The 144,179-nt window shown below is 33.8% G+C and overlaps 2 protein-coding genes and 1 pseudogene across 2 annotated transcripts; 2 read left to right on the top strand and 1 right to left on the bottom strand.

Moving 5' to 3' along the window:
• Nucleotides 1-8,580: 8,580 nt before the first annotated feature.
• On the top strand, nucleotides 8,581-49,279 carry LOC145291483 (cysteine and histidine-rich domain-containing protein 1-like). Its single transcript, XM_080137364.1, has 9 exons — nucleotides 8,581-8,744; nucleotides 31,845-31,951; nucleotides 36,555-36,626; nucleotides 38,322-38,475; nucleotides 38,768-38,823; nucleotides 42,201-42,271; nucleotides 44,859-44,961; nucleotides 47,575-47,760; nucleotides 48,683-49,279. Exons 1-9 carry the CDS (start codon nucleotides 8,684-8,686, stop codon nucleotides 48,782-48,784), a joined length of 912 nt encoding a protein of 303 aa, XP_079993490.1. The 5' UTR covers nucleotides 8,581-8,683; the 3' UTR covers nucleotides 48,785-49,279.
• A 2,647-nt stretch (nucleotides 49,280-51,926) lies between these two features.
• LOC145291481 (protein C-mannosyl-transferase DPY19L1-like) lies at nucleotides 51,927-138,998 on the bottom strand. Its single transcript, XM_080137363.1, has 22 exons — nucleotides 138,176-138,998; nucleotides 120,336-120,360; nucleotides 100,587-100,674; nucleotides 99,427-99,564; nucleotides 97,139-97,259; nucleotides 94,998-95,091; nucleotides 90,287-90,344; nucleotides 85,356-85,447; nucleotides 84,667-84,739; nucleotides 80,584-80,688; nucleotides 77,355-77,441; nucleotides 70,321-70,377; nucleotides 66,180-66,260; nucleotides 65,384-65,485; nucleotides 65,067-65,138; nucleotides 64,521-64,606; nucleotides 64,272-64,299; nucleotides 60,182-60,301; nucleotides 58,021-58,195; nucleotides 54,788-54,887; nucleotides 53,480-53,605; nucleotides 51,927-52,285 (listed from the first exon to the last, which is right to left on the bottom strand). Exons 1-22 carry the CDS (start codon nucleotides 138,306-138,308, stop codon nucleotides 52,135-52,137), a joined length of 2,112 nt encoding a protein of 703 aa, XP_079993489.1. The 5' UTR covers nucleotides 138,309-138,998; the 3' UTR covers nucleotides 51,927-52,134.
• Nucleotides 82,564-82,688, top strand: LOC145291749 (U2 spliceosomal RNA; annotated as a pseudogene).
• Nucleotides 138,999-144,179: the final 5,181 nt, after the last annotated feature.

Below are 144,179 nucleotides of genomic sequence, written 5' to 3'. Positions count from 1 at the left end.
TAATTTTGAAAAAAAAAAAATCTATATGGGAATATAGTAGGACAACCTCTGAAGTGAATGTGGTATTATGGTGATTGAAGACTTTAACTAGCAATAGTTTAGACAGTCATAAAGTACAGTGACAAGGATGACCATAGACCCCCCCCTCCCCACTTTTGAATGACCTTGTGCCGGATTTATTTATGACTTTTGTATAATTTTCGTAAATAATTTTTCAATAGAATTTAGACCACTCTTGTAATGACCTGTTCCCTGTTGATTGCAGTGTAATGCTTGTCTTGTGCAGTTCCAGGAGGTCCACACTCCCAGGCTTTGCCTTTTCTCTTTTTAGAAGGGGTTAGCCTGAGGCGCCTCTACCGGATATGCTGACAGGCTTTCCAGGCATCTTTTCCAGAGTCAGAGTGCACCTCCTATGAAGTGCTGACTTTTAAATTCTACTTTCTGATGTGTCACATTTATGATGGGAGAGAAATCAATACCGTCAGTTTATTAGATACTCCCAAATTCTACTGAGACATCCTCTTATCTAGTCGTCGAAATCAGAAAGAGAAGGAAGCAGCAGCAGCAATCAAACTGTCCTTATAAAGGCAACATACAAACTTTGTTGTAATATTTTGACTCATAATGGGGGTAAATATGTATTTTTTTAACAAAAATAAATAAGTAAAATTTAAAGAAAAATTTGGCACGAGGCCGAAAATGGGTGGGAGGGAGGAGACGGTTTTTAGTGACTAACGTTAATTAATCTAACCTAACTAGTTCTTACTTTCACTCTACTTTCACCACAATACCGCATTCATACTATACATCTATCTGCGTATACAGCCTTCATCATAAAAACAACATATGAGAAACTACTTAAAACCCATCTATGAAATACATGCAATGGGGGGTTGGAGGAATAAAAATTTTATATATAAAATAAAAATTATATATATACAATGTTAGTAACAAAAAACATTTACTAAACTGGGCAGATATGCCAATTTGCCAGTTGAAAGGGTGATGCGGGCCCGAACGCTTTATTATCAACACCTCTTACAAAAATTTCAAAAAGGAAACGCATCTCTGGCAAATCAAGCAATCTGTCACCTAATTGGGGAGGAGAATGGGCTAAGAAAAAAAACAAATCGGAACAAACTAAAACGGGGTCTTATGATCGTTATCACACACTAGCTAGGTTATGAACACAAATGCCTACAAAACTGGTCCTTAAACTCGGCTAAACCATGACCTACTCTAAACTTAAAAACGTGTCTGAGCTAACGTTCATCTTTTTTTTTTTTTTTTACATAGGAGTCACCACTTATCAAGGCCCGGAGGCCACTTGAGGATAAGGGTTTCCAATATTCTATGCCTAAGGCATGTCCAAGTACCAATGAAGTCTTGCTCCATTCACATGACAAACACGCACAACAGACACCCACCTTTCAACAAAGTCAGATGAAGAGAGTCTAACCCTCTTGGCCTTAATACGAACCTTCAAATAACAGAAGATTCGCATAAGGTCGAGAGGAGTAAAATGGGGGTAGAGATTTATTTATTGCCCACCTCAGCAAAATGTGGCACAAGGCCGGAAAGTGTGAAACCAGCAGGCTCCCCTAAATTGTAAAAATTACCTGAGTAACCCTGTCGGCATTCCCCGGTAGGGGCGCCTCAGGCAGTAAGCTATGAACTTACTCCACTGGGAAGCCCAGTGGCAAGGCCTGGGAGGTTGGACCTTCTAGTTATTACCCAGGCAGCGTACCACAGTCCAACATGTGCTGGGCCGGTTCCCGGCCCTTCACCTGTCGGGCTAAGTATCAAATGACAAATCCTTGATGAGTACTTCTACCCTGCAGCCAAAGCCGCTAGGAGACCTTCCCCATCACGAGTAATGGGGGCATATATTTAAATGCTGCCCACATCGGCATTATGTGGCACAAGGCTGGAAAGTGGGAACCCCGCAGGCTCCCCTAAAGGAGGGGCACTCCTGCAATTTTAAAAATTGCCTGAGTAACCCTGTAGGCATTCCCCGGTCAGGGCGCCTCAGGCAGCAAGCAATAAACTTGCCCCACCGGAAAGCCCGCTGCCCACATCAGCATTATGTGGCACAAGGCCGGAAAGTGGGAACCCTGCAGGCTCCCCTAAAGGAGGGGCAATCCTGCAATTTAAAAAATTGCCTGAGTAACCCCGTCAGCATTCCCTGGTCAGGGCGCCTCAGGCAGCAAGCAATAGACTTGCCCCACCGGAAAGCCCGGTGGCAAGGCCTGGGAGGGTGGACCTCCTAGGTATTATCCAGGCGGCGTACCTCAGTCCAACAGGTGCTGGGCTGGTTCCCGGCCCCTCACCTGTTGGGCCGAGTGTCAAGTGACGAATCCTTGACGTGTACTACCCTGTCTCCCTGCAGCCGAAGCCGCTAGGAGACCTTCCCCATCAGACGAAGTAATGGGGTTATGGTCCCTCACAGATGGGAAATTCTATTTATAAACGCTGCTGCTAGGAACTGACAAATCAAATTAATTCACATTCTGCTATCAACCAATCAGAAACCAGAATTACTCCATAAAAATTAAACCTTGTTTTTAGCAACATTGCATATGTTTTCTTTGTGTCAACACAAGAAGGATCTTTTGCTCTTTGGCTACAAAATTATAAAATCCGAAACCTGTACAGAACAGCTGTCTACTGAAAACTCGTTATCTCCAGGACTTGTATAGAATAACTAATAATCGGAAACTTTTCTGAAACTAAACATGGCTTACAACTCAAGAATATGCAATTCAACTTGTCCTGTTTAGAACAGACAAACTGTATTTAATGTAATCTAATCTTCACTCTTTACTGCTGTTTGCCATCTTAGACTCCTTTCAGCCTGCCACTCCAGTTCCTGCTGCTCTAAAATATTCTGGTTACTTCAGCTCCAGCACTTCATGCTCCAACAAATTTCAGCAGCTCCTTCCAGCAGCACCTGCTCCAGTGGCTCCAGCTCCTTCCTGTGCCAGCTGTTCCTGCTTCAGCTTTTTCCAGCAATTCCTGTTCTAGTTCATAGCAGTTCCATCCTGCAGCCACCAGCTCCCTGTTCCAGTACCATTTGACATCTTGGATCCTCGTTCCAGTGTCAGGTTCGGTCTTTATAGCCCAGACCAACCTGGGGCACCTTACTATACCTCAGAAACGTTTGAATTTTAACTGCTAGACGTCTTGCCTCATACTAATGATAACACCCTTGAGTCATATCAGTGAAAAAATTCTTGTCCTGCCTCAATCCAGTGACAATGTTCCTATCCTCCCGCATACAAGTGACATCAAAATATATTATCCTATTTCCTAATGATATTTACCTTTACCTACATACGATATCGATCATTTTTAAAACTGTAACCGAAATCATCATTCTCGCAAACGGCCTCATGTTTGCTTAGCCTGTAAAATGCCAGCAGAAAATGTAGAAAAAAGATAAGCATAATTTTGTAGGTTGCTTATTGGTGAACGTATGCCATTAATTTGCATATGTGCACAATTGGTAACTGTTAAATTGGATGAATTCTAAAGCAGAGTTGAGTGGAGATTTTTGTTGGACAGCATGGAACGAGAACAAACAGTGGAAGATAATATCGCCTACACGATGATTTGTTGGAAGTTGAGGAAAGAAAGGAAAAAAGACTTTCGTGCGTTGTATTGACAAGAGAACGATTTGACAATGTCAGTTTTTGTTTTGTTTGTTTCCCTTTTATAAGCTATCTTGGCGTTTTTATTTTATTTTTCAAGTAACTTAGATAAGAAGTGACTAAAATAAAAATAAAAATAAAAAATGGACAGATTCGACATTCATTTAATACCAGAATTTGATGGATCCTGCTCGCCCATCTGTTGTCGAATGTGTTGAGAAGGCTGAGCGTATTTGCAAATTGTGCAAAATAAAGGAGCCAACAACAGTTATTCCATTCTGATTAACTGGAAGGGCCTATGCAGTGTACCAACAACTCGGGGATGAACCTGACTGGGAAGAAATTAAGCAGAGCTTATATACAGCATTTGGAATGGATCCTTTTGTTGCATGACAACAGTTCACTACCCGACGACTACATCCCAATAAAACGGTGGACGTTTACTTAGCTGATTTACGGGTGGTGTCAACAACAAAATGTTAAGCTGTGCCTTTTTGGTGGGCTTACCTGAGGATGTCAGACTTTTTTGAGCATCGTCATGTATCGACAGATTAACAACGGACGAGTTATTGGCCTGGACACAAAACATCCTTAAGAAACCAGAACCAATTACTGCAGCAGCCGGCACTAGTCGTGCAGCATCTAAACCCTATGGAGACAATGTGGATTCTCTTCCAGCTGATGCTAAACATGAAAGCCCTGTCTGCTATAAATGTGGGGGTCCTAACTATTTTGCTAAGGAGTGCCGGAGTCAAAGTGGTACGACGAATGTTTATCCACGAGCACACAGAACACTACAATATTATCGCTGCAATGAGTTAGATCACATATCTCGTAACTGTTCGGGAAACAAAGTCAAGGACAAGGTACTGTGGCCACCCTTGCCCACTGTCAAGCCAGCATTGCCTGTTGTTGGCGTCAGAATTAATGATGTGCAATGTTAAGCATTTGTAGACACAGGAGGTTCCTGGTCTATAGTTAGCGCAAATCACTGTCGGATGTGAAGGAAGCAACAAGTGGAGGTCATGACTATTAATGGCTTATCCCAAACATGTTGCGGTATAGGGACTGTCACAAGCTGCACTGAGAAAGGTGACACAGCTGAAGTTGGCGATCTGGTGATGCAGGAAAACCCCCTTGAATACGACTTATTACTTAGAATTGATGCAATTAAACCTCTAGGAAGCGTCATGATTACAGCAGTTGGAGATATAACGCTTGGTAGAGGGAAAAGTTTGTGCAGCTATTTCTGTTGAGAAAAAGGACTTCTCTGCTACATCTGATGACAAAGAAAGGGCTTGGACTGCGAGGTGGAAATGGACCATGATCGAATCGCCAGATCAGTTATGCAATACCATTCTAGAGTATGCAGTTTCTACCAAGAATTGGGCTGCATATGAAGAAGAACTTCGACTGTGGATTGATAATGGTTGGTTAATACCATACCCACAAGAACGTCTAGAACCACCCAAAGGATTAATTCCACTCATGGTTATTGAACACCTGACTAAACACAAAATTCGACCAGTGATGGATTATCAAGAAATGAATCAGCATGTTGATGCTTTTACTGGGACTGCAGATGTGTGCACTGCTAAACAACGAGAATGGCGTCAGAAAGGGAGTAATGTAGCACTGCTGGATTTGAAGAGAGCCTACCTACAAATACAGGTTCATGAATTACTGTGGCCATTTCAGACAGTGATAATCAAGGGTAAACGATAATGTTTGACGCACTTAAGTTTTGGCCTAAACGTAGCACCCTTAATAAAGGCAGCTATCATTAAAACTGTTTTGATGCAAGATGAGACCACAGTGAAAGCTACTTCAGCTTACATTGATGACATCTATGTTAATGAATACATAATGTCTACAGATGCGGTTCAAATGAAACTGGAATCTTTCAGTTTAATAAGCAAGGACCCTAAGTGCTTAAAGGATGGAGTGCTTGTGTTGGGCTTTGAGGTTCGGGAGGAATGTAATACTTTACGATGGAAGCGAGGAAGTGTGTTAATGTGGTGCATCACGTTTTCTATTTGTGGTAAATTAGTAGGACATTTACCTGCCTGTGGATGGCTCCCAGTGGCAACAGGAGTACTAAAACGATTAGCAACTGCAGTCACAAAAGGATGGAACGACTTAGTCGATGACGATTCTCTCCAGCAAATGATGGCTTAAGCATTGACTAAAGTATGTAGAAATGACCCTGGCCGGGAAGAGTGGCATGTATCTGGACACGAACTGAATACATTGGTTGACACTAGTTCTTTGGTTATAGGTGTTGTGTTAGAAAGATTGGGTAACGTTGAAGATGCGTGCTGGTTTCGTCTGAAAAATGATGCCCAGCATATCAATTTGGCGAAACTTTTTGCCACACTGAAAGGGCTTAATCTTGTGCTGCAGTGGCAGGCTCGAGTTGTACAACTTCACACTGACTCATTGTGTGTTTACCACTGATTGACTGACACCTTAATGGGAAAGGCACGAGTCAAGACTAAAGCCACAAGTGAAATGTTGATATGAAGGAGACTAGCGATAATAAAGCATCTAGTTGATGAATACAGTTTGCAGGTTGACATCCTGGAATTCGTTAAACCACATATTTTATCCGAAGAATGTGCCCTGCAACTACAAAGGCATCGATCAAGGCAGCAATACACTCGTGCGAAGAGTGTCAGTGAATTGATCCAGCATCATCCCGATGGCAAAAAATGAAGCTTGAGGTGGATGAAAACTGGTGTCGGATAGGTATTACAATGGCAAACATTTCTTGACCATAAACTGTGGCCCAGCGCGTTTCATGATATGGCGTCTATTGACACAACAGGATACGTCAAGCATTGTGCAACAATTAAGAACCATCTTTGAACGTGATCCCCCACTTGAAATCTTGACTGATAATGCCTCTACATTTTGATGTCAAGAATTTCAGAAATTCACAACTGAATTGGGGGTTAGAATACGTTACCAATGTACATATTTTCCTGGAGGTAACGGCATAATGGAGCGGTGTCACACACCGTCAAAAGAATTGCAGTCAGGACGCAGTGTTCAATTCCAGAAGCTGTCTGAAAGTATAATATGACACCTGCGCGAGCCTTTTCTAGTCTCACACAAAAACACGCGTTCACATCTCAAGCTATATTACTTGTCATATACATACGCGCACACAAACATATGTGCGCACGTCCACACACGTACATATATTCACGTTCGCGTATATACACTCACATTCACATGTATACGCACACACGTACACACACAAGGACAGCGTCACTTCCCCTTTCAAAGGAAATCCACACATGCGCAAAAGACCACCGGAAACAAGTATAAAAGCAAGAGCAATAAGCAGCATCTCCCTTTTTTCGGACCAGCTTCCGAGGTGAGTGATCGGCACACCAGTCACCTACGTTTCGGCAGGCGCACGCACGCCTCACGCCACTTGCTACTATGTGGGACAAAAAGCTAATAAACCGTACGTACACTTTATACGCTTTCTCTCTCCATGAACTGGATTGACATTCTCACTCTTTCTCTCTCTCTCTCTACCTACAACTTGTGCCGGAGAACACCTTCGCGTAGCTGACTGCTAACTGATGTCAACCCTCTATCCTTTGTCTTTGTCTACATGCTGGACTATCATTCTCATTTCCACTACATTACTCACTTCTCTTCCCACGCATGAACAAACGATAGTGACCCGAACATGAGATGAACACACATTTCCTTTTCTTTCTACACCACCAGTCCCGCAACAAACGATGATTACACCCGCGCGGACATGAACACATGTTATATCTAAAACATTCATTTTTCAACAGTAAATAAACACGTTTATCTCTTCCAGCAATTGAGTTTTTGTTTCCTTCTTTCCATTTGTTTCATTATTTTTCTTTTGTAACAGGATTAGGATTTATATATCCTAGTCCTCTACACGTCCAAGGATGATGCAACACCAACTGTGCCAGCCAATGGGATTTACCGGTACAAATAGCATATAAAAGGAACCAGAAGGAAATTGTGGAATGTGCTGGTAATGATGACGGTACTGATGAGGAAGATGGGAACGAGTAAGTGACAACCTCCAATTCTACGTAGAAGTACACATTGAAGGCGATCACCATCTCCCTGCTATTTATGTGATAGTGATATCAGGAGGGGGGGTGTAATAGAAATAACCACTCTCGCAAACGACCTCGTGTTTGCTTAGTCTGTAAAATGTAGAAAAGAAAATGTAGAAAAAAAGATGAGCATAATTTTGTTGGTCGCTCATTGGTGAACGGATGCCATTAATTTGTACACAATTGGTAACTGTTAAAAGGGACGAATTTTAAAGCATAGGCGGTGAGTTGAGTTTTTTGTTGGATAGCTTAGGAGCGCGAACGGTGGAAGATAATATCGAATACACGAGGATTTGTTGCGAGTTAAGGGAAGAGAAGAAAGATTTTCGTGCATTGTATCGATAAGAGGACAGTTTGACACTGCCAGTCTGTATTTTTATTTTTCCATTTTATATATATATATATATATATATATATATATATATATATATATATGTATGTATGCCATTTATCATATTTGGCCTGTGTCTACTTTCTTAGTTGTACGGCCGATCAGCATCCAACAAATTGATTGCATAACGCTTCCATGTTAAAACATACGATAAAACTCCATAAATTTTATTCTTACTGGAAATCATTTTTCTAGATCATTTTTTGTTTTAATTTATACTAATTTCGCTATAACACATAAGTATATAATGTTTTCACCTGAAATGCGTTCTGTTAAGATCACTAATCTACACAGGCACCCATCAAGTTTAAACGTAACCGACAAAAATCATATTTTATCTAAAAAAGAAAAAAATGAACTGGCTGAGGGTCCACTTAATTTTTTTTTTTTTTTAATGAATTCGGAGTGATCTCCCCTTTCACGTGGAAACTTCTAGAAAAGGAGTCGTATTTCAATTGATTTTCATCTTATGTTACCGTGCGTGCGTTTACCGAAAGCAGACCAATCGCATTTTTCTAACCATGCTTACCTGTTACAACCGATCTTGTGGGAAAGAATTCGACCCCTCAAAAAATGAGGACGGTAAGTTTTCTACTCTTTAACATTTGAAACCGTTCAAGATTTTTTTTGTTCAGGTTTATCAACGTTTTTAGTTTTGGTACTTGTGCAGTTTACGGACTGTGTTGAATTACGCTATGATGTAGATAATCCTTAATATGGGGATGGCATTTTGTAAATATTCTGTACTTTCACCTAACAAGTTAATAAACAAAAATACAGTAAAAAATAACTAATTGAAAATCCTCCCTCTCTCTCTTTCTATACGGTCCGTGTTCTGCATACGGACCGTTTTTTCTTTTTTAATATTTTACTCTAGATGAGAAATGTTATCGAAAGAAACGTCATTTTTTTTTTTTTTTTAATTCATTTCAGTCATAAATTACATTCCTTTGTGTGTTGTTTCCAATGAATAGGTCGCGGTTTCAGGTTTTACGATCTCCTCAAAGCCAATTTCGACTGTCCAAAAATTCAGTACGCAAAGTTAAGGACGTTGGAAGTGAACTCGGTTTATGTAAAGTTCATTTATTTATTTATTTTTATTGCTTCGTGATAAAACAACAAATGGTTCCATATGGTTTCGTTTCACGTTTACTGAGTCCCATTCCATATTTAGGTAAACCGAATCTACTTTCGGCGTCTAACTTTGCGTACTGAATTTTTTTTTTTTTTTTACATAGCCGCCGATTTATTATTTGGTGCTTACAGCATTTTAACCTTTTAGACTAAATCTAAAGCTTACATTAGAGTAATAAACAAAAACAGTTCTGTTCAAATACTGTAGAAGTACTCATTGTCTATCAAATAATACTGTGCACCCAAGTGCAATCCGTACATAGTAATTTTCGAATTATGTAATATTTTCTTATTTAACGTAGTTCAATGAACGCCATGGAAACCGACCTGTTCGTTTGAAGCTTACAAAAATAAACGGTAGTTGGGTTCTTTTGGTGTTTATGCCAATAATGAATTGGTGGGTCATAAAGAATGGTTCTCGCTCGACTTGTCTAAACCTGTGGGGATTGATGAGAATTGGCTGCGAACCGGATGTTGACACATCCACGGTCGGAGACTTTAAAAAAAATTTTTTTCACATGGTAGTCACCACTTATCAAGGCCCGGAAGTCACTCGGGGATAAGGGTTAATCAATGGGATAATATCGTAGTAATCGTTAGTAATGGAGATTTGATAAAGTGGCTTACTTAAGAGGGCGGTTTATCAGGAATTTGTTTATGTTGGACTTGAAGACATCCAAGTCGTAGTCGGGTGGAAAACAGGCAAACAGAAGAGTTCCACAGGCGTGCGCGTGCACACTGCTGCAGTGCTGCACTTCTAAGAAAGAAGCTTTGTTCATGGAATCTACGTTTTGATTTAGGCATAGATAAAGAATGGGGGAAATTATTGACAGTGGTTTCAGCTAAACGGTGTTTTTCGTGAAAAATTGGAGAGGGGGACCATAGATTGGAGCTCAGACGACTAAATAAAAAACGTCTTGTATGCACCGCCGGTTTGCACCGGCTCGATGCATTGCAGCAGGGCTTCCAGTAACCCCTTTAGTTCTAAAAAAAAAATAATTTAGTATCTAGCATTATTGGATATATGCTAAATTATTTAACTAGTAATAAACATTTAAAGCAGTACCGTCGGTTTCAAATCCAAATAAAATAGGTCTATGAATAGTAGTTGTTACCCTGGCAAAATCACCGCTAAAAGACCGTCCGCGTCCATCAAACTTAAACACCAAACTCGGAACTTGAAAACAAATTGAAACCAAATGTATTTTTATTATTACCAGAAAAGATGTATTTTCCCTGTTAGTAATTCGTTCTTACTAAAATAATATTTTGTTAGCTTTCTAAAATGAAATGAAATTGTTTTCTTTTTTCCATAGATATTTATTTTACCCTGCTAGCAGTGTTCTTTTTGTAGGGGGGGGAGAACTAATGATTGCTTAAAGAGAGGGAGAGCAGTGTGCACTTACCTTGCTTGCTAACCAAAAGAGATTGCTTTGCCTTCTCAGGTGTTTTAAAGTTTTTTCCCAGGTCAGGTGACAGTTAATCACATGACCGGTTAAAATTTAAAAGGAGATTTCTCTCCACTTATCATAAGTTTTTTTTTTTTTTTTAAATTTATAAAATGCATTGGTGGCTAATGCTGGGAAGCTACACTTTGATCATCTCAACTTTGCTGCCAAGATATTTGTACCAGACTGTTACGTTGCAGAAGGGGGCAATTTTTCCGCAACCTAAGGTAGGTGCACATTGCTTCCTTTTCTTGACTGAGCAGCCATTGGATTTTTAGAGGAAAAATTAATTTTTTTTTTTTTTTTTTTTGTGGAGGAATTCCTTACTAACATGGATAGAAGCAAAGTAGATTTACAGAAAAGAATTTCTCTTCTATGAACCAAAATCAGAACTATTCTGGAGATGGCTCACATGAACTCTCTAGTAAATCATTTGCTGCATTGCAGAAATCTGTTAAGGAATATTTGACAGAAGTTGATATATGCGTTAGCAAGATTCGGCTGTTATCTTCTGAGGAGTGAGTTCAAGAATCTCTGGCACATACCTTGATATTCAGAAGGCAGCTTGAGTTAAATTTCCTCCCTGCCACCTCTGAGTCCATAAGTTCTGCTCCATGTTCCCTAGAAATTGAAAGAGGCGCGTCTTCATTTACCGTGAAGCCACCTCAGCTCCAGATTACTGGGCCTACCTTTAATTGGTTGGAGATGCAATCGAACCCCATGAGTTTCAGGAATTTTCTATCACAATTTGAAAATTGTGTGGCCAGCATGGCTGATGATGCTGAAAGGTTGAATTTTCTGAAGTGTTCTCTCTCCGGTCAACCTTTATTTCTCATTAATCATATGACTATTTGCAACAGAAATTATGGGTTGGCTCTTTCTGTCTTGAAGAGGGAATACTTCGATGAGGATGAGATAATAGACCATATATTTCAGGACATTTTGGACTTCACCTATATATGGGATAGAGGCTTTACCACTCTGACTAACTTCATTACCAAAGCAGCCTTACTTCTGGTGGAGCTGGAAAGCTCCTTCAGCTGTCCTTTCGGGGCTCGACTTATGGCAAAGATTCTCTTTTCCAAATTCCCCAGAGAGGTCCAAGGGGATTTGATTAAAATTTCTAGGAGAATCCCCACCTTGTTGTCCATTTTGTGGGATACTAGGGAGGCAGTTAAACGTCTTCTCATCAAGGGAGATAAGGTCCCTGACTCCACCCTTAATACTAATCGGTCCTTGGAGGATGTGTCATCTAGGTCAAAGGGATTTTTCTCTTCAGGCTAACTCTGCTTGTCGCACTCAGGGTGGAAACTTCTCCCCCCCCCCCGTTTTGTATTACCTTTGGCAAGGATGGTGAGCAGGTTTCTGCAAACTGTTTGTTGGACACTGGCAGTGACCGGACTTATGTCGGCTGTTAGAACCCCTTGGTTCCTTAGTGTCCATTGGACTGGATTGTGAACTCAAATTAACTACAATACTTTGAGACGCTTTAGGGAAGTAAAATTGGAGGTTAGTGTTGGATCTCATTCCCGATTTTCTCTTCCTGTACTAGGATATATCTGTATGCATTTAGGAGTTGGATACTCTTTTAGATGGGTTCCAACGTCTTGTCTCCTAGCAAGTAGATTTGAGAGAGGCACAAGTATTATTCTGATTCATGGAATAATTGGATTGGATTTTATTCAAAGCTTGGGTACTCTCCAATTAGTTCCTTGTTTGTATGGGTAAGCTTTTATTACTCCAACAGGTTCCATTTGGTGAAGTGAAGCAGTTCCTTGACTTGGGCCATTCTCTGGATGATAACCCAGAGAGCCTTACCTTCAATTCCGTTCTAGCATCAACAGCAGAAGTCAACCCCTCCCACCTATGTTTTGTACTAATTGCAGAGCATGTATGAGGATCCACTTAGCGACCCCCCCCCCAACCCCGGACAGTGATGTGCATAGGGGTTAGAGAAAATGTTCGGAGTGGAGTCCCTCAGAATAAGAGAACAAGAACAAATTATGACGAACAGAAGACTGCGTTCTTCCAACAATCCATCTTGTTTAAAAACAAGTATTACGTCCAGTTTCCCTGGGAGGAAGACAAAATATTGCACGTCCCCTCGAACCATGCTGTGGCCCTGCATATTAGAACGCAGCAGGAACGGGAGAGTATAATGAAGATTTTTGTGCCTCTGTAGAGATTTAATGAATTTATTTGGATTCCCTATAGACTGGTTGTGAAATCGGACCTGACTTTGACCACAAAAATTCTGCCAGTATTCAACTGTAGCCTCAAGGTTGGGGACTCTCCATCTTTGAACGAAGCTACTTACCAGGGAGTAAATTTAACAAGTGATCTGTTGGATTTAACTGCTCAGTTTCCGCTCCAATAATTATGTGTTGGCAGACATCAAAGCCTTCTTGATGATCCACCTGAAGCTGGAATCTGATTAGAACAGATTCATTATTTTTATTTTTTGACGGATGGAGAACGACTGTTTTAGATACAACCAAATCATTTTTAGGTTTGCGTATAGTTCCTTTATCTTGAATTATGCTCTCCGGTATCATGCTGTGCAGTTTCCTCATGGATAACTGCAGATTTATGATAGATAATCGCTTTTATGTAGATAATCTCATCATGTCCAGTTACAGTCCAGAGGAGCTGTGTGGAGATTCTTCTTCAGTTGTCATAAGTTTTCTTTTTTTAAATGCATTGGTGGCTGACGCTGGGAAGCTACTCTTTGATTACCTCAGCTTTGCTGGCAAGGTATTTGTTACCAGACTTACGTTGCAGAAGGGGGCAATTCTTCCGCAACCTAAGGTAGGTGCACAGTTTCCTTTTCTTGACTGAGCAATCATTTGATTTTTTAGGGGAAAAATTTTTTTTCACATGATTTCATTATTTACTTAGTTTCATTTTCAATGAATTTTATTCAAGTATGCATGGAAAAAAGTAGGATTAACAACTTTATTTCATTTTAGTAAAGATAACGGAATATTTTAGTAAGAAAGATAGCGAAATAATAATGTATTCCTACTAAAATAATAACAGGGAAAATACATTTTTTTCTGGTAATAATAAAAATACATTTTGTTTCATTTCGTGCTTAAGTTTGGATGCAGACGATTTTTTAGCAGTGATTTTTGCCAGGGCATTCCGATAGTCACATTTTATTTGGATTTGAAACCAACCGTACTGCTGCTTTAAATGTTTATTTTATCTAATTCCGAGTTTGGCAGTTAAGTTTGGACGCAGACAATTTTTAGCTGTAATTTGGCCAGGGTATTCCAATAGTCACATCTACTAGCAGTATCAGAATTTTGGGGGAATTTTTGACACCCCTAACAGAAAACTGCGATTAAAATATAGAAAACTCGTAATTTCTCTTTCTAAAGTGGGTTATTTATTTTCTTTATAGAATATGCTTCCAAAATAAACTATTTAAGTTGTTTAAAAAATAATAGAAATATTATTTTTCATTGTTTAAAAAACATTGTTTACAAAGTGCGTGCGTGCGCTCTGGGAAGCCATTTTGTTACGTAGTGAAATCAATTGATTTTTATGAGATGAATATTTTTCAATTTTTAAACTTTAAAAATCTATCAAAATTTTCCTATTCGTTCAATTGTTACGTTTTTTTCAGGGTGAATGTAAAATTTTATGCTCTTTCCGATAAACTAAATATAATATTTTAGACAAACGTTGTTTTATAAATTCACCCCCCCATTTTGGAATGTCTATGAGAATTTTAATAATTAATTTTGTTTGACACGTTTTATATATCACAAATTGAAGATAAAATATGAATAAATAAAATAGTCAAATTTAAAACAACAAAAAATATCACTTATCTGTAAATTTACCGGTAAAGTCCAAAATTTAAATCCTTCTTTTTTCGATAACCACGTGTTTTTTTTTTTTTTTTTTTTTTTTTTTTACGTGGAAGCTTAATTTTTGTTTAGAATGTTCCAGTAATTAATGGTCGATCAGTTTATATATTTATATTTAATTCCTGGTTTCCTTTTTTTCGATATAAAAAAAAAAAAGACGAAATCGGATAATGCAGATTTATAGTATAATAAAAAAAAAATTCAGGTATTTCTTTAAGATATTAAAAAAAAAAAAATAACATTGCATATCTGCGTCATATCGTAATTCGTGTTAATGAAAAAATGAAAACTCCCAGTTTTTTATTTACGATAGCGTAAAGGCACAAAAATAAAAAAAAGGACAAGTTATCTCCCTTAAATCTGTTCATTGCAATGTGGCCATAAAGTGGGTGCCCATTTGACGTCACATCATTATAGAAAAGTGACCCCCCACTTTGTGACCATTTGTAAAATTTTTTATCTTGGAAACTACTAGTTTCGTTTGCCGTATATATAAATGGTTATTTCCGTTTTCAGCGCCTCCGAAAACCTTTAAAAGTGGAAAATTTGAAGGAATATAATCCAATATCGAGATTATTAAGGTTTCTGAATTAGTGTTTTTTTTTACACTTATAGGCCTCCGTACATAAGTAAGAGATAATTTTTCACTTCCGGTGTCGTTACAAGTTGCTTTTAAAGCCACGCGTGGTCGCGATGTCTGTTGGAAAAATCCTTCCATTTAAAAAATACATGGATTATAATACATAAATATGAATAAATTCTCATACAGGAAGATTAAAAGAAAGCATATCTTACTCATTAACCAGGTAAATTATATATTTTGCCATTTTAAAAATATTTATCGTAAGATTCAACTAGTGTTTTGTTCGACATTCCGTGAAATGTTAAGTGAAAAATCGAAGGAAAAATAAAATTGTTTATTTCTCTATTAAAGCTTTTATGATATTAAAATTTGGTCTTTGCTCGTTTTATTGAAATAAAATTTACGGGTTTAAATTACGTTTTACTATTATTAAAATCTGATAGAAATATAGGTGTATATTCAAAATGGCGACTCGCCTGAAAATTTCAACAAAATTCTGATACTGCTACACATCTACCTATTTCCTATTTTGCCCAGACTAATGAAATGATGTTGTCTGTGTATTTGCTCATTCCAATAACTTCTTGTGAACTGAAAGTCTCTTCAGTTTTCGGTATTTATGCTGAATACGAATGATGTTATTTTTAGACAAGATTTTCAAAATTCAATTATTTTACAGTATCTTTTTATTAAATTGTTAGTGAAAGTATGCAACAGTTTGACCCCCCCCCCACTTTAAGACTACATGGTACTTGTGCATTTTGCTATTGTGCTGAAATAATGTTATTTGGAAAGCCGTTCTTAACATGGGGGTGGGGTGTTGTGTAACTATTCTGTGCTTCTACCTAACAATTTAATAAAGATATTGTGGAACTTGAATTTAACCTGAAAAACCATTTAAAAATAGCACGGTAACAAAAGTGCTAGGTACGGGCAAAAAATGGTGGAGTGAAGTTGGATGGACATAATTTTGAAAGCTGATTTATCATTTTTTTTTTAGGTTTCAACTACTTTTTGATTGGGTTTGAAAGATAAGACTAATTTCCAAAAGGCAAAAAAATATTTGTATACGTGAAAAATTATGAAAAGTTTCCAGGGCAAGCTAACCAATTCAGTTAAATTTTGAAGTTAAATAAATTTATTGTAAAAACCCTTTTAAAGATAATATTAGTTTTCTAGGTCTTTTTCAAAGATAATTAGCAAAGTTCTAAAATATTGAATTAAATCAAAAAAAAAACCCAAAACACCTTATTTGTACAGAAAAATAGCTTAATTACCTCCCAAAAGTGAGATTCTTGCTTCACAAAATATCTTCAAAATTAAAGTCTCTAAAGATATCGATTATACGGAAGCCCATAATCTTAAGCAGTTGAAAGGCTGTCTGAAAATGACGTTAGGTAGTTAAAAGCAGAAATGTGTGCTGTTCCCCCTCCCCCTCAAGTTGTGCATCTGTACATTCCTATCGTGAACGTTTGTATGATTTTTACAATTTTTTAAATTCAATTTTTTGTTCTTGCTTTTTAAATTGTTTTTATTTTTCAAGATTATATAAAAATTGTTACGCCAAAAGTTTCACATTTATGCAAGCAAGGAAAATATTAGAATCTTACATATGAAAATTATGTGACACCTGTAATTTAAAAAAAAAAATGTTTACAATTATAATTTGTGTGAAAATATTAAACAATACTTAATTCAATAAAATCAGTAGTTCGAGAAATTAACTTTAGAGTTATACTAGCATTTCAGCCCGGCGTTGCCCGGGAGTTTGGATGTGTCTGTTGAGCAAAAAAAAAAAGTGGTAGTAGGAAGGCAGGCTTAAACCCGTACTGCGAAAGAGGAAAAGAGGATGACTTTCAAAATTATCGGCGACCCCCCCCCCCCCCTCCCTGTAGAAAAGTTCCCAGTTGAAGGTGAAGATATTAATGTTTTTAGCCAATTTTTCAATGTTTGTCGTCTAGAAGGTCGGACTTTAAAACGATACTGATCTTGGTAAAATCCGTCGCCTGTCAAAAGTTTTAGGCAGACATGCAAACATACATACATACATACATTTATATATTGGTAACTAAAAATTTTCGACCCACACCGATTAAAAAGCTTGCCCTATCTCTGAATACCTTTTATGTCAAATTTCAAATGTTTAGATCAGAAATTGTCTGAGTAATTTGGTAGACCGCAAAGGTCAATTTTTTTTAACTTTGACCCCTATTACGATCCCTTAACATTTATTGTTTTGGGCTCAAATCAAGTTATTAAGTTAGATTCATGTCCAAGGAACCTATATCTAAAATTTCAAGTGTTTAGACCCAAAATTGTCGGAGTTTGGTAGAGTTCTCAAAGGTCAAATTGTTGAACTTTGACCCCTTAACAGCCAAATTTCTGGCCGAAAACCGATCCCAAAGATTTTCCGAAATCTCAGTACCCTGTATATCAAATTTCGAGTCTGTAGACTTAAAATTGAGTTATTGCGTAGGGAAATATACACATAGACATACACAGACATGTTCACTTTTATAGATATATAGATTGAATTCGTTAATATGGACTTTAGAGGCTTTTTTTTTGTTTTTTATTGTAATGTTCCTGCAAAAATTAAATTTATTCTTTAATTGTTATAATTTAAGATGTTTTATTTTCATATAAAAGAAAGCAAAAATAAACTCATGAATTTTTTTTTTTTTTACTACGGAAAAAATGAAAACCATAAACTTTAAAGGTATTTTTTGTTTAAACAAAACAATACATTTCCACTAAGATTTAAAAAAACAAAAATGAGTTCATTATATTCCATGATTATTATTTGATAGATACTGAAAATGTCATCAACATTGGTTAATTTCCTGATTTTTTAATTTTTAAGTAACGGGAGGGCTCTAAATGTTCATACATTTTGAGCATCGGCATTCATTTTTGCACATACCTAAAATGATCACCAAATACGTTTTATATATTGATATCATTTTTTATTTTTTTTATTTTACATAGGTAGAAGCACTTATCAAAGCCAGAGACAACTCGAGGATAAGGGTTAAGAGTGTACAGTAGTCAATTGGACAATATAGTAATCCTTAGTAATGGAAATTTGGTAAATTTGTTAACTTAAGTGGAACGGCTCATCAAGAACTTGTTTACGTTGGACTTGAAGACAATCATATTGTAGTCAGCTGGAAAGCAGGAAAATGGAAGACAATTCCACAGGCGTGCACTTCTAAGAAAGAAGCTTTGTTCATAGAATCTACCTTTAGGTTTAGGCACAGATAAAGAGTGGAGGGAATTATTGATAGTATTTTCAGCTAGACGAGTGTTTCTTGTGAAAGTTTGGTGAGAGGGATCATAGATTGAAGCTCAGTCGAGCACTTGCCAGGAGAATGACGATAAAGCAGAGACAAACTTGCAACATCTCTTCTGTGAGATAGAAGTTGCAGGAAAGAGAAACGGAATCTCCTACGAGGCTACGAAGTCTATTTTGAACTCTATCAAGGCAGGACAAGTCATTTCTAGCAGCTCCTACCCAGATGTGGCAACAGTTCTCAATCCTTGGATGTACCTGGTGCTTATATAGAGAATTGCATCAGCAGTGGTCGATCTACTGGATCGATAGAAGGATCTGACCATTTTTACAGCGGCCTTAGCAACAGATTTGATGTACGTGTTCCATTTAAGATCAGGAGTAAAGGTCAAGCCCAGAAGCTTGTCAAAACATGAGGCCTCCCCAAGACGAGAGCCATTCATTTTAATTGATGCCAGATGTGGATCAGAATGTTGATGATGTAAAAAGAGAAGCTTGAAAAGTAACCAGCCAGTCCTTTCCCAATTGTACCATGTGCTCAAGATCAGAGGAGAGAGAATCGTAGAGAACTTGGTCGTTTATGGTATTAGATATGCTACCATAGATGGTAGTGTCATCAGCATAAATGTCTACAAATGATATAAGGATGTGATTTGGAAGATCATTAATGTAGATCAGGAAAAGGGTTGGGCCTGGGATGGACCCCTGAGGAACTCCAGAATTAATACTGTGAGCTTCTGATTTTTGCGCATCAACTACTACTCTTATGAACCTATCGGAGAAATGATTTAATAATTGAGAAGACATTTCCAGCTATACCATAGCTGGAGATCTTGTGAAGTAAACCTTTATGCCATACCCTATCAAAGGCCATTGATATGTTAAGAGCATTATTGCCCTAGAAAGGTTGCCTCCATCAAGATTCGCTAATCCTATTAATCCTATGAGATATAACTGTAAGCACATCTGCTGTAGATCTAGCAGAACGGAAACCATATTGTGTCACTAGGGTAATTTCTGCGGAGATGGTTGATTACTTCTCTATTTAACAGATTCCAGCAACTTACTCATGACGTATAGGAGACTTATTGGCCTGTACTGAGAGGGGGACGAGCGATCACCTGAATTCTTAAATACAGGGCATACTGATGAGATTTTCCAGGGTGATGGGAAGCAATTCTCCTTAAGACAACGTTTAAATAGTTTTGTAAGTATGGGTGCTAGTTCTGGTTGAAGTTTTTTGAGTACTATAATTGGAATGCTGTCAGGGCCGGTTGCTTTACTGGAATGAAGGCTTTTGATTAGCTTGGCAACATCACATACAGATATTTGTACATCACATAATGTTTTCTGATACAGGAGGAAATATTAGAGGTTGGCAGCCTTGGTTGCAAAGGGTAGAATTAGCTGCAAAGTTCTTGACAAAGAGTTTGGCTTTGTCTAATGCTGATGAGATTACCTCCGGTCCATTGATGATAGTTGGGATAGAGCACACGCTTCTGTTCAGGATTCTGTTTGCTATTTGCCAAAACTGGTAGGAACCAAGCCGCTGCTCAGCTACTTTGGACTTGACAGATTGAGCATACAACTCTCTTGCGTTCTTTATTACTTTTTTACAATGGTTGCTGGCAGTCCTGAAAGCAACTTTAGTTTCCATACATCTATTACGTTGGAAGCAGTGGAAAAAGTGATTTCTGTGCGCAATGGCAGCAGCACATTCTGGAGAGAGCCATGGCTGGCTGTTAGGTTTTTGCTGGAAGTTTTTCGAGGGTATTAAACGGTCTATACCTACAATTAACCATTCCGTCAGGTCTGATACTATAGAGGACACATCCTTTTTAAACATGGAACGCAGAGGTATATCCGATATAAATGTACGGAAGCTATCCCAGTCAGCCTTAGTGTATCAATATACTGTACGATGAAGAGGTACGTCTGGGGACTTATTACATTTCATTTTTATCTTTATTGATACAACAGAGTGGTCAGAAGATCCAAGAGGAGACAGAATAGAAACTGAACATCCGTGAATGTTAGCTGAAGGATAAGCAGATAGTACGTGGTCAATTTTCTCGGATATGCTTTTAAAGATAGTAACTCCGCTGTTGTAGAGACCATAGAGAGTAAATATAAATGCAGTAGTTTGAGCAAGTGCAACCCGGAAGCACATATAGAGTAAGTTAGGATCTTCTCTGGAGATGTCCCTACCACATGGAAAGCCATCTTTAATATAGGCACATATTCCATGCCCATGGCGATCTTGGGGGTCAGATTTGGAAGGTAAGTTAGAGTATCCTTTAATTACGAACTCATCTAGGGATATAGTCTATCCAATGCCAGTTTCGCTTAGAAATAATAGGTCTGGTTTAGTCTCCTGTAATTGGGTTTCAACCTCTGGAAGGTTAGAATGTAGACCCCTGATGTTGGAGAAGGAAACATGGTAGTGGGGGGTCTACATGTAAAGTTGGAGATCTGGGTTTAATCGTGTAATTTTTCTAAAAACTTGTCATGATGGAGTTTTGGAATTTGTGGACTAGGTCGTCAGACTTGCTTAGAGCAAGACAGAGGGAAACTGAGAGAAAAAGAAACTAAGAAATTTTTTTTTTTTTATCATCTCAGCACAATTTGTATTCTGCATAAGTACTGTTTTTTTTTTTTTTTTTTTTTTTTAATGCAGTTTAATCACATTTCAATCACATAAATTACCATGAAAATGGGTAGTAAAAGTTTATTAAAGCTGTCATGGAAACTCAACACGGATATGCGAAAAAATGTTTTTGTATTTTCCTTAATTCTGATGTTTTTCCCTCCATAGCAGCAGAAGCATGCTTTTTAAATTTTTTTTTTATTTATTTACTAGCAGGCCGCTTGGTGTTGCCTGGGCTAAATATATGCATAAATATTATTTTACTTTAGACAGAATTCTTATGAACAGAAATACCGTAGGTATTAAACGTAATGTTTCTTTCCTTTTTAAAAACTCAAAGAACCCAAAAGAAACAGACCTGTGTATGCGAGTATTTTCTAAACAGTTCATTTCGTTTAAATAAAAAAAAAAATACTCAACTGAGATCAAAACCTAAACTAGTGAGTCACTGACACTTTAGTAGCCCATTTTTCCAGATGAAAACTGATTAAAGTTTTCTACGTGTCTGAATACCCTATATACCAAATTTCAAGTCTGTTGATAAAAAATTTGTTGAGTTTATAGGTTGAGAAGTGCCACACATGCACACGTAGATATATAGATTTGCGGAATTTATTGAATTGAAAGCTAAATCCTTAATTAAAATGTTTGGTAAATTTTTACTTTGTTTCCACCTTAACAATCTCCTGTAAAATTATGACTTTTAGATTTTCGGGTATGCTGAAAGCGAATATCACATTTAAATCTGACACAAGTTTTCTGGATGTTAAGCAATGTAATTCCTGATGTTATCACTGACCATTTTGTACGTGCAAGCACATTTATTTTGAAGTAATAAAGATGGATGTAAGAAAGAAAGATAAATAAAAACCCTGGCCAAGATGGGTTTGCCTGGGAAGTCAATATTAAAAGAAAAAGAACATATGTCTTACAGACGTAAAACCTAATATGACAATTGGGTGGTGTTTCTTTCACAATGATTTACAATTATATTTAAGGAATAAAACTAAATAAATTGTGAAACAAATAAGGATGCTGTCATGAGAGGATATTTTCCTCTTCAAAATATGAAGAAACTACAATTTCTTACATAAATAATATATATAAATGAAAATATAAAATTATGATATAATATAAAAATTTTACAATTAAAATGCATTACATTACAATTAGAAAATAAACTCTTTTTAACCGTTTCTGGAAAGTTCTAAAAATAGAACAGTGTTCTTTTTCTGAGAGCACCAGAAAGTTCCAAGTTGTAGTGTTCCATTTTAGAAATTCTAGAATGTTCCATCCACTATTTATGACTCTGGCCAATATTCCTGGGATAAAATCAGGTTGTAAGGAATTCCTGAAACAAGCTAATTGCAAACACTCTTGGTAAATATTTTATTGGACTCTTGGTAAATATTTTTTTTTCTGATCTCATAATCTGATCGAAGTAATATTTCTCAAACTGTTATCTACACTGCATAAAAGCTAGATTAACCTAGAACCGGATTTATCTTACACCTTTATTCTTGTAAATATTTGTTTTCACTGTTTATCTTTTCAATATATTATTTTTCTCTTTAACTTTTTTTTTCAATATGTTGTCTACCCTGAACATTTTCTTGCACGTAACATGTCTCTTATGAAAAATACTGCAAATAATATATTAACTAGTTACTTGAACGGATAGGATTTATTTTGTTTTGTTTTTGCTTAGTTTTCTTAAATTTTTATTTTTCTCATCATAGGCATTATTTACATATCATGCACGGTTAATGCCAGATATCCCTGCTCGTTGTGTATTTACATTCTGTACTCAATCTGTGGTAAACTACATAAATTTTGTGGTTAAATTTAAAAAAACAAAAAAAAAAAACAGAAGCTTTTTTTTTACTTATTTATTTTTTTATTTAGCGGAAGTCATGACAGTATATACCAAGGAAAAGTGTCTTATCAATGTTTATATAATTCCAGCTTAATTTTAACTTTATAGAAAAAATAACCTTTACTTTGAAATGCATTTTTTTTCTTTTTTTTTTTTTTTTTTTTTTTTTTTTTTGAATGGTTTTATTTTTAATAAAATATTACCAAAAACTTTTTTCTTCAGAATAAGATAAAATTCTTTATTTTAGCCAAAAAAAAAAAAAGAAGCCATTCACATAAAGAATTTTGAATCCAAATTCAATAAGTATTTAAAATGATCTTAACTATTTCACATCTAAAGTATTTTATTTTAGCAAAAAATCTGAAGAAAAAGACAGTTAACATTGTTAAATTTTCAATTATAAGAAAACTGGAAACCATTACCTAAACATTAGGTACTTTCAACGCATGTAACAAATTTACCCTCCCTCCCCCCACATATATAACTGATCCATTTTAATAACTTTTGTACCATTTAAAAGGAGCTTCAAGTAAACTAGTAATAAAAATTTTAGCATACAAAAACTAAGAAAATGCAAGATTAAAATCGTATTTATATTACGACGCCTTAAAACCAGTTTCCTATGTAGTAATCATTTTGAAAGCGTAAACATACTTGTTTTTAAAAAAAAATCTAGCAAAAATCAATTAATGGTCAGATTTTCATGAAATTTTCAATACTTATTCATTTATAAATTAACTTGTATTTTAAAAGCAGTTTTCGTTAAATATGAGAAAAATGCGAAGCTTACACTTTGTTTGTAAAGACAAGTGGTTTTGAGCACTATAAAAGTGATGGATGAATGTTTGAAATAAACATTTGTTGAGGTCATCTGCGGGCACCGCTCCCATGGGTCAATGGGTAGAACTACCAACTATCAATGTGATGGTTCTAGGTTCAATCCTTGGCTAGGGAAATGTGCGAATCTAGCTGCACAGATGAGTTGTGTTTGCTGGTGCACCCCCACTCTCCCTATTCATGTTACGAAAGCGAAACAAAAAAAATTAGGTTGAAAATTGCAACATTTTATAAAGCTGAAGAGTTTAAATGAACTTTGTTTAAAAAAAAAAAAAATAAATCGACATAAAACCAATATTGCCATTTTATTTACTTCAAGTAAAATAAATGGTTTTGTTAGAAGTCTCTAGTAAATATTAATCAGAAACTGTTTTTCTCTGGGTGCTTAAGATAATTGACAAATCGATTTTTTTTTAAATGTGGTTTGAAGCAAAAACGGTACTTGGCATGTCGAAAATATTAATATATCCAAAAATTACGAAAACTCTGAAAACTACTATTGTTTTTAGTAAGTTTATCACTATAAGGCTAAAATGTTCGTTGCCATTGAAGTAGCGAAAAGGGAGATAAGTATGTCCCTGGTATTCGCAATCTTTTCTAGGGGAAAATGCTGTTTCCCCCTCAATTTTCCATAAAAATTATGTGGTAAAACTTGCAGAGAATGTTTTTACGGCTGTAAAAATGGAACACTGCTTTTATAGCTGGCTGGAGGCCAGTTAAGCTTCCCGCTGTTTTATTTATTTGTATCCCAACGATGTTGGCGAAAACCAGCGCCCCCCCCCAGGGGAACTCTGGCAGTATCAATAGCAATTGTCTGATATGAAGGGGTTTCCTCCACATTGATCAAACCTAATTCACTTCTAAACGTCCTGGCTCAGAAGGGCAGGTGGATGCTTTTGCTTCGATTAGTTTTTTTTTTTTTTTTTTTTTTTTTTTTTTTACATAGGAATCATCACTTATCAAGGCCCAGAGGCCACTCGAGGATAAGGGTTAAAGAGTGTACGGTATCAGAATCATAGTAATTGTTAGTAATGGAAATTTGGTAAATTTTGTTAACTTGAGTGTAACGGCTCAAGAACTTGTTTGCATTGGGCTTGAAGACGGCCATATTGTAGTCAGCTGGAAAGCAGGCAAACGAAAGACCATTCCAGAGGCGAAAGAAAGAAACTTTGTTCATGGAATTTAGGTTTAGGCACAGATAAAGAGTAGAGGAATTTGTTAAGTGTTTTCAGCTTGATGAGTGTTTCTCGTGAAGTTTGGCGAGTGGGAACCATTGATTTAAGTTCAGACGAGCACTTGCCATGAAAATAACGATAAAGCAGAGACAGGCTCGCAACGTCTCTTCTGTGAGAAAGAGGTTGCAGGGAAGAAAAAAGACATCCTCTACTAGGCAACGGTCTATTTTGAACTCTATCAAGGCAGGATAAGATTTTTCTAGCAGTTCCTGCTCAGATGTGGCAACAGTACTCCATTCCTAGATGTACCTCGCTTTTATATAGGTAGAGAATTGCATCAGCAGTGATCGATCCACTGGATCAATAAAAGGATCCCACCATTTTTTTCCAGCGATCTTGGCAACGAATTTGCTGTAAGTGTTCCATTTCAGATCAGAAGTAAAGGTCAAGCCAAGAAACTTCTCAAAACATGAAGCCTCCCCAAGACGAGCCATTCATTTCAATTGATGCCAGATGGGGATCAGAATGTTGATGATGTAAAGAGAGAAGCTTGGTTTTAGATGCATTAAAAGTAACCAGCCACCTCTTCCCCATTGTACTACGTGCTCAAGATCAGAGGAGAGAGAATTGGAGAGAACTTGGTTGTTTACTGTCTTAGATGTGCTACCATAAATGGTAGTGTCGTCAGCATAAATGTCTACAAATGATGTAAGGATGTGATTTGGAAGATCATTAATGTAGATCAGGAAAAGAGTTGGGCCCAGGATGGACCCCTGAGAGACACCGGCATTAACACTGTGAGCTTCTGATTTTTTGCCCCTCGACTACTACTCTTATGAACCTATCAGAAAGAAATGATTTAATAACTGAGAAGACATTTCCAGCTATACCATAGCTAGAGATCTTATGAAGTAAACCTTTATGCCATACCCTATCAAAGGCCTTAGATATATCAAGAGCAATTGCCCTAGAAAGGTTGCTTCCGTCGAGAGATTTGCTAATCCTATGAGATATAACTGTAAGCACATCTGCTGTAGATCTAGCAGAATGGAAACCATATTGAGTGTCACTAAGAAGGATATTTTTGTTGAGATGGTAGATTACTTCTGTATTTTTATGCAATTTAATTTTTAAATAATAAAAACTGGTTGTTTTAATCAGCAGGTCGATGTTGATAAAATTATTAAGAAAATGGTAAGGAAATAAAAGATTTTTTTAAATGTTGGATACAAAACTTTGTCGAGGAGAAGGGTAGTATTTTCCCAACATTAAAAGTCAATGTTAGAATTTAGGATGTTGATCTTTCCTATCCTTGGGCAGTGAAGAAGTCATTCTGGACTGATATAATTTTTATGTATAATAAAATCACGTCTTAAATACATAGTTTTATTTACAAAACCTTTTCTTTTGCGTCTTATCAATCTTTCCTGTCCTGAGAAATCCTTCCAGACTGAGGCTTTTAATTTCTTGTTGCACTCCAGAGTGCCTCATTTAGAGAGGAACAGGATTTTCCCTACATTAAAAACAAATAATTTAATAAATTCTTAAAATAATAAGTGCAGATTGGACAAAAGGTCAGTTTTTATTGTAGGGAATATCCGACTCCCTAAAGAGGCGTTCTGGATTATTACAAAAATTAAAATTACCTCAGTTTAGAAGGATTTCTGTTATTGACCAAGGAGAGGAAAAATCAAGTGTAATCACAAGATACTATACTTTACTTCAAGCCTAAAGGTCAAGGACAGTTTTGAATATTTTCTGTGTGCTTTTTTAAAATATTAACTTTAGTTACAAATTATATTTTAAGTTTTAAATATCAAATTTTAATTAAATCGTCACTTGATTAATTTAAATGATGAAAAATTCAAAAATCCAAGAATCCAAGATTATATGAAGTGTTAAGTCTGCGCTTATTCAGATTGGCACTTACGGTGATTTAAAAAAAAATGAAGAAAAACTTATTGTGTAATAATTTTTAATGTGTTTCTTTGTCAAAAGAAAATTTTGTTATTTCATGGATTTTAAAGATTAAAATTCGTTTATTGACTTTAAAAACAAATGCATTTAAAGGTGCATGATTCAATTTATACTGAGGACCTAAAAAATGATCTAAAAACGACATGGTCTCTGAAAGAAATAAACATTATACCGGTTGTGATAGGAGCAATTGGCTTAATAAAAAAGAATCTTCATAAATACTTAGAAGCAATCCCTGGAAGACCAAGCTGTAATGAAATACAGATAGCAGCCATAAAGGGAACGGTATCTATTCTTAAGAACCTTTGGATATAAAGTTAAATCATAACAGAATCAAGTGTTAGCTCCAGGAGGGAGCCCCTTGATCTCTTAAAACTTACTGAAGTAAAATACAAAAAAAAACAAAACTGAACTTTTTTTAATATAAATTTCGAAATAAAAAAAACAAATTATATACGTAAAATCTATACTCCTATAAATTTGTTTTTAATATCTTCGGTTTTCTTATGGCATGATCATTAGTTAATTATTACATGTAATCATATTCATGCAGATATCCTACATGATTGATACTTGTGTAATATCTGCATAAAAAGGTAAAAAGGTTATAGTAAATGCAAACCTCTTTCTATATATATATATATATATATATATATATATATATATATATATATAGTAATTTATAAAATATATATGGCGATTAAGCTACACTGAATATTCTGCGTTTCATCCAACTATAGGATTCGTCAGGCTTATGCGCGAATTCTGTCGTTGCTTCTTGTTTTTATATATGTTGAGGATTTCTAGTCAGCCAATCAGCTTTCTAGTATCCACCGCGCCCCTTCCTACCAGCCAATGGGCATGCATTTTATCAAACAAAGGATCTGTTTTAGAGCTAAGTTAGTGGTTTTAGGTGGCCGTTCTACTTCTTTTTTTTTTTTTTTTTTTTAATTTTTTTTTTTAATTTATTTATTTATTTTTTTATATATACATTATAAAACCCTTAAAAATGCGAATATGTATATAAAAATAAAAAAAAAAAAAAAAAAGTAGAACGGCCACCTAAAACCACTAACTTAGCTCTAAAACAGATCCTTTGTTTGATAAAATGCATGCCCATTGGCTGGTAGGAAGGGGCGCGGTGGATACTAGAAAGCTGATTGGCCAACTAGTAATCCTCAACATGTATAAAAACAAGAAGCAACGACAGAATTCGCGCATAAGCCTGACGAATCCTATAGTTGGATGAAACGCAGAATATTCAGCGTAGCTTAATCGCCATATATATTTTATAAATTACTAACTAGCTCTACCTACGTATTGAGCACTTTTGAAGTAAATACTTAAAGTTTACGCATAAATCTATACTTTCGTATAGTAAATTTATGTGAATAAATGAAATAGTTATATATATATATATATATATATATATATATAGTAGCCGATTTACCCGAGCTTTGCTACGGATATATTTGTATTACAATACTAATTGGCATTTTTTTTAATATTTATGTAATTACAGGTTCAAAACCAAAACTTCTGGGTAAACGACATTTCTTGTACCACTGGTAAAAATGTAAATGAAAGTTCTACATTACGTAGATAAAAAAAAACTGTACAGGTCCGTTTTCAGTTTGTGTTGCTCCCAAAAATGTAAATTAGGATTTTTGCGGATAAACTATGCTTGGTTGTGTATATAAAAAGTACCCCATTTTTAATAAAGGAAGGACTTTCACATAAAAATTTAATAAACAAAAGATACGGCAAAAATTGAATTACACTTGTAAATCATATCTAAAAAAAATAGCACGGTTCGTAAACTGCAGAAGTACTAAACAGATAAAAACACCCGCATTTTTGTACTTCTGCAATTATTTTTCTTTGAGTGACGCTGAGACATAAAGCGACGCCCCTCTCCCCCCGAAAAAAAAACCCATAATTACATCGAAACTCCCCCACACAAATATATATTATCAACTAAATCAATTACCCAGACAGGAAAACATAAGATCTTTCTCAAAAGAAAATCGAAGAAAAAAAAGTGAAAAAAAAAAAAAACGCATAGGAATATATCTGATATAAAAAGCATTACTTTACCTTGTTTCTTTTTCAAAGACGATAATAAAATTCAGACAGTCAAGTGAATAGTTGAAAAATGATTTTAAAATCGTCCGTAGGAAATAAATTTTAACCTTACAATGAATCGACATTTATAGCCGAGACTTTAATAGAGGGCTAACGATTTAAAATATTTCGTCGAAAAATAAAATCATCCTTAGCCTAATTATTTATTTTTTTTATCAATATTTGTAACTTTTAAATTTATAGAAAATAAATAATTAAAACAAATCATTTTATCACCATATCTCTCGATTTGGTTAAAAAATATATCCGTTCATAACCGGAAGTGAAATATCAGTGAAAATTACTTAAAATGTGCCAGTTTAGCAAATAGTACAAAATAACTTGAATTAAAATAATTTAAATAAATTAACTTTAAATAATACTCTTAAATAGAACAATTACATCAATTACATTACTATAATCAGTAATTTTAATTGAGCGAATTATTTAAAAAGATTTTCTTTAATATAATATGCAAAATAGATTAGTTCTATTATGTACATTGCCTTCAATATAGTGTATATATATATTGATCGTGATGCTATTTATTTATATAGAAAATCTTATAGTAAATAAAATTTATATAGATAACTGTTTTCAGCAGGAAGTTTTGTATATATTAATCAAATTGTGAACAAACAGACAGGATTACGGATTTATATATATAATAGATATATATATATATATATTTGTTTAAAAATTTTGCCTACAAAACTCTTGTCAGTTTTTGGCTTAACTGACATGAAACTTCGAATGTATGGTATTCGAACCCATGCAAAACTTTATATTTGGGTTTTAGCCGGAGAAAATCAGTGCAAAAGTGTAAATTAAAAGAATGGAATTTGCCAGGTGAAGGTTGAATGACAGCATTTATGAATATGCATGTGTATCGTAATAGCTATTGGTTCATATTTTAATTTTTAGCCTTGCAACAAACATGTCTTCATAGGTCAGGGATTAACGTTAAAGGAAAAAGCAAATTGTAAGCTAAACATTTTGGTTTCAGTTCTCAGTGGTGGCACAAATCATTTTTTATTTTTAACTTTTTAAATCCTTACTATATATTGGATTCAATAGAATCTGTGTATATAATATTTTGATTGCAGAAATTCTCCTCTGGACCAAAGTACTGTAGGTTTGCAAACAGATGTCGCATACAAATTTAATACATCTACCCTGACAGCCACTATCTTATTAGTTTATGACCACCATTTCTGCCATATTCACTCATGATATTAAAATACCATATTACATCTGATGAGCAACACATCACAATTGCCACATCTACAGAAGTTCCTATATTTCTCTCTCAATATTTAGTGCTCCCACCACAACCAGTTGAGACTGGGTCAAATTTTATATTTTCTTATGATATTGTGCTTGCACCGCCATTAACTGGTTATTACATACATACACATAACATAATCTTTCCATTTCCTGATTAAAAAAAAAAAAATTCTCCATCCCATTTTGATTGTTACCTGACTATTTGCATATTCTGGAATCCACTTCTACAATAAATTAACAAACACTCCAGAAATTATACAATATGGTGATGCTCTCTATGGAAGAAAATCATGCTAAAAAAACTGAATTAAACATATTGTTGTTGCTCTCTACAGATTACAATCGTGTTGAAAAAAACAAAACAAAATTAACTGATTAGTGTTGCTCTATACAGAAATTTTTTTTTTTGTTTTTTTTTTTTGTAAATTTTTACATTAGCTCCACAAATTTGGCAGACAAATACTTTTTGATGGTTAGGAGGGTCTATTCTGAAAGCCATTCTTAACATGAGGAGGTTGGGGGTTGGTCAACAACAACCGTACTTTAATTTTTTATGAGGGGAGGGAGGGCTGTGTCAACCAGGCAACGCCAGTTAATGGGTCCTGCTAGTATAATAAATACGAAATCTGCATTAATCAAAGTATCATATTTAAGCATATTTTATGACTAGGCAATGCCGGGTGGCTTTCAAGTATATTTATATATTTATATAATTCAAATTTATTGATTGTTTATACGGTCCCGAGCAACGTCAGGTAGTCCTGCTAGTATAATAATAAATATGAAATCTGCATTAATCAAAATATCATATTTAAGTGTATTTTACGACTAGGCAATGCCGGATGGCCTGCTAGTTATGTAGATTTGAAGCAAGAGATGTTCAAATACTACAAAAGCTGAATTATGAATTCAAAAACAAAAAATAAACAAATTAAAGTCAAATACTAAATTTTTTGCTGAAAGAAATTACATAAAAAGATTTAAACCAAAAATAATTTAAATACAAAGATATTTTTTTAATGAAAACCACATGTGAGTTAATAATTAAATACACTTAAAGAAATATACTTGAGTATTTTCTTTTTTTTTCCTGAAAAAATGTTTCCCTTTTAATTGCACATGTCCAAATGTAAAATAACTGTTTTCAGACAAGAAAATAGTCACATTTAGACCAGTTTTATAAATCCCTCAAATGAAAAAGTGAATTTTTTTACTTTGTAAAAAAATTATTTGTAAAACACTTGACTATTTGTTTTTCACAAAAATTATTTGTAGTATTGTGTTAAGAAAAATGCTATGAATTGAAATTTCAAGATAATCTTCACATCTCCCAACATTATAAAGGCAAAACTATGAAGCCTCATTTTGCTTCCTTTTTTTTTTTTTATTTATTTATTTTTTTTATTTATTTTTTTTTTCTCTAGACTCCTGTACATTTCACCCGGGTGTTCCAGTATTCCATGACACCATAAAAAAATGGTCTTGCTGTAAAAAATCAAGTGTTGACTTCACTGTCTTTCTTGACATTCCGGTGAGTGACGTGCATTTCTCTTTAGATTATATATAAAAAAAAAAAAAAAAAAAAAAAAAAAGAAGCTTTTGAGATTCAACTGACAAAGGTCATAGACACAGTATGATATGTGTGAAGTGGGAATTTTTTATTTTTATTTTAAAGTTATCTTGAATATTTTGAGTGCTGGAGGTGGTTGCAAGTTTATCACCAATACAAGAATAGGGTGTATAGCAGATATGTTTGATGCTAAGGTTTTATTTTTCTTCTGGAAATCATTACAAATAAGGTATGAAGCCACTTAATATAAAGAATTAAGAACGAGAGATTATCACAAATACAGATGCTTATAGGCCTTGGTCTTGAAAATACCAAGGCTGTAGGTAGGAGGAAAACTGTCAGCTTGAAGAATTTTATAAACCTGCAGTTCTTGGTAAGAAATTGGAGACCACTAGACCAATGAGTTGGAACAATGGAAACAGGGAATAGATCGGATAATTCTGAAGAAATGCCATAATAGTATCAGGTTGGCAAATTCTTGCAGTTTTTAATTTTTAAATTCAGATGAACATATCTGAGCTTAAACAAAAATTTATTGATCGAAATAAGCACCATGAAAATCGACACACTTTTGCCAACATAAGTGTATTCATGCCAGTAACGTAAAAATTTTGTGTTCTGGTAGCAATGAAGTCACTCAAGGCGTTTTTAATATTGCTTCGGTTTTTGAAGCATTTCTAACTCAGAAAGTTGATGCTTGAAAGCATAATTATTAGGTGAGAAGCCTGGAAAGTATGGTAGATGAGGCAGTTTCATAACCCAATTCGTTCAACTTCTGCAGGATCTGGTGGAGGAGAATTGGGCCTTTTCTGTTGACTAATGCTGGGTGTTGTTGAAGTTTCTGATGCATTTCATCCATTTGTTTTGACTACTTCACCGCTGTAATAGTTTTGCCTGAGACTGGTTGCAGACCACCAAACAGTCAGCATGACCTTCTTTTGATGCAACTCTGCCTTTGGGAAGTGTTGTAGAACTTCGTTGGAGTCTAACCACTGAGCTGAGCTGAGCATCTTCAGTAAAGAACTTACACAACTCATTCAAGAAATGGGTTGTTTTTGTTGTGTAAAAGGTCTTTTGGTTGCCGTTCAATTAGTGACAATTATCGGGTGAGTTTCTACCACTATTTTGTATAATTTTTATTTTTAAGTCATGGTCAAGACTTCAAGAGACATTGCGGCCATTTTTTCTTGTTCTCATGTAACGCTCAACACTACTTGTTTTTTGAACAGAATAAACATTTACAACACCAAAATTTATCGAGGTAGGTAGAAGAGTAATTTGCCTTTGGTAACATTTATTTGTTTTTTGACCGCTTTTTCATACCTCTGTGGATTGTAAAACAAACCCAATAAAAGTTATTCTTTTACTTAACTGGATAAGTAGTTTGTGCGTTTTAACTCATTTAAAAGCGTGGTCATTGTTGGTCATTCTTTTTCAAAGAATTTATTTTTTAAAAATATTTTCCTTTTCATAATTAAAAATTTGTTTAAAAAAAAAAAAATGGCAACTTTACGTTCCTAAGTTGGTTGACAAACGATTTGTTTACAGATGTTTTTGTGCACCTCTCGACACACAAAAATTCTCATGTTTTGTCACTTTTTATCTACTTGTACATAAAGTTTTTATCCAATTCTTTTCAAATTTTAGGACAAAAGAAATTAATATATTCGCTATTTAATATTTTATTTGAGACTCAAAAACCAAGAACAGCAACAAAAAAAAAATGTTCATTTTTAAAAAAATATTCCTTTCCTGTCCATAATTAAAAATGGTGCTACTACAGTTTATTGCTGAAAATGGAGATGCCATTTTTGTTTTTCTCTCTTCTCTCGGACACCTGTTATCAAAATAAGACGGAGCAATCAGTATTTTAAACTATGACTGAAGTATGAAATAAATAAAAAAATCTTTTTTAATTAAACTAATTACTATATGCCCCAGTGTAGTATAACCCCCCCAACCTCATGTTAAGAACGGTTTTCAGAATAAATGCCCCATCCCCAATCTCGAAAGCTGTTAACATGGAGAGGTTGGGGTGTTTATACTACACTAGAGCACAAAGTAATTACTTCTTTCCAGAAGTAATTATTATCTAGTTTAATTATTTATTTCATGCTTCAGTCATAGTTTAAAATACTGATTTCTCCCTCTGATTTTGATGACAGGTACTCAAAAAAAAAAATAAAAAATGGTGTCTACATTTTGGGCAATAAACTGTAGTAGTACCTTAAAAATTTGGGGTTTGTATTACTGACACATAGATTCGAAAAAGTTGTCAAAAAACAAATATAGAACAAATAAATGTTATCAAAGGCAAGATAAGTTACTTTTCTACCTAACTGGATATATTTTTTGTGTTTTTATTCAGTGTAACATGTTTATTCAGCTCGAAAAACATGCAGTGTTTACCGATGTATTGGAAAATTCAAAATGGCAGCCGACTCTCTCTCGGAGAGGGTACGTTTGGGAAAAGGTATTATAAATAATAAACTAGACAAAATACTGTTAGAAATTCGCTCAATATATGTTACCGTGACATAAGTTGACATGTATTCGGTTGTTTTCTAACAGTATTTTGTCTAGTTTATTATTTATAATACCTTTTCCCAAACGTACCCTCTCCGAGAGAGAGTCGGCTGCCATTTTGAATTTTCCAATACATCGGTAAACACTGCATGTTTTTCGAGCTGAATAAACATGTTACACTGAATAAAAACACAAAAAATATATCCAGTTTGGTAGAAAAGTAACTTATCTTGCCTTTGATAACATTTATTTGTTCTATATTTGTTTTTTGACAACTTTTTCGAATCTATGTGTACAGTAATACAAACCCAAAATTTGTTTTCTAAATAACAAAAATACTTACTTTTTATTTTCGTAAGTTAGTTGGCAAACGATTTGTTAACAGATTTTTGTGCACGTCTTAGCAGACAAAAATTTTCATGTTTACATGTGTTCATCACTAACTTCTATCGATTCGTGCATAAAAAGTTTTTATCCAATTCTTTTCAAATTTGACGACAAAAGAAATTAATATATTTGCTATTGAATAGCATTCGAACACGGCTTCTATCTTTACTTATCTTTGTATTACAATGTGTTAACTTTGAGATGTTTTATTTGCAACTCAAAAACCAAGAACAAAAAAAATGTTCATTGTCGGTTATTTAAAAAAAATTTTTAAATATTCTTTTTCCTGTTCATAATTAAAATCTTATGTTTTCAAAATAACAAAAAAATACTTTATTTTTGTAAGTTAGTTGACAAATGATTGTTTATAGATTTATTTTTGTACATGTCATGGCACACAAATTCTCATGTTTATGCGTTCGTCACTAACTTCTATCAACTCCTGCATAAAGTTTTTATCCAATTCTTTTCAAATTTTAGGACAAAAGAAATTAATCACTATTAAATAGCATTTGAACACAGTTTCTATCTTTCATCTTTGTACTCCAAAGCGTCAACTTATTCTAACTTTGCACTGAAAAGACATACTGTACGTGTTGTGTTCAAATTCCGTAGCAAAGACAATTTCTTTTTCTCTAATTAGCTAAAACAATTAGAAACGTTGTCAGTGTGTACAACTTCTTTTTTGAGTATTTATGTGAACACACCCCGACTGCTTATTTGCAAAAAATCATCTACCATGAACGGGCATGCTATGCTGGCATGTTTTATCGTTAATGGTCGGATTTAAATAGTGATTTCTTTAAATCTGCAATTCACAACAAAAATATTAAAATACCATTTTAAAGTAAATTTTATTGTGAATCCAGTTATAAGTTTTATTTTGATAGACATAGGAGAAATGTACTTATTACTGATTTAAAGACTATGAGTATCAAATTAAATAGCAGTGTGTGCCTTGTCATGCGCTGAACATTATGATGCCTGGTACTGCTAGTTAAAGTCAAATTCTGAACCAGAATGAGTTATTTGAAAGAAACTAGTGAAATACAATTTTTGTACAAAAGATTCAAGAAAAAAAATTGGCTAGTCAGAATCAAATATTGATTTCAGATTAATTGCTATGACACTCTGCAAATCCAGCAAGACAACGTGTTAGATAATAAATGAGGCGGACTCTGTTTTGTAAAATCAAATTTGTGCCTGTAATCTTTCAATCAAAATCACTGGAGATAACACTGTAAAACTTTTAAAGTTACAGTGTGTCCCCTTTATTGTTTTCTCCATTGTGCATGATTTCAATGTTAAATTACTTTGAAATTATCATGAAAGTTGGGAGATGAAAGTAAAATAGATAAAAACTGGAATTTACTTAAGCACTTATAATTATTAATAGTAGACTTTGTTAGGCTAGAAGCAAAATGTAGTAGTTGCAGAAGTTATTTCGGGCATAGATTTTGTTTGTAAATGTTTGCTGTGAGCTAGTAGCAAGATAGCAGTTTTGGGCTGTTACTATAATTAGCAGGTTGATCGGTAATTTTGTTAGTGTGTTTGTGTTTGAACTTAGGTGTGTGCATTTACTTGTTTCTATCTGCACTATGTAAAAATATATTTCCAATAAGATAACATTTCTTGTTTTTCTTTATTCCAGGGATGCAGCAAAGGAAAGCATAATCCCACTCCACCCAAAAAGGAAGAAGTTCCTAAACCAGTAGAAAAAGGAGTAAGTACTGATATAAATGTTTTTTTTTTTAATTAAAAAGAAATGGGTTAAGAGATACCAACGAGAGAAGAATATATTTAAATGAGTGTCACCAACAATTTTTTTGCATTAATTTTTTAATTATTTAGATCATCGAAATAATTTTTTGAAATAGCTTTAATGCATTTCGGACGTTCTCATGTTTTTAAAACATCCTCTTCAGAAAGTTTGTAAAATGCTTAAAATGTAGAATAGCATTTTTGCTGACCATTTTGATGATAGATGTTTCTAAGAGGTAGGAAGGTTTCTAAATGTTGTCATGAGTGTTTCTGCCCTTGTTTATTGGTACATGAACACTGAATGTTGTTACTCTTTCCTTTTTTACTTTTTCCCCCTCTTCCTTTGTCTTCTCTTTATTTTTCTTGTGTGGATTGCATTGGTGCTTGGTCATATAAGTGTCTGTGTGCTGGAAATATTTAGAAATCTTCCCACCTCTTGGAAACCTTATCGAAATGGTCAGCAAAAATGCTATTCTACATTTTTAAATATTTTACATTTGAATATTTTACAAACTTTTGGAAGTGGACGCTTTTAAAAAAAAAATATGAACGTCTGAAACATGTTCAAACTATTTCAAAAAATTACTTCAATGACTTAAAAAAAAAATTATTTCGATGATTAAAAATGAAAATATGAAATAATAAAATAAGTATGGAAAAAAAAAAAAAAAAAAATTGTTGGTGACCCCACTCATATGTGAGTGGGTCACCAACAATTACATTTTTATACTTATTTTATTTCATATTTTCGTTTTTAATTATTTAGATCATTGGATTTTTTTTTTCTTTTTTTTTAAGTGTGTGTATAAAGTACAGTTTTTATAGTTGTTAGACAACCTACTTTTTTCTTTTTGGTGTGGACAAAGGCATTATCAATGTTAAGTTGACCAGGGCTTCACAGGAAAATTCAGTCCAACTTACAGATAGAAAGATATGAAAATGGACTACTCCATCATCAGCTCTGTACACTGGAGGATAACTCTTCAGTTTGTGGAGTCTAAAAAGTAGAAACAAACGTTTTTGTCTATAACCGTTAAAAAACAAAAATTTGTATGATGTATGTACTAATGACAAAACTAAAATATATTCCAAAAATCATGGAAATTGATAAAGTAGTTTTATTTTTAGACAAGAAAATCAAATGTTATGAGTATCAAAGAAGCAATTGACTCAACTGCCATTTTGGAGGGGTGGGGGATAACTCAATAATTCATACTAGATTTATGTTGTAACATCTAAATTACCATTAATCGCTAAAGTTATTTTCTATATAAACATAAAAATACTTGATCAATTTGTGATTTAAAAATTAAAAAAAAACATTCTGCAGATTCTTTATTTTAATTTCATATCGAGCAAATTCTCGACAAGAACAAGAATCAATGTTTTAAGAATCTGACATTTTCAAATGTGTAAATAATGGATTGGCCACGATCTTGATGGTTAAAGGAACCATACCATTAACTGAAGACTTATACTCATATATAGGCTGACAATCGGAGTTTTTATTTTATTCTAAAACATTTTTTTAACTATTAACCTCTATAATCGATCAATCTCTTTTTGTTTTTTGCCCATCTCAGAATTACTCGCATGACATGATTTTTCTCTTTTGCAGTATTGATCACATTGACAATTTTGTTCTTCCTCTATTTAGACACAACCAATAGGACGTCTGCCGAAACCAAAAGATCCACCTCCACGACCATCCGAGGACGAAGCAACCACCAAATTAAAAATGGTTGTCCTTGACAATTTAAAAGAGAAACTCAATAATTTAATGGAAGATTTAAAGATCATTGATCAACCCGGTGAGGCAATTTTTATTTATTTTTATTTAACCATTTTTAAATACTTAATGAGTGCAATACCTTTTGTTACACCCAAGCATTTCTCCTCTTCATTTTCTTAAAAAATTGTCAGAATGGATGTTATACTGTTTCCATTTTCTCTGTACTTTATTTTTTTCCACTTCTTTCTCCCTCCTACTCTTCCTTATTCTCGCCTTGTGCTCCTCCTCCCTTCTCTGTATGTGTGGTCTTTTTACTTTTTCCATAGTTCTATATTAAGTTCTAATTTCATATGCTGCTGTTTTCTTCTTAGGTGAAACTAGTGATATAACTGTTGGAACGCCTTGTCAAAATGCTAGTTGTAAGCAGGTACGTCATAAGTTTCTTTTTCATACGGTCAATTCCGACCAATTTCATTTCTCATGATTTTTTTGATTTTTTTTTTTTATACTATATTCTCCCATCAAACGAGTTGCTTTAAATAACAAGAAAGCTCTAATTTGAATGTATCATTTCTGACTGTACATTTATGAGGATCTAAAGTTGTCTAGTTTGGTTTTCAAAATCAGACTAAAGTAGTAATCTGATATGTCAGTACTTGATTCGGAATAGCCATATTTAAAAAATTTTTTTGTTCATTATATTATTAGTATAAATATTCTGTCCCTTTAGATTTTTATAAAAAATACTCATTTCAGCTAATTTATTATATTTTATTCATTGAAACAGTTGGGGGGGGGAGTTATGTACAAATATACAGTTCTCTCCCTTGATTTCTGTAACACACACACACACACACACACACATACACATACACACTGGTTGATTGCATTCCAATAGTAATGCAGTTGTTACTTTTTAACTGTTACACTTCAAACCTCTGTGACCCACAAACAAATGAAACTGGGGAAATAAAAATCCGACTCTGCATGTTTTTTTTTGTTTATTTTTAAGTGTAAATAAAACCTATTTCATTATCTCCTTTCCAAAGTTTTCTTGCATGCACTTTTTGAAAGTCTCTGCCACCTGGTGCTACTCAGCACTTTCTTGCCCTCGTATTCACGCGTCCATCTTCCCCGGAACACAACTTGCTTCTCTCTTCTCTCTCCAACCATGTGATGTATTTTTCTCCTTTTCTTGTGACTTGTAATTTGCATACGTGCTTTAATGGCTGCTGCTAATATTTTCGCTAGCCAGCCATCCTTCAGTTGCTGATTTTCTTACATGCGCCAATACACGCTCTGTTAAACAATATTTAACTCCCATATCGTCTAGATTTTTATTCTATTTCATAATGCTAGCTTAGTTTCATTAATTTGTTTCCCCGCGATGTGGGGAAAACCAGCTCTCCCCAAGAAGGGGGAGCTCTCCAAATGAATAGCAATTGTTTGATATAATGGGTTTTCTCCACATTGATCAAAGCGAATTGCTTTTCTGGAGGTCCTGGCCGAAAAGGCTGGCAAATGACATTTGCTTTCGATTCAGTTTTGCTTTTATACGAAAAACACAAACACGCGAGAGAGCGGAATAGCAGGAATTTTATAAAGTCCATCAAAATAAATCTACAGACAACGTCCATTCACAAATCGTAGATATTACAATCTGCGGAGTATATAAAAAGTTCTAAAATATAAGGGGAATGGCTCATCAAGAACTTGTTCACATTCGACTTGAAGGCTATCTATTGTAATCAGCTGGGAAGCAGTCCAGTGGAACAGTGTTCTACATGTGGGCAGTTCTAAGAAAGCTTTGTTCATGGAATCTGGGTTTAGAATTATGCACAGATAGTGGGGAAAATTGTCGATAGTGGTTGTAACTAGTTGAGTGTTTTTTGTGACAGTTTGGCAAGGTGGGGGACCGTAGATTGGAGGTCAGTTGATTACTTGCCATGAAAATAACGATAGAGCAGAGGCAGGCTTGCAATGTCTCTTCAGTGGGAAGGAGGTTGCAGGGAAGAGAAAATTGCATCGCCTACTAGGTTTTGAAACTTGCCTTGAACTCTATCAAGGCAAGATAGGGACAACAAGCAGTTCCTGCTTAGATGTGGCAACAGCATTCCATTTTAGGGCATATTTGGCTCTTCTAAAGATAAAGCATTACATTGGCAGTGAGATACCTACTGGAGTGGTACAATGATTCAACCATATTTTCAACGATCTTTGCAACAAATTTGTATGTGTTCCATTTCAGATCGAGAGTGATGATTAGTCTCGAAACTTGTGATGATATGGTGCTTCCTAAAGACTAGAGCCATTCATTTCAATTAGGGTATGATGAGGATCTGAGCGATTATGATGAAATAAGAGAAGTTTGGTTTTAGTTGCATGAAAATTAACCAGTCAACTTTTTCCCCATTGCACCATGTGCTCAAGATCAGGAGAGAGAATCAAAAAGATGTTGGTCATTGTCAGTCTTTGAAGTGTTGCCATTGATGGTAGTGTCATCTGTAAATGTCTACAAATGATCTTAGATGATCTCCCAAATCACATTCTAAGATCAAGAGTTGGGCCCAGGATGAAACCATGAGGGACACCAGTGTTTATACTCAAAGTTTCTGATTTCTGCCCATCGATGACTACTCTTATAAGCCTATCAAAGAAAGGATTTAAAAATTGAGGACATTTCCAGCTATTTCACTGCTGGAAATCCTTGGATATGTTAAGAGTTTTTGCTTTAAAAACAAAGCCCTTGTTGAGAGATTCATTAATCCTGTGTGATGTTAGAGTATTAACTATAGATCTAGCAAAACGAAAACCATATTGCATGTCACTGACTGTCTGGTTATTTCTGCTGGTTGTTGACCACTTTTGAATTTATCATAAATTCCAGCAACTTATGACACACAGGAAGAATCTGTACTGAAAGGCAGATGACCGATCTCCAGAATTTTTAAATATTGGGCAGACTGAAGTTTTCCAGGGTGTTGGGAAGCATTTTTCCTTAAGGTTTAAACAGCTTTGTAAGTATGGGGTTAATTCTGGTTGAAGCTTTTTTGAGCACTATGATTGGAATGCTGTTGGGGCCAGTTGCTTTACTGGAATCAAGGTCTTTGATAAACTTGGCAACATCACACACAGATATTTGTATGTTGCAGAGAGTATCTTCTGACACAGAAGGAAATACGGTGAGTAGGCGGCCATGGTCAAAAAGAGCAGAATTTGTTACAAAGTTCTTGGCAAAGAGTTTTGCTTTGTTAGATGCTGATGAAATTCCTTTGCGTCCATTGATAATGGTTGGAATAGGGCACATCTGTTAAATCCAAAAATTACCATGAATGATTCGGTAGAATATGTTCTAGATCAATTTTTCGCAAAATCATCCACAATTACATTGACATTTTGTGTTTAAAAATGGTGAAATTAAAATTATAGAGTAAAAATGATAGTTGCAGTTACCTCCCCTGGATCTTGAGTACTCAACATTTTATTTTTCTGCTCTATCATTTTTTGCAATTTTCTAAAAATTTTATACTAATTCCGACCTGATGTGTATGTAATGTTCTCACCTGAAATGCGTTGGTTTAAAACATTACTAATCTTCACGCGCACTAAAAAATTTTTTATATTGATTGTTTTATGAATTTCATTGAACCTTCAACTTAAGGAAATAAATAAGACCTTCGTAGACTTTGTTGTATCGAAACATGACACAATAATTTCAAGTCAATTTCGGTGATCATGTATCTAATGATGCAAATTATTAAATGAAAAATCTTTAAAGAAATTTTTTTTTTTTTTTCTGTCCAGTCTTATGAAGGAGAAGACTCCAACCAGCAAGTTTGTGTTTACCATAGTGGACAAGCTGTATTTCATGAAGGGTAAGTTTTTTTCAGCATTACAAAACTTTCTCTAAAAGCACTGAAGTTGACTAGGTGTAAAATGAAAATATGAAAAATTTTTTTTTTTTTTAATCGATTGGGGAAAAAACTGATTCTCACTTCTGTGTGTATTTATTTATTGCCTTCATTCCATCTTAAGAGGTAACTATGCATGTAATTGTGAAGCAAGAGTTGCACAATCTTCAACCACATCTCTTCTGAATTGACAGTGTGTGATTTTGGTGACAAGAAAAAGTTCAAGATGACCAGAAACTATACCAAGATAAACAGATTATATAACACCTGGTATTCCCAAATGGTCACCCATTTAGCATTGCTTAATTTTGGTGATCTACCTGAACTGGTGTCTATCAAAGTGATTATGCTGTATATATTTTTTATATACACATTTTTTCACCTAATTCATCAGTTTCAGTTCTTATCCAGAATTCTTCCTATATTAAAAAACAAACAAAAAAAATCTCTATACTTGTGACTGAATAAAAATGTCATACAAAAACTTGCATAAATTGTTCAAGTTTTTTTGTTTTTTTTTCTTAAAAAAAAAAAATCAAATTTTATGAGCCTTTAATTTTTTTAAAACCATCTTAAAAAAACAGCAAGAGAACTCAACAAAAATTCATACTTGATTTACGTTGTAATACCTATGAATTCCCATTAATTGCTTAAAAGTTATTTTCTTTGTTAGAAATGAAACTACCTGATCAATTTACATGATTTTTGGAATATGTTTCGTCATGGGTACTGTACATCATACAGATTTTCTTTGCTTCTGTTTTTTAATGTACATGAAATTTGGATAAGAACCTCGGTTTGTATAAATTAGCATAAAACATTCAGTATATGGAATGAATTGATATGCATGAAAACAAACAACAACAAAAATGAGCTGAGCTATTCTTTCACTTTAACCCTTACTTCAGCTAGACGAGAAGTCAAAGACTCAGACTGATCTAATCAATTCACTGATCACATCATACCTTTGTATCTATAGGTTTATCCCAACCATATTCTATGTAATTTTTAAAAAGATCAAAACCTTATTTCTCTTTATTTTTCCAAATAGATACTAGATGATGATTGAAGGTCAATTGTGTTGAGAATAAACATTAATGCCAAAGAAGTCTTTTTTTTTTTCTTTTTTTTTTTTTCCTGGAGTGATATTTTCAGAGGTAATGCCTCCCTGTCTCAGAATTCCCATTTAAGGATAATGGATGAAATCAATACTGAAAAAATCTGATAATCCCCAAACCACAAATCAATAGCATTTGTTTGAGGTGTTTTGTTTTACTGCATATAAACTATGGACGATTTAATGCCAAATAAAGTTGTCAAATATACAATTCTATAGGTAGTATAATTATTTATATTGCTAGAAAACATTGCTCTCCGAATAAAATTTCACAATGAATATTAGAATACTTTTTTTTAATTTTATTTAAACAAAGTACTGAACAAAATTATCTAAGTAGTTTGTGGCATCATTATATTCAGTTTAATGTTTGTTGGACAGCTTTTAGAAATTGACCCACAAACTTTTGGCCAGGATCTTTAGAAGTCATTTCCTTTATTGAAGCAAGATTTTTTATGAATTAGCAAACACAGAAAATGTGATGTTTCAATTCCCACTAATGTATTTAAATGCCATTTGTTTTACCTTTTTTTTTTTTTTTTTTTTATTTTTTATTTTGTTGTTGCAATCAACAAAAAGTATGGATGAACAAAGCCATTACTCAAATCAGTATTAACTTGGGCTATTTAGTTGAGCTTTAAAAAAATATTGATTAGCTAACCTAAACACCACACGCATGCATAAATTATCGCAAACAAGAATCTCTACTATTAAAGTCAATTTGTGTGTTTCTTCCTCCATAGGCTCAATCGTTTTGGAAGCTATCTTTTGCCAATTTCACACAAAGCTAATATATATGTCTGGCAGTGTTCTTAGATATGTTTTGTGCAGAAATTCATCTGATAAATATCAAAACTCCAATCCTAAAAATACACTTTCTCTCTTATAAATAAAAAAGAATAATTTTTATAGGGAAATATTTTGCATTATGGCATTTGAAAATTTTTTTCTTTTTTTTTTTTTTTTTTTTTTTAATTTAATTTTTTCTTTTTGTGAATTAGTTCATCAGGCAAATTCTTCTTCTTAATATATAATATTCAATAGAGGATTGATTCCAAAATACGTACTAAAATGTCATGTTTAAACGTATTGTACGACCGGGTAACGTCAGGCTGCCAGCTAGTATGTGTGTATATAATATGACACCCGGTAACATGATTTCTGTGCATTTTAGCCTGATAATTCCTTACCGGGATGAAATGCAGATTGTGTGTAGCTTAATTGCCATAGTTATTTTTATAACTTACTACTTAGCTTAACTCACTTAACTATTGAAGTAAATACTTAAACTTGATATAGAAAAAAGTATATATTTTATGTGGATACATGAAATAATTGTTTGTGGCGCATGTTATTATATATATGAGACATGTTAAAATTTTGTTTCTATCAACATTTTATTTATTTATTTAAAAAATTTCTTTTTCTTCTTAGATTGAAATATTGGTCATGCTGTGAGAGAAAGACTACGGACTTCTCATCTTTCCTGGATCAGTCGGGCTGTGAAAGAGGGAAACATGTTTGGAAAAAGAAACTTGTAAGTAAAAATTTTATGTTAAGTAATATTTATTAATTTCTCTCTACAGTGACAGGTTTGATAAGTTTCATTTAAAGAGGATACCTAGCATTGAGTACTTCCTGTTCTCTTTAGTGACTTCGCCTTACTAAACCTATAAATGGTAAGGCATAGATTAAACAGGTTTTTGAAGCGAAGGAAGTGTATGAAATCTATATGCTGAAATTAAATCTGGTGTGATCAGTTAGGCAATAAATAATGAATTTATCAACGTATGATCATCCCCCCCCCCACTCCCCTTACATTGATATCCTAGTAATTTTGAAATATAATTTTTAATGCCTTGGTTTTTAAATTGATTGCTTATTTTGGTTTCTGCTCTTCTTTTCTTCCCTCGTCTATTGCTTTTTTTTTTTTTTTCTCATATTTATATCTATATTTTTCTTAGTTGTAATTAAGATGAAATGAAACGCTTGTCTGTCTTTAGTTTAGTTGTCTGCATGTTTCCTTACAAATAACGACTCTAAGACACAAAAGTAATTTTTCATCTCTTGCATGTCAATGTTCCCTTTCTCACTTCATGTAACCGTACATTCTTCCAAGCAATGACATTAGATGTCCTTACAACTTAATGACAATCTTCACTCTCACTATTTTTTGATAGCATCTATTCATATTATTTTCATGCAATAGTTCATTTTTCTATTCAAATCCTAATAAAACAGGTGTGTAAATATTTAACAGGTAAAATCTTTGTTTGGGTTGATGACTAACACATACAGACATATCGTCAAGTTGAAATGAAAAATGTTCATTTAAAACTGGCCGACATGTTTTGTTTTTTTTTCTTTCTGCGCATTCTCAAATACAATTAATTTCTTAGTCTTTTAATATTTAGATTCTTTTATGTTTTTCTCGATAACATCGGTAGAGAATGCGGCTGAAAGTTAAATGTTTTGGTTCTAGCTGATGGCACAAAGTAATTTTTTTTTTTTTTAAACTATTACCATCATCATGTCTTTGTATTAATAAATGAGAATATCTGCATGATTTTAAATAAATATATTTTACTGTAAACGGAATCAAATATTTACAGGTTGGGAAAACTTTTTTTTAATTTCTTAAATTTTTTTGGACTGTCTTTTAATATTTACAATTTTTTATTTATTTATTTATTTATTTTTTTTTTGCCAAGAAATCCCTCACGAATGAAGACAATTCAATAAAAAAAAAATCATAATTTTCTTATGTAAATCTTCCACGACAGGATAAATTCTAAGTACAGTTTTGATAAAAAAAAAAAAGCTTACTTGGGCTAATATCAGGTTCCTATGTTTCTTTTCTTTTCACATATGTAAATATTGCTTGAGATTCTGAAATTGGAAATATTTATAGTCTAGCCTAACTTTAATGTTATTTTTCTTTAAATCAAATTATTACTCCTGTTCCATCTAGATAATTAGCTTTTCTCTAAATAGCTTTTTCTTTATTTTAAATAACTTCTCTCTTTTTCTATAAATAATTTCTCCATTCCACAAAAGCAATCATTCAAACATAAACAGAAGTTCTCTTGCTAATTATTTTTAAACAAAGTTCAATAAAATTTGAATTTGTGCAAAAACAAAATTTATGTTCATCCACCCCTCAGCAGTTGCCAAGTCATTTCAATATTGTAAATATAATTTTATTCTTTTTACATTGTATTCCAAAATTATCCTACACCAGAACTTTACATCATTAATATTTAATTATATTATTAATAAGTTACCCTTAGACCTATCTCTTTTTTACCATTCTAACAAAATGTTAGTCTGCAATAAGTGGTTTATCTATCAAATAAAATGTTGCTATCCTTGGGAACCGAATGATTGATTCGGTTCTGAATTGTTTCCATTTAAAATGTGATATAAAAATCCGGAACTTCTGCAATACTGCATGGTAATCATGTTTTTGGTTTTCAGTTTGGAGAATGTTGTGAGGACACTTTCTTTTTTTTATCAGTCTGCTGCACTTTTCTCAAATCACCTCCTTTTCAAAGTTATTGAACCAGTACCAATGAATACATTCATTTGCACAAATTACCATGTGGCCAGATATTGCTCAAACTTCCGCAATGTTGAGGACTTTGTGAAAGTAATCTTGGCCCCTAGAAATGATGCTGTTATGATCAATTTAAAAAAAAAAAACAAAAACGGAATGAAATTTCAACTTCCGTTCCATTTTTAAAACAACCATAAAATGGAGCATTCTCAGCAAGTTTTACCACCTATATTTTATCAGCTGAATTTTTAAAGCTAATCTCTCCTTTTATTAGGCATTACAGATTATCATTATTATAAATAACACTATTTTCTCTGAGGTAATCTTATAACTTTTTCCATTTTATTTCCTCAACATTTTGTTGGGATTATTTTATTTTTGTCCTTTTAGGAAGTTAAATTCTTAGTCTTTTTGGCCTGTCTTTGATTTCACATCAACTTTAGTCGCTCTCTCATTCTGAATCTTGGACGATTTTTTTTTTTTTTTTTTTTTTTTTTATACACTTCAATGTCTTGTTTTACTTTTAGATGTGATTGTATGCTACAATATGAATGAGAATTTCATATTGATTTTTTTGTTTTACTTACTGAACAGGCTACAAAAACAAACCCGTGTCGTTATGATTGGCACCAGACGGGTACGATGGTTACAATGACTATTTATGCGAAGATGATGATACCCGATGAGTCGTTTGTTGAAGTCAACCAAGTGATTTGCAATATTTTTATCAAATATGATGGCGGACAAAAGTCCTTTAGCAAAAAAATTGTTTTAGGTGGGGTAAGTGTTAAAATTTTGTACTCTTTAAATTTGATAAAAAATTTTCTTTACAGAATTCTTTTTGTAAATGATTTAGCGGAAGAAAAAGGACTAATAATCCATGTTTCAAATCATTTTTCTAGTTATAAAATCGTGTTTTCAAGGTTATTTTTTCTTCTCTTGGTAAGGATAGTGTTTGCAGTTTTGCTCCACTATTCAAACTTTGAATAGTGGTAGCAAAACAATATGCCCTTCTTTTCTGCAACTGACCATAGTTGGACTTTTAACCCTCTAATATTCTTTTTGGTTACTAGAGTTCGTAGTAATATGTGGCTTACTTACCTCTTCCTGTCTGGTGTATAAACTGGTTGAGGCCCCTTTTTATCCTAGTGCCTACCCGCTAGTATAATATTGTTTCTCCATATTTAGTTGCCTCTCTCCATGATGGAAGTTAGACAGATTGTTTAATGTAGGAAAAAATTCAGGTCATTATAAAGGGGCACTTTGAATTGCCTCCTTCTAGAAGGATTTCTCCTTCACTGATAGTGCAGAAAAAAGGCGTTGAAAGGATCAGTGGATGACTACCTCTGAACCCAACATATAGTACAAAATGGCAAACATAGGCATCTAACCTCGGCATGAGACAAGGACTTATTTATCTCTCTTCCATGATGAATTGTGACACAAGGGTTGGAAAATGGGATTGAAGAGCCAGTGCCTCAGGTGAAGCCTCAGTATGCTAACTTTAGCAATGAATTAACCCCTTAAGAAAGAAACTTAGTATAAAAAAGAACTACTTGGTCAATTTATTTTTGGAATGACATTTTTGTTCCATCATGAAGAGTTTTTTTTTTTTCTTTTTTTTTTTTTTTTCAATTGGGTTTAATTCTAAACAAGGACCAAATATGTTTCTGAATCAATTTTTTTTTTTTTTTCTTTCCAGGTAATCAACCCTAAGCAAAGTGAAATTCGAATAACTTGTAACAAAGTAGAAATCAACCTTCGAAAAGCTGACTCCTCTGCCTGGTCAGCTTTGGAATATTAAAAAAAATGTTTGCTGACCCAGTGTTGTGGCATTTTTTTTTTTTTCCCCACCCCAAGAAAGGAACAAAGTACCCTCCCCTCCTACAACTTGAAGGTCACCATCATACATTTCATACTTTTGTTGGCTTTTTAAAAACAAAATCTCATTATTATTTGTAGTTGAATTTTTTTTTAGTTACTAAAACTCAGTGGAGGGGTGGGGAACAGGTTGAGGGGTTATTCCATTATTTACATGTTTTCTTACAGAACACAACAAACATGCTCAGGAAATTAATAATTGAAATTTTTTAGCCATTTTTGTCTTTTTACAAGGCAGCGGCAATGTGGAACCTCATTAGAACCTCAACTTTTATGCTCCCTCTCCTCCTCGCATCTAGAAGGATTTTTTTTTTTTTTTTATACACACTTCACTGGGTCTTTTTTTTTTTCTTCAAATAAAAATACCAAAAATTTTTTAATAATGTATTGATGAATAAAGTTTGTTTTTTAATTGAAATTTGTCTTTTAAAATGTTATTTTGTAATCTTTCACTTTTGCTAAAATTAAATCAATATTTGATTATGTAAAACATTACACAATGAAAACAAAAAAATATTTTGTAAATACAAAATATTTTCTCTTTGTTTTCATTGTGTAATGTTTTACATAATCAAATATTGATTTAATTTTAGCAAAAGTGAAAGATTTCTGACTTCACGGAATTAAATGAAAATAATCGTCTTGTTGCCTAAATCAAATCATTTGTCCTACTGGATGTTTTCACTCCTTCTGGTTTGCTTTTTACAAGTTCAGAAAATGAATTGCTGATGACCAAATGTGACTTTCTTTTTTATGTGCAAATCAAATTGATTTGCACATCTACGGATTCGCTGTCCTAAAAAAAAAAAAAAAAAAAAAAAAACACACACACACATTTTCTCTAACAAATATTCGATCAACGGCACAGTGTTTAAATCCTCCCTCACAACCTATGCTTTATACACTGTTTAATTAAAAAAAATTTTTAAAGGTGGGGTTGGGGGGGGGTCTAATTTGACAAATATCTATTTCTCATAACATACTGGAATTTAAATTCAACAGGCTTAAGTATATAAATGTTACTCTTTTTTTTTTTTTTTTTTCTTTCAATCTCCAACTTATTTAAAATGTGATTTGTCAATCACTGGTGTTGCCTTTTATATAAATACTAGCAGGGCTACCCGGTGTTACCTGAGGCCATAAAATAAGTTAAAAAGTGTGTGCAGCATCTTTTTAAGACTTCTGTCTCTTTAGTCCATCTTTCTCTTTATTTTTCAATTCCTCTTTATTTTAAGATTGAAAATAATGTGTGTCTTTCACCTCTCCTTTATATAATAGATAATATTGGCAATGGCTTAAAAGTGATTGAAACCATTAATTTTAGATAAATATACCAACTTTGGGTTTTTAACTAGACACAGGGACAACTGCCCTTTATAATGGGGGGGGGCAGTCTTAAAATACACTTCAATATTTTAATTCCTACAGATTTCATATTAGAGCCAATTCTTTGATTATTGTATCCAATATATAGTATGGATTTCAAGTTAAAAAAAAAAGACTTTGGTGCCATCAGCTAGAATCAAAACCAAAACATTCCCTACCATATGAGCTATTGACAAATAGACCAGAAAAATTTTAAATTAAACAACTTTAAGTTATGAATAAATTTGGTCATGTGACGTAAAAATTTCAAGTTTTGCATTTCAACTTGACAACATTTTCCTGTACATGTTATTCATCAATCCAAAGATTTTACTCATCCTTGGTCTATCATTGTTTTCTGTTAATTTCTGTATTATATGACCAGTAGTTTATTGGTTAAATATTTTCACTTCTATACACTAGTAAGGTTACGTGGGGACCATAAAAACTTCTATTAAGTTAAGTTTCCCATCTTCCCCACAGAAATATATATTATTTATTTATTTTTTTGTGAAAAAAAACTTGAGACCTCACAAAATAAAATTCTGGATACTAAGGTATCCAGAGCACTACTAGAAACCAAGTTTTGTTCACCCTTAAAGAAATGGCAAGTAAATCCAAAGTTAGTGTCTTTCAATTTGAAAAACAAAAATGCAAACTCATTTCCGGGGCTGTTTTAATCTATAACATTAGAAATCATTTAATTCAATTTGACCCTCAAATATTTTTTTTTTTTTTCTTCTACATTTTAAATATTATTTTTCTGGAGTAATGCTGATTGAAAAAAAACAAACAAAAAAAAAAAAACATTGTAGGGGTGTTTTTGAAATTTTAGCTGGACAGACAACTATCCGTTATAATAGACTAGCAGGGGTACCTGGCGTTGCCCGGGTGTTTGGAGGTGTGTGTGGTTTTAAATCAAAAAAGAAACCGTGGGGGGAGGGGGTAAAAGTTGTTAGGATCGAAGCCCTCATCGAAAAAAAAAAACACAAACTAATGTAAGGCAAACGAATGATGTTAAATGTAAAAATAAAAAAAAAAAAAAACAAGAAATGGCTTAAATAAGCCTGTTTCGATATAAAAATTAAAAAAATCGGTGGGTACCCGGGTGTTTTTTTTTGGGGGGGGGGGGGATAAGCAAAGTAAAAAAAAAAAAAAAAAAAAAAAAAACTAAACAAAAACGAATGTTACATGAAAAATGGCTTAAATAACACTGGTTCAATATTTAAATTTAAAAAATCGGAAAAAAAAAACCCTCACACCACAATTCGAACCCAAAACGTTTAGATAATGAACCAATGCGCTAACCAAATGCGACGTACATGAAATTTAGTCAATTTTTCAACTATTTAAAGTAAATCAGGTCATGACGTCATCTGACGCATGCGTAGAACCGGTCGTCTTCACAAGAGGACCGTTTTTGTTGACTCACCCCTTTGTCGAAAATTGTCAATTTCGGGGTGAAAAAAAATGAGCGTTTTTGGCCAATTTTTCGAGCGAAGGATGCAGCTTCAATATGATACCGAGTTTGAATTTTCGTCGTGTCTGTCAAAAGTTTTTAGCGGACACACATACACACATTTTCGCTTTTATATTTATAGATTTCCAATCTTTAAGTGGAATTGACTGACAGGCTTATAGAGAAGCAGCTCAACATATGTAAAAAATTTTTATTCTATTAAAAGTTAAACAAAGCAAACTTCCACATGATTTTTTTTTATTTGTGACATGATTATGTGAATTTTTTTTTTTTTTTTTTTTTTTTTTTGGAGACGATCTGAAAGAAAAATGAAAGACACTTTGAACAACAGTAATCACTAAAAATGAATAATTTGAAAGGAGGGGAATGTGTGATCGGAATCCCAAATGAAGACTTGATTTCATGGTTTCAGCTTTAAATGATCATCGTTATTGCACTTTCAATATTGTGTAGACATTGTTCTTATAAACCGTTTTGAAATACGGTTCTGGATTCTCGTTCAGTATCAAACAAACCGGCATTTTATGGCGGTTCTCTTCATCACTAATATCCCAGATTTCTGGCATGGAACAACCAATGCTGGAAAAAGAAAAAAGTATATTTTAAGAATTATTAGAAAAAGCAGATATCTTTTCACCCTTTCTTTACTCTTTTAATTTGAATGCAACAAGTTAACACTATTACATTTTTATCATAAAAAAATGTTTGTTATATGGGGAGAATTCTGGACAAGAAATGAATTAAGTTTGTAAAAAAAAAAAAAAAAAAAAAAAGGGTGGGGGGGGCTCTCAAATATCAAATCAGTAGGAATGCAGAAATGAAAAAAGAAACAATTTTGACTTTATTTCCTCACTTTTGCGATGATTGTTACAATAAAATGTAAAAACTTTTGTCATACAAATGACAATTTGTATGACAAAAGTTTTACATTTTATTCTAAATCTGATGTAACAATTGCTTGTTAAGATATAGTTGACAAATCTTTTTTAATATGTACATAATTGTCACGTTGAAAATAGTAATATAAAAATTACGAAAATTCATCAACGATGCTTTTGTGTTTTTTAGTAAAATAAAACAAAGTCTATCACTATAGATGACAAATATTACAGCCATGACACAATCTAAATATTCTTTTCAAAGTTATGTCCACTGTTTACTTAATAACGTCTAAGAAAAATGATTTTTTACACAATTTTCCATAAAAATTACTTTTTAATTATAAACAATTTTCGGATATATTACTATTTTCGACATGGCAATTAAGTATATAATGTTTTTGCTTAAAATTACATTAAAAAGTCTGACTGTATCTTAACCAGCACCCAAATGACATTTAAAAAAAAAGGGGGGGGGGCATAATTATATTGTCAATACAGAGTTAGTTACCTTTGTTTTGAGGAAAGAAAAAAAAGGCAAATAAAAACACTACCGGGCAATACTGAGTAGGGACAGATTTTATGAGTACGTGTTTTCAAATTTAACATAGCGATTTTAGAAGTTTGATGGAATTAAAGTTTAGGACAGATTGATACAGATGAGCAGTAATGGTTTTGGGGTGGGGCAACTCTATAATGTATATTATATTTCTTTTAAAACAAAGTATTAAAGTATCCATCTGATGCACATTTAGGGATTAGTATTTAATGCAAAAAGAATCACAAATTTAATCATATTCAATCATTTGCATAAAATACTCATTCTAAGTCAACAGGCTATAACTTTTGCCCAGTTTTAACGAAACTAAAACGTCAAGTAGAATATTTTGCTTACCGCGACCTCTTTTGGCACCACGATCCTTCAACAATGGCGTAGTTTACTTGGAGATCCACAAGATTCTGTTTGACATCTTCTAAAGATTTGCGACTGTACATGGAATAAACTTTCATTGTACGCTTGCTGGAAAAAATAAAATATTTTTTTTAATTACTGTTACATGTGAATAAATAAGCGGCAATAATAAAAAAATAAAACTATTTCTGAATAATTTTAAAGTTATTTACTTCATGTGCGATTATCTTCTCAATCAAATATTTGCTGGTTCTTGTCCAGAATTTACCCATATTAATACTCCCCCCCTCCCAATCTGTCTGTTGTACATAACTGACAAAACGAAAATGTTATATTCCAAAAATTATGCAAATAAATCAAGTAGTCTTATTTTTATAGAGAAAATTGTGGTTAATAGAAATTCATAGACATTACAACATAAATCAAATAAGTATTAATTACTGTTGAGTTATTTCCCTTTTTTATATTTTTTTTTTTTTTTAAGAAAATGGCTACTCTTAGGTTACTCCTAAAAGTTTGCTTATTTAAAAATCTAACTACTTGATCAATTTACATGATTTTTGGAAAAAGATATTTTTGTTTCATCATAAGTACGTACAGCATAGAGATTTTTTTTCTTTTTATTTTTTAGTATAGGGGAACCTCTGGACAAGGACCCATTTTTTCTTTTTTTTGTCCCCCCACTCCATTATTCAAGTATTATTTTTCTTTTTTAAAGTTATGTAGGTGAAAATGGCAGTTCATGAATGATAACTTTTATTTGAACATTTTATCTAATGCAAATTCTGTACCCTCACATTAAAGCAATTTTAATCGTCAGAAATAAAAAACAAACATTGGAATCCTTTGAGATGAGTAACTTGTATATTAATTTATTTGTTTGCAAACTGTTATCCTCATCTTCAAGGTTTTTGTTTCACAATGTTTCAGCCAACTATTCCTCTGGCTTTCGTCAGGTGATTAACCTTTGGGGCCCATGGCGCAGTGAATAGAGATGTTGAATCTCTATGGTTCCAGGTGAGCATTGTCTGAAGGTAGCGGTTTCAATCCTACCCAAGGTAGGCCAGAGGATTAGTTGGTCAAAACGTGGTGAGACGACAACAACTCTGGAAAGCAGTAATTAATGAGGATACAGTTAAGAGCCTCAGCATTCCTATCTCGCCGCAGTTAACCACCTGATGAAGGCCAGAAGAATTGTTGGTCGAAACATTGTGAAACAACAACTATGAAGATGAGGATAAGAGTCCGCAAATAAATAAGTAAACATACTGCATGTCTGAGAAAACTTACCGAAGTCCAGCATCTTCGTAATGGGGATGATTAACAATGGGGCGTTTCGTGCAAAGTTTCACCGTAGCCATTGTTGGCATGGCACCTGCAAAGACAGCATCTGAAAAGAGAGGGGGAAAAAATAAATTTTTTATTATTGGACAGTCTTTTCTGTATGGGGAAAAGTGAAAGTGAGGTTGGCTTTTTTTTTTTTTTTTTTTTTTTTTTTTAAAAAACTAACAAGTCATCACTTATCAAGACCAAAAGCCACTCAAAGAAAAGATGAAAAATGAATAAAATTTGATTACGTCTTCTTTATAAAGGAGTCATCACTTATCAAGAGTTAATGAGTGTCTAATGGTCGGTGAGACAACCTAGTGATGGAAATTGGGTCGAATTTGATTCCTGTCAGCTGGAAAGCCACACCACAGTATAGAGTTCCACAGCTGACCGCTCTAGGAAATTTTCTGGAATTTTTGTTTAGTTTAGGCACAAATAGAGAATAAGGGAAATTACTGACAGTAGTTGGAGCTAAACGAGTATTTGTTGTGAATGTTTTGTAGGTGGAGACCATAAAGTGAAGCTCAGTCGAGCACTTGACATGAAAATAACGAAAGAGTAGAGACGGACTTACATTTTTTTTGTAAGAAAGAAGTTGTAAAGACGAGAAAAGAACATCACTTACTAGATTTCGAAGCCGGTTTTATACCCTGTTAAAGCAGGAAAGGGTGTACTGAGCAAATGTGGCAACAGTACTGGATCTTAGGATGTACTTGGCTTTTATACAGGTAAAGAATTGTTTTGGAAGTGAGAGATACCTTCTGGAGCAATAGAATGATTCAACCATTTTTGGTTTATGACATATTTGTTGACATTGAATAAGTGGACTGTTGTATTTTTCAGGGAAGTATAGTAATGTTTCACAGACAGAAAGCCTTCAGAAAGAAACTTTACAGAAATTCTACCTGACCCTAGAGATAAGGAGGAATGTGAAATCAATTGTGTGTTCTAAGATACTTGCATGAGAGGAACAGTTTGACAGATGAGAAATAGAAAATGCAGAGAGAAGAGGAAAAAAGAGAATATTTGCCAGAGAAAATGGGGAATAAGAGAGAGAAGGTTTGAAGGACCGAAGAAAGAAAATTGAGAAATTTGTGAACCACATACTCTGGTTATATACACAACAGTTATTTAGCTTGGCCAACTCTTACCTGGAGACGTTTTAAAGCATAACAAACTTAGTTACACTAGCTGTTGTTGAATACGGTCCATTTGGTAAGTACTTCAGCTAAGTCATCTTAGTGTTTCAAAGGGCTGATAAATTTTGAATCAAAATAAGGCTATCATACAAATAGCCGTTTCTTCTTTCCTTGTGAGAGTGCATCTGAATTTTGTATAAACATAACATTTTCATAACGTAACTATTTTTTTTTTTTTTTTTTTTTTTTACTTATTGTTATAATTGCCTTCTGAGGTTTCATAATACAATAAAGCTCTTTCATTATGGTCAACAAAATTTCCAGAATTTTCATATTAAGAAATGTTTAAATTTTAAGTTCAGTATTGCCTAAAATTGAGCTCATAATTTTTATCAATTTACTTTATCAGATCATATTCTTAATGATCTGAAATTATCCTCATATATTGTTTTTTTTTTTTTATTTTTTTTTTTTTATTACATTTTCACCCCAAACAAGGCAAATTGCCACTTTAGTGTAGGGGGCTACTATCAGGGGCAACAACTACTGGGGTACTATGTAGGGATTTGGGCAGCAAGGTGTCGGTTCACGTTACACTTGAACTTCTGCATGTCAGTACTGTTGGGGAAGCAGGGACCTGGAATGGAATTCCAGAGTCTTGCGGTTCTGGGGAAGAAACTATTGGAATAAAAAGATCTTTTACATCTAGGGACCTCTACAGTGTGGGGGTGGGATCTAGTAGCCTGTCGGGTTTGTCGGGGGTGCTCGCGTCGTGGGGGCACAAGTGATTGCAGTTCGTCAGAGCATTCACCACTAAAATACTTGTAGAAAAGGCAGAGGGATGCAACATTTCGTCGATGGGACAGAGGCTGTGGCATTGCTTCTGTTTCCTTTGCTCATCTGTCCAAGTAAAAGCAGTTAAATGCTATTGTAAATACAACACAATTTCATGGCTCGATTCTTTTATTTTTTTTTTCTGAACAGAGAAAATATTATAAAGAGAAAGATTACTTTTTTTCTGCATTTCTATTTTTGAATAATTTTGTATAAAACCATTTGTGTTTTGATCACGTTAATGTCAATAGCAGATTTACTTTTTGTAAGAAGCAAATATAAATTGTTTTGTATTTTTAAAAGCAAAAACGTTATTCTGAGATCAATTTGAAAATACAAGTTTTGTACACATACGTGTGAATTACGTAGAAAATTCGTGATACTATCGACCTTCCCACAAAGTGTTAGGAAGTGATTAAAAAAAAGAGAAAAACTATAACAAAAAAAAGGAGAAAAACTATAACAAAAAAAACGAAATAAGTTGATCAGCAGAACTAAAGTATAGCAAGTAAGGTTAGTAGAAAGGCAATGTGGGGAGGGGGAGAGTGGTTCTCCAAGGCACACAAAGACCATTTGAAATAGGATGGTTAACCAAGGCGTGGCAATCACTGAGACAAAAGATCGAACATGGGTCAATATATTCAGAGTTAGTTTACGAACAATGGGGCGAGTTTTGAGACTGTTTACAATCTTGAATTTGCAACTGTTGACGACAGTTACAGTTGGAGACAGTTGACAGCAGGTTGTGGCTTGAAAAGATGAGGAAATGAATCGATCAACCAACTAACAAACAGAGGCATGACAGATGCTAGCATTTAAAAAGTCGCTTTCCGTGATGCCGTCACACATGCACCCAAAGCCCAACCGATATTTACAGAATCTGTTTTTTGAGTAGTTTTATATTTTAGATTTGTGAACCAATGTTCGCCCTCAACAGTCGCCATTGTCTAGCAGATAACGACATGGCTAGAATAGAAAAAGAGAAGATGAAGGAGACGGCTACAGAAACAACATTGGGGTCAGCAATTGTTGTCAAGAGGAAGTACATGGTTTCACATAGTCTGTATTCCATAAAATATGTTCATCATAGGCAAAGATATCAAATCAATGAAAAAAATACTTTAAAAAAAAAAACAGATGATAGGAAAATGATAATAATGTATCATTTACACAAGTCGAGCTAACAAAAGTAAAGCAGAAAACGAGACATGATTGGCTTACTTGGTTCTGTTTGATGCGTGATCCATTCAACAACCTGTTCGAGAGGGATGTTGCTGAATTCACCCACAATATTCAGTTGTTCGGTAATGTTTTGGTAACCTTGGTAACTCATACCAGCCAAGTACAAGGCAAGAAGGGCAAAATGTCGCTCTTTACTTCCAACCCATCCAAATAACTGTGTGAGAAAAATTTTACAAAACAAAAATAAAAAAAAAGAAATATAATTATATGCATGGGCAAAAATGTTTAAAAGGTAAAACTAAGATAATTTAATTCCATCAGATGGTTTTTTGTTAAAATTAAAAGAAAAAAAAACAATTTTGATTTTATCATTTTTGTTCATTTGTAACAATATCTAGTGTGCGTGGCAGTTTTATTTATAACAATTTTATACTAAGAGAATTCGAACATGATGGAGTTTGTGTTTGAAGTTCTGATCTGAAACTGAATTTCACATTCTATCTGCAATTACATTTGCAAACTTCAAATTCTATAAAATGTTTCTGAAGTTTTGAGAATTAATAATGTTGATGTTTTGGACTACGGTTCTCACCTTAAGTGTTATTTTCAGAATGTTTTGACCGATGTAACCTCTAACCTTCTTCAGGTGTATCTTGTTTAACTTGAGAATCTGCATGGAATTTTGGACAGAACCTTTCATTTAATCTACAGGAGTAGCATGCTCTTGTTTCGTCCGCAAAGAGTCCTAGCTTAACAGATGAAGTACTAAATAAAATTCAGTTCTAACATTCTTCTAGAGGCTGAAGGTTCAATCATCTGTGCAGGTGATACTAAGAATGCAATTGTGAATTGCTTAAAACTTCCACCCGGTCACGGCTGATGAAACGAGAGCATGCTACCCCTATGGATTAAATGGAGGGTTTCGTTTGAAATTCTGTGCAGATTCCAGAGTTTGACAAGATGCACCTGAAGAAGATCAGAGACTACACTGACTAAAAATTTGTGAGAATAACGCTCAATATGAGAACAGTAATTTGAATAATTCAAATTCTATATTATATGATAGGCTTCATGTGATATCCTCTCATCAACCACCAACCAGGGGTTATAATATCAACAAGATTTACCACTGGACAGAGTATTTAAAAAAAAAAAAAAATGGATACATGTTTGTTAATCTTCACAGGTTCATAATGTCTTCTTGAACCTCATTTTTTTTTTGGCCATTGATAAAGTAAAACATTAAAACAATCTGTGCTTGATTTTGTGTAAATGCAAGGAATGTTATCATATACAAGCGTGTTACCGCAGGGCCACTAAATTTGTTACCATATTAGAATTTCTTCATTTGAATCAAACCAATAATTGATTTATTCTCCCTTCACATTACAGTAACACAGAGGACATTTTTTGATTGTTGTAGTGTTCATCTAATATATATAGTTATCATGTTGGATTTTCTAAGTTAGATTTAGATAGCAATATATTTGACAAACTGATATTTGATTAGCATTTTTTCTGTTTTATCATTGCACTAAAAAAAAAAAAAAAAAAAAAAAAAAAAAAAGTACAGTTTGCTCCACTTTCTAATAATTATTCCAGCAAGAAAGATTAAAATGAAGACAATTTTAAATAATGAACTTTGCAAAAATGATACTCAAGATGAAAAGAGTAGTCCAAATAATCAAGATAATTCACATTTCATGCTGTGTGTCATGTGATAGTCTCTCCTCATTAGCCACCACCAGAGGTTGTAACAGGTTCGGTGGCTAAAGTATACTGCCACTGACCAGCAGATTTTGCCACTGGACAGAATATAAAAATTTTTTAAAAAATACATGTTTGATACTATGACCCCCCCCCCCCCCTGTTAAAAAGTGATTCATAAAAATTAAAAAAGTGTTGGAAGTAAAAGAAAAGAAAAAAAAAACCCAAAAACAAAATGTCAGGGAGATAATTCCTATTATTTTAAACATAAAATACAAAAATGACATGGAAAAACTTAATTTTACTTTGACCATGCAATAAAAATAAACTGAAGATTTCATTCATGGAAATTATAAATTACAATCATTACGAAAAAAAAATCAACATTATTATTAAATGCAGACGTTTAACACAGCAAAATACGTAATTTTGTATGAATTCCCCATTTTTTTTTTAAATACCACTCTCATTTATGATGTTTCTGTCTCCTTACCGGTCTGTAGGCAAGCAGGGAGGTAATGAGGCACAGGTGGGGAGTCCAGAAGAGTTTCAGTCGCATAATCATCACCGCCATCACAGTAAAGCAGAAAAGTTGGAAAATATGGAAGATCAGCTGAGAATTATAAAAAAAAAAAAAAAAAAATGAATAAAAGAAATAGGAGGTGGGGAGGGGAGACAAAACTGAATAAATAAAATAAATGTTCATGGGCAAACAATTTAAAATCTAACATATGAAGTTGTCTTGTTCAATTTTTTGTGGTCTGTCATCTTCATAGTTGTTGTTTCACCACGTTTTGGCCAACTCATCCTCTGGCCTTCTTCAAGTGATTAACCACAATGGGATAGGAATGCAGATTCTTGTAACTGTATCCTCAGTAATTACTACCTTCCATAATTGTTGTCGTCTCACTTTTGGTCAACTAATCCTCTGACTAGCTTGTGTAAGATTGAAACCACTATCTTTAGACAACGCTCACCTGGAACCGTAGAGACTCATCCACTGCGCCATGGATCCCGTTGCAGTTAATCACCTGAAGAAGGCCAGTTGATGAGTTGGCCGAAACATGGTGAAACCACAACTACGCAGATGAGTATAACAATCTGTAAAAGAACTAATACACAAATTATGAATTTGAATTCAAAGGATAAAAAATAAATAAAAAATATAATAAACTCTTGTTCAATTTTCTAAGTAAGATCCTGTTGCAATATTTTTGGTCTATTGTAAAAGTATGCCACCATAAACTTGTGTGATTCTATTTATAATTATGTGTGATAAAAACGAACCAATCAAATGCGAGAACAGCTTTATAAAATGACTGAATCTTGATGAATTCTCCAATAGTATTTACCTTTTCATGTCAAAACAAAAACACTACATTTTCTTTAGTATTAAAAAGGGAGTAATCATGTAATGAGTAATTTCTCATGCTATTATGTTAATGAACAGAGCAGAATATTCCCCAAAATTGACAAACCTAATGGATTCTGGGAGCTACTTCAAATTAAAGAAGAATTCAACCTCGAAAACTAAAAGGAAACTGTCACAGGTCCTCAATAAAATCAAACACCTAATACCCCCGGCAAAATACAGGGAACTAGCTCAAAATCACAGTAAACTACCACACTTATAGTGTCTTCCAAAAATTCATAAAGACAGCACCCCATTAAGACCTATTATCAACGGCTGAGGCTCAGTGTGCCACCCCTTCAGACATTTCCTAGTTGACATAATCAGCCCAATTATAGGCAAGACCCCATCATGTGTCCAAAACTTAACTCACTATGTTGAAATAATCAAGAATACTTCCATTCATTCAAACCAGATGGTGAGCAGGGATGTGATGAGGCTGTTCACCAAAGTGTCCATTGATGAAACAAACAGTGGTAAGGAAGAAGCTGTCCTCAGATATATCACTGAGAGAATGAACCCACATCCCTATTGACAACCTAATGGAGATGTCCTTCTGTATAGAGACTACACATTTCACATTCGGAACCAACATATCGACAAGAAGGTTGGTGTTCACGACAGTCCCCAGTACTAACCAGTATATATATGGAACATTTTGAGGAGTTGGCAATAAGCTCAACACCACTGAAACCAACTATGTGGCTACGATATGTGGATGATACGTTCATACTCTGACCCCATCAGAAGGACATCCAAAAGTTACTAGACCATGTGAACTCCATTTGTCCATCTATCCAGTTTATTATGGAAAAGGAACACAATTCCTGGATGTATTAATAACCCATACGGGTCAGAATTTTATATCTTCAATATATCAAAAACCAACTTTCACAGGACAACACCTAAATTTCAACTCCTAACATCCATATAAGGTAATAAAAGGAATCGTCCAGTGCTTAAAACACTATGACAGAACAATGTGTACTGATGATAATACATGCTAGGAGTTGGACAACCTAAGAATAACCCTCCACCGAAATGACTACCTAGAGAGCGTTACATCAGCTCCGTAAAACCTAGAGCAAACACCAAAGAATAATACCCAAAAACTTGCCAGTGTGCACATCATACATAAAGGGCCTGTCCGAAAAAATTATAAAAATATGCATTCCATATGATATCAAAACAATATTCAACATTTATTCAACTCTCAAAAACACCTAGTACGAGTCAAGCCCTTGATCGGATGTCTCATAACAAAAAACTATATACGAGATTTCATGCAAATGTGGAAAACTACACAAAGGTGAAACAGGTCTGGCCTTAAAGGTAAGGCTAGAAGAACACCGTAAAGCCATAACACAAGGAGAGGTCGAAAAGTCGGGACTAGCTGATCACATATGGAAAGAAAAAGGAACACACTTCTCTTTGAGGAACGAGGACAAAATAATTGACACGGATGGAGGAGAGAGTCAGACAACTGAAAAGGGCAACACATATGCTAAGAAAAGAAAAATTACTAAGCAGACCAAGTTTAGAAATTAAGCATTTGGGAGCCTCTAATTGTAGGAAAAACAAAAATTGTACATCCTTAAAATTTTGGCGATGGAAGATAATTTAGCTGCCTCCCTTTTGTCAACAACTTTTTTCACAGATACGAAACCACAACCATAAAACAGAGATCAACTCCAAGAATACAAAAATATCTACGGAGCTAGTAACTTTTCTCTTTTCTTTTCCAAACAACAACCAACATGCCTGAAGATGGTCGAAGGACAATCCAACCGAAACGTTGCACAAATAACACTCAAGATGAGAACAATAGTCCAATCAATACAACTAATATAAACACTCAGCCATCATCTCAAAAATTCAAAACTTTAAGTCAATTAAATTTGAAATGGCAGTAGAACCAGAGTCCGTAGTAGTAGAGTCATGGTGGATATTATTGTCTCATCACAGTCAAAATCCTTAGAATTGTGTACAATACTCCCCATTCCTACTTTCTAAAGTCTGTTTTTACTGAATTGCATACAATTAGCCTTAAATTTACATATTAAATGATTCAAAAGAGAGGGATATTCTCTAAAGATAAAATTATTTTTTTTTCCCTTTTTTTTTTTTTCTGATTGAAGATTCAGAGTAACTGGATGGTGGCTATTCATTCTTCTTTCCTATCAATACTGTTGTTTCTCGGAACTATTTTAGGACCAACTCTGTTTCTTCTCTACATCAATGATCTTCAAGAGAATAGTTCTTAGAAGATTAACATTTATGCTGATGACGTCACTATTCTGGTGTTGCTTCTTGCCCATCTCCCTTGGATCAATTGAAATATGCAGCTGATCTAGAGGTTGACTTCAATTCAGTTGTGGATTGAAGCAAAAAATGGCTTGTTTCGTTTAACCCTGCTGAGACTCATCTTGTGTCTTTCAATTGTAGTCGTGGCTTTTTTCTTCCTGAGATTCTCATGAATAGCTCTGTCCTTGAAAATTTTGAAACTTCTTGGCCTTTCTTTCTCATCAATCTTTCTTGAAATTCATATATTAGGTCTATTGCTATTTCGGCTTTCGCAAAGGCAGTTCTCTTTATTGATCTAAACACTTTCTCACACCTGGGACTATTTTATATCTCTATTAATCTAATATCAGACCATATATGGAGTGTTGTTTCCATATTTGGGCACGTGAATCTCTGCCCCATTTGAAAGTTCTTGAGAAATTGCAGAAACATATATGTAATTTCACCCCCCCCCTTATTATATCTTCTTCTCTGTAACCTATCTCTCTCGGTCTTTTCTACAAATACTATCATGGCATATGTTCTTCAGAATTATCTGATCTATTCCCTGTTTCCTTTGTTCGAGCTCATTGGTCTAGTGATCTCCATCAATTTGCTGTTTTAATACCTCATTGTCATACAGTTTCATATTCCAGTAGCTTCTTTCCAAGAACTGCAGCGTTAATAGAACTCTTCACGCTGATCGTCTTCCTCCTATTTATAGTCATGATTTTTTCAAGACTGTCAATAAGCATCTTCTATCTTTTCAATCTTTTGTTCTTGTCAACTCCTTTCATCAAGTGGCTTCACCCTTTGTAGCTTTTTCCATTAAAAAAAAAAAAAAAAAAAGAAAAAGAAGCATTTCTAAAAAGCAAAACAATTCACTAACCTCTGCATGTGGTTTGCTCCTGTCTGGTCTGGAAAGAAAAAAAAATTAAATAAAATGTAAATTACAAACAAATGGTCAATTTTTTAAGCAAAAAAGGGGAATTGTTATGATACTAAATCTAAGTTAATGTTTGTTTCCTTTTGACCCCTTTTCCTATACACTTCCATTTCATGACGCACGACTATATACACTGCAAACACATATGTAAATTAGATAGATCCAATTATTTATATGTATAAATCTACTTACTTAACTAAAGGTTCTTGAATTTGTTTCTCATCTTTGCCTTTCACTGACTTTTTCCTTTTCCAAGATAATAATTCTTGATATCCAACCTGTGAGCAGGACAGAAAACATGGTCAGATTTATAGAAAAAAAATAAAAGAAATGGTCAGATTCATATGAACATTTAAAAATAAAAATACACAAAAAACCTTAGATTTACATAAAATTAAATTTAAAAAAAAAAAAAAAAAAAAACCCAGTCAGACTTATATTCAAAAAAAAAAAAAAAAAAAAAAAAAAAAAAATGGTCAGATTTATAAAGAGCGGGGGGCATATTTGTACAAAAAAAAAAAAAAAAAAATGGTCAGACATATAAAGGGTGGGGGCATATTAAAAAAACAAAGGGGGAGGAGATCAGATTTATGAAACAAATAGGAAGCAGCTGAGAATTCATTCAAATTCTTAGAACAAAAAGAAAAAGAAATATTGTAATATTACTTCCAGCTTTTTCTGTAAAATTTTTTAATTTTTAGTATTATACAGGTGAAGAAGATTGTTAAAAATTCTTACCAAACAAATAATTCCAAGCACAGCTAACAATGCTCCAGGAGCCAACAATGTCTTTGATACTCGCATCGGAGTCTGTGGGGGAAAAAAAAACAATAAATTAAAAAAAAAAGTTAGTTTTTAAGAAGTTAAGCAGAAGCATAATACAAAAAAAAAAATTTTAAAAATGGCAAAATATTTTTCTTTGATTTTTCTGAGGAAATCAGTAAAGTTTTATGTTTAAAAAAAAAAAAATGTGAGAGAGAGAGAAAGAGAGATAGGGTGAGCAGAGAAACAAAGAGAGTAAGAAAAAGAAAGGGTGAGACAGAATATAGTTTTACCTCAATTTCCATGAAGTCAAATTCGGCAGAACAGGTGTACAATTGCGTATGGAAATTTTTAAAATCTGTAAATTTGGCCCGGAGAATATCTCCAATATGAGCCTAGAGAAAAAAAAAATTAAATAAATAAAAAAGAACAATTAACTTCTCAATAAGAGGAAACAATTAGTGCAAAAGGAATTGAATTTTCTTATCACCCTCCCCTCAATTAATGGCTTTATATGGCCAATTATTTTAAAGCTTTCTCCAAAAGAAAGTATGAAGGATGTTTCAAGAGTAATGCCTTCTATTTTTTATTCCACCCGAATGAATCATACATTATTGCAAATTGCATTGTTATGATGATTAAACTTATGCATTCATGACCTGAAAGTGAGACTTTGAGACAGCAACTCCTATCATAGATGTGTGTCAGAAGCAGAAAAGTGTCATTGAATTTCTGGCAAAAGTGCACTGAGAATGGTGGAGACTATGTAGAAAAATAAATTCTCAAGCACAAAATGTTGCTCATTTTAATGGTACCACTTCCATCTTCATAGCTGTTCAACTTTTTGAGTTAAAAAATAGGAGGCTCTATTTTTGGGACGACTTTCGTTTCTAAAATGGAATTTCGTCCTATCGCCTATTTGTTTTGTTCTGAAATTCCAGTTGGCTGTCAATGTAGAGTCGGCATTAAAAACTTGTCAACAAGAAATGTGAATTGCTTTGAAGACTTTAACATAAAACCATAAAATGTTAAATGTTGACCATGATTGACCATATTCCCATTTTAAATAAAAGATTTTTCTGAACTTACATCATCTGAAATTTTCAATAATTTTCCAATTAATATCTTCAATCCAACAGTTCCTGAGAGTAAAAAACTTCCTTGAACAGTCTAGATAAAAAAGAACATTTTTTAGTATAGAAATGTATAGTTAAAAGGAAAAAAAAAAATGTTCAAAAGTTTGAAAGAATAGAAAATATAAAAAACGATAGAAAAACAAAAATGTCCGCATGGATGTAAAAAAAAAAAAAAAAAAAAAAAAAAAAAAAATGTTAAAAGGGATGAAAAAGACAAGCAAAAAAAAAAATTATGATTTTTTTTTTTTTTTTTACATAGGCATCACCACATTATCAAGGCTACTCGAGGATAAGGGTTAAAGAGTGTACAGAAGAAATTGGACAATATAATAATCATTAGTAATGGAAATTCAGTAAATTTGTTAACTTATATGGAACGGCTCATCAAGAACTTATTTACGTTAGACTTGAAGACAACCATATTGTAGTCAGCTGGAAAGCAGGAAAATGGAAGACAATTCCACAGGCATGCAGTTCTAAGAAAGAAGCTTTGTTCATGGAATCTACGTTTAGGTTTAGGCACAGATAAAGAGTGGGGGGAATTATTGATAGTGTTTTCAGCTAGACGAGTGTTTCTTGTGAAAGTTTGGCGAGGGGGGACCAAAGATTGAAGCTCAGTCGAACACTTTCCATGAAAATAACGATACATCAGAGACAAACTCGCAATATCTCTTCTGTGAGATAGAGGTTGTAGGGAAGAGAAACGGACATCTCCTACGAGGCTACGAAGTCTATTTTGAACTCTATCAAGGCAGGCCAAGTCCTTTCTAGCAGCTCCTGCCCAGATGTGGCAACAGTATTCCATCCTTAGACGTACCTGGCTCTTATATAGATAGAGAATTGCATCAGCAGGGAGATATCTACTGGATCGATAGAAAGATCCCACCATTTTTCCAGCAGCCTTGGCAACAGATTTGATGTACGTGTTCCATTTAAGATCAGGAGTAACGGTCAAGCCCAGAAGCTTGTCAAAACCTGAGGCCTCCTGAAGACGAGAGCCATTCATTTCAATTGATGGCAGATGTGGATCAGAATGTTGGTGATGTAAAGAGAGAAGCTTGGTTTTAGATGCATTAAAAGTAACCAGCCACTCCTTTCCCCATTGTACCACGTGCTCCTCAAGATCAGAGGAGAGAGAATCGTAGAGAACTTGGTCGTTTACTGTCTTAGATGTGCTACCATAAATGGTAGTGTCATCAGCAAAAATGTCTACAAATGATGTAAGGATGTGATTTGGAAGATCATTAATGTAGATCAGGAAAAGAGTTGGGCCCAGGATCGACCCCTGAGGGACTCCAGCATTAATACTGTGAGCTTCTAATTTTTGTCCCTCAACTACTACTCTTATGAACCTATCAGAAAGAAATGATTTAATAATTGAGAAGACATTACCAGCTATACCATAGCTAGAGATCTTGTGAAGTAAACCTTTATACCATACCCTATCAAAGGCCTTAGATATGTCAAGAGCAATTGCCCTAGAAAGGTTGCCTCCGTCGAGAGATTTGCTAATCCTATTAGATATAACTGTAAGCACATCTGCTGTAGATCTAGCAGAACGGGAAGCCATATTGAGTGTCACTAAGAAGATTATTTTGGTTTGAGATGGTTGATTACTTCTCTATTTAACACAGATTCCAACAACTTACTCATGACGCACAGGAGACTTATTGGGCTGTACTGAGAGGGGGATGAACGATCACCTGAATTCTTAAATACAGGGCATACTGATGAGATTTTCCAGGGTGATGGGAAACTATTCTCCTTAAGACAACGTTTAAACAGTTTTGTAAGTATGGGCGCTACTTCTGGTTGAAGTTTTTTGAGTACTATAATTGGAATACCGTCAGGGCCAGTTGTTTTACTGGAATCAAGGTTTTTGATTAGCTTGGCAACATCACGTACAGATATATGCATATCACATAGTGTGTTTTCTAATACAGGAGGAAATATTGGGGGTTGGCGGCCTTGGTCGCAAAGGGTAGAATTAGCTGCAAAGTTCTTGGCAAAGAGTTTGGTTTTATCTGATGCTGACGAGATTACCTCAGGTCCATTGATGATAGTTGGGATGGACTACACGCTTCTGTTGAGGATTCTGTTTGCTATTTGCCAAAATTGGTGGGAACCAAGCTGCTGCTCAGCTACTTTGGACTTGACGGATTGAGCATACAACTCTCTTGCGTTCTTTATTACTTTCTTACAATGGTTGCTGGCAGTCCTGAAAGCAGCTTTAGTTTCCATACATCTATTACGTTGGAAGCAGTAGAAAAAGTGATTTCTGTGCGCAATGGCAGCAGCACATTCTGAAGAGAACCATGGCTGGCTGTTAGGTTTTTGCTGGAACTTTTTCAAGGGTATGAAACGGTCTATACCTACAATTAACCATTCCGTCAGGTCTGATACTATAGAGAACACATTCTTTTTAAACATGGAACGCAGAGGTAGATCCGATATAAATGTACGGAAGCTATCTCAGTCAGCCTTAGTGTATCGATAGACTGTACGATGGAGAGGTACGTCTGGGGACTTATTACATTCCATTTTTATCTTAATTGATACAACAGAGTGGTCGGAAGATCCAAGAGGAGACAGAACAGAAACTGAACATGGTTCAGGGCAAGTTGTGAGAAAAAGGTCTAGTAGACTCGCATACTGGCCGTCATTGTCGGGCACATGGGTGGGTTCGTGAACAATCTGAGTGAGGTCATAAGCAATGGAGAAATCATGACAGAACCTCCCCTTATCATCGGTCTTGTTTGAGTGGGTCAACCATTCCACATTGTGAACATTGAAGTCTCCACATACGTGAATGTTAGCTGAAGGATAAGCAGATAGGACTTGGTCAATTTTCTCAGATATGCTTTTAAAGATAGTAACTCCGCTGTTGTGGGGGCGATAGAGAGTAAATATAAATGCAGTAGTGTGAGCTAATGCAACCCGGAAGCACATATAGGGTAAGTTAGGATCTTCTCTGGAGATGTCTCTACCACATGGAAAGCCATCTTTAATATAGGCACATATTCCATGCCCATGGCGATCTTGGGGGTCAGATTTGGAAGTTAAGTTAGAGTATCCTTTAATTGCGAACTCTTCTAGGGAAATTGCCAGTTTCGCTTAAAAATAAAAGGTCTGGTTTAGTCTCCTGTAATTGGGTTTCAACCTCTGGAAGGTTAGAATGTAGACCCCTGATGTTGGAGAAGGAGACATGGTAGTAGGGGTCTACATTGGAAGTTGGAGAACCGGGTTTAATCGTGTATTTTTTCTTGAAACTTGTCATGATGGAATTTTGGAATTTGTGGACTAGGTTGTCAGATTTGCTTAGAGCAGAATAGGGAGGGGAAACTAAGAGAGAAAAAAAAACGAAGAATTGAAGTGATAAAAGAAAAAAAAAACAGGTACTTGTACAGTTTAATCAAGACATTCAAAAATGAAAATATTGAAAAAAAGGTTATATTGTACGCATCCGTTCTGGATTGAAGATCTCTGCAAAAAAAAAAAAAAAAAAATTCATTTAATTTGATCGAGTAGTTTTTTTTTTACAGCGAAAAACATGTTCTTATGAGAGTGCGTTGAAGTCAGCAATTATGGAATTTGTTGAACATATTACGGGGAGATAACTCAATGTAAAGTGCCAACACTCCCTCCCCATCTTTAATAATAGCTTTTCTTCCTAAAAATTGAACCTTTTGCTTGGTATTATAAGAAATTGTCTTTCGCTGTAAAAAAAAAAAAAAAAAAAAAAAAAAAAAAAAGAAACTCTACTTTTTTTTCGGAGAACTGTTCCATAACTGATACGTATAATATAACCTTTTTTTTTTTTTTTTTTTTCGATATTTTCATTTTTTTAATGTCTTGATTAAACTGTACATGTACCAAAAGACAAATGTAAAGAAAAGGATGAAAAAGAAAATAAAGAAAAGAAAGATGAATGAAAGGAAAAAAGTATCTTAAAAAAAAAAAAAAAAAAAAAAAAAAAAAAAAAAAAAAAAAAATCAAAGAAATAAAAACGGATTAAAAATGTTTTTTTTTATTAAATTATTTTTTTCAAGCGATAAAATAAATTAAAAAAATAAAATATTAACAAAATTTCTTACCCACATCAAAATAGATAACCTCAGTTTAACAATTAAAGGTTCCATCCACATGATGATCTGGAAAAATAGGAATGAAATAAAAATGTCTTAAATTTTGTAAATTTTTATTTACAACAGAACCGATAAGAAACAGAAAATTGAACAAAGATAATTTGCATGGAGTTGTAATCACCTCACAAAGTGTTAAGTAAAAAAAATAAGAGGAAGAACTAATGAAAAGAGAAAATAAGTTGATAAGCAGAACAAAGGTTATAGGAAGTGAGGTTACTAGAAAGAAAATTAGGAGAAAGTTGTTCACCAAGGAACACAAAGGCAGTTGAAATAAAATGGTTAATCAAGGTGTGACAGGTGATTCGGACAAAAGATCAAACATAGAGGTCAATATGTTTAGAGTTTATGACAGTTTACGGAGAGTCTTAAGTTTGCATCAGTTGAGGACAGTTGCCAATTAAAAGGTAGGTTGTGACCTGAAGCAGATGGGAAAATGGATTGCGCAACTGACTGACAAACATGGCCCTGATAGGTGACTAAGATGTGGACATTAGTGTTTAGAGGATCGTTTTTCATGATGGTATCACACACTCACCCAGAGAAAGCTGAATTGACATTCACAGAATGTGTTGCATTGTTTACTTTTTATACGTGTGAACGTGTGCTCACCTCCTCAGCAGTCATAAATGTGAGACACAACGACATGGCAAGACCAGAACTAGAAGAGAAAAATAAAGGAGAAGAAAACCACGGAAATAGTGTTGAGGTTGATGCTGTTGTCGAGAAAGGTAGCACATGGCCCCACAGCGTGACTATCAACCAAAGACAATAAATATTAAAAAATATGTTTAGTAAAAAATTTAAGAAAAAATGTTTATCAGTATGAGCTGAAACTAAACCTGATCAAAAATGGAGAATTTCCCTTAGTTAACGAAGATTTTTATGAACACCTATTTGCATTCATATGAGTTCTTATGCAAGGTGTTGCAACACCTTGCATAAGAAAAAAAAAGTAAACAAAATACGAGGAGGTGCTGAAGAGTATGGTGAAGCTCAGGATAGACTAGATCACCACCAGACACCCCTATGTCTGTCAGCAGGATTCTGCTCTTATGCACAAAACCAAGACAACTCAAGTTTGGCTGATCAACAATGTTCCTCCTCAACTGACTGAAACACCATTAATAATTTTGTATGCACGAGTTACCATCAAATACATATTAACAGCCGAAGGAGCACATGGTCCCACAGCATATAACAGCTGGGTGATTTCATAATGTAAAATTTCATGAATTGATACAAACTTATGAAACTCCTTAATAAATACAGATTGTTGCAGTAAAATCTGGCATGACAAAAAGCAAACCATCTAATGAGAAATGATGAGGAGCATGGTAAATGGCCTGAATGGATGAGATTGTTACTGGATGTTTCTACATCTTCCAACAGGACTTCGCATCTGCATACAAAGCCAAGACGACTTGAGTGTGGTTGACCAATAATGTTCCTCACAGCTGATTGCTGATGCGGTTGCCCTCCTCACTCTATTGCAACATCTTTAACTATTTCTTCTGAGAGTAATTGAGGCCAATAAGCATGCCCACAACACAGTTGACTCTCTGAAGGTTACCACCCTGGAGGCAATTGCCACTATAGACAAGGACATGGTCACTAAACCATGCGATTCACTTTGCACCTATCTTGAGATGGTCATTTTCACTAACAGCATTATATAGTAGTAGTATATAACTGTTGCTAAATAAACAGTGCTAGTATAATGGGATTTGAAAGAATGCATTTTAGGTTTAAAAAAAAAAAAAAAAACACTATTACATACATGCTATGTCAAAATTAAAATTCCAAAAAATTACAGAAAATAATAGAGTAGATCTGCTACAATTATTTTTTGCAAAAAGAAATGGATATTAGTGATCTGCCATTTTCTATTTTCAAGCAATGGATTCGTCAAAATCAAAGATCGCAATTACCTCCCCTGATTTAAAAAACTCTTCCACATTAATCAATATGATAAAACTTTATAATTCGATATATTTTATTTTTACTCGTAATTTTTACTAATTTTGACATGATGTGCAAGTACATAATTGTGTTTTTACATAAAATGCATTTAAAAAAAATCTCATTATACTGCACAAGCACCAAATAAAATGTCGAGTTTCTTCATATTCAATTTTTGATTTTATTGCCTACCAGCAGATCGGCTGGCATTGCCCTATTGTAAAATACGTATAGATATTATACTTTAATTCATACAGAATTCTTATTTTTTATAAACAGAAATACTGTCGGTATTAAACGTAACATTAAATTCCTTAAAAGAAATGAATTAAAGAAAAGAAACTGAGACATGTGCACGCGAGTATTGTTCTTTTTTTTTTTTTTTAACAGTTCACTTCTTGGAAGTAAAAAAAAAAATTACTCAAGTTGAGATCGAAACCAAAACCTAAAGACAGTGAGGAGACACGTACGATAAACATTACATGAGCTTGACACAATCTTCAAAAAGTGTTTTCAAACCTACTTATTCTTAACATAAGTAATCTGTCAAGTTTCACAACCGTGCATGCGCAGCCGTGAAATACTTGACAAACAGATAAAAATCCGATGACTCCCAGGTACCAATTTTTCAATTTTGACCTCTAAGCCCCTATTCTGAATTCTGATTAAAAAGTTCTCCACATGTCTGAATACCCTACATACCAAATTTCCAGTCTGTAGATCAAAAATTTAGTATATAGGTTAAGAAATGCCTTCACGCTCACATTTTTGTAAAAATATAGATTTCATTTTCTTTTTGTCGATTGTTGGATTTTGCTGCAACATCATGTAAATAAACAATAAAGTCACGATTTTACCATCAAGGATCGACTACTTGTGAACCCAAGAGCTTACATCCTCAACAACCCATGATATGCTTGCACTATCCAGCTAGGGAGGATTACACTGCAAATTAATTCCCCCTCTGGTTTGCAAGCTGCATGCTCAAATTACCAAAACCATCACTATAACGATGTGTGACCATGTGCTTCTCCGTTCGACAATACTCACTGACCACAATGCTGTTTCTGTGGTCTTTTATTTCTTCTCAGTTGTATACAAAGAAAACCAACAATTTATTTGGTGTTTATACAGTATAATATGATTTTTAAAAATATACAGTATAATATGATTTTTAAAGAAAGCATTTTTATGTAAAAACACAATTACATACTAACACGTGTCAGAATTAGTAAAAATGCAAAAAATTACGAAAAATGTCTCTCAAATTGACATCTGCAGAGGTGACAAGCACAAGTTCACACAAAAAAAAACAAAAACAATACAATATAGGAAATATAGAAAATACAAACTGACAAATTCTGTAGATACCAGTTGAGCTTTGACTGCATGTGTGATACCATCATTTTCTGTGATGGTCTAATGATTGTCTAAGCACTAACGTCAACATCTTAGTTTTCTGTTGTGATTGTGTTGTCAGCTCATCTCAGTCTGCTCTGAGCCACAACCTACATAACTGTTGCAAATTGGCAACTGTCCTTAACTGTCGTAAAACTCACCCCATTCCTAAAACTGTCCATAAAATAACTCTAAATATATTGATCTCTATGTCTGATCTTTTGTCCCATCCACCTGCCACATCTTGATAAACAATCTTTTTTCAGTTTCCTTAGTATACCTTCGTGAACAATTTCCTCCTCATTATCTTTCTATCAAGTTATTTCCTCTTTTTCTTACTTTCTAACACTTTTGGGGTAGGCGACATTGATAGTATCTCAACAAGACAGATGACAGAGACTTCAAGCTGAAATAGTGTTAAAGAATAGCCATCTCAACATGATTGACCTGCCGCCATTCAAGATATGACATGCAGGATTCAGTAAGAAAGTTTCAAGGCAATGATGCTGGTTATTGAATCATGCCTCATTTAACTAGTTTATTTGGCAGTATCCTGTTTAAGGATAAGTGTTATTTCATAATTTTTTCCTTCCTAGAAAACTAATTTCCATATCAAGGACATCCAGAAGATGTAATGTCTACAAGTGCAGACGGTGGGCATGACATGCTAGGTTCAAGTCTTGTTAATGTGGTTGGTTGATTTTTTTTTTTTTAACGGCATATCAACAATTTTTGGGTTATTTAATGCAGAATCCAGTTATTTTGGAAAAAGATTTTTTTATGCTTCAAGTTCTGTACATCTTCAAACATTTATTCACGGTGTTTGGTTTTTGGAGAAAAAAATTTGTCTTTGTATTAAACTTTGCAGAAAATGATTGAATTTTCAAAGAGAAAAGAAAACTATAATAATATCAATCGCTGGTGCATTTTTGGTCTGAAAACCAATATCTTCAGACAACCTGATTTGGTCACACCATATGCCCTAATAGGTATTACCACTCTGGGCTAAAATGAATGTGGGAGCAAATTGGGCCTCACCACTGGATGTCTCTTACGGTCATATCTAGGATCACAATGTGTTCAAGTCACTTGGACTAAAACCCTTGAAAGAAAAAGTATGAATCAATTTTTCTTTTGTCTAACTATGACTGAAATAGCAGAGTAAAATTAAACCTAATAATAAATTAATAATAATAAAATTAAACCTAATAATAAATCAATAATAATAAAATTAAACCTAATAATAAATTAATAATAAAATTAAGCCTAATAATAAATAAATAATAAAATTAAACCTAATAATAAATTAATAATAATAAAATTAAGCCTAATAATAAATTAATAATAATAAAATTAAGCCTAATAATAAATTAATAATAATAAAATTAAGCCTAATAATAAATTAATAATAATAAAATTAAGCCTAATAATAAATTAATAATAAAATTAAGCCTAATAATACTGAAAATAATGAAACCAAGTGTGGATGAATATCCAAATTATTTTTGATTGAATAATAACAATAATTAAAAACAATAAATAAAACATAAAACACTCCATTGCAACCTTTTGTCTAGGACATATCCTGTTTACACATGAGGTTAGATCCACCCAAACAAATATTTTAAACTAATATATATATATATATATATATATATATATATTAGTGGCCTGGCAAGGCCACAGGGGAGACAACAGACGCAGCAAAATTAAAGCTGGCCTGCTAGGACATTATGTAGGCAAATTTGGGCATATTTTATTGGTTTGAAAATATAGGTTCTTTTTTACCAATTGTCACAAAAATTTAAGTATAGAATAGTATTATAATCTTCAAAAAGCCTGCAAATTTTCATGTAGCTTCGTCCCATAGAACCAAAGATATGAGAATTTCAATATTCAATTTGGCTACGATATATATAGACACACACGCCACTTTGTTAGGCAATTTTATAAGTTTGAAACCTCGGATCAAAATTTAACAAATGAAGGCTCGTTGAAAAGCTAATGACCTGAATTGTGTAGTGAGCTATGTGATATTTGCCTTTAAGGTCACACATTGTTTAAATAAGTGAGGGATCACTTTTCTATATTAATTTAACATAAAATGAGCACCTACTTTATGGCCACTTTGTCTATAAAGTGGATGTTTATTTTATGTTAAATTAATATCAAAAAGTGATCCCCCTTCCACACTTTTTAAAAGTGTAATTTATTCATCTCATTGAACTTATTCGTTTCCTGGGATTTTAACTGTTGTTTTCATTTTCAGCACCCTCAAAAACCTATAATAGTAGTAATTTTAAAGGATATTTTGTGGGTGGAAAGCTACTGTACCTTTACCAATATTTCAATCATAGTTATTTGTTTTCCTAGTTTTGCATATGAATTACAAAATATCTGACATTTTCCCAAAATTTCTGGCTTTGATAGAGGGAAGACTAAAACTTGCTGCTTTGGTTTCAAATGATCTGAAATAACAGTAAGAGAAAACTTGATTCCAACTATTTCTCATATGTTATATCTCCCCTCTCTGGTTTATATACATAAAGTAAATTTCAGAGTATATAAGGATTATTTGATACTGGAGATATTCATAATCGTACCCTATTTCCAAAAGAGGGTAGATATAACATATGAGAAATATTTGGAATCAAGTCTCCTCTTGCTGTTATTTCAGATCATTTAAAACCATAGCAGCAAGTTTCTTCATCAAGGTCAGAGGTTTTGGGGAAATAATATATATATATATATATATATTATATATATATATATATATATTGAGACTAGTGCTATTAAAAAGCAAAGAATTTTCTGTTTCACTGTTTTCTTTTTTACCTTCTCCAATCTCCAAATAATTTTTTTTTCATTTTTCTCAAAATTGTTTAGGTTGGATCCATAAGTATCCAACCTAAACAATTTTGAGAAAAATGCAAAAAAGAAAATAGTGAAACAGAAAAATTTTGTACTTTTTTTAATAACACTTGTCTCAATGAGAAGTATATATATATATATATATATATATATATATATATATATATATATATAGAGAGAGAGAGAGAGAGAGAGAGAGATACTCATCAAGATACCCACTAATATTTCATATTATAAAATATATTAAATTGCTAAACAAGATCAACTATATATTTTATGGTAGAAACAAAAGGTGCTTGCCTAGAATTCCTTCTATATTAAAAAACAAAGAAAATTCTCTATGATGTATGTACCCATGATGGAAACAAAATATTGTATTCCCAAAATCAGGTAAATTGATCAAATAGTTTTATTTTTAAATAAGAAAATCAAATTTTATGGCTAACCGAGAAGTGACTTTCTTGTAATACTATTTTGAGCAGACCCAGAAAACAAGGGAGATAAGTCAACATACTTAGATGATTTTTTGTTCTAATGTCTACAATTTCCAATTGTTAAAAATTATTTTATTGATAAAAATACTTGATGAATTTACATGATTTTTGGAATATGATATTTTCGTTCCATAACAGATATATACATAATACAGATTTTTCTGTATTTTTGTTTTTTAATGGGGGTGGGGCTGGATAAGCACGGAACAAAACACCATAGAAGGGTGAAAAAAATAAAAGAGGTTGAGTAACCATACTTACCAAGACAGTAATGAGACAAGAAAAATAAAATGATGTTAATAACATTTCATTCATAAACAACAAAATCCAACTTAGAAGCCAACCAAACTGGAAAAGGAAAAAAAAAAAAAAAAATGTAATTATTCAATGAAATAATTTTTTTAAAAGTGTTCAATTTAAAAACTTTACAGAAAAGTTTTTTAATAGTAAAAAATAAAACTATTTCTCTTTCTTTAAAAAAAAGTAGAAAAACGAATTTAAAAACCACGAAAAAGATAAATGGTTTATTCGTATAATTTGGATTAATCACACCACTCATTCTCATCTTTAAGTTATTTTCACAATGTTTCTGCTGATGTAACTTCCGATTTTCTTCATGTTTAGCGTTTAGAGCTTAGCAATCTTTCTGTCAAACCCAGGAAGCTGCACAGAATTTTGAACGGAATCCTTTATTTAATCCGCGGAGGTAGCATGCTCTCGTTTTGTCAGTCATGACTTGGTAGAAATCCTAAGTAATTTGCAATTGTATTTTGAGTGTTGCCCATACTCAGGATTTATCTTACAATTTTCAGAAAATAGTAACTTACAACTGCATTTTACCAAGTACTTTATCCGTTGCGCTCAATCATAGTATGAAATTTAGAAGTTTAAACCTATTTTTGTTTTGATGTAGAATCTTACATCTTATCACTATTTATTACCACAGACATATATCTATATTCAAGAAGGAAATTTATAATTTCAATGTACAATTTAAATAAATTTGTAAATTTAAAGTAAATAATAGTATTAATATTTATATGACAATCCCAACCAGATGAAAAAGCCCAATATTCAAGGTAGAGCAATAATATAACAAATTTAAATCCTATAAATTAAAGTTTACAAAAATTGAATCTTTATTTTCTTTGTACTCTTTGTCAAAAAAATAAATTGTTGTAATATTTAATTTACAGAATCTAATTGGTCTTATATATATAACATTTGAACTGATCATTAAACTGTAGACACTCATAGAGAGAGTCCATATTCTTCTTTTTTTTTTTACGGAGGCCACTCAAGGATAAGGGTTAAAGAGTGTACAGTAGTCAATGGAACAATATCGTAGTAATCGTTAGTAGTGGAAATTTGGTAAACTGGATTACTTAAGGGGGACAGTTCATCAAGAATTTGTTTACGTTGGACTTGAAAACTACCAAATTGTAGTCGGCTGGAAAACAGGCAAACGAAAAAGAGTTCCAGACGTGCAGTTCTAAGAAAGAAGCTTCGTTCATGAAATTTACATTCAGGCTTTGGCACAGATAAAGGGGAAATTATTGACAGTGGTTTCAGTTAGGCAAGTGTTTTTCATGAAAGTTTGGCAAGTGGGATCATAGATTGGAGCTCAGATGAGCACTTGCCATGAAAATAATGGTAAAGCAGAGACAGGCTCGCAATATCTATTCTGCAAGAAAGAGGTTGCAGAGAAAAGAAAAGGGCATCCCCACTAGGCTACAAAGTCTATTTTGAACTCTGCTCCTACCCAGATGTGGCAACAGTACTCCATCCCTGGACGTACCTGGCTTTTACATAGATATATATTATTTTTAATATTTTTGCGATTTTTTATCTATTATAATTAATAGTTAGAGTGTTTAATTTTATACTAGAAGAAGGTTGGAGGTTATATTGACCCAAACCTGAAAATAACATCTAAGATGAGAGCAGTAGTCTAAATAATCCAAAAGAAATTCTGAATCATAAATTACTACTTGTTTAGATCAACTTTTTTTCTTTTATCACATTTAAATATATAAAAAATAAAATAGATATTTAAATATTAAAAAATAAACATGGTTCTTAAAATGGAGGCATTTTCTTTGTTTTTTTTTAATAAAGAGTTTATGCACCCACAAAAAACAAGTGAACACTATAATATGCTTTTTGTGGTACAAATTCAACTTACTAACACGCCTACGGACATTCATTAATCTCTCACATTTTTAACATTAAAAAACATGTGTACAGTGTGATGATGTATGCAAAAAAGAAGTCATCATCTTGCATTTGATTTCAATGGCAATTTTGAGCTTTGTATGTTGTTTAACCATTCTCATTCTTCTTTTAAATAATATTCTGAGTTTTGGCTGCAAGAAAGAGGAGGGTATAAAGAGTTGCTATGCTGTTGTCAGACATTTTTTTTCTTTCACCTCAAACAAGATATATAGCAACTTGGACATAGAGGGATACTATTTGGGATAGTGTCTATGAAAGAAAAGAAAAATGATGAACGAAAAGAGTAAAGGAAAAAGGAGAAAAAAAATTTGAATAGAATGAATATTCTACTTTATATAATAATCTATTCGTTCCTTCCTTAGTTTGTACATTATGCTTTGAAAAAAGCCAAATACAATTTCTGAAGGCGAAATTGCTTCAAAGCCAAATTCACAAAACTTGGTTGGTTGGTTGTTTTACGGCATAACCCTTTTTAGGTTATTTAATACTGAATCCAGTGATTTTGAAGAACAATTTTATAATAGAGTATATTTTTTCGATTTCTATTTAACCCATAGTTGGGACCCTAACAGGTATTACCACTCTGGGTCAGAGTGGATGTGGGAGAAATGGCAATTAAAGGGTGGCTCCACATTCCCTAAAACCCGCAAGCTGGGGCTTCACCATCGGATATAGTTTAAGGTCATATCTAGGACCACGAAACTTGGCTTTAATCCTGAACAAAATTATAAACGTGACCTCTCTTTGATGTATCCTTGTTTTCAAAGATCATTATAATAATATATGAGTTTTGTTGTAATAGTGTAAGAAACAAACACGTAATTTTGATCTGCAGCAATTCTTTACTGAAGAAAGAAATCAGCAAAATGTTACATATTAAAAAAAAAACCGGACAAAAAAGAATATCGTCTGCCTAGAGGTGCTGGATTGAAGGAGTAAATTAAAGATTGCCTCTTACGATGCAATTTTATTATTTGTACTGAACTATGTAGCACAATATTATTTTCTGAGTATTTATTAGTACTTATTAATTTATCTCATTTGGGTCAATTCTATATTTAAAATACAATGGACACTATTTTCATAGAAATGTTAAACTCATATTTGTTGTGTGTTATTGTTTTTTTTTGTTAAAAAAACTAATTTTTTGCACTATTCAAAAAAATATCAGAGTGATCCAAACATATTTGTTGATTAAATATATTTCTCATTCCATGGAATTTCCACAGGTCCTGCTAGTAGAAAGTTAGCTTACCAACTGTCCAAACATAATAATCTTTAATTTCTTGGAACCAATAAAATGCAGCATATAAGTTGCAAACACTGACATTGTCTGCGTCAATAGGGCAAATTGGGCAAACTGAAAAAGAAAAATATACAAAAAATAGATATAAAAAGATTAAAAATTTTTTATACAATTTGTGATCTACTAAAATGAATGCATGAAAATAATAAATAAAAATGAGGATGTACATCCTTAGCCAAATGTCAAGGATCATAAGATGATTAAAAAAAAAAAAGAAAAAAAAAAAAAAAGGCTCAAATTAAAGACATTTAAGTCTGTTGTACACATATGATACCCTAATTTTACCATTAAATCAAAAGTAATCAATACAACAGCTCATATCGATATGACAAAAGCTGTCTCTGCATATCTACACTTCAGCCACAATTTAATCTTGTCAGTTTCTCGAGTAGTTCCAGAATTTGGTGGTTGCACAGAATATGGTTAGGAGACTGTTAGAGTAGGTGGACCAAAAATGTTTCTATGTAGGTCCTTTTTTTTGTGCATGCTGTAGCGTTTACTCTGGATGAATTGAATAGGCTTTCTTCTTCATTCACACAGCACCAGTCCATCGATGCAGTAACAATGCAGGCTGTTACTACAAAGAGTTGCTGTTGAATACATTAAACCCCGAATAGTCGGCAACCCTCATCAAGCATGTTTCTACTACTAGTAAAGAATGATGGTTTGAACAATCACCTGGTAGATATGCGCTTACTGCATCTAATTAGTTTAACTGAATTCACATTTGATAGAATATACATTCAACTTTTATATAAAATATATAACTACAGAAGAAATTATATGTTAACAAAAAATAAGTTTTATTTTAACAATGCTGGAAAGGAATTAAAAACAGAAAAGATTCAATTTTTACAGAAAAAAAGAGCTGCATGGTTTTATAGCTTTAATCTCATCGCTGGCAAGTTTAATGCTGTTATGATTTGCCTTTCTTGCATATTGAAGTTGAGAGACTACCGAGCGTGCGCATTGAAATATTGGAAGCAAAAAGATCGCCTAGTGGAAAGCAAAGGCAATTTTACTTCAGCATAGATTGAAACCTAACCTACTTTTTGTTTTTACTTTGTCTTTACCTTTTGTTTCAGTCACAGAGTTTGTCGTCATAAGAATAGGTAGACTCTTGACTCAAGTAGGGAGAATGCTATTTCAGGTTTGTAGGTTATAGAGTGTTTGGATAATCATGTAGTAGATATGCTGTACTGCATGCAGTTAATTTAACCGAATCCAAAAGATAAGTTGTTTTTTTTTAATGAGAATCGTTCCAGACAAGTTATGAAGTCACTTGATGTAAGGAGCTAAAAGAAATACCACTTCAAGATCAAGAACTTGCCAATGATAAGTGTTATATGGATAGATTCTGACCAGAAACTTAAAATTTTTTCCCCCCTAATTTTTTACAAGAACTAAAGGATAAAATTATGGAAGTGAGAGTTTCTAACCATAAGAATGGCTAGATGCTTGACTAGAGTACGAAGCAAGCCATTTCAGTTTTGTAGGTTGTTGCGTGCCCGTCCCATCTTGCATAGGATGCAACAAATGCAGTCTATGAGTGGGTTTTTTGATCTGCTGCACTTTCAGATTTCATGCGGAATTTCCTGAGAATCTCTGCACAACGATTTTCAGGTTCACTGAAGCAAAGGAGACAGCTGGCTGGAGTACATCTGCTGCACACAAAAATAACTGATCTTACTCAGGGGAAGGATATTCATCAGCTTTGTAGGTACTTATGCAGAATAAGGACAGTGCTATTGTCAGAATTTTCCAGGCAGTTTATGTAAAATGCTGGAAAGTGTTGAACAAAAATTTTGATTTTTAGTTGCATGCAAGCGACTCTCTAAGTCGGTTTGTCTGTCCGTAACACTTTTGTGCTTGGCCTTTTTGGTTAAGATCAAAGGTCTGTTGTTAATACATGCTGTTCTTAGCTTTTTAAGCTTTTCTTGGCCTTTTGGCCAAGATCAAAGTGTACTATCTGTTCTTACTACATGCTGTACTTATGTGATATAAAATGGGGGATCACTTTTCTCTATTAATTTAATGTAAAATGATCACCCACTTTACAACCAGTCAGTCTCAAAGCCATTCAAGCCATTCTCCAGATCATTCAAGTTGTTTTTGAAGGATTCCAGTTATTTTTTAAGCATTCAAGTCATTCTTAAGATCATTCAATTCATCCTTAAGTTCATTAAAGTCATTCTAAGTCATTTACTTTTTATTTATTTAAATCATTTCAGCCCAATTTTTGGTCATTTTAGTTTATCTTTAAGAATTTCATGCCAATCCTACATTCACACATTTATTCATTACACGAGAGCATGCGACTAATGGCTATCAGCCTTGTTTTTTCATGAAAATGCTGGACAATTTTTTCGATATTATTTGTTATTACAAAGCTAATTAAATGAATAATTATTGAAAAACTAAGAACAATATTGTTTTTGTTGTTGCAAATAAAATGTGATGATAATTATTGGACAAGTTTTATAAAACTTTAAGAAAATTAAAATAATTAAAAAAAACATATGGTAATCTTTCATGAATAAATATTTTTTGAATAAAATTTAAAAAACTTTTTGTTAACATGATTTTTTTATTCAAATTAAGACAAATATTTACTAAAGTATTTTTTCCTCCATTGCTTGTACAAATATTTAAAAATATTGAATAACAATTTTTTTTTTTTCTTTTCAATAATTTTCTTTATCACCTGTTGAGTATACAGGGTGTTGTTAGCGTGGAATGCGATTAAAATCACATTGTCAAAGATGACATTAGAAAAAGATATGTTTGGTCTTATATTTTTTTTCCCTCTAGTCAGTCATTATTGGAACGAACACAGATTGACGTCCAATCAATTTCGATTAAATTTTTTTTTTAAGTTCAACTTTTTAATGCATGTATGTGCATAGTATTTTTTTTTTAATTATTTATTTGTTATTTTTTTATTATTTATTTTATTTATTTTCTTTATTATTTATTTCCTATTTATTGTTCATTTACTATAATTTCTTTGATTTTTCATTTTAGTTTAATTTTAATTATTTTTTTATATAATAAATCAATGATAGTTAATAATGTTTTCTTAAATAACATTGGTTGCTATGTAAAATTTGATTCTCTTATTTTAAAATAAAACTACTTGATCAATTTACACGATTTTTGGGATATGATATTTTAGTCACAGTTATGCACATTATACAAATTTTTATTTATTTTTTTAATATAAGAAATGTTTTTATTAAAAAACAAAAATGTATAAGTTAATAAAAATTAATAAAAAAATTATTTAATCCTATCATATAAAGGATGTGGCAAAGTGTCCAAAACAATTAAATATTTTGAATGTTTAAACAAAGTTATCTCCCTTACCTAATCGTAAAGTCAATGTAAAACCAGGCAAATATAAATAACTCTAATGTTTCTAAATTTTTTAGATGAGGATTGGTTATTCGTATTATTTGGATTCATTGGACTACTGTTTTCATCGAGTGTGATTTTCACAACGTTTCGGTTGATGTAACCTCCGACCTTCTTTGTCAAGCTTGAGAAGGTTTCTGTCGAACTCGAGAATTTGGACGGAATTTCAAGCGGACCCCTTTATTTACTTCATGAGGATAGCGTGCTCTTGTTCCGTCAGCCGTGACTGGATAGAGATTCTAAGTAATTCGCAATTGTATTTTTCGGTCGCCCACACTGAGGACCCGTGGTGCAGTGGTTAGAGTACTTAAAAAAAAAATCAATTGTAAAAAGTAGTCCGATGAATCCAAATAATATGAACAATTCTAATATTTTCTTTTTTCTTCTTCTATTCATTTAATGTCACTTTTTCTCCTTGTTCATGAAGACATTTTCTCATATTATGCAAGCTCACTCTTCATTTCTCATAGTCCACCAGTCGTCAAATTCCACTCTGTGCAGTCTTGTCCAATCACTTATTTCCAAGTTTCCTTTGGCCAACCAAGCTTCCTGCAATTTAAGACATTCATGCATCTGAATATAATTTGTAAAAATTGTCAAATTGTTTTAGTTTCTTACCTGCCAAGGAATCATGAAAAGTGTAGAAGCAATTGCAATCCAAAAACCATGACGCCACATTGGGCGAGAAGTTCTACAATGGACAAATAAAAAATTGCATCTCATTTGTGTTTGCAATACATAAAATATTTGGAGAATTTTTAAAACATGGCTGAAGTACGTTCACGATCCGACTTGAAAGTTAAAAATTTGGTGTTACATGATTTGAAACATTTCATTGAGGAAAGTGAGAGTAAAACGTTTAAACAAATATAGGATAAAAGCAGAGAAATTTAGTTACAAAATAGAGAAAGGTGGAAGAGATTGCTTATCTTTTCTTTTTTTTCAAATTAGCTGTACATTTTAAAACTTAAGGTAGGGAACTCCTATTATATTCTTCAATTTACGAGTTACTCCTATGTTGATTTTTATATGATTATTTTAAACTGTTTCATATTAGCAGTCGTTTAGGCCAGGCTAAATAATTTAAAAAAAAAAAAAAAAAAAAAGAAAAAAAAAATTATACATGATATATATCTTTAATAATATAAATGAAACCTGGCTACTCAGAAGCAAAGTTTCATTTATCAACTAAAATGCTATTTGTGTCTGACTTTGAAAATGTGACAAGCTAACTTTATGCGTCTGATAAATATATAAAAAATTTATTTTTAATAAGTTATCATTTTATGCGAGTTGATATAGCTTACCTCAAAACATGCGTGACAAGGAACAATTCTATGATAAAGAAAGGATATGCAAAGCTCTCACGCAACGGAGGAGTCCATTGTACCCGAGTACACTGAAAGATATAAACAGAAAGGGATCAAGTCTTATACAAAGAATTTCTCATAATGGTAAGAAGAGAGAAAGCAAAATAGAATACTGGTATGTTAAGCCTCTGTCTTTCATTATCTTCTGGTCTTGCTTCATTCTTTTCCTTTCTTCAACCTTCCTAAAGCAACACTCACGTATAAATTAAAAGAGAAGATACACATAACAATTATCTATAACTACATCATGTTACGTTTAATGTCTGTTTTACATGCTGGCATGTGTTTTAGAAATTGACTTCCGAACTAACCCATCTCTGGATAAAACGTTATTTATCCCCTTTTCTTATGTCCATCCTTATGTTTTCCTTGGCCTCCGCCTGCCAACTTACCTGCTAGCTTCACTGTTCCAGTCTAAGAATTCTTATCCATTCATTTAACGTGGCCATACCGTCAAAGCCTTCTCTTCATATACTGATCAGATTTAACCACCCTCTGAGGTCATCAGATCTAAACCTGTCTTTATGACTTAAATTACACATTAATCATATCATTCTCATATTATTTCTCTTCATGCAACACATGTCCTCAACGCTCATTGATCAGGTTTTACTTCTTGACTGCACACACATATCTGATAGACTCTTCCCTTGGCTAACAGTGGTAATGCTATGCTAGTTTGTAATGGCAGAAGTTTTCTGAACTAATTCCTAATTTTTATTACTACTCTAGCACCTGCTCCTCCCTGTGCTCTAATGGTATCACCACGGCAACAATATTTATGAACCTCAATAACTTTGCCATCCACACATATTTTCTCATTCATATCCATTGTTTTACATCTCTAACAAACAAATGGATTATTATCACTTCACTCTTGATGGCATTCCTCTCAATTTTTAATTCAACAAGTCAACCTTCCACTGTTTTACAGCCAAGTACTAATTTGTTTGCAAAGATCTGGTACATAATGGATAAAGTATTTGGTAAATTCAGTTGCAAGTTACACTCTTCTGGGGGTTGAAGATTCAGTCCTCAATGCGAGAAACACTCAAAAATACAATTGTGAATTACTTAGGACTTCCATCCAGCTATGGCTGATGGAATGGTAGCATGCTAATTAAATGAAGGCTTTCATTTGAAATTCCATGCAGATTTCCCCAAGCTTCACAGGAAGATTCCAGAGTTAAAGAAGATGCACCTAAAGAAAGTTGGAGGTTACATTGACCAAAATATGAAAATAACACTCAAGATGAGAACAGTAGTCTGAAAAATGCAAATAATGTGAATTCATCAGCATCCAACATTTCTTCCAGACAACCACCATAATGTCCTCTTAGACAATGTTTCTAAGACACAAATGAAAAGAAACAGACTCAGTACAGAACCTTGACATACTTTAACACTTCAAACACAACTTTGAGCATTTTTGTACATTGCTTGAACCATCACCAACTACTTGTTTGTTCCTAGTTTAGGCAAAACCCATCAGACACCTCATTCTGTCAAAAGCTTTCTTAAGATCTTTAGAAAAGCAAAACATGTTTTTTTCTTAACAAGGTACTTCTATTGCATTTGTATCAGGATAAATACAGCACCAGTTGTACATTGCTGATGTATAAAAATCAACTGCATTTCATCTATGCTTATCGGATGTCTTATTTACTGTGCAGTTATTTTCTGGCTCACTTTCAGGACCTGGTCAATTAGTATCAATGTCTGTGGGAATCAGGAGCAAAGAAAAATGAAATAAAAGGGAATTCACATAAAAAATATTAATCACGATTGTTGGACTATGGAAAACGGTTCCTGTGTGATTTAACTAATCGAGTTTTGGATTCTCCAAATGTGAAATAAAATAAACAACCAGTTGATGGAAAAGCGTTACCAGTTGTTGCTGCGGCAGTTAATATCTTCTGTTCCCAGCTACTGGGGTTGAAGACCTTGTTGTGTCACTGCTAGTGTTGATAGTTGCTCTCCAGGCATTATGATCATTGGTCAGGTGCTCTGTGATGTTTAGAGCATGGAGGTCTACCTTGATATTGTCCAACCATCACTTCTTTGACTGGCTGCAGTATTTGCCACCGACATCAAAGGATAGCATTTTGTGTTCAAATATCCAAACCATTTCAACCTCCCATGCCTCAAGATAACTTCCAAAGACTGAAAGCCAAGATTTTCTCCCAGATCAACCATGCACCTTTTACCCATAGTTTTTGAAAAGCAGTTACATCATAAAAAGCTATTCTTACAAGATGCTGGAAACAGCATCACAAGTTTGAAGAAACAATAATCGAATTATTAATGCTATTGTAAATAAAGATGGAATCAGCATTTATAATAGTTACCCAAAACAAATCATCATTACATACAAACCTTTAGTGGCATAGATTTTTGTATTAAAAATTATTCTATTACAATCAGATTCTAATGTCTTTATTTAAAAAAAATGTATTTCTTAAAGATAATTTGGTTCTTGTCCAGAATCCCTCCTCCATATTAAAAAACAAAAATACAGAAAAATCTTTATGATGTGCGTACTCATTATCAAATGAAAAGATCATATTCCAAAAATTACATAAATTGATCAAGTAGTTTTTCTTTGGGACACAGAAAAGATTTTTTTTTATATTTAAAGTGATTAATAATAAATCGTAGCCATTACAAGGCTAAAAACAAACAACAAATCTCAGTTTGAATTGAGTTACCTTCCTTTATTATTCAAGATGGTGGAGTAGTAAGAAACTTATCCTTGCTTCATTATAAAATTTGATTTTCTTAGTTAAAAAAAACAAAAAACTACTTGATCAATTTATGTGATTTTTGGAATATAACATTTTTGTTTCATGACAGGTTTGTACATCATACAGATTTTTCTTTATTTTTTAATATAGCGAATTCTGAACAAGAACCAACTTAGATTCTACACATCTATACAGAAAATATGAAAAATGAGCATACCCACACACATGCTAATGAACATAATTAATAGGAAAATTACAGATACAAATTATTTGAAGACCATAAAATACCAAGGAAAATTTTATTAAATGATAAAATCATTTTTTTTTTTGTCTGAGATTTTTGGTTTTAACAAGCTCTTATCAAAGAAGACTTGCTTTCAGTTTTTTTTTTGTTTATTTTTTGTTTCATTTTAAATGTTAAAGTCCTTGTGGATTAGATCCTTATGGAGTGAAAAAATAATGATTTTCAAATAATTTTAATTTACCTACGAAATGTCTTCTAAGATGTGACAATTCTCTTATTACAAATACAAATATTTATGGATGGGAAAACAGTACTCGGGATGAGAAGTAGTCATCATTTTGTTCCACAATCAGGATGCAAGTTCGAACACAAACTTTGTAGTGAGGACAATTCATTTGTTGACATTCACGATTTTAAAATCCCCACTCATGTTGACATTGGGGATGTTGCTCCTTCGATGTACATAATGTGTGTACAACTCGTTCTGGTGGGTCGGATTGGTGCAGAAAGTGAACCTCAATGAAGGTGATGTTCATGTTCAGTTTATGGACCCCCATGGTCCACGTAAAACTTTCAACTGGCCTCGCAGTGCTAACCTGTGTCCTGTTCCTTTCAAAAACATCATTTGTAGCATCCACGTCCCTAAAACAAACTCGAATGAAAGGAGCTTTACTATTTCTGACGAGGATTACGATAAAACCGTGACAGCATATGTTGCCTTGCACTCATAAGATGTTGTGTTGATAGTTTTTGACTTTTGAGGTTCGATTGTGAGCTATCTGGTTACTTACTTTTACCTACTGCTTGCAACCTTGCATCAAACAAAATAGTTTCATCCAACTTAAAGAAACACCAGAAAGCAGCAATACCACTTCTTAAATGAACAGGAAGTCAAAATAAAATTCAGGATTTCCCGTTTATGGTGAAGTCAAGTGACTCCTTGTACACTACTCTGTCTGGAAGTGAGGCCCCTAAAACTGACCATCTTTGAGGTTCGATTGTGAGCTAACGAGGAAAGAACCAAACACCTTTTTTGAAAGAATTTAAGTTCAGACTATCAAGAATGTCTAGGAACAAAAAAAAATTCAATTTCCAATAGTGCCACATGTTTTTTTTGGTCGCCTTAGACCAATACCCAAATCTCGGCTTAAAAGTTCAATAACTCAGAAACAGTTCATTTTCAGAGGTTTTAAACATGATTTTTGGATTCCTGCTGTGGAAAACCTTGTCCATGCAAATTTTCAAGGTTCTAGAAATTGATTTATGCCCAAAAACGTAATTTCATAATTTCGCAAAATTGCGTCTCGACGCGATATACGTAAAATACCAAAATTGCGATATTTCCGGAACCGCTTAGAGTTAAAAGCTCAAATTTTCAGGATTCCCTAGTTTTTATGATATCAACATATGGTGAAAGTTTGGAAAAAATCTGACAGGTAAGGGTGTCAAAGATGGTTTTTTTCTGGATGATTTGAAATGGAATTACCCATTAGGACATATGATACGTCAGATATGATCATTGCAGTAACTGGACTTATGAAAAAGAATTTCAAAAACTACCTGGCAAGTATACATGGTGAACCAAGTACAAAAGAGATTCAAACAATTGCATTTAAAGGGTAGACAGAATCTTAAAAAGATCTCTCGGTTGGAATATATGAGACAGTGTGTGAATGTTTGGTATTTGGTAGGATGCCTCATCTCCAGCTTGAACAAACTGAAATAAAATTAAAAAAAAAAAAAAAAAAAATGGAAACTAGAACTTCATGGTCATCATAGTCCCAACCAACACCATTCACAACTCTTTTGTCATAACTTTCCTGTGAACATGCCAACACACATACTCTTTAATTTATACAATAATTAAAACCAAAACTTACCTCCCCATGATTACAAAAAAATGACGCAGCAGCTAAAATTCCTCCAAAAATGCTATTGCTGAAAAATATGAAGCAAAAATGTTTTTAAAATAAATTAACATTTGTAGAATTAATGCTGAGAATTTAATTTCAATTAAAGGAATCAATTTTATAAGAGAAGTAACAAGAGCAATTTTGTCTTATTCAGATTATTGTTAATATTTTGAATGTTATATCCACAATGTTTCAGCTGATGTAATTTCATAACTTCTTTAAAGTGCATCTTGTTGAACTCAAGAATCTTTTGAGTAACAGGTATAAGTACTAAGTAATGATGTTCTAAAAGACAGTCTACTGGAAGTTCAATCTTCCGTGCAAGCAATACTAAAAATACAATTTTGTTACGGAAATCGCTCCAGACAATACATGAAGCCACTTAGTGTTATGTGCAATTAAGTGTTGATACCAGTACGAGAGTTAAAATGTGTGATGCCAAAGACCCCCCCCCTCCCTCGATTCGATTTTATTCGTTTGGTGAAAAGCAACGAGGCTTCACAAATGCCTATGTGTTAAGTTACTAGAAGTGACGCAGACAAACAACCTCACATCTATCCCTCTTGTCATGTCACATATATCTTTATTCCCTTACCTTCCCCACATCTGTTCTAATTTACAGGTTGACGTCAACGTATACACAAGTTGTTGAGTCAGCAAGTGCATTCAAATGCTATCCTGACCCTACTTGGTACCAAAAAATGCATTTGATGTCAACTGGATGGGCAATAGAAAGGGAAAGGATTTGTTTCTGGAGGCAATGATATAATAGAGAATGTCTACACATCAATGATAATTAAAAAATAATGATCCGTAGCCCGATAATATTTTTCTAATTATTAAGGATTCTTTTTTCATGGTGTTATCAAAGCATCTGTTTGTGTTATTTGCCCAATGTACTTTATATATGATCATTTCATAGCACATGGCCGCTATAAAGTAATAGAAATACAAAAAAAAAAAAAAAAAAAAAATTGATAAATTAATTAAAAATAAAATTAAGGTAATGCCTTTAATTTTGTTGTGAAACACTCATTTTCTGTAAATGGATAGTTTATCCGAAATTAATAAGATAAAAGTCAAGATTAAAAAATAAAAAAAATTAAAAAAAATGAATAAATTTTAATAATAAAATATTTTTATTTTATGATTTCCAAAAGCATTTGGCCTGTTTTTTTTTTTTTTGTTTTTTTAAAAATATTTTTATTTGTTCAGGTTGTTTTAGATATGTTTCATTTGTTTTTGATTGTCCTTTGTGAATACTTTTTTTTAGAGAGGAAACAGATTCAAGTTGCTGAAATAAAAGATTTTGGTGCTTGTCCAGAATTCCCCCTATACTAAAAAAACACAAAAGGAAAAATACATGATATTCATACCAGTGACACAACAAATATATGTTTAAAAAATCATATAAATTGATCAAGTAGTTTTATTTTTAAATAAGAAAATTAAACTTCATGAGTATCCAAGAAATGACAGTCTTGCCTGCCATTTTAAAAACTATCTAAAAAAAAAAAGTAGATAACTCAACAATAATTCAAAACTTGCAATAATTATTTTGTATTGCCTACAAATTCTCATTAATTGCTTACAAATGATTTTCTTTATAAAACTTTGTCAATATACATGATTTTTAGAATATGATATTTCGTTTTGTCACAGGTACCTACATCATACAGATTATTCTTTATTTTTTTAATATAGGAGGAATTCTGGACAAGCACCAAGTTTTTTTCAGCAACCTTAGGTAAACATTTTGAGGCATGTAACTTATATGTAGACAAAGTTGTAATAAATGAGGTGACAGTGGCTCAGTAGTTAATGACACGGACTCAAAACCTGGGTGTGCTAAATTTAAATCACCCCTGAAACACACACTTGGCCTTGTGTCTAACCTCCTACAAAGGAGGTAAATAAACTAAGTAAACAATACATGTTATTAAAAGTTCCTATTTATTGGCCTCATCGTCCACAAGGTCAAAGTTAGGCACAAGACCAATTTTTAATGAACTTATACATATTCTGGATGGTACAAGAATTAGAACTACTTCAATTAAAAAGGATTTCTCCTTCATTGAAGAAACATACAACACTTTGACTTTTTTTTTTTTACATAGGCCTCACCACTTATCAAGGCTCAGAGGCCACTCGAGGATAAGGGTTAAAGAGTGTGCACAATAGTAAAATTGGACAATATAGTAATGGTTAGTAATGGAAATTCAGTAAATTTGTTAAGTGGAACGGCTCATCAAGAACTTGTTTAGGTTGAACTTGAAGACAACCATATTGTAGTCAGCTGGAAAGCAGGAAAACGGAAGACAGTTCCACAGACGTGTAGTTCTAATAAAGCTTTGTTCATGGAATCTACGTTTAGGTTTAGGCACAGATAAAGAGTGGGGGGGGGGAATTATTGAGAGTGTTTTCAGCTAGACGAGTGTTTCTTGTGAAAGTTTGGTGACAGGGGACTATAGGTTGGAGCTCAGTCGAGCACTTGCCATAAATAACGATAAAGCAGAAACAAACTCGCAACATCTCTTCTGTGAGAAAGAGGTTGCAGGGAAGAGAAAAGAACATTCCCTACTAGGTTACGATGTCTATTTTGAACTCTATCAAGGCAGGATAAGTCCTTTCTAGCAGCTCCTGCCCAAATATGGCAACAGTACTCTATCCTTGGACGTACCTGGCTCTTATATAGATAGAGAATTGCATCAGCAGTGAGATATCTACTGGATCAATAGAAGGATCTCATCATTTTTCCAGCAGCCTTGGCAACAGATTTGATGTATGTGTTCCATTTCAGATTAGGAGTAAAGGTCAAGCCCAGAAGCTTGTCAAAACATGAAACCTCCCTAAGACGAGAGCCATTCATTTCAATTGATGCCAGATGGGGATCAGAACGTTGATGATGTAAAGATAAAAGCTTGGTTTTAGATGCATTAAAAGTAACCAGCCATCTCTTTTCCCATTGTACCACATGCTCAAGATTAGAGGAGAGAGAATTGGAGAGAACTTGGTCATTTATGGTCTTAGATGTGCTCTATGTCATCAGCATAAATGTCTACGAATGATGTAAGGATGTGATTTGGAAGATCATTGATGTAGATCAGGAAGAGAGTTGGGCCCAGGATGGACCCCTGAGGGACTCCAGCATTAATACTGAGCTTCTGATTTCTGCCCATCAACCACTACTCTTATGAACCTATCAGAGATAAATGATTTAATAATTGAGAAGACATTTCCAAGTATACCGTAGCTGGAGATCTTGTGAAGCAAACCTTTATGCCATACCCTATCAAAGGCCTTTGATATGTCAAGAGTAATTGCCCTAGAAAGGTAGCCTCCATTGAGAGATTCGCTAATCCTACGAGATATAACTGTAAGCACATCTGCTGTAGATCTAGGAGAATGGAAACCATATTGCAGGTCACTATTTTTGCTGAGATGGTTGATTACTTCTCTATTTAAGAGATTCCAGCAACTTACTCATGACGCACAGGAGGCTTATTGGTCTAAAATATTTACATTTGAAACAAGTTTGGCACAAGGCCATCATTCTTGGTCAAAAATGATTTAAAAATGTCTATTTTACTCTTAATTAGAATCATCTCACTCACCAAAATACCACACTTTACTACTTTAGATATTGTAAATTTGTCTGAAATTTTTATTTTTCATAAATATAGTTATATATATATATATATATACGAGCAAACAGTTAAGAGAACATGTTAAAAAACACTTTGAAATGGTTTAAAAACATATTTAATCTGAAAAAGAAACACTAGATAAGTGGATAGTCCTTAATCCGCGGAGTTTCGAAGAAATACTTTCCTTCTCATCAGAGGGTAGGAATTAAAAAAATGCGGGATCGGATTTTGCATACAAAAGTATTTGATGAAACAACAAGTAAGTCAAAGATCTTACTTGATAACAAAAAAAGTGAAGCAGAGGGAATATCGTGAAGAAAAAGGTGATTACACATGAATGGTTAGTCTGGTGGAAGATAAATAATCCAGTGACGGTAGAATCCAAATATATAACTTCAAGAAAATTAATTGAATTTTTATTATATATATATATATATATATATATATATATATATATATATATATACATACACACACACACACAGACATTCATTGGAATGTAATTGGGAATGAAAGAAAAATAAAAACCAGTTAGTAAGACTTTTCAATCCTTTTCTAAACAATAGATTGCCTACTGTTTTCCAATTTATTCAGAATCCAAAATAAGTCTTCCTCTAAATAGGAGTGGGATCTAAGTTGAAGAGAGAAGAAAATGAGGGAAGGAATTGAGGAATGGGTTATGCCAAAATAAATAAAAATCGGAGGAGGTAGAGGACAAAAAATTGAAAATGGGCATTTTGGAGGATTTCTATTACCAGGGGGTTGGGGTGGGTGGGATAGGATAACTCTTTCACTAAACTATTTAAGAAACTAAACTTACCTGTAGGGCTCTGGTCCAATAGGACTAGGAACAGCATGCACTATGCTCAGGCAGAGACCACAGACTCATACTTGACTCCTTTTCATACATGCAAACTCGCTACTTGTATCCACCTTTTTTCAGAAATTGAAGAATGTAATCCACAGATACTACACTTTAATCACAGTTTCAAGAGTTGGAGATGAACAATAAAAGGTTGCATATTTCTTACCTTAAGTAAACACCAAAAAGGAGGAAGACAAACATCATAAATCCATGTAAAGCAAACACACTTTCGACATAAAAGTATGATGGTTCCCCAAGACCTGCAAAACATGAACATGTCATCTATTATTATGCTATACAAGGACGGATAAAATTACATCCTCCCAACCCAAACGGAACATTTTTGCTTCACTTTTATGTCCTCTTATGAAAATTAACATGAAAATAAGATACTAAACCTTATGCCTAAAATCCTTTTTCCAATTTTGATATTACATAATTTTGATTTAAAAAAAAAAAAAAAGTCTAAAATTTAAGGCTTAAACTTAAAGGATTTTCAGAAAAAAAAAAAAAAAAAAAAAAACTGAAACTTGTGGAAACTTATTTAATTTGGTGGCTAATGTCTTGATGAAATTAAGTTCAAATATGAACTACTTGCATTTTCAAATAGAAAGTTGTGCCCATATTATGCTTCCCAAAAGACCCTTTAAAATACTTCAAAGAAACTGACATTTGAAGAATATTTATTATTCGATGTCAAATAAATTTACAAAAATCAAATCTGAATTTTCACAAAGGACTTTTAACCCCTCTTCACATAAATTAAACTAAATATAGCCCACATTACCTATCCACATGCCTAATAGGTGTGTTCTAAATTCATCATGATCCGTTAATTAGTTTAGTAGTGAATCTTGAATGCAATTTTCACAACATTTCGGTAACGTAATGTAACCTCCGACCATATTGAGGTGTATCTTGTCAAACTCGGGAATGTTTCTGTCGAACTCAGGAATTTGGACGGAATTTTGAATGGAACGCTTTATTTACTTCATGGGGTAGCATGCTCTTGTTCTGTCAGCCATGACTGGATAGAAGTTCAATAAGTAATTTGCAATCGTATTTTTCAGTTGCACACACGGAGAATTGAACCTTCAACCTTCAAGAGAATATCACTTTCACAATTGAATTTTCAAAGTACTCTAACCACTGCACCACGGGATTTGTGAATAAATTCCTGAGTTCAACAGAAACATTCCCGAGTTCAAAAAGATACACCTGAAGAAAATCGAAGGTTATATTGACTGAAATGTGAAAATGACACTCAAGATGAGAACAGTAGACTGAAGAATCCAAATAATATGAATAACCAATCCTCATCTCAAAAATTCAGAAATGTAAACTTACTTAACTTTATATAAATAGATAAAAGATAATTTTTGTTTCTAAGATTGTTTCTATATATTTTAATAAAAGAAAATACATGTTAAAATATACCTTAGTTCTTACAATTGAAAAAATCTGTTTTAATTTTTTTTGTGTTTCTCATATTCACCTCAAACATGGCACTTTGCAACCAAGACATAAAGGGCTACTGTGAATTAGACACCATGTCTACGATGACATTTTAAGGAGTTGAACAGAAAGATGTTTGTTCACATTACATTTAAATTTCTGCAAGTAAGCAGTCGAAGAAGGAAACAGGGAGGGAATTCCAAAGTCTAGCAGTTCGAGGGAAGAAACTATCATAATATGTAATAAGTTGTTTCATTTGACATAAGCAAATATAAATATTTGAAAACACTATATTTTTAAATATTCATATTAATTACACATATTATTTGTTTTTTACTGTTAATCAATTAATTTCAAGTATGAAAACTAATTTAAAAAAATATGCATTTCACAAATAATTTCCTTATAAAATTAAAGTTGCCAAAATTAATTTCCGTTTCTTCATAAAGAAGTAAATCATTTTTTTCTTTTACACCTGGGCAATGCAGTATTAGGTACACCTAATATATATATATATATATATATATATATATATATATATATATATATTTCTGTACAAATATATCTTATTTCCTTGTAATATATGCCAATCCTTATTTAAGAAGCTCAATGTAGTTACAGAGCAATATAGTAAATGAATGACAAAAGTTTATATTCCAAAGTTCATGATGTTGACCATCTTATAATTTATTCCTTTAATTCAGTTGAGATTTACAATTCTTGACAGTATCTGTTTGGTAGTGCAAAATCAATCACTTAATTATTATATCAATCATGGAAAGAATACAATTGTGTGGAAATAAAAACTAAAGTGGTTTATTTAAGTTATTGTTCTTTTTCTGTAGGACTTACCTTCACAACTTTCCACTGGAGAAAGCCCTTCTCCACGATTTACTCGCCAACACTGTTTTGTCTCCCGTTGAAAGAAAGCATTGATGAATTCATATGATCTGTAGCCAATTGCCAAAATCATCTGTCAAGAAAATATACTTTTTTTTTTTACAAAATATTTTTACAGAAAAAGAAAAAAAATTAAAATGGAAAAAAAAAAAAAAAAATGAAAAAGAAAAGGGAAAGGAAAGAAAAACAAAGAACAGATGATGTGCAGAAATCTAAGACAATGGTAGAATTGTTAGAAAATTACCTCCAGACTTTAGTGGAATGTGACCGTAAATGGATGGTAACATTTAATGCTAGTAAGACTAAGCTGCTCTTCTTTAACAATTACAAGACGACTTTCCAACCACCAATATCCACAACAAATAACACCTTACATGAGAATTCTTCCTTCAAACTCCTTGGCTTAACATTCACAGGCAATATGAACTGGAACAAATACATTGTGGACATTGTGAAGACTGCTGCAAAGAAGGTGTGTTCCCTCTATCGAGCGAGAAGACTACTCACACCTGAGAGTATCCCGCATCGTTACAAGGCCACCATTCGCCCATGCATGGTTGCCACATCTGGGCTGGTGCATCTGCCACTAGCCTCTTTCTCTCTTGGATAGAGTCCCCCAAAAAGTTTTCAATCTAATATATCCCACTTTGTCAACTAAGCTCCAACCCCTGTCCCATTGCCGCAATATTGCATCTCTGTGCTTGTTTTACAGATATCTTAATGGAATGTGCTCTGATGAACTCATTGCACTTGTGTCCCCTCGATGTACATATCCCCAATAAATAGCAACAGAATCTCACCCCTTCACTGTTGAGTTCCCTAAATGCCAGAAAGCTTTCTACTCTAATAGTTTCTTCCCTTGAACAGCTAGACTTTGGAAGTTCCTTCCTGCTCCCTGATTGTAAGGACATGCAGAAGTTTAAATGTAATATAAACTAACACCTTGTTAATCTTTCCTTGGCATGGACCCATTAGTAGCCCTTTATGTCCAAGTGGTGATATGCCTTGTTAGGATGAGCGTGAGTAAAAAACAAAAACAAAAAAGCGAGAGAGAAAAAAAGAAAAAGAAAGAAAGGGAAGATAAAGAAAAAGGAAAAAGACAAAGGAGAAAGAAAGAAAAGAGAAAAAAAATAAAGGAAAAAAGAGAAAAAAAATAAAACAACAAAAAAGGAAAACAAAAAGCAAAGTAAAAATCTTATTCTTACTAAAAATTTCCTCACAAAGTAAATGTTACTCTTCAATAATCTTTTTTATTAAATTAAATGACAGTTTGCTGGCAACTGCGCTTGTTTAAAGAGTCTATAACTGATCAAATCGCAGCAAGAAACACTGAGCAATAATATCAGGAGAGCAAGAATTATTAAAATGAAGCAGAATTGAATTGTTTTATTTTTTAATGTGAGTTTTGAGGGTTTAGCAGGAGTCAACACAACACCTATAGCTTGTTGACTTAGTCATATGACATGGGGAAGGGTTTTATTGTTGTACGGTCTTTATTTCTCTTTCTCTCACATCCATTTTTATCACTTTCTCGCTGTCTTTCTCCTATGAACTGAATCAACTACCTCAACTGTTCTAGATCTAAATCAAGAACTTTCTTCTAAATGTGACCATACCATCAAAATATACTCTTCTGTACACATCTCATCACATTATTTTTCTATGGATTAAATAGAATCCTATATATTACATGAAACTGGATCAGGTGGAATGTAGACTCAACCCACAGTTGGCATTATACTTATATTCACTTTGACTTGGACTGTAGCTTTTGTCAGAGCACCATGTATAGGTTGGATAAAATCTGACCTCAGTATAACAAAACTACATCTGGCTGTATATACATACATTTACATTATACGTATGGAGTTCAAGCAAACACCATGAATAAATATATATTTATTTTTACCAAAATGACTGGTTTTAACATAAATGACCCGAGTAGGGTTGATAGTTATAAAACAAAAACTTTCCAAGCGCCCCTCCCCAGTAGGATTTGATCCTTTCCTGCACATGAGTTCAGGGGTAGTCATCACAAGTTATTTTATTTACCTTATCTTCAGTAACTTAGATACAAAATCAAGTTTCACTTTGATGAAAGTGTTTCCGTGGAACAAATTGGATTTGAACTCAGTACACCCAAGTTTCCACTGAGTGTTGTTAATCAGTTAGCCACTGTCATCCTCCTGAAAATAAGCCAACCTGTATCGAATCATTTGATAGAAAATGACAGCACTCACCTCAGGATATAAGTTGAATCGTTTCAAAGTGTTGATGACGAGTGGGTATTCTGTAATGTTGTCATTCATAATATTGTTGACACCATCTTGCAACGTGGGAGATTCAACCATGGTTTTGTAGTACGAGTAATACAAACCCTGAAAAAAAAGCATGAGGTGTGACATCTGTGACTTGGTTGACAAAATCGAATATGAAAGAGTGAACAATAAAATTTTAGGCCCTATTCCTTACATATGATGTCAAATGACATCCTACCCAAAACTTTTGTATTGTTAGAATACAGTACAGTTACTGAAAAAACAAAAAAATAGGTGTGAGATGATCTCTGTTGATGAAAACAACGTGCTCATCACTAGAACTTTTTAATGTAGTATACTTTTCTCAGGTGACACTATATTTAATGTAACACGTTTGCCATTGATCTTTATCATGTAGTAAACATTTCTCTAACAATCCAATTTTTAACACTAATCTTAGAAACAAGATACTCACTACTGGAACTTTATTTTGTGGTATACTTTTCTCCCACACTGTTCTCATTATGGATCTCTATCATTTAATGATTTTAGTCCCCTGGGTGTTCAACTGCTTTCTGTTGACTTCCTCAGCCCATTTTTAATGAATTGCAAAGTACAAGTCACTCATGGTCGGCATTTATACTCTTGTTCCAACGTGTACTTGATAATCAGTCTGGAACCTCCACATTGCTCAAAACATGAATGGCCTGGAAATCGTTCAGAAACATGCAACCAAATGAATACTCCTTATCCTGCTATACTCTCATCACCAAAATTCAAATTTTTGGAATGATTTATGCTTGTAAACAAAAAGGATAAAGAAAATTTTTTTAATTGCACAACTACTAGAATCAAAAATAGTATTTTTTCTTTATTAAATTACTTGGATAAAACTAGAGGAAAAATAAAATAATAAAATTAAATAACTAAAACACAGTTATGCAAATTAGGCATTCAAATAGTTGTTTGGGGGGAGCGTTTTGTTTGTTCTATAAAAACAGCATTTCAAAATATTATGTTGTATTATGGATTTAAATAAAAGTAAGTAATTCTAATGGTAACACAGAGGTGATCAACAAAAAAATAAATAACTTCTGCTTTTATTCAGATAGATGATAAAATAAAAAGATGAAAAATCTTACCATTTCAGTGCGGAAAGAAAGTTCTCTCTCCAATGTAGAAAGATGGGAAAAATGTTTGTCATTTTCAAACATTTTGGCCACATGGTTCCTGAATAAAAAACAAAAAACAAAGACAAATTTGTTTTTGTTAATCAGACGTAAGTAATTTTAAGTAACGTGTTTCATACGCCCTTGGCAATCTCTTAACACATAATTTTGAAACTGCTACGCACATCATCTGATTCATTATCATAAAATGATGTGATCATATTAGGTTGGTGCAAAAACAATACCATTTTCTCATATATACTTTTACATGATTTCTGAATTAATTCATTGATATGTATATATATTATATAGCCATGTTATATATCATTTTTGAGCGCATTTTTATTCTAGCGAATCGTGTTATTCGTTAACGTTCCCAATCTCTTTATTCATTTTTTTATGCAGGCTTTTCGACAGCATGGACAAAATTCATCCACACGATTTTCTTGTTCCGGTTCAACCTAGGCCAAAAAGCTGCAGAGACAGCTCATGACATCAATGATGCATTTGGCCCAGGAACCACTAATTAACGTGTGGCACAACGGTAGTTCAAGAAATTTTGTAATAGTGACGAGACCCTTGAAGATGAAGACGGTCGCGGCCGGCTGACTGCAGTTGATAACGAACATTTGAAAGCCTTAATTGAAGCTGATCCTTGCAAAACCACACGAGAAGTTGCTGTTGAACTCAAGGTTGGCCACTCAACAGTCATTCACCATTTAAAGCAAATAGAGAAGTCAAAAAAGTTGGATAAATGAGTGCCACATGAATTGAATGATAATAAAAAAAAATCATCATTTTGAAGCATTTTCTGTGCAACAAAAACAACTCATTTCTCGAGCGGATTGTGATATGTGAGGAGAAGTGGATCCTCTACGACAACCGGTGACGTCCGGCACAGTGGTTGGATGTTGGAGAAACTCCACAACACTTCCCAAAGCTGAAATCGCACCAAAAAAATAAAAATAAAAAAGAATAAAAAAAAAATAAAGTTATGGTGACTGTTTGGTGGTCTGCGGCCGGTCTCATCCATCACAGGTTCTTGAATCCAGGCGAAACAATTATGCCGGAGAAGTACTGCCAACAAATTGACACAATGCACTAGAAGCTCCAACATATGTGCCCGAGATTGGTCAATATGAAGGGACCAATTTTCCTTCATGACAACGCTCGCCTGTATGTTGCTCAACTGACCCTGCAGAAGCTAAACAAATTGGGCTACAAAATGGCCTCATCCGCCATATTCACCGAACCTCTCGCCCAACGATCATCACTTTTTCAAGCATCTTAACAACTTCCTGCACAAAAAATGCTTCAAAATCGAAGATGATGCTAAATTGGCCTTCAATGACTTCATTGCTTCCAGAACTCCGGATTTCTATGCTAATGGGATAAATAAACTTGTTTCTTGTTGGCAAAAATATGTTGATTCCAATGGGTTTTTTTTCGATTGATAAAATTTATTATGAAAGGAGTTATAATCTTTTGAAGTTGAACACCAAAAAACAACATTTTTGCACCAACCTAATATTAATTTTTATAGGAAACAAATAGTCTTCTTTCTTATATCTATATACTTATAGTAAAGATGTATTTGTGTTGCCAGATATCAGATTTTAACAGTTGATTTCCTCACAATTTTTTTGCAATCAGCCAGTAATTCAGGATGTTTTAGTTTGCAGATATTTGGACATTTTGGGGGAAATGTGTATAAGTCATTAGAGAGAGGTAAAAAAAAAAAAAAAAATAAAAAAAAAATTTCCGATCTCCATGAAATTTAAGCCACAAGTATTAGAGACGAACTAAAAGATTCACAAAACTTCAAGAACATCTAAGAATTTAAAGAGAATGTTACAGGATGAAAGGTAACATAAAAAAAAATCACAAGCCTTTATGTGAAGATCTATTACGATGTTTTTCCTTTTTTTTTTTTTTTCGAAAAAAATTGTACTCTACAGAATTGTCATTGAGTAGCAACTTCCACTTGTCTGTTGCTACATATCATGAAATTGCTAGTATAAAAAAAAAGTTATTTTCTTTAAACTTTACAACTTCCATCAATATATGAAGCAAATCTAAATTTGGAATGCCAACTCAAAAAGGTATAGTTGTTATTATGTTGATAAATAGATGTGCATTTATTGGTAAATTCTTTGAAGAAGGTAATGCATGTCTCAGCATTAATTTCAAGGCACCTGAAGTTGTTTTGGAATGTTTACAAGATATTCAACTACGTCATCATTTTTGTTGTAACAGCTTTCATGTTGTTGTCAGGCTGAGCTGGCTTCTTCCCTAACCTGCACTCTATTGCAATTAAGGGAGGCCATAGAGAAGGGTAGTAATTTTCCAAGATGGGATTCTGCAGAGCCGCTGATTGGTTGCCATTAATATAGCACGATATGATACATCTCAAAGCACTCTTTTGCAACTAGACTGTAATGAACCTTTCTATAGCAAAAGACTGCCTGTGCATGGCGAAGAATCAGACCCTTCATGCATTAACCCTGTTAATGTGCTTATGTAATTCTTGTGAAGTTCTTGTGGTGATCACAGACAAACAGTGGCTTTGGCATAAAGAATATGGAAGAAAATTTAAAAAGACGTCTGTACTGGAAACCAGAGTTTACTTTTGGTCCTTACTGCCCATGTCTATTGGGTAATCTGCAGTATAAAAAAAATGTCACAACAGGATAGATTCTTTCCTTCAATAAATTGTTATGACATTACTTTCCTATGGCAGATACAATTCATGAAAATACAACTGTTGGAACAGATATGCCGGTCTCTCAAGTCGCACGAAAAGTTTTCAAAACTGCTGCACCAATCAATCAACAGAAAGAAAGATCACAGGAGGGAGTGTATGTACACTATGAATGGAGGTAACGCCATTCCTCATTATGAAGTTATTGCATTTATGTGGCATAAGTATGGATGCCTGTTGAAAGTCTTTATGATAGTGGACATTGTGTGATCAAGCTGCTTGGTGCAGTTTCTATCTTCATGAGGTAACCCTGGTTATGTGAATAGAAAAAAGCCAGCAGATCTAGAGGAGTCAAACCTCAAGACAAACTATCCTTTACGGGTAGTTGAAAGAACATGGCAGAAAATTCCAAGAAGGTGTCTGTACGGGAAACTGGCAGTTACTGCTGGTCCTTCTACCCCTGCTTCTGTTGGATAATCTGCAGCATCTGAAAGCGTTACAACATGATAGAACTTAGGACTCAAATCAGCTAGGGCTTACGATGATGATGATGCCTCTGTTCACTCTCAAGAGACAATGGATACCCACTGTAAGGGTATCTATGCATGTAGTTATGAGGCAAGGGTTGCGCAATCTCTAACCACACTTCTCCTGAATTGCATTGCTTGAGTCCAGTGGCAAGAAGAAGTGCTAGACGACTGGAAACAATGCAGAGATAAGCGGAGAGCACATACAGCATCTGGAATTCACAAATGGTCACCCATTTAGTACTGAGCAGGCTCAACGCTTAACTTCGGTGATCTAATGGGAACCGGTGTGTCAATGTGATTATGACATAGCATTTAAAGACCCTATTAAACAAAAGGAACAGTTTTCGGTTGACACCAGTTGACTTTCACATATGCACCCTACATTAAAAAATAAATCTTGGTGAAAAACTAAACTCATTTTTTATGTTTGTTTGCAGATGCCACAGGCGTGTGAAAGATCAAGTGGTGTCAACTGAAAGCTGTTCCTTTTGTTTTTCGCATTTAGTTGGACCCTTAAGTCCTAAATGATCCGAGAATTCTTCCCTTAAGTAAATTCTCATGACACTTCTTTCCCAAAACACATTATCACTCAGCATCAGTTGCGTGATATTTTGGAAAATATTTTAGGAGATGTGAATCAAGAACTATTTTCCAACAGACTTGTCAAGTGAGTATGCTTTTGGAAATTAAAATTTTAGCATGCAAGCAATTGAAAAGTTCCCATTAAGGAGGAACTAGATTGTCTCCATATTAAAAACTGACCTTGTGCCTAACTATCCTCGTGGGGAGACCAATAAGTACAATATGCATCGCTAATCAATCAGTCAATCTCAAATATGCACAAGTGCAACAAGTGAACAGCAGCTTGGCTGGAAGAAACATCATCAACTGAGCCGCAATCCATTGTTAGTATCTCCTTGAAACATGCAAACACTCGTGACAAGTACACATCCAACAAAAAGTCTCCATAAAACCTTGTGCCCAATAAAGAATTATACCAAATTAAAGACAAAAACTAAAATAGAGTGTCAAACTCCTAAAAAAGAAAACCACATATTGCTATCAAATATGGTGTACCTATGAAATCCGTTAAAGAGACAACTGGCTTTCCTTATTGAGATTTGTATGGGAACATAGTTAAAAAACATAGTTAAAAAAAAAAAAAAAAAAAAAATTTTTTTTTTTGTAACTATGTTTTATTGATCTGAAACACATCCTTAACACAGCTGGAAATGAAAATAGAAGAATCTAGTAATGGATTTCAATGAAACAATTGTCATGGTCACCCTACCCTGAGTGGACAGTATCATAGCAAATCCATAATCGTACATAAACCATGGCCATCCATTCACATCACCTGGTTAATTATAGGGATGACCATGACATAAATACATATTGATTTTAAAAGCCAATAATATGATTGGCCCATGCAATCAGACACATTTTCCTCTTACTATAAAAGTCACTTATGAAGTGGGAATACGTGAGAGCTCAAGAATGAAAGTAGGAGGGAACGTGAGAGGGAGGAAGGAAGGGAGGGAGGAATGTGAGTGAGGGAGTGTGCAAGAGAGAGAAAGGGAGCATGACAGAAGTAGGGAATGCACAAGAGGGGGTAATAGAGAGAACATGTAAGGGGGTGATGGGGAGAGTGTGAGATTAGTGAACGGGGGAATGCAGGAAAGAGGGAGAAAGGGAATGAGAAATGGGTAAGGGAGCGTGAGAGAGAGAGAGAGAAAGAGCGTGTAAGAGAGTGAGAGAGTGCAAGAGAGAGCGTGCGAGAGAGAGCGTGTGTGTGCGAGAGAGAGAGAGAGAGCGTGTGTGCGAGAGAGAGAGCATGCAAGAGAGAGAGAGAGAGAGAGCGTGCAAGAGAGTGCGTGCAAGAGAGAAGAAGCGTGCAAGAGAGAAGAAGCGTGCAAGAGGGAGAGAGAGAGAAGGAGTGTGTGCGTGTGATGGAGAGAACATGCATGAGAGAGAGAATATGAAAAGAAAGGAGTAGGAGAGAGAGGAAACGCGCAATGGAAAGAGTGGGAGCGCACATGGGAAAGAGAGCTATTATGCTTAATTCTTTTTATGCATAGTTTCCATATTGTGAATAACTGCATAGAATTGACATCTATGCTGATGACACGACCATCTACAGCAACACATCAAAGGCCGTAAATGACAAAGCTCTCTCTGATTCCCTCTCCTCTGATCTTGAGCGCGTGGGGGAAGAGAGAGTGAGTGCATCTAAAATCAAGCTCCTAACTTTACATCATCAACGCTCTGTTCCTCATCTAGCATCAATTGAAATGGATGGCTCTCGTCTTGGGGAGGCTTCATGTTTTAACAAGCTCCTGGGTTTAACCTTTACTCCTGATCTGAAATGGAACACGTATATAAAGTCTGTTGCACGAGTCGCTGGGAAAATGGTACGATCCTTCTACCGCTCCAGAAGATATCTCACTACTGATGCAATTCTCTATCTCTATAAAAGCCAAGTACGTCCAAAGATGGAGTACTGCTGCCACATCTGAGCTGGAGCTTCAAAAATACAGCCTATCCTGCCTTGACAAAGTACAAAATAGACTTTGTGGCTTAGTGGGGGATGCTCTATTCTCTTCCCTGCAACCTCTCTCCTACAGAAGAGACATTGCGAGCCTATACTTGTTTTATCGTTATTTCCATGGCAAGTGCTCATCCGAGCTCCAATCTCTGGTCCCCCCCCCTCGCCAATCCTTCATGATAAACACCCGTCTAGCTTAAACCACTGTCAGTAATTTCCCCCACTCTTTATCTGTGCCTAAATCAAAACGTAGATTCCATGAACATAGCTTTTTTCTGAGAAGTGCACACCTGTAGAATTCTCTTCCGTTTGCCTGTTTCCCACCTGACTACAACTTGAACATCTTCAAGTCCAACATAAACAAATTCCTGATTAATCGCCCCCTAAAGTAAGTCGCTTTATCAAATCTCCAATACCAACTATTACTACGATATTATCCCATTGATTATTGTACACAAAATAACCCTTATCCCCGAGTGGCTTACAGGCCTTGATAAGTGGTGATCCCCCCTGTAAAAAAATTTTTAGGATGAAACGTTTTAGCACATGTGCGAAACGTTTCTACCAAACTCCTCTCTGAATATTAATTTTTCAAATTTGAAACGCGACCTAGATAGGGTATTTAGACTGGGCACACTTTGGATTTGGTTTTTAGCCTGTACAAAATAGCCTAAAAGTGTCAAAATAAAACTAAAAAAAAAAAACAGTTGCCTTTGGCAGGAATAAATAGGCTAACTAATTGAGCATGCATACATATACATTTTTAGCTTGAAGTCGTTTAATTTTTAGCCATTTTATCCATCTGGCAATAAGCTCAGACGATAATGATGAAGGCTAAAGTACTAAATAACAGCCAAGGCTAAAGAGCTGAATGTTTTAGTTTAGAGTTCAGCTGATGGTAGCAAAGTCATTTATTTTTTTAACTTTTGAAATCATCACTATATATATTGGGTACAATATAATAATCAATAGAGATTTGCATGAATTAAAATATCAGATTTAAGCATATTTTACGATCGGGCAGCTTGCTAGTAAGACATACATAACATAAAAAAAAATCTATATTTTTATATAAACTCAATACACACACACGTATATATATATATATATATATATATATATATATAACATGTCGCCCAGTGCTGCTCAGTCATAAAATACACTTAAATATGATGTTTTAATTTATGCAGATTTCATATTTATTATTATAGAGTCAATTCTGTATTGATTATTAGATTGTACCCAATATATATTATTGATTTCAAGAGTTTAAAAAAGAACATTACTTGAGTGCCATCAACTAGAATTGAAACTAAAACATTTAGCCCTCAAGTAGTATTCACAACCATGTAACCTAAAGACAGATGGATATCAAAACTTAACACAGTTTAACGTATAAATATATATTTGCGCATGAGAGAAGCACTTAAAATCGACATGTCTGCCAAGTTTGAATTCTTCAATTTTGACCCATTAGTAGCTAATTTTTATGGGCTAAAAACCAAATAAAAGTTTTTTCAGAGGTCTGAACTACCTATATATCTATTTCGAGTCCATAGATTAAAAATTGGCAGAATAATTTGGTAGAGACCATTCTGCAGACAAGGTAACTTTATGTAAATATAGATGGATATACAAGATAAAACACTTCGGGAGATATTATACATAGTAATGATTTCAGAAGTTAAAAAAATAAATAACTTTGCTACCATCAGCTGGGTTCGAAACCAAAACATTCCGCTCTCCAGCATTGGCTGTTATTTACTACTAAATTAAACAATTACAAAGGATTTTCTTCAAGCATAATTCCAAGATTAAATTAATTTTAGCATGTTTTTTGTTCGATTAAAATATATAGGAAAAACGCTTTAAGGAAACAAACATTGCTTAACACAGCCTTAGTATAATAATAGTTTATATCATGTCAAGGAAATTCAAACATGAACACCATTTTCTATTTCTGGATGAATAAAACTCAATATGACACCAGAGTGAATATATTAAGTAGCCATCATACAATGAGGCACCATATTGAAAGGAAAAAAGAGGGGGAGGATATTCCAACCTGTTGCCAAAAGCAAATACTTGTATCCTAACATATATGTCGTCCTGTCATCAAAACAAGGCAAGATAAGGAAGAGGAGGGGGATAAAATTTTTGAAAACAAAATCAAAGTGCTTAGTGGTACCAGCTGTGATATTAATATCTCATATGCATACGCTTATCACACTAGACATTACTTATGCACGTTTATATTCTATTGCCTTAGGACCTAATCGATTTAATCGATTAAAACTTGTTTCTGAGGATCAAAACATTCACAATTACATGGACGAAAAAGAAAGAAAACAAAAAAGAGAAAGAAATCTAACAAAAACTATAAATTTTCATCCAAATATTTCATACTAGCAGGACCCATTAACCGGCGTTGCCCGGTGGAAGCCCCCCTCCCCCCACCAACTCACAAAAAAGTAAACTATGCTTGTTGATAACCTGCAGGTACTGAAAAAAAGCAAATAAGGGAATGTGTGAATCCGTATGCAATAATAAAATTAGGAAAAATCATCCATTAGAATAAGAATAGAAAGTATAAACAGATTTTTTAGAATTTAGGGATTCTCACTGTATATGAACTGTTTAGACTAATAGAAACTCCCTATGTTAAGAATGGCTTTCGGAATAGATACCACCAACCTCCCTTTGGAATAGACATCCCCAGCATCCCCATGTAAAGAACATATATCAGAGCAGAGCACCCCATTTTTAGTTGGGGGTGGTAGATAAATAAATCCTCCAAATTTAACCATGAAAATCGTAGGCAGCATACCCACCCACATTTGATATGGTGGGTGACAGCATTGATAGGAGAGAAGTGGATTTTTGTATCGTGTGCTCGAGTACAAATTTGGCAGGAATATACGTGTTTATATCTCTAGAAGCACTTCTCTGTGCAAAATTTGATTGAGATTTTCGTAATCAGTATAGACGAAAACCTATAAAAGTGGTCATTATAACAAAAATGTGGAGGTGGACGTAATGTAAAAAATTACCCCCCCCCCAATGTTAACATATATGCCTGTAAAAGAAATCTGTCTACATACTAGTAAATGGCAAAAGGCAAAAGTCTTAATTGTAACAAACAATGTGAAGGTGGACGTCAACCTTACTAGTAAACGGCAAAAGCAAAAAACAAAAATAAGCAAAGGTGAACATGTTTCGGTTGATTGTGCATCTTTGTTACCTCGCTATCTTTAAATATTTTATTCAGGTTAAATTCAGATTTCACAATATTAAAATGTTAGGTGGAAGCACAGAATAGTTACCAAATACCCTCCCCATGTTAAGAATCGCTTTCAAAATAATGTTATTATTTCAGCACAGGGGTAAAAGAGCACAAGTAACCATGTATTTATTTCATGGCAGGTTTTTATTTGAGGAGGTGTGAACGATACTGGTAAATGTTGATATCGAAATACCCTAGCCAAATCACTGCAAAAAAAAATTGTCTGCATCGATCAAATTTAAACATTGAATTGGGAACTTGAAAACAAAATGAAACAAACTTTATTTTTATTGCTACCAGAGAAGATGTATTTTCCGTTATTATTTTAGTAAGAATGAATTACTTTCTTACTAAAATGAAATAAAATTATTAATTCTTTTATTTTTTCCATGCGTACTTAAATAAAATTCACTGAAAATGTAAAAAATAAATAACACAATGCTATCAGTCAAATAATATGACAAATAAGTAATAAACAAGAATTATGTGATCTTGGTCCGAACACCAAGGAATAAACATCTCCCAAAACTTTCAATCTTTTAATTAACTAAAAATTTGCTAAGAATTTTAAAGCCGTGAATTGTTAGTCGACAGTTTAAAGGCTTTATCTATTTCATTTATTTTTTTGTAAACAAAGAAATTTTAATTGTTTGTTAATAGTTACTTTATGATTCCTCACAAGCCTTTAAACTGTCGAGTAGAAAGTCCTGGCTTTAAAATTCTTAGCAAATTGTCATAATAAAAATAAACTGCGTTTCACTTTGTTTTTGAATCTCCGATTAATAATCGGTAAATGTTGATCGTTTTAACGTTAGTGTCTCCTGTGGAGGGCAATGCCATGTTTGTCAAATTTTAGAAGTGTTCGTTAATGTAGGAATTCATTTCATTCTAGATTGTGAGAATGTCCGGTTTCAGCCAATCGTAACAGCCAGAACAATATCGGGGAGAAGTTATTTATTTTGATGCGGAAATTGGAAGGAATATGTTATGTCTATGTATGAAATCTTGCAGTTATGAAAGGTGAAATCACACTGTAGTACAAAAATGCAGAATCGTACCCGGTAACAACTGGTAGCAGTGGTAGGACTAAATATATAGAGAAAAAAGTAGAGACTCCTTACTCTTATAATGTTGTGATTGTGATAGTGGTTCTCCACAGATGGAATATAGCATTTTAATATCACTACTGAATGTGAATGTAAGTTACATAACATGGTAGGTAATAGATTAGACATAATAAATTTGTATGTGGCATCTGTTAATGCAAACCTACGGTAATTTGGTCCAGAGGGGAATTTCTGCAATCAAAATATTACAAGTTAGAAAAGCATTTCATCCAAGGCATGAAAATTGTTAAACAAAATGTTTTTACTATAGGCTTTAAAAATAAAGGTACAAGATTCAATTTGAAATTTATTTATCTTCAAAGTGCACTTTTATAAATTTTACAAAGTAAGGTATAAAAATTTAATTTAAATTGAATCAAAAAATTACCTTGGATTTATTTTATGTAATGTACATTCTGTTGCACTTTAAAAAAAAAATCATTGAAAATTTTATATCTATATCATTAATTGCAAGATGAAAGATAATGTTTTTTTTTTAAATTTTTTTTTGAATTATATAATATTAAAAAAAATCTTTTAACGATTAAAATAATTTGAAGTCATAGTTGAATATTGGCAATTTTAAAATAGCAAAGTCATTTTTTTTTATATTATATGAAAATATTTTTAAACACTTGGAAACCCTTACGAAAAAAAAAAAATAAATAAATAAATAAAATCTATGCTTAAAAGTTGATATCATGGTATATTGGAATTAAAAATTAATTTTTTTAGAATACTATTTTTTGTTATAATTTAACAAATTATATATTATTGAGTAACAATGTAGATTTAAAAAAAAATTTTTTTTTTTTAAAACATAATTGATTTTATGTCCATTTTTTATTTACAACTTCAAGGTAAGTGAAATAAGTAATGAGTAATAGACATATATATGTGTGTGTGTGTGTGTGTGTGTGTGTATGTGTGTGTGTGTGTGTGTGTTTTAATTATTTAAACTTATCAAGCTTTATAAAATGTTGACATTTTTATGGACCTAAATTTATTTTGTTTAGATTTTGTAACATGAAATGATGAAGTAGGAGGGGGGGGTGTTAAAACATCAAAGAAAAAAAAAAATTCCCCTTACATATTTAACGAAAACGGCTTTTAAAATATAAGTTAATTTAAAATTGAATACATACTGAAAATTTCATGAAAATCTGGTGATTAGTTGATTTTTGCTAGATTTTTTTAAAAACATGTTTATGACTTTGAAATAATATAGGAATGTTGTTTTAAGGCGTTGATAACACCGGGGAACACTATTTTTTTATCTTTCTGTTGCATTTGATTTTTTAACTGATTCTGCAGGATTTTTAGGCGCTGATTTCAAATCTGAAATTAGTTTTTCTCCATAAGCTCTATTTTTTATGCAATTTGAGATAGATGAAATAGTCTAAATATGAACTTACGTAACCCAAATCTAAGCATTTTGAGATTATATATATATAGATAGATTCTAATATTTTTATCTGCCTTCTTTTTTCCAGATCAAACATGGCTTCTTCATCGAGACATCACTGTAGAAACAAGCCTGATGCCTTCTGTTACATCTGTGGTTGCTACACACTCCATCATCAGAGACGTAAAATATCCTTGTTTGTGAAGCGAGCCTACAAGGCTTATTTTGAAGTTCATCTTGGTGACCAAGACAAGCAATGGGCTCCTCATGTTGTGTGCCACAATTATGAGGAAATGCTCCGAAGCTGGACCAAAGGAAAACGCAATGGTCTGCCTTTTGGAGTTCCAATGATTTGGCGAGAACCCACCAACCATGTAACTGATTGCTACTTCTGCATGGTAAACACAGCGGGTGTGGGAAAGAAAAACAGACATAAGATCGTATATCCGAACATTTCCTCGGCTATTTGGCCTGCTCCGCACTCTGAAGAAGTTCCTGTTCCAGTTTTCAAAGGTTTGCCTTCATTAAACGATAAAGACATTGGACATGACACGGATGAGGAAGACAGTTGTGACAATGAATTACCAGTAACTGAGTGGGAACAACCCGAGGAATGTTCTTCAGAGACTGAATCTCCCCCAGTCCCCAAGCCTTTTGGCATCAAGATTACAAGGCAAAAATCTTGTTGATGACACTGTTAAAGTATCATATTACAGAAAGCGTGACCAGCTTTTTGTGACCTTCTTTTCAGAAGACAGACAGTTTGTTTACTGCCATGATATCCCAGGTCTTCTCAAAGAACTGGGTGTTCCTCACTATGATCCAACTGAATGGCAGCTCTTTTTAGACAGTTCTAAGCGCAGTCTCAAGTGTGTTCTTTTGCATAATGGCAATGTTTACGGGGCAGTGCCTGTCGGTCATTCAGTTCATCTGCGGGAAGACTATGATGACATCAGAATGGTCATGGACTTCTTAAAATATTGTGAGCACAACTGGATCATTTGTGTAGACTTGAAAATGGTAAACTTCCTTCTTGGTCAACAGAAAGGTTTCACCAAGTTTCCATGTTACCTCTACATGTGGGATAGTCGAGCACGAGACAGACACTAGGTCCAGAAGGACTTGCCTGTACGTGAAACCCTTGAAGCAGGCATGCCAAATATCACATGACCCAATTGTTAACAGAGATAGGATCATCACATCAAATTAGGTTTGATGAAACAATTTGTCAAGGCACTGGATACTGAAGGTGAATGTTTCCAACACATCATCACAGCTATACCAGGGTTGTCGTTCAAGAAGATCAAAGCAGGTGTGTTTGATGGCCCACAGATTCGAACCCTCATTCGTGATGATCACTTTGTTGCCAAGATGACCGCCTTGGAGAAGGCAGCATGGTTATCCTTTGTGGCAGTCGTTCAGAACTTCCTTGGAAACAACGAGGCAGAGAACTACAATGAACTTGTGAACAGAATGCTCCTCGCTTTTCGTGCTCTCAGGTGTAACATGAGCATCAAGCTTCATTTTTTGAACAGCCATCTTGACCAGTTCCCTGAAAACCTGGGGAATTTGAGTGAGGAACAAGGAGAGCGGTTCCACCAAGACCTAAAGATCATGGAAGAACGCTACCAAGGTCGCTGGGACAAAAGTATGATGGCCGACTACTGCTGGAGTATTAAACGAGATTGCCCAGATGAAGTGTACAAACGCAAATTTCTGCCAGACTAAAATACTGTTTAGACAGAAAGTGATAAGCGTTATTAGATGTGATTGACTCTTATCTGAAGAACGTTGTGAATGACGCTTATCTCACGTTGCGATAAATACTGTTTTCTGAGAAACTTTTCCAGAAAAACATATGGCACTTCTAACAATGGTGTACTTTAATCTAAAATCACATTTTATTGTTCTGTTTCTTTTGCCTTGTTAAATATATTGTTTTGTGGCTGACATTGCAATATCCTATAATAATGCTCGTTTTTTTTCTTTTTTAATAAAAATCAAAGATTGCATAAAATCTGTAGCTTGCAGAATAAAACTAACTTCAGTTTTGAACTCAGCACACTTAAATTGACTAAAAACATGCCTTTCTTTAAATGCAACATATTGAGTGTTCCCTTGTGTAATGTAAACATGATTTTAATTTCACAATTTCATTATTTTTTGTCTGCTGTAAAAAATTAAAAAAAAAAATATTCCTTGTTTATTTTAAACTTCTTTTAAAATGGTACAAAAGTTATGGTGATAACATTAAATTAAATTATGGTTACATTGTGTTACATGTAAGGCATAAATCTGTGTTGTGCATGGGAAGTGCCTTCTGAACAGTTTTTATTTTTAAACTCAAGTTGGACCTTAATTGTTTATTTTTGAGTCAATGATATTCCATTTTAGTACTTGTGCATTTTAATATTCCAAAAAAAATTTCATCTTTTTTTTTAAATTTTATTTTTACTTTTTGTTTGTAAACATCTTTTATACAATACGAATCCAACTATCGTTTTACTGGTCCAAAACAAAAAAAGTGAGGGTTTGTTTTACATTTCACAGAGATTTGAAAAAGAAAGTAAAAACAAAACAATGGGGGGGGGGATTTTTATACTGCACCTTTGTTATTTTCTCCATTGTGGATTAATCTATACTGCATTTATGTACTTTTAATTTTTTAATTTCTGATATTGTGGATACAAGAGTTAGGTCCCTTTATCATGAAACTACGCAATGTTGTTATATGGAAAATATTGGGTCATTTCATGATAAAGGGACGTAAGTCTTGTAGCCACAATAATATGATGCAATTTCAGAACAATGTATTTTGATTTTATTTTCAATATTTAAAAATTATTTTAATGGTATTTTTATTAATATTTAAAAAATAACTTTATTGTATTTATTTCGATTTTATTTTTAATATTTCAATACAAATAATACATTTCTCAAGACATTTCCCATATTTTCAAGGATTTTTCAAAAGGTAATAATAGAAATAAGGCCTTTTCAAGGCCAAAGAAAAAATTCAAGGACTTTTTGATCCTATGTGAACTCAGAGACAGCAAGAGGGTTCACAGGCTCCTCCGAAGACAGCAAGAGGATTCGCAGGTTCCCCCTCGAAAACAGTGAGAAGGTTCACAGGTCCCCCTCCCAAAGACAGTGAGAAGGTTTGCAGCTTCCCTCCCCTAGACAGTGAGAGGGTTTGCAGGTTTGCCCCCCCCTTGAAGACAATGAAAGGGTTTGCACCACCACCCTCCCCGGAAAACAGCAAGAGGGTTTGCAGTCCCCCACCCCCACTCTAAAGACAGCGTGAGGGTTTGCATGACCATTTTCCACAGCAGTCCTCAAAAGTAATTAAATTTGGTCAGTTACAATCCTCTAATAATATTCTCCATCATGAAACTGACAATCTATCCATCTTATTAACCTTTATCCTCAAGTGCTTTTTGGCCTTGATATGTAGTGACTCATTAGATCATTAATAATAATATAGACACACACGTTGGTTGCATAAAATTAGTCCACAATCATAATTTTTGTTTATCTTTTAAATTCAGTGAATGCCTAGATTTTCTCCTTTACATTCTTATGCACATCTCGCAATGCATAAAGAAAATTGTCCAGTATATGTGCTCTGAATTGAAATAATTTGGCCAATATTATAAGGGATATATACCTTAAAAATGTATATTTTTTTATATAAACTCAGGAATTTATACAGAGGTGTGTGTGTGTGTGTGTGTGTGTGTGTGTGTGTGTGTGTGTGTGTGTGTGTGTGTGTGTGTGTGTGTGTGAACAGTCAAATATTTTTAAAAAATATGTACTTATTTTATGTCAAAATTTTCAAAGATAAAGCTTAATGTGAATTTTTAACAAAAAAAAGCATATATAAACAAACAATAGGATGCTAAATTCCAATGACAGCTCCTTTATTCATTTTTAAAAATGAAAAATATCCATCTTATTTGATGGTCCATTCTGTAGACACAACCAAGCAAGAGCATGTGTATATATATATATATTATTCACACACAAGAGAAATTCAATAAGTAATGCCCTTAACCCACTTCCAATTGTCTGATTAAGCTGAACTTTTGCATGTGCAATGATTTATATCTCTATAAACTATGTAGTAAATTAAAGCTCTGAACTAATTGTGGTTTCTGATTTATCACTGTTTGAATGGAGTCAGGTGTAAAATGGATCCTGTTAAGTGTTGTGCAGTGATCCAGGTTTTGTATTTGAAAACGACGTATACCACAGGAGACTTTTGGTAAAATGAAAGAAACATATGGCAATAATCCCCGATCATATGACCTTGTAAAATGATGGCATCATGAATACAAGCATAGCCATAAATCTGTGGAAATAGCTCCCAGACCTGATTTTTTCCCATCCTGCTATTGATAAGGCATCTCTCAGTCAAGTTGAGGCTGCCATTTTGGAAGATTGACTCATGACTATTCGCCAAATAGCTCAAGAAGTCAAGATTAGTACAAGGACTGTGGAAATTATCATTCATGACTTTTTGCATAAGCATCAGGTGTCTGCAAGATGGATTCCCAGGTTGCTGACAACTTTCCAAAAGTGAGAACTTAAATTTGAAGATATGCCAAAAGGAGGAGTCAAAGTTTTTCAAAAGGTACAGATACGGGATGAAATTTGAGTCTATCACTATAATCCAGAGCTCAAAGCACACTCAATGCAGAGGAAGCAGTAGGACTCACCGCTTCCAAAGACGGCAATACTGCAGCTATCTTTTGCCAAGGTTATGTTCACCGCCTTTTGAGACCAGGACAAAGTAGTGATAACAGATTTTCTGGCAAAGAGCAAAGGGTAACACAATTATAGGAGTCTTTTATGCTTCATTTTTAAAGAAATTAAGAGAAACTATCAAAATCAAGAGGCAGACAACATCAGCAACCTTCCACAGGACAACACTATGATCCATAATACATAAATCACCAGACTAGAAACAATGGAGTGTGGCTATGAAATTCTATCCTATTCCCCATACTCTCCTGACCTTGTACCCTTTGACTTTCACCTCTTCCAGCCATTTATCATTTTTGAAAAAAAAGCGTTTCCCAAATGATGTAACCTTGATTTCCAAAGTCAAGTCATGGTTGGAAGACCAATCTGGGATGTTCTGCAAAAATGGTCTCCAGAACTGCATTAAATGATGGGAGAAATATATAACTCTGAGTGGTTTTTATGTAGAGAAAGACAGATAAATGTGACAAGTTTCGTTGCTTAATGCTATGAGAAGTGGATCATGGGCATCACTTTTTGAACACCTCTCGTGTGTGTGCATATATATATATATATATATATATATATATATATATTTTAAAGGAGATTAGAACAATAGTCTAAAGAGCTGAGTGTATTTTAATGTAACAGTGAAATTACTAGTTTTATTAAAATACAGGAAAGAAAAAGTGCTCGTTGTAATTTAGATATATAATAAGCTCGATAGGTAAATATCCTAGAGCTAATTCAATATTAGGTAATGTGATTGATAAATTAAAATTGAGAAATCAAATTATAATTAAATTAAAAATCAGTTTCACAAGAAGGAACAACAACAAAATCAATTATCTGTACGATCGTTTCGGAAAACCATGTTTTTATTGTGGTAGACATCAAGTTACGGACAATAATTATTACATATAGTTTTTTAATAAACAAGGTCTCCTCGTCAGCAAATTTTAAAGGATTTTTATTAAATCTAAAAGACACCATAAATAAACCTAGCATTAAAAGTAAGGCAGATGTATCTTTTAGTTTTTCGTCTTTTGAAATCAGGAACTATGGTTAAAATACTCATGTGATGTTTGCTATATCTTTTCACCTTACTTTTAATGCTAGGTTTATTTATGGTGTCTTTTAGATTTAATAAAAATCCTTTAAAATTTGCTGACGAGGAGACCTTGTTTATTAAAAAACTATATGTAATAATTATTGTCCGTAACTTGATGTCTACCATAATAAAAACACGGTTTTCCAAAACGATTGTACAGATAATTGATTTTGTTGTTGTTCCTTCTTGTGAAACTGATTTTTAATTTAATTATAATTTTCTAAATTTTAAATTATCAATCACATTACTTAATATATATATATATATATATTTTCTGGATTTTTTATAAGTGTATATCTTTAGAAGATCAAATCTGTTGCCATGGACGTTGGGAAAATGGTGAGATCCTTCTACCGCTCCAGAAGATATCTCACTACTGATGCAATTCTCTATCTGTATAAAAGCCAAGTACGTCCAAGGATGGAGTACTGCTGCCACATCTGGGCAGGAGCTGCTAAAATCAGCCTTTCCTGCCTTGACAGAGTAGAAAATAGACTTCGTGGTTTAGTGGGGATGTCCTTTTCTCTTCCCTGCAGCCTCTCTCCCACAGAAGAGACGTTGCGAGCCTGTCTTTGTTTTATCGTTATTTCCATGGCAAGTGCTCGTCTGAGCTCCAATCTCTCGTCCTCCCTCGCCAATCTTTCACGAGAAACACCTGTCTGGCTGAAACTACTGTCAATAATTTTCCCCACTCTTTATCTGTGCCTAAATCCAAACATAGATTCCATGAGCAGAGCTTCTTTCTCAGAAGTGCACGATTATGGAACTCTCTTCCGTTCGCCTGTTTCCCACCCGACTACAACTTGGATGTCTTCAAATCCAACATAAACAAATTCCTGACAAACTGCCCCCTTAAGTAAGACACTATCAAATCTCCAATACTAATGATTACTACAATACTATCTCATTGATTACTGTACTGAGTGGTCTCCGGGCCTTGATAAGTGGTAACCCCCATGTAAAAAAAAAAAAAGATGGAGTCCAGAAACAACCGGAATCAAAAAGAAACACAGACATTGATAAATACAACAGACTAAATAAAACTAAATAGAACCCATTGGTGAACATGGGTTTTAAATTTTTTTTTTCTTAATGAGGGAGGTAACTTTTTTCTTTTACTAAATATCTAGCGAGGGGTACCCGGCGTTGCCCGAGTGTTTGGAGGTGTGTGTGTGTGTGTGGGGGGGTTAAAAAAAAAAAAAAGTAAGTATGAGGATCGAACCGTTGAGGCAAAGTTGTAAATTAAAGTGTGAAAAAAAAAAAAAAAAACGTGCAACATTAACCATTGCCCCACCGCGACATGCTAACGGAAACACGTTTGAATTTATTTAATTACTTGGATTTAGCAGGTGCCCGTTTTAATGAGTTAATGAGGTCAAGTTTGACTGCAGGATAGTATTCATTTATTGCTGAACGCTTCCCCCCCCCCAAGATGTTATAGGAAAAAGACTAACCCACATGCGGCGAGCAGCAAATATTGAAATTCCCGAAATCGAGCAAATTAAATAGAAAGGCGAGCTTTGTTGTTAACTGTGAGATATTACGATTTATATGTGATATAAAAAGTTTTAAAAAGTTGTGAAGTGAGAAACCACTTCTCTGAAAAAAGCCTTTTGTTGACATACAGAAAAAGCGAACACACATACATACATACATTTTCGCTTTTATATATATAGATTTACTACTTGATAAGGTCAAAAGTCACTTGAATATAAGCATTAAAATGATGGATTGTTAGTTGAAAGAAGAATATTATGAGAGGATTGAAAATAAGGAAAAAAATTCATTATTTATAAGAACAGTTTATGACAAGTATTTGACATTAGATTTTAAGATGTTTTAGTCTGCAAGGAAGCAGTTTTGTGGTAAAGTGTTCCACATATAAGACATTCTTGGAAAAACTTGTTACAGCTGTAGAAGAAAGACTACTTCTTGCTGTGAATGTCTTATAAGGAAGATTAGAGTTCAGTCGAACATCTTCCATAGAAATAACAATAGAGTAAAGAAAGACTAGCTACGTCTTTTCTGTGAAAAAGAGGCTGTAGGGAAAAGAAGAAACTGCTCCCTCCTCTTTCCACTAGATTACAAAATCGATTTTGTACTCTGTCAAGGCAAGAAATGATGCTTTGAGCAGCACATTCCCAGATGTGGCAGCAATCCTTTATCTTAGGACACGTCTTCATTCAAATCTATCAACACAAAAGAAAACTGACAAAATAAACATACAAAATATATTTTGGAAAAAAAAAAAAAAAAATGAAAAAAAAAGAAAATGCACCAAACTTGCAAACAACGAACCTGTGAAGTAAGCCACTGACAGATGCTGAAATGGAAAAAGAAAAAGAGAGAAATCAGAAACAAAAATAAAACAAATAAAAAAATAAAAAATAAAACAAATACAAAAGAAAAAAAAGAAAGCATTTTCAATTTTACACGCAGTGCCAAGTTCTGCCTTACAATTTTTTTTAACGAAATAAAGACAATGCAAGTAGAATTGAATGTTCACCATTGCACTCAGTTCAACAATTAAAAATGGCTGCCAAGGTCTTACTAACCCAGCATAGATTCTATTTTCCTTTCTTTCCTTTTGGGAGTATTTTTATCCCACTCCCAACATTTTAATTGGATATTATTAACAAATCACTCAGTAATTATAATTGTAATTTGGTTGAAGTACCTGTTTGGATACGCCTAGGTTGTCCTCTTGAACGTTTTCTTGGAATTTGTAATGAAAGAACTGAGCAGTTTGTAATCAACACTGGTGATTAACAATGAGCTCGCTACTAATATTTATTATGCAGATTATGTACCCATGCACCGCATAGCATGTTTTTCTGGTGCATTTTTTTTTTTTCTTTTATAAAGGAGTCACCACTTATAAAGGCCCAGAGGCCAGTCAAGGATAAGAGTTAATGGGTGTTAGTAGCCGAAATTTGGTAAATTGGATTATTTAAGGGAATAGCTCATCAAAAATTTGTTCATGTTGGACTTGAAGACAACCATATTGTAGTTAGTTGGAAAGCAGGAGAACGGAACAGAGTTCTATAGGCATGCAGTTCTAAGAAAGAAGCTTTGTTCATGGAATCTACGTTTAGGTTTAGACACAGATAAAGAGTGGGAGAAATTATTGATAGTGGTTTCAGCTAGACGAATGTTTTCGTGAAAGTCAGGCCAGAGGAGACCATAGATTAGAGTTCATATGAATGGTAGACTTCGCAGGTGAACGATACTTGGCCAAAAGACGAAAGAACTGAAAGTTTTTATGATTGGAGTCTGATCACCTTGGAGACATTTTCTTTGCTTGAAAAACCAAGTGCCTCATTGAATGAGAAAGTCATGTTGAGATCAGCTTTTGTGAGAAAAACAATGTTTAGGGTTATCTGCAGATAAGCCTCCATGAATGGAGACTGTCTAGATCAGGGTTTCCTTATGGGATTTATACTGCCCACCCATGATGGGGGGGGGCGTTATAAGACTTCAGGTTGGCGATGGACAAACTTATCATATAGGGGTCCCTGACATTCTTTAGGGAACAGTGAAAGACTGAGAGCTTCTAGTAATATTACTAAGTATTTCTCAACAAATTTTCTTTAGGATTCACAATTTATGTGGAAATTGCTTGCATCACACTTATTTTTAATTGAAAAAAAATTCAAGAATCATACCCTGTAATGTTGATAAAGTTTTTTAAGTGTTTCTTGAATCTGATTGATTTCTGATTCACATTTTCAACAAGTCTTTCTCATCTATCGAATGGGCTATAGAAATAAAAACCAAATGTAGTTAAACGTGGTGATCTAAGACTTTTTTATTATCAAATATGGAATCAAATATTTCAAAATTTGTTGCTGATCATCAACAACTATCTGCAGATTGATCGGTGATTCATGTGATTATTATTCTGATTTTTATTTTATTGATTCAGCAATTTTATTTTATTGATTTAGCAACTTAGTATTAGCAATGGTATTAATTGACCCATTCGATTTATAGTTGTTACTGTTCCCATTCAATCGACAGTAGAATTTTATTGAATAAACTTTAATATTCAATTATTTATTTTCAATGTAATTATGTACTACCACTACTACTACTACTAACATTATGCAAGGATGCATGTAGGATGAACATTTATGCAAGACAATTAGTTATAAAAGTAAAAGGGAACTTTTTTTCCTTTCTCTTAAAACCAACATGCAAGGTCCCTCTACATGAGTGAAAAATTTACTTCCACCATGACGAACATTTGTACAAAATTAAAAAAAAAAAATAAGGAAAGAGTTTCTCATGAAATTGAATACATTCAACTAATCAAAATTTGTAAGCAATATCATAGATTTAAAAAAAATTTAAGTTTCTGAATTTTTGAGATGAGGATTGGTTATTTGTATTATTTGGATTCTACAGACTACTGTTCTCATTTTGAGTGTGATTTTCACAATGTTTTGGTCGATATAACATTCAACCTTCTTCAGGTGTAGCTTGTTGAACTCGGGAATGTTTCTGTCAAATCCAGGAATTTGGACAAAATTTTCAACAGAACCCTTTATTTAGTTCATGGGAGTAGCATGCTCTCGTTCCATCAGACAGGACTGGATAGAGGTCCTAAGTAATTTGCAATTGTATTTTTTGGTTGTCCACACTCGGAATGTAATCTTCAACCTTCAGGAGAAGGTCACTTTTACAACTGATTTTTTCTAAGTACTCTAACCACTGTACCATGAGTCCTTGTGTTTGAAATTCTGTCCAAATTCCAGAGTTCGACAAGCTACACCTGAAGGTTGGAGGTTACATCTACCGAAATGTGAAAATGACACTCGAGATGAGAACAGTAGTCAGAAGAACCCAAATAATATATTAAAAAAAAATGTAGAATCATAGAGACGATAAAAGAGGTCAGAAAAACGAAGGAAAAAGGATAAAAAGAAAATCCAACTAATGCAAAAATAAAAAATTGAACACCAAATTTCAGGTTTTCAAATTTCTGAGTTGACAAATAATAATTTATATTATTCGGTCAATTTAACTTCCAACCTTCTTCAGGTGTGTTTTGTTGAACTCGAGAATCTGTATAAAATTTCAAATGGAACACTTCATTTAATTCATGGAGGTAGATTGTTGTTGTTCTCTCAGCCATGACCAGATAGAAGTTTTAATTCATAAATGTATTCTTAGTATTGCCCATAGTGAGGATTGAATTTTTAACATCCAAAAGACTGTTTATATATATATATATTATTCCTTATTGGAATTGTTTTATTTTTAAGATGAGCATTGTATGTTAATTTTTTTTTTTTTTTTTTATTTCGGACTATTAGTCTCATCTTATCTTTTTATTGGTGCACAACGTTTCGGCCAACTTCCTCTGGCCTTCATCAGGTGGTAACCGCGACGGATAGGAACTTCGAATCTCCTAACTGCATTCTCAGCCATCACTGCCATCCGTAGTTGTTGTCGTCTCACCACATTTTTGACCAATTACCTCTGGCACGCTTTGGGTGGGATTGAAACCGCTATCTTCAGACAATGTTCATCTGGAACCGTAGAGATTCAACGTCTCTATCAACTGCGCCACAGGCCCCGAAGGGCGATCAAAAAGGGCGAAAAAAAAAAAAAAAAAAAAAATTAACAAAAGACTGTTACTTAGAACAGTTTATAACTTAGCACTTTTATCCATTGTGCCATGTGTTCTTGCAGAGAATATGTATGTATTTTAGGAGTCTTAAGCCTATTCTTGTTTTTAAATTTGGTTTTAAAAATGATTTCTCATATTTTCAATACTATAGCACTTTTTAATAGAGAAATATTGGATCTGTTAGCTAGACACATGTATCAGCGTATATTGTTTTTGCTGAGAAAAAGAAAAAAAATTTTAGCATCACATTTGGTTTTAAAAACTTCTTTTCATGTATACACAAAATTTTATAGGGAGATATATTTTATGTACAGATTTGCAGTATTTACTTCAACAGTACTTAATATGCAAGTAAAGCTAGGTAACAAGTTATAAAAATATTTAAGGCAATTAAACTGCACAGAATTTTCTAAGTTTCATCCTCATTTTAGCCTGATAAATCCTTATGGAAAATTGTGTGTGTAGCTTAATTGGCATATATATTTTTATAACTTACTATCTTTGATGCCTGTTCAGTCTCAAAAGACAAAAAGGATGCCGTTGTATGGAGCAGCTACACATGTAATTGTGAGGCAAGGGCTGCACAATTACCAACCACACCTCTCCTAAATCGGCACTGTTTAAGTCCAGTGGCAAGGAGAGGCTCAGGATGACTGGAAACAATGCCACGATAAATGGAGAGCCCATACAGCACCTGAAAATCCCAAATGATCACATATTTAGTACTGACCAGGTTCAACATTGCTTAACTGCAGTGATCCAATAGGAACCGGTGTATCAACATGATTATGCCGTAAACAAATTTACAAGATCGTGACACTGGACATGTTAATGTTTTGGACATATGGTTGGTTAAAACTACAAATCCTCATCAAGTGACTTAATAAAGGTTGCTTTGCACAGCACTCTTAATAACCTTGTTACATTCATGAATTATCACTTTTGAACACCTATAACTTGGCACATATATACACGAGATTTGAACAGCTCTAAAAACATCATTTCCCTTGCAAGCAAAATACATAAAATACATTTAAAAGCATGTAAGTATAAATTACTCATCCCAGATCAGATATGAAACATTTTTAAATAATCACCTAAAATTAAAAAAAATCAGCAGGGGGAGATAACTCATTTAAATTGAAGACTATAATAGTTGTCCACCTTAAGTTTAAAAATGTGCAAACAAATAAAAAAAAATTAAAAAATCAATAACTAAATAACATTGGATCGGTATAGCTGGTATATATGGGAGAGGGGGGGAAAGAAGGGCTTAGACAGCTCCAAAACATTTCCTTTGCTAAGAATAGTCTATATTTAAAATATGTTAAAGGATAGGGGGTAGGGCCATTCGTACTGGCACCCTCAAAGACAGACTTTCTACAAGATTAACCAATTGATTTTTTCCAAACAAAGAAACTTTTTTCAAAGTGGAAAAGGATTGTCTTTTGTCACTCATCAGCATACTACGGTCGAAACAGAAAAGAACTGGAAAGTTCCTTTGTGTAAAGATTGATCTTAGTTGTTAGCATTCACTGCTGTCGCGGATATCTCACCCATCCACCTCCACACAAATAAAATGCTATTTTTGTTAGAGTTAGAATTACCTTAAGAAATTGCAAGAGAGCAATGCCTCATAAACAAGGCACACCTGCAGCTGAGATTTTTTTTCAGACTCAATGTTTCGCTTTATTTAGAATTAAAAAAAAAAATGAAGTTCACATGAACTGATTAGGCAATCTAGTATTCTTTTCAAGTGGAATGGTGACAAGCACTGAAACAGAAAAGTTTAAATTGTACACCATTTCCAGGGGGACCAATTCTCCATAAACATTTTTTTTTGTTCTTTTGACTTTTATCACAGAATTTACAAGATTCTAAACACTGTAAATTTGTTTCATCTCAAATTTATTATGTTTTTTTAATTTTTTTAGATAGGTACTGATAATTTGGATTATTTGGCTTATTCGAACTATTGTTCTCATCTTGAGTGTTATTCTCACATTTCTCCAGTTGATGTAATCTCTAACCTTCAGTTGTATCATGTTGAACTCAAGGAATTTGCACAGAATTTCAAACGAAACTCTTTATTTAATCCTGGGGTTAGCATTAATGTTGGGACGATTAATCGGAAATCGGAAGATTTGGAGGTATCGGAATCGGAAAATTTGATGTTTATTTTCCGATGCAAAAACGAATCTTTTAATTTTCTTTTTCTTTTTTTTTATTTGATTTTGTTTAAATCAAAACCTTCCATTGCTGGTAATAATGATAAAATAATAAATATTTAGTGATTTTAAATTACTAGTAACGCTAAAATCGATAGATGATCCTCCACAAGTGTATTTCGATGTCTAGGAAAATATCTGCATATTTAACAAGTGTTTTTACGAAAATCGGGGAAAATAACAACTCTATAGTTAAATTTTTAGAGATTTAAAAGAATCAGAATCGGTAATTGTATTGGAATCAGGAATCTATCATGGAATCAGTAATTGTATTGGAATCGGGAAAAATATTGGAATCGTCCCATCACTAGTTAGCATGCTTTCATTCTGCCATGACCTTGTAGAAGTCTTAATTCGCAAGGACTCGTAGTATCACAGATAAAGTAGTAAGTAAAATTCAATTCTTAGCGATACTCTTCTGGAGGTTGAAAGTTCAATCCTCAGTGCAAGCGGAATCGAGAATACAATTCTGAACTACTTGAGATTTCTACCCGATCAGAACTTATGGAAGAAGAGTGTGTTTTCCCTGTGGATTAAATAAAGATTTTGGTTTGAAATTCCATGCAGATTCCAGAGTTCGACAAGAAACACCTGAAGAATGTTAGAGGTTACATCGGCCAAAACGTTATATGAATAAAACTCACGATGAGAACAATAATCTGAATAATCCAAATAATACCAGTTGAATTTATTGCTTTTATTTTTTTCATCTAATTTTTACTATTTCAGTTACTTAGAATATTTTTTTTATAACTAGTGGGACCTGTGGAAATTCCACACCAGCATCTTTTCTATGTAATATATTGATGCTGGGCATTCTATGGACGTTCAGCATGAATAGAGACCCTGCAATATTATTGTAGCCCTTTTGTTAAAACTGTAGAAGTATTTATCTAAGTAATTTGGTTAATGTATTGTCAAAATATATCTGGTTATTATGGTTTATCTCCAATATCCTTATAGGAGTCTGTGAAATATTTCCATTGTATGGACACCTGGTGCGAACGAAAACCCCACAATATCATTATATCATCTTCAAACAGAACAGAGACTACCCTTGGATCCTACCCAGAAGACCAAGAAGATATATTTTAGTTTCCCCGTACAGCCCAAAAGCGACATCATTTTTTTTATTTTAATTAAAAGAATTTTTTTTTTTTTACAGTGTGTCTATGGTGATCGGGAGATCCTATTTATTAAAAAGGAGGAAAGAAGGTGATAACATACTAGAAATATTGAATTAGCGTATCTATATCATAATAATTTAAAGTTCATAATATGTTATCACCTTTTATTCTCTTTTTTAATAAATAGGATCTCCCGATCGAATAGTTTACAATCTAGAAACTGTGACACATGTACATTAAAAAGGTACTACGGCAGTGGTTCCCAACTCATGTGCCACGGAATGATTACTAGTGTGTTTCAAAGAGATAATAGCTAGAAGCCATTTAATTTAATTTTGTTAAAAAAAAAAAAAAAAAAAAAAAAAAAATTTTTAAAAACATTTAATTTCTTAATCATGATGATATCACTCAATTCCAACTCTAAGTAAAAAGCCTTCAAAATCTTACTGCATACCTTTCATACCTATGTGAACTGGGATTTTCTTACCTAAATGACATTAAAAATAAAAATGTGAAAGACTTAAAAATATCAAAAAGGAGTAAGATTGTGTCTCTACCACATTCACCTACATATTGCAGCAATAGTTACAAAAACACCAGGCACAACACTTCCACTGAGTCACCATTATTATTCTGTACCAGATATTGAATACAGAATATGTTGATTTATGTGGATAAAAATTCTCCTTATATTAGCTTTGTTCTTTTTATTCTATTGCAAAAAGGCTTCCACTGGGTTCATAACTTCTTTAATTGAAAGCCATGTTTAATTTTAGTAGAATTTCCGATGGGTAGTTATTCTATATAAGTCCTGGAGATGAAAAAGTTTTTGGTGGGTAGCTGTTCTGTATAAGTTTCTGACTTTAAAATTTTGCAGGCAAAGAGCAAAAGTGTGGACACAACAAAATTGTGTGCTGGAATGCTAAAAGATTCACTATTTTTATGGAGCAATCCTGGTTTCTGATTGGTTGCTAGCAAAACGTGGCTCCATTTGATTGGTCATTTCCTATCGCCAGTATCTATAAACAGAACCTTCCAACTTTCTTCAATCATACCCATTATAAATAAATATAATATAAAATACCCCATTATACTTCTTTATAATAGGATGTGTCTCCTAGCGGCTTCGGCTGCAGGGAGGGAGACAGGGTAATAGTACATGTCAAGGATCAGTTCTTGACACTCAGTTCGACAGGTGAGGGGCCAGGAACTGGCCCAGCATCTGTCGGACTGAGGTACACTGCCTGGGTAATACCCAGGAAGTCCACCCTCCTAGGCCTTGCCACCGGGCTTTCCGGTGGGGCAAGTTTATTGCTTGTCGCCTGAGGCGCCCCGACCGAGGAATGCAGACAGGGTTTACTCAGGCAATTTTTGCAACTGCAGGAGTGCTCCTCGTTTAGGGGAGCCTGCTTAGATCCCCACTTTCCTGCCTTGTGCAAAATATTGCTGTGGTGGGCAGCAATTAAATATCTACCCATTATAAATAAAAATCTTGCAACAATAGAAATGACTAATTTGTTATGATGGTAGGCTGTGAAAATTTAAACTCAATAGCGTGCCGCCATGTAAAAAAGGTTGGGAACCATAGTACTACAGTATTAAGATAGACAAACATTTGCTTAAAATATCAATCACAATCCTTCATTTATTAAAAAGAATTCTAAAAACTTTTGTATGTAGAGTGGTTACAGATTATCACAAAAGAAATATGTCGGTATTTATAAAGATGTGATTTTTTTATTTTTGTAAATTTTACTTAATTTAGTGTAAATTTATTTTTTTTTAGTTTCAATTCATATTTTATAAAAAAAAAATTTATTAACAGGTTCTATGTCTCAAAAGAAAAAAAAATTAAGTTAAATATTTTTAAAGAGAACTTTGAAGTAAATAATTGCATATCATTCAAATATTAATAAAAATGGAAATGTAGAAGACCTAAAAACGTTTAGCAGGCTTTATCAAGAGCAGAAAAGGCTTAAAGTGGTAGATTATGTGCCACATTTAGATTCCTCTCTTGATAAAGCCTGTGAAATGTTGGGCAAACTGCTGATTTTTTTTTTTCAATTTTTTTTTTTTGGTTGAGTATTCCACATTTCAATTTCAGATTTATTTTGTCCTTTTATTATCTTCGTGTGTTTATTGAAACATTAAATTTTAAACAAAAACATTGAAAACACTTAAGTTTTGGAAAAAAAATAAGTAAAAGGATTATATTTTTACTAATTATTGAAAGTTATCTAAAAGATTTTGGTTCTCCTTTAGATTTCTTCCACATATTAAAAAAAACAAAAAAAAAACAAGCTGTGCGTGCGTGGTCACCTTCTGGTGCTGCATGCGAGATGACAACACAAAAAATAGTGAAAAAATGATGAATGTGAGAAGTGTGAAGAGCCAACGTTGCCATCACATTTTCGCCAAGTTTCAGAAAAATCTAACAGATGGCGTAAAAGTTATGGGGTAAAAAGTATAAGGTTTTGCAATTTGGGGGCATTTGTGACCCCTTTTGAGCTCCTGAGAACGTCTAATTCCAGTGAAAATGTCTAATGGTTCAGTTTCACGCTTTAAGACATGTATATCTGAATTCAGCACCATGGAAAACTGCTATATAGACATACATATCAAGTTTTTGAGTAATATGAAAAAAAGAGCTCTAAAAAGGCATGTTTTTTAAACCCCAAAAGTTCCATAGGGATGCGAACCAGAATTTTGCCAGGGTCACCCATACTGAATTTATATTAAGAACAATGGCCTCCACATTTTGGCCAAGTTTCAGGAAAATGGATGGATCAAATACTATGGGGCAAAAAGTGTCCTTTTTGGGGAATTTTTTTACCTCTTTTGAGCCCCAGGGGATGCCAAATCCCAGTGTAAATGGATAACGGTGCAGTTTCAGGCCGTAACACATGTATATTTGAGTTGACCACCGTGAAAAAACACTATATAGTCAGACATATGAAGTTTTTGTTGAGAAATATGAAAAAAGAGCCACAAAAAGAGGCGTTTTTAGCACTAAAAGTCCCCGTGGACAGGAACCAGAATTTTGTCAGGGTCACTCATACTGGATTTATATTAAGAACAATGGGCTCCACATTTTGGCCAAGTTTCAGAAAAATCTAATGGATGGATCAAAAGTTATGGGGCAAAATCTGTCATTTTTATTTAATAAAAAGATACAAACTAGATATGGTAGTGGTCTACAAAATGTTTATTATTTGTGCAATAATATTTTTCAATCGGTTTTAATCTGGCAATAAAATAGCTGGCAAAAGTCATTTTTATATTATAACTTAATATTTAAAAAAAAAATTAAACAATTAATTTAAAATCTATGTTGTAATGGAACATTTTTAAATAATGAAATTTTAATCATTTAAAAATTAATTAATTTTCAAGAAGTTTCTTTTTCTTGGCAATTCAACTAATAATAGTATATATTGATTTAGATTAAAAATACAACATAATATTAAATTTATATCAATGTTTTACTTGCAACCTCAAGGTAAGTTCTTGTTCCATACGTATCTAAACTTTTAAAAAATAAATTTTTAAAAATTTCGATCGCTTTAAATATATTTTGTTCAAATTTCGAAAAAAAATAAATAGAGGGGGAGGGTACATGCCCTAAAGAAATATTTCCTCTCGTATATTTTACGGAAACTACATTTTATATGTAATTTCATTCTAAAATGGATAAGTATCGAAAATTTTACGAAAACCTGACCATATGTTGATTCTTGCTAGATTTATTAAACACAGGTATGTTTTCATGTTCGGAATGCTTACTACATGGGAACGCTATTTTAAAGCGTCAATTATGTAAACAAGATTTTCATCTCACAATTTCATTATTTTCGTACGATAAAAATATTTTTTTTTCTTTTAATTATTTCTAGTTTATTTTGCCCTTCTTTTAAATGGCACAAAAGTTATATTGATAATATTAATTTATAATACAGTTACATCGTGTTACATATGGGAAGGAGGTAATTCTGTGGTGAATTTTGGAGGTACCTACAAACAAGTATGGACGGAGACGATAATCTTTCAATCACAACATTGAAAGACTTTTCGATCTTCGTAACTGAAGAGTACAATGAGTTCCTATTTACAATGCCTCCCCGCAGGACAGAATTAGATACCAGGATAGTTTTTAACGTGGAGGAAAAGAACAAAAATAAAAATTGTCTCAGTCGTGAAGGATTTCTTCTCCACTGAGAGAGAACAAGACATTGAAGTGCAGCATCTGAAGAACAGATAATACACTTTGATCTTGGCCCGAAGTACAAGGAGTTAAACTGCTAAATTACCACAATACAAAAAATGTTCCATTCGAAATTTCGTACATGCCCCCCCCCCTCGTAGAACATTTGCAACAGAGACTCGTCTACCTACAACTGCCAACAATTTCTCTCGCTCTATATCTGTGCCTAAAACTAAACGAAAATTCCACAAGCAAAGTTTCTTTCCTAGAACTACCCGCCTGGCGTCTATGGAAAACAATACCGTGGAGCTGCTTCCCAGCTGACTATAACATGATTGTTTTTAAGTCGAATGTAAACAAGTTTCTGTTGAGCAGTCCTAGTCTTAATCAAACACTACCCAAATTGCACCCTTACTGTTCATCACAGTGTTGACTTACTGGCCACTCGACACTTATTAATCCCCATCCTCAAATGACCTTTGAACCATAAGCGGTCACCCCCTTCCCAATATATATATATATATATATATATATATATATATAAAGAAAAAAAAAACGCACCTGAAAAAGGTCAGTTGTAACGTTGTTAGAATAACATCCAACGGTAAAACAGTAAGCCGAATCATTCAAATATATTTACATGGCGTACTGTCCTAGTACATTTTTTTTATTTACATACCTAATCATCTTTTAGCTTACTTGGTTTAGTAATCAAAATTTTTTAAAATCTAAAACAAAATTTGATGCTTTATGCACTTATGTTACCGTGCGATTTTTTTAATAGTATTTTCAAGTTAAATTGAAGTTTTATGAAATCTTTTTTTTATTTATTAAATTGTTAGGCGAAAGTACAAAATAGTTACAAAACACCCTCCCCTCCCATGTTAAGAATGGCTTTATAAATAACATTATTTCAACGGGGGGAAAAAAAAATCCAAGAAAGAGAAAATAAACAAAAAAATAAAGAAAAGAAACAAATCCAAGAAAAGAAACATGGAATGTTTATATAGAAAAAAAAAAAAAAAAAAAAAAAAAAAAAATGAATTTTAATCAAATTAAATAAAAACAAATTCCCTGAAAATAAAATTTAAGGATTTCTTTCTTTAGTGATTTAATTTTCAACAACCTACTGAAAATGAAAAAAGTGCTCGTTTCATGAGGAAATAAAATAATTCGATTCAAAATTTATTTTTAATTCAGAATTTTAAATAATTCTTTTAAGATGGCAGTCATTTTGGAAATAAAAAATGATTAATCGTTTTGTTCTATGATGAGCGATCATTTTACGTTATCTTTATAAAGTTAAGTGACACCACTCTCTGAAACGGGAAATATCTTATCCGTTTACTGAATTTATTCATTTGTTTCTGATATTTCCAAGGTGCTGACGTGTAATCGCACAAAAACAAAAAAACAAAAAATGCTAGTGTAGGTAAAATTTTATTATAACATTTGATACATTTCAGAAAATTATCCTTGAATTTTTTTCAATTTTTAAATTTTGAATCATTCTGTTCTAAAAAATAAGGGGGGGGGGGTTAAAAATGTTTTCTATTCTTAAAAAAAGTGGTTCTTGTCCAGAATTCCTTATGGTAAAACTGGTAATTAATAAAAACCTGAAGAGAGTGCTCAAAACTATTGCAGAGCAAATATGCGTTTTATTTTTTTATTACCGTTTTATCTGTTTGGTTACATATGTTTCGGATGTTGGACCATGTTTACGATCTAACAGCCGCGTCAGACCTTACAGAAGTGGTTGTTAGTATTAGGAAGGAGTGTTTTAGAAGAAATACGAGAAAAAAAAAGGGGGGGAGGTAGGAGATAATAAGGGGGGAGGGAGACGGGTATTGACAATATTTCAGTTTTGAGGGTTAAGATACATTAGATTGTATTGTGTGTGTGGGGGTAGCAGATTCAGGTAGACGTGGGTGGAGATATATGGATATAGGGAGGGGGAGGTGGAGAGAGGATGGTAAAGAAAAGAAAAAGGGAGGGGGTAAAGTGAGGAGGGGGGTAAGTTTCAATTTTTAGGTTTAAATTTTAACTGCCTTTAACTTTTGTTCCATAAGGTATATTAAGTAGATGAAAGAAGGAAAGAGAGGGAGAGCGAAAGAGAGAGAGGGAGAGAGAGAGAGAGAGTTTGTGTAGATGTCATGTCTTTTGATAGGTACAGAGTTCATTTAAAATTTTTGTAGTCGCTATACGTCAACTTGTCCATTTCAGTTTACAGTGGGTTGGATTTTTTTTATAATACATACGTTAACGCACGTGCAAATACGCATACATACATATGCATGTACATTTCTACACATCCATATACAGATAAATACGCACACACACATATATATAAACAATGTATATGCAGACATACATACACATGTGTATGTAAGGTCTAACGAGGATGTTAGATCGTAAACATGGCCCAACATCTGAAACATATGTAACCAAACAGATAAAACGATAATAAAAAAATAAAACATATATATATATAAAATCTATGATGTACACACCTGTGACAAAACGAAAATGTCATATTCCAAAAATCACAAATTGATCAAGTAGTTTATTTTTAACTAAGAAAATCAAATTTTATGGGTCACATAATATTCTTAACCATTAGTAATATGGGATAAAAAGGAGAAAGAAGCAACCTTAGTAAAAGTTAGTGCCCACAATGATGATGGCTTAAACAGCTGAGAGGGAAAAGATAATGAAATACCAAGGTCTTATGTACAACATGAAAAGAAACTAGAATCTTAGGAAGATTTTCATCATTCCAGCATGGCACTAATCCCTCCAAAAAGCCTGGAATATCTCTTCCAGTGCGTATGCGCAGATTTCTTCACATATCAAGGTCACCCATACCTCGTTATCATGGACCGTTATTCTAAGTCGAAAAATTATGTGATATGGCCCAAGAACACACCTTTTCTCAAACACACTTTCATAACATTTGGCATATCTGCTGGTGTTTGGTGTGATTTCAAGTGAGGGCTACATCATGCCACCTCACATCTTCAAAGCCAGCTTGAAAGTCAACACCAAAGTGTACCTGGATATGCTGAAGAGTGTGGTGATCCCCTGGTGCAATCAGGTGGCCACTGGCAGACCCTGCGTGTGTCAGAAGGGCTCTGCGCTAGCAGTGTCAGAAACCGATCTTAAGATTGCGTGAAAAAAAAAAATGAATAATTCGCCCTCCTATCTTTACAAGCTTATAACTACTTGAAAAATGTAATTCAAACCCTAGTTTTTTTTCAATTAAAGAAGCAAAAACCAAATTTTAAAAAAATAACAGGTTTAATAGCAAATTATGCAATATTTGTTTTGTTTTTTTTTAATCGGTTTTCTTTAAAAAAGATTTGAAGAAAATCAACGAAATTTTACTTACTTCGGTTATAAAAAAAATAAAAAATCGATATAAATTCCAAAAAAATCACTTACCTATAAAAAATACTATCGAATGTATGGTTCCATTCTTCATTGTTCAGAATTTATCCATATTTATATTTTAAATTCCATTTATTTTTTAAATAAAAGAATTTTTTAAACGACTATTTGAAAAAAGTGTGATTATGCAAGCATTTTTAGGTCTTTATCGAAAAAACGGAAGTAGCGGTTTGTCCTTGTTTAGCACTACGGATGGACAGAAGGCAGTAAAACCACACACTCACATTAGCCGTCTAGCCTTTTGCCTGAAGAAATATGTGTTCCCATAGTTTAAAAATAGTCAAATTTTACTTATGTTTTTGCTTATAAAATTTTTTTTTGCTTATTAAAAAACATTTGTGTTTGCTTATTAAAAAACAAAAAAACAAAACAGTCAAGGAATTTTTTTTTCTTTTCTCAAAGAAATACATAAATTTTTGATTTATTATATTTTCATTCTTTCTTTTTTTTTTAAATATCTAAAAAAAGAAAACATTGAATGAAATAGAAAAAAATTGTCGTTATCGTCCATTACTGACTGGACAATATAAGCAGAACATAGGCTTCCAATTAGAAAAAAAAAAAAAATTAACGTGGTTTAAAAAAAAAAAATAAAGGTTTTACACTTTGGACTTTACAGGTAAATTTAAAAAAAACACTTATTTTTTTGTTTTAATTTACAATATATTATTTATTGATCTTTTATCTTCAATTTGTGATATATAAAACTTTGGTGAGTAAATTAATTATTAAAATTTTAATAGACATTTAAAAATGGGGGGGGTGAATTAAAAAAAAAACGTTTGTTTAAAATATTATATTCGGTTTATTGGAAAGAGCATAAAATTTCACATTGACCCTGAAAATATCGTAAAAATTTAACAAATAGAAAAATTGATAGATTTTTAAAGTTTAAAAATTGAAAAAAAATTAACTCGCAAAATTCAATTGATTTCATTACGTAAAAAAAAAAAAAAAAAAAAAAAAAAAAAAAAAAAAAATGGCTGCAGGAAGGCGCGCCGGCACTTTGAATAAATAATAATAATATAATAATATTTCTATTATTTTTTAAACAACTTAGTTTATTTGAAAATAGTTTATTTTTGAAGTATATAATCTTAAGAATGTGTGAAAAAAAAGAAAATAAACAACCCACTTTTAAAAGAGAAATTACGAGTTTTTTTTATATTTTATTTGCAGTTTCGTGTTAGGGGTGTCAAAAATTCCTACAAAAATTCTGATACACCCAGCTCTGCTGAGTGCTGCGCCAACCCACAAGTCCAAAGAGATCCAGTTTGGCTTCAGGAGTGCTACGACTTTTTACCCTTCTCTCACTGGTCCTCTTTTTCCCTGAACTGAACCAGCTGTACTACTTCGTGTGGTTATACATCGAGAAAATCACTAACATGACCTCCTAAAACACCAAAGTCGGCCTGATCGCCGCCATCCACCGAGTATTCGCCGAGCTCCTGCCAGCGCTAGTGGAAAAGGCATGCTCCCAGTTCCAGACCCGTATCGAGGAGGCGATTGAGGCTGAAGGCGGCTACATTGAATAGATGTCAGCTCTACTACATAATCAAGTTACCTGAATTGTTTTTTTTCAATGAAAGTTTTAAAATAAAGCTGTAGTATTGTTTTCTTGAGGGCGACAAATTTATCGTACCACTCTGCAATCGCAGATCAGCGTAAAAAAAAAAAAAAAAAAAAAGTCTGCTTATGGACAACACTGGTCTAATCTGAAACCACTGGCACGGATGCTTTTCAGTGCGCAATGCTACAATTATAAAACACAGTAAACAGAACGATTGAAACCAATTTCAGAATAAGCAAAAAGAGACTGGCATTTTCGGAGTTTTTCTTCTCTTGTACATTTAAGGCTGGAGAATACAGTCACCACCATCGAGAGGGTGGTGATTGGTACAGTCTACCCCACTATTTAATCCATAGTTGAAGAGAGGACATATGGATTCATACCTTTTCCCCAAAGGTATTTTCGATGCAGTAACCCAGAACTCGACACATCATTAGTGTTTATGTGTCGCCCACACCCGTTTCGACGTACAACCTCAAGATTATTCAAAATTCCGAGCGTTTCTTACTATTACGAGCTAACAAACCAACTGTAAGGGCGAAAGAAATTATATCGCTTACATAAATGTTCATATAACAATAATAAATATTAAAAAAAGGACATCTGGTAATTTTTATAATCACTCTAGTATCCAAATCCAAATGGATGCTTGGGGGGGGGGAGTAATCCGTGAACGATTTCGACATTAAGTCTAATTCCTTTCTTCCCCCTCAGTTTTCTTATTTTGTTCTAACTGGAGATGGGACATCCTACCGGATGCCAGACATTCACCTGCTAATTCCAACCGGGCGATATTTTAAAGATTCTAACAGTCCCTCAAAGTGCAATTGTTTGTATCTCTCTTGCACTTGGTTCACCGGGTTTGGAGAAGAGTTATTCCACAAAAAAAAAAAAAAAAAAAAAAAGATACGAGTTCGTAATACAGTAATTCATCACGCCTGTATACATTTAAATGCGAGATTGTACTATACTTTTATATTATAGACCATAAATTGGATATTAATCTGCACGAGTGCCATACATTAAAACAAAAAAATCGGGGTGCTAGTGCAGTAGTACTTCAGTACTTCCACTACTGCAGTGGAGTGCAGTGACTGCAGTGCACTTATTGATCCGCGCTATTTTTTTAAAATAGTATTTTCGAATTTAATCAAAGTTTTATATGTTTTTATTAAATTCTAAGTCCTAATACAGAATATGCACTAAACACCCCCCTAATACAGAATATGCACCAAACATTCTCCCCTCCCCATGTTAAGAATGGCTTTCTAAATAATGTTATTATTTCAGCAGTAAGCACTAGTATCAAAATCGGTACTTCTACAGAATTTGAACCGAACTGTTTTTGTTTATTTGTTAGCCATAGCCTAAGTTTTAGTGCAGCAAAAGTCGATTTGGTTTAAATTCTTTAGAGACACCGAAATTTCTAATACCCAGTTTAACGACGATATTAGAAAATAATTCCTAGCTTGGGTTTAAAGGCAAAAGCCAAGCATTATGTTGTGCCTAAACTAAATCAAAGCATTAATATTTGCATGCGCACCTGTCGTATCAAAGAACACGGCGTTCTTTTGTAAAAAACACGTAAAACGGAAAACTTTTTAATTACAAGAAAATAAAATGCTATTAAAGCAATTTTGTGAATGAATGGAAATTAATTTCTTTACCATTTTGCGTGGGAATAAAAAGGATTTTCTTTAGTATAAAATAAATACTGATTATAAAACAATTTCAGCTGAAACACACAATCGCGAGATAAAGAATAAACAAAATAATTAACGTTTAATTAAATAATAAGTGCATATCGGTTAATTAATCCGAGAGAGGGAGGAATTATGCCGTTTTGTCTTTGCCAAAAACTCATACACATGTCAATTAATCAAACCAAATTGAAACCGTTCTCTTCGTATAGCGATCGCAAACTACTTACCTATAGTTATAACAGCTATGTAATAGATCAGGTCATTTGCGGTCAAGGATTTTTTAGCCCTTTTCGCATCGTTACGCAAAGGTTTTTGGTCGTTTTCGGCGGGATTGTTTCCTCGGCGTCGCTTCACCGCCATGTTTTCCTATATCTGCTGCTGACTGCACGAACAGCAGCAGCAGCGACAGCTACGACGACGACAGCAGCAGCAGCAACAATTTTGCTTAAACAAACCACTTTCTCTTGAATCTGTCTCCTCATCTCCAATTTCGCATTGTTTATACCCTAAATTTGTCATTTCAGAAGACCATCCTCTCCAATGCATTACGTCCTCCATTTGGAGGGAATGGGGGGGGGGGGTCAGTGCCTGTCACCAAGACTACCTCATTCATGACAAAATGCTGATGGGACGATATCAGGTTTCTTGCACAGTCCTTCAGACTTTTTCATCGTTCTGTTTAGGCCATCTCCCTAAGCATTATCTCTCAAAATAGGAGGGGTTTGGTTGGTTTATTCCTAGTCGTTTGTGGCGACCCCTACTGGGGAATGCTGCAAATTTTGTTACCATCCAGAGTTCCCCTTCTTGGAGGAGTTAGATTAAGATTCACTATTATAAACTGATTTTATGTCTATTCCAATCTGCTCGTTTCAAATCTCACATTCTTTCTCTTTTCTTCTAAACTCCTTGTCTCATGAGATCATCCTCCCAGTTATTACCTCCTTTTTTTGGAGGCGGTGAATGGGTTTATTGTCTGTTACCTGAGGCGCCCTTTTCCAACTTGGCACCCATAATAACAGAACCCAACTTGCCCCAGACTGCCAGCTACATGCTTTTCTGATAATGACCTTCATTAACTATATTTAATTGATCTTTTTTCTCACATCTATTCCTGACTCATATTCGATTGTAACAGTTTTAGATAGTTTTTATGCGTGAGTGCACAAAACTAAAAGAAAATTTATTTGCAACACAAAAGCATAGAGTAATTAATCAACACCTTTTTTTTTTTTTAGAACAATAGAACAAAACAACGAAAGGATTGTTTTCAAAAGAAGAATGTCTGTGTCCGAAGTTCTGGGATGTTCTTATGTCAGGAGGCAGAAACTTGAAGTGTCCTCAGGTTGTCCAGCAGAGGTCTTCAGTGAAATAGTCACAGCCTAGGGGGTGGGGTGGGGTGGGTCAGTAGACAGAGAGTGATAGGAGATAGGTCTGTCTTCTTTAGTGGTTTGAACTCCTCTGCTAGCTGCTGGCTAGTTCCTGACAGAGGTAATTAGTTCCTTAAGGGACATATGCCCTAGTAGCTGAATGGTCAGTGCTTGATCGCATCATTTGTGCTGTTTCTTATTTTATTTTTCTAAGACACACACACACAACACACACACACACACACACACACACACACACACACACACACACACACACACACACACATGAAAATTTATAAATTAATTGGTGCAGGAATTACAGCATTCACCCACACCAAACCTCTTGGGGCAAAAAGCAGGACACTTGGCTGACATAGTTGAAAGCACGTTTTTTTCGTCAAAAATATGGATTTTTGACCAATCAGGGCTCAATTTAAAAAACTTATTTTTTGCAAGCCTCTGGGAGCCTCTAAAAAAACATAAAAGGCAAGAAGAATTTCTCTCATCAGAGAGGGACATCAGACACCAACAGAAAGGCAAGTCGAATGCTCACCGAGCGAATTCAGTAGCTGAAATGACAGCTTTCTTGCACATCAAAGAACATTGCTTGACTCTCTCTTTCTCCCACTTCGCCACAACACGTAGTCAAACTTTTTCTCTCATGCTCTCTAGTCTTCACCGTCTTTCTTCTTTCATACAGACTGCCACTTTTACACACACTAAAAAAGTAATTTCTTTTCTTTTAATGAAAATAAACAAAAGTTTATTTTACATTATTTGGTAGTGTATTTCTTTTTATTTATTTGTTTCGGGAGACTTATGCAAGTCCCCAACACATTCACCCTTTCTCACAGAAGAAAATAGCATGTTATAGTGACTGCTACACAGTCATGAATAAAATAAAAATTTATTTTCTTTTGCGAATCGATATCCCTTCTAGGAGATTTGGCCACACTCTGACCAATCAGCTTGCAGGGTGCAATGATTCTGTTATATTATGAAACTGAGCATAGGGAAGCAAGAAAGGTACAAATGAAAAGGTTGAGTTTAAACTTTTATTTAAAGGTAAAACGATCGTGAAATGAACTGCTGAATGCATAAGGATATGTCGGCACCGGCGGGGGTGGGACGTCGGTAGGAATGCTGGTCGAGTATTGATATCAACTCAGCAACGATCTGGTGTTATTGTCAGGCTGTGGCAGGGGTGGCGGCAGTGACAGGAATGTGGCTTTAGTGTTCTGGTGTCTGGAATAAGGATGCGGTGAGGGTGGCTATGGCAATGGCAAAGAAGGAGTAGTCTTAAAGGCTTAAAATCAAGTAGCACAAGGGGGTTGGCAGTGGCAGCGGAAGAGGAGTAATCTTAATAGCTGCTATCACTGATGGAGGGTTGGTGATGGCGGCTGCTGCTACTGGTGGCACAAACCTCGCTGTCTGACGAGCTGTGGTGATCTGCTGGCAGCGGCGTAGTCTTCAAGGCTGCGGTCCAGTATCATGAGTGGGGTGGCGGCAGCTGCAGCGACAGCAGGAGCGTAGTAATCTTAATAGCTGTTGTTGCTAACAAATGGTTAATGGCTGCTGGCTGCTGGCTGTTGACAGAACAAAGTTCACAGCTTAACACGCTGAGCTGATCTGCCTGCTTGTAAAAAATCTGTCGTATTAATACTCGTGTTGCGGACATAGTTGTAGACAAAGGTGGCTTTCAGCGCTGGTTGTCATTTTCGTTTTTTATTTGTGTTTGTTTTTGTGTTTTAATGTTGTTATATTACAAAACTGAGTGTATGGAAAGCAAGAAAGTGACAAACAAAAAGGTTGAGTTTAAACGTTTTATTTAAAGTTTAAACGATCGTGAAATGAGCTGTTTGGTGTGTTAGGATAATTTGACGGTGGCAATGGCAGTGGGGCATCGGTAAGACTGCTGGTCGTGTGTTGGTATGAACTCGGCGATGACCTAAGTTATCATCAGGCTTAGGTGAGGAGGGGGGGGGCAATGGCAGGAACATGGCTTAGCAGCGATCCTCAATAGTTGGTGTCGCTGGCAAGGGGTTAACAGCTGTTGGTTGGCGAGCTGTGATGATCTGGCGGTGCCGGTGGCGGAAGAGAGATAATCTTCAAGGCTTGCTGTCCAGTATCACGAGTGAGATGACGGCAGTGTGGTGGCGGCTGTGGCACAGTAATTTCAATAGCTGGTGTCGCTGCTGCTGACGGAGCAAGATTCACAATTTGTCACGTAGGGGCCGATCTGCTTGTTGTTTGCTTGTCGAAAAAGCTGACATTTTTATACACGCAATGTGGACGTTGTAGTAGGCAAAAGGTAGCTTTTATCGCTGGTCATCATTTCATTTTTTATTTGTGTTTGTTTTTGTGTTTTAATGTATTGTAGGGAGTCATATGTTTGATGTTTGTATACATGTGTTATATCGATTTAAAGCTAAGAAAGTTGTAAATATATTTTAGTAAGTGTTGTACTGTTGCAGTGTTTTGTGAAATAATTATATTGTGTTTATATGGTGCCAGAGATGTGTCTGCTGTGATGTTTGTGTTTTGTATTTTGATTTTTTTTGGATGTGCGGCTTCCTGTAGCGGTTTTCTTTGTTGAAGTGAGGTGTGAGTTATTCTATTGATGTGTGTACATAAAAAAAATGGGATTTGAAGTTGTCGTATGTGTTTAGTGTGTTCATTTGCGTTGTATCGATGAACGAGCTTTGTCTTAGCGTTGCCATTATCACTGTCGCTGCTCCTGCTGGTTTCTGGTTTATTCATGTAAATATGGAGAGATATGCGATATAACAATGCCCCTCCCCACAAATCTCCATTATATTTACATGCGTGGGGAGTTGTCCCCTTGTCCTTCTTGCTGGGATTTTTGACAGGAATGTGAAGTAGGCATGGATCTATACGTCGGATATGGTGTGTTAGGGTTAGGGTTAGGGTTAGGATTAGATCTATACGTTGGATATGGTGTGTCTACATTGTGGTGCCTGTTACTGCGGATGTATCAGTTGCTGATGCATCAGTAACGGTTGTGACTTTTGTTGTGGTGACTTTGGTCGTATTATGCTGGCAGTGTCGATCGAACAACAACAACAACAATGCTCTTTCAGCATCTAAAGAAGACCTCTCATTAAGCTCTGAATTCTCCCAGAAAGAGTGGGGAACACTCAACTGGGCCCTGGCAAAGGTTGTAAAAACACAGGACAACCGGCACAAATGGGGTTATATATAGGACATTTGGTGTGCCTGAGGCACCGACATGCAGACCATCAGACACATACTCATAGACTGTCCCCTAAGCAAGGCATTCCTCTACATGGACCTGACAAATGCTTTCGACACTGCCCAATGATAGACCTTGAGATGAAATGAAATGTTATGATGATGATCGTGTTGGACGTATTGCGGTCGCATATTCAAATTAATTAATCTGAAACAGAAAATACTTAACAAGCATAACTTATGTATGATGACTAACTAGACGGAACCCAAGTACAAATATCGACATTTATTAACGCAGACAAGTAACACAACGTAACAGAGCAATACAAATGTTCATAATGATGTAACTCATAGTAATTTTGAAATGTGGTTCTCCATTGAAGAAAGAAGTCAGTGTAACATTAGATAAAAAGGGAACATTTGAAAAAAAACAAGGCAAAAACAGGTTGACAAGAGGTGATGGACTAAAGATTGTCTCTTACAAATATGATTTTATTATTTGTATTGAACTAGATAGCACAATATTACTTACTGAGTATTTATTAGTACTTCCTAACTTATCTTGTTTGGGTCAATTCTATATTTAAAATACAACAGACACAGTTTCTACAAAAAGGTTTAAAAAAAAAAACTCATATTTGCTGTGTTATTGATTTTTTGTTAAAAAAAACTAATTTTTTGCGCTATGGAGAAAAATATAAGCTTTATCAAAACATATTTGTTGATTCAATATATTTCTCGTTCCGTGGAATTTCCACAGGTCCTGCCAGTATTTTATTAATATGTAACAAAAGCTGTCTTATAAAAGGAAAAACGAAACCTTTTTTTTCTATAATAATAATGGAAGGATTTATTCAATTTTCTACACGGTTTGGTGTAGGTGGAAGAAATTGGATAGTGTCTAAGTGAAGAAAGGAAAGATAAAAAATTCTTTGAGCTGTCACTGTTTTTTATCGGTTTGTATTTGTTTCTCTATAATGATTGAGGGGAGATAACTCCCCAGTTAAATTTAAAACATCAGATTTTAACAAAAAAATCTTTTTCACTCCAAAAAAGGCATATTGCTATTTGGAATGTAAGGGGCTACTATGTGAGACCGTGTCTAACAGAGGACTGTAGGGAGTTGAGCAGCGATATTTCTGTCCACATTATATTTAAATATATTCAACAGTTTAATACAGTCAGGGAAGCCGGAAACAGAGACGAAATTCTAAAGTCTAGAGAATAAACTAGTAGAAGGATTTTCCAGGATCTAGGGATTTGAACAGAAAAGAGGTGGGATTTTGCTGCTTGTCGGATTAGCTGAGAGTATTATGTCGTGTGGGCACAAATACTATAAATTCTTCAGAGCCTATTTCATTAAAGTACTTGTAAAACAGGTACAGGAATGCAATATTGCGGCGATGGGACTTGGGGTTGTCAAATGTGAGTCAGGGGTTATCATCAGGCAAAGATAGTCGATTCTTCAGTGTCCCGTGGATAGGGGCAGAAAAGAGAGAGGAGGCATTTTTTTTTGTTGCTTTCAGGGTTCTCTCTGCTGACTAACCATGATTCTCAAAGGGGATGAAGTAGTTCTTCAGGGGATGGATGAAATCAATATGCCCTACAAAATGATTCATCAGTGTGTGACCAAATCACCTAGCAGGGACAG

The sequence above is a fragment of the Euprymna scolopes genome, chromosome 12 (genome assembly GCF_053919585.1).
Source record: "Euprymna scolopes isolate OS-2025 chromosome 12, ASM5391958v1, whole genome shotgun sequence".
Classification (NCBI taxonomy): domain Eukaryota; kingdom Metazoa; phylum Mollusca; class Cephalopoda; order Sepiida; family Sepiolidae; genus Euprymna; species Euprymna scolopes.
The sequence above is the reverse complement of the archived record's forward strand: the minus strand, read 5'-3'. Positions and strand labels throughout refer to the sequence as shown.

Coding starts and splice junctions, on each gene's coding strand:
- LOC145291481 (XM_080137363.1), bottom strand. CDS start 138,308: ATGGCGGTGAAGCGACGCCGAGGAAACAATCCCGCCGAAAACGACCAA. Junction 80,689..84,666: donor TTTTCATGATTCCTTGGCAG/GTAAGAAACTAA, acceptor TTTCTTTTTCAG/TTTGCCCAATTTGCCCTATT. Junction 66,261..70,320: donor GGTTATCTATTTTGATGTGG/GTAAGAAATTTT, acceptor TTTTTTATCTAG/ACTGTTCAAGGAAGTTTTTT.
- LOC145291483 (XM_080137364.1), top strand. CDS start 8,684: ATGCTTACCTGTTACAACCGATCTTGTGGGAAAGAATTCGACCCCTCA. Junction 31,952..36,554: donor CTGTCTTTCTTGACATTCCG/GTGAGTGACGTG, acceptor TCTTTATTCCAG/GGATGCAGCAAAGGAAAGCA. Junction 47,761..48,682: donor AAAAAATTGTTTTAGGTGGG/GTAAGTGTTAAA, acceptor TTTTCTTTCCAG/GTAATCAACCCTAAGCAAAG.